Raw genomic sequence first — 144,179 nt, forward strand, 5'->3', positions numbered from 1 at the left:
AGTTAGAAAAAAATGGTTCAAATGGCCTGAGCACTATGCGACTTAACATCTGAGGTCATCAGTCCCCTAGAACTTAGAACTACTTAAACCTAACTAACCTAAGGACATCACACACGTCCATGCCCGAGGCAGGATTCGAACCTGCGACCGTAGCGGTCACGCGGCTCCAGACTGAAGCGCCTACAACACTTACACCTTTATAAGAAATCTCTAACACCTTTATAAAATCATGGAGCGATGCATCTCAGGCTTTAAATGAAAAACTTTGATGAAATGGAGAGACATGTGTATTCAGATCGTAATAAACTCTAGGACACCGTCTATAAAGTTTTGCATTTTATGTCTGCGGCCATTCAGACACACGCACATTCAGAGCCTGAGGAATCAGGTATCTGCATCCCACTGCCCCCCAATAAGTTGAGATTTGTAATTAACTATCGTTCAAAGCGACTACAGTTAAAGTTAAATCAGCGACTTAATCTACCATAGATGAGTTGACACCTGTAACTAAATGCAGGTGACCATGGGAATATGCTCTGTTAAAGCAGTTGGCGTGTAATCAGTGACATGTGTAGAATTACCGAAATAAATAAGAACAATTTATAATTATTGGTAATATGCGAGAAATACGTTATGGACAAGAATTGTTGATATACACTCCTGGAAATTGAAATAAGAACACCGTGAATTCATTGTCCCAGGAAGGAGAAACTTTATTGACACATTCCTGGGGTCAGATACATCACATGATCACACTGACAGAACCACAGGCACATAGACACAGGCAACAGAGCATGCACAATGACGGCACTAGTACAGTGTATATCCACCTTTCGCAGCAATGCAGGCTGCTATTCTCCCATGGAGACGATCGTAGAGATGCTGGATGTAGTCCTGTGGAACGGCTTGCCATGCCATTTCCACCTGGCGCCTCAGTTGGACCAGCGTTCGTGCTGGACGTGCAGACCGCGTGAGACGACTCTTCATCCAGTCCCAAACATGCTCAATGGGGGACAGATCCGGAGATCTTGCTGGCCAGGGTAGTTGACTTACACCTTCTAGAGCACGTTGGGTGGCACGGGATACATGCAGACGTGCATTGTCCTGTTGGAACAGCAAGTTCCCTTGCCGGTCTAGGAATGGTAGAACGATGGGTTCGATGGCGGTTTGGATGTACCGTGCACTACTCAGTGTCCCCTCGACTATCACCAGTGGTGTACGGCCAGTGTAGGAGATCGCTCCCCACACCATGATGCCGGGTGTTGGCCCTGTGTGCCTCGGTCGTATGCAGTCCTGATTGTGGCGCTCACCTGCACGGCGCCAAACACGCATACGACCATCATTGGCACCAAGGCAGAAGCGACTCTCATCGCTGAAGACGACACGTCTCCATTCGTCCCTCCATTCACGCCTGTCGCGACACCACTGGAGGCGGGCTGCACGATGTTGGGGCGTGAGCGGAAGACGGCCTAACGGTGTGCGGGACCGTAGCCCAGCTTCATGGAGACGGTTGCGAATGGTCCTCGCCGATACCCCAGGAGCAACGGTGTCCGTAATTTGCTGGGAAGTGGCGGTGCGGTCTCCTACGGCACTGCGTTGGATCCTACCGTCATGGCGTGCATCCGTGCGTCGCTGCGGTCCGGTCCCAGGTCGACGGGCACGTGCACCTTCCGCCGACCACTGGCGACAACATCGATGTACTGTGGAGACCTCACGCCCCACGTGTTGAGCAATTCGGCGGTACGTCCACCCGGCCTCCCGCATGCCCACTATACGCCCTCGCTCAAAGTCCGTCAACTGCACATACGGTTCACGTCCACGCTGTCGCGGCATGCTACGAGTGTTAAAGACTGCGATGGAGCTCCGTATGCCACGGCAAACTGGCTGACACTGACGGCGTCGGTGCACAAATGCTGCGCAGCTAGCGCCATTCGACGGCCAACAGCGCGGTTCCTGGTGTGTCCGCTGTGCCGTGCGTGTGATCATTGCTTGTACAGCCCTCTCGCAGTGTCCGGAGCAAGTATGGTGGGTCTGACACACCGGTGTCAATGTGTTCTTTTTTCCATTTCCAGGAGTGTATTTTTAAGAACAACTTAGTACAGCATAGGTAAACAGCTATCCTAGGGGAAGAGATAGCAGCAATGCGACTCATCCTTTGACTGAGAGCCTTGACAGTTAATAAGTGTGTGATGACCTCGCACTCTGAAAAACAAAGCAGCAGTAAATCCCATTTAATTTGTATCCACACTATCAGAAGTTTTGATTAGGAGTAGCTGAATGTTGTAGAAACTGCTTGGAATGATGCTTTCAAAGTTACAGTTATTTTGTTTTATGCTGAGAGGAAAGTAATGATGCCAACCATGGCATACTAAGGTTCCACAGAGAAGTAATACAGATTTTGTGAAGCTTACCTCTCTCGCATTTTGTGTGAAGTTAGAACAATAATAATTTCCGGTGATCAAACTACATTGAGTAAACGAAAGTCATAGGGGGAGCGATATGCACATATACAGATGGCGGTAATGTCCCGTACAAAATGACTCTGAACACTATGGGACTTAGCTTCTCAGGTCATCAGTCCCCTAGAACTTAAAACTACTTAAACCTAACCAACCTAAGGACATCACACACATCCATGCCCCAGGTAGGATTCGAACCTGCGACCGTAGCGGTCGCGCGGTTCCAGAACGTAGCGCTAGAACCGCTTGGCCACTCCGGCCGGCTATCCCGTACACAACGTATAAAACGGTAATACGTTGGCGGAGCTGTCATTTACACTGATGCGATTGATGTAAAAATCTGTCCGACGTGATTATGGCCGCATGACGGAAAGTAACAGAGTTTGAACGCGGAATGGTATTTGGGGGTAGATACATGGGACACTCCATTTCAGAAATCGTTAGAGAATTCAATATTTTGAGATCCACAGGGTCAAGAGTGTGCCGGATATACCAAATATCAGGCATTACATCTCACCACGGACAACACAGAGGCCGAAGGCCTACGCTTGACGACCGATGGCTGCAGTATTAGCGTAGTGTAGACCGTGATAAAATTCAGGCAACCCTGCCTGGAATAAGAGCAGAAATCATTGTAGGACGTTCGATGAACGTACACATTAGGTTAGTCTGGTGAAATCTGGCGTTAAGGCGCTCTGGCAGCAAACGATCTCTGGGAGTCCTGTTGCTATTTGCACGACATCGACTGCGGCCCATATTCTGGGCTCGTGACAATATTGGTTGTGGAACGTCCCCTTAGAAAAGTTAGTGAATTACTGTGCTGGTAAATCCCTTACGTTATTTGATTTTCAAACAGCTGAGCAAAACTGAACTTACTCAGACATTTCGCTCTTTACCTATTCTGATCAACACTAAACTGACACACAATATTTTTTTAGCGCAACGCAATTTGACTTTCAAAAATCTCTACAAAAAATGGCCCTGACTAAAATTAACCTATACCTTTCACAAATCACTTACCTCACAAAAATCTTCGTTACTCGAACTACTGCAATACAGCGAGCGCCACTACCGCCAGCTAAATAAAAGATTCAAACTACTGAAGATCCCATATCATTTAGCTACAATATAGCAGGTCAGCTACTGGAAGCAGTTAATTCCATAAATTATCTGGGAGTAAGCATTAGGAGTGATTTAAAATGGAATGATCATATAAAGTTGACCGTCAGTGAAGCAGATGCCAGACTGAGATTCATTGGAGGAATCCTAAGGAAACGCAATCCGAAAACAAAGGAAGTAGGTTACAGTACGCTTGTTCGCCCACTGCTTGAATAATGCTCAGCAGTGTGGGATCTGTACCAGATAGGGTTGATAGAAGATATAGAGAAGATCCAACGGAGAGCAGCGCGCTTCGTTACAGGATCATTTAGTAATCGCGAAAGCGTTACGGAGATGATAGATAAACTCCAGTGGAAGACTCTGCAGGAGAGAAGCTCAGTAGCTCGGTACGGGCTTTTGTTGAAGTTTCGAGAACATACTTTCACCGAGGAGTTAATCAGTATATTGCTCCCTCCTACGTATATCTCGCGAAGAGACCATGAGGATAAAATCAGAGAGATTAGAGCCCACACAGAGGCATACCGACAATCCTTCTTTCCACGAACAATATGAGACTGGAATAGAAGGGAGAACCGATAGAGGTACTCAAGGTACCCTCCGCCACACACCGTCGGGTGGCTTGCGGAGTATGGATGTAGATGTAGATGTAGATGTAGAATGGAATGAAATGTATCAGGGAAAACCTTTGTATCATTGTAATTCAAAAATCTTTAAAAATAAATGTTTGAAGTACAAAATTAAACGCTCAGCACTCCTAGCACTCGCCCCAGTTGTACAGCCGACTTTGCTAGCGAAGCTACACTGACCAATACGCTCTCATTTGCCGAGACGATAGTTAGCATAGCCTTCAGCTACGTCATTTGCTACGACCTAGCAAGGCGCCATGATCAGTTTATATTGAGATTATATAATGTATCAACAAGAGCGATGTTCACCATCTGTGGATTAAAGTTAAGTATTCTACCAGTTACTCTTGTTTGGCTAGTCTTATTTCTCTGACCTGTTCCAGACCTCACGACAGCCTGCGTGAGCTTAATCGCGTGCTATTCGGCTACAAGTCATAGTGGATTGGCTGTCGGGTCAGTCCACTACATTATAGCGTTCCGTAATTGTCAGTGTCAATTTCCAATTCTTGCAAGAGTCCCTGAAAAGCTTCAATGTCGTCTTTGCAACGGCCTGCCAAAATAATATGTCGTAAATGTTCAGGCAATTTCATTAAGCAAATGCGGATGAGTTCTGAGGGGCTGTAAGGGTTTGACAGGTACTGATTCTTGTGCAACATGTCTTCAAAACATTTCAAAAGACTGGAAAATTCAAATTGTTCGAAATGTTTCATCAATATGATACTATGTTTTACTCGGTCTTGTGTGGCTTGAGACAAATATGTTGAGAGGAAGGCATGATAAAATTCTCCTTCAGTGTGGCAATCGTGAATGACCAATCGCATTCTCACAGCTGGTTCATTCTCTAAGTAGTCACACATAAATTCTAATCTATGACCTAATGACCAGTTGGGAGGAAAACAATGAGAGAATTGATGAAGCCACGCTCTTGGATGAATGTCGTTGTCGGAATTTTTAAATGTTTTGAATTCACAGGTAGTAATAAACAGCTTATAGTCAAAATCATCATGTCGGCGAAACGCATGTCGGTCATTGTTACGTCGTTTCGGCGGTTCCATCTCAAAATTCGGTGTACCTTGCCAATTTCTTTCATAAAATCCTAAGTGCCCTGTGTTATTATTTTGTCGCTTTTCCGTATTTCTAAGTCCCTCTTCCCGTGTTGGAGCGCGAGTGTCCTCTGCAATATGTAATTTTTGTATCACTTGTGCCAACTGATCTTGTACTTCCCGGATTTCTCTTTGGTGTTGCGTATTAATTTGATTCTGATTTTGTTTGAATTTCCTAATTTGTTCGTACTCTTCTGTGTCATTAAAGACTACCGGTCTTGCGTCATTCAGATTATCATCTACCTTCGTAGATAAATTATTTAGCTGATCCGAATGTTCAACTACTTTCTCTGACAATGAACTAATTTCCTCCATGTGTCTTTCTGAACCAATTTGCAGAGTAGCATAACTGAAACGGTAGATGCAACTGAGTCAATTTCAGCCCGCAAGGTCTCATGATTTTCATTATCAATAGTTTGTGGTTCTTTTATGGCTGCTTCGTGATTCTGTAATGCATTTTCATGCCGCGAAAAAATAGGTTGAAAATGCTCACAAGTTCGTGTTTTTACATCATTACAGACTTTTTGACATTTCGAATGGATTTTATGTAACTCATAGTTAAATCTTCGCGTGTTTGTTCAAGTGTGGAGTCTAACTTTTGAACCTTTTGCTGTGTTTGTCTCTGATTTTGTTTCATTTTTTGCATTAATTGCAATAATAATGTATTAGTGTCTGGAATCTGTTCCTCTATGCTTTTCCGCAGTGCATTTGCACTGGCAACATTTACATTTTGACAAGCAGAAAATGTGTCTTGATTTTTTTGAGAAAACGGTGAGGACGCAAAACCTGAATGTACAGTAATTGCAAGATTGTGTCCTGTCATTTCGGATTCCTGAGGCGAGCTGTTGCCGACCGATCGATTGATAATGCTTCCCTGTTCACTAATTGTTTCACTGCCTACACCATTATTTGTAGCCCACTTCATTTCCCTATGCACAATTACCAAATTACTACTTTGAACATTAGTTAATTCATTACTCGGCGGCCCTAACACACTGCTTTCGTCTTCACTGTCACTTCTCAGTTTACTTTCGAGCCTAGTATTACTTTTTTCACACGCCATTATTGTCACAATATTTCACACGACAACACAGAATAGCACAATCTGAAGAGCAAAATAAGAAATCACATTAACATAGTATTGAAAATAATATCTCGTTAGTTGCAAGTGCAGCTGCAAAATGCTTGGTGCAAATCGACATGCATGCCACAACTGTTTTACTGTACATGAATGAAAATCTACAACTACAAAGTAATTTCTCTCTAGAATTATGCGCTAGCAATAAACAAAAGTTGCACTAATTACACAAACTACAAGAAAAAATCAAAAGATCCAGTGAGGTATCTTGGCAGGGTCGCCATATGAAACGTCCCCCTAGAAAAATTTGTTAATTCCTGTGCTGGTAAATCCCTTACATAATTTGATTTTCAAACAGCTGAGCAAAAGTGAACTTACTCAGACATTTCATCAGACATTTCGCTCTTTACCTATCCTGATCAACACTAAACTGACACACAATATTTTTTTAGCGCAACTTTCAAAAATCCCTACAAAAGAATGGCCCTGACTAACATTAACCTATACCTTTCACGAATCACTTACCTCACAAAAATCTTCGTTACTCGAACTGCTGCAATACAACGAGCGCCACTACCGCCAGCTAAATAAAAGATTCAAACTACTGAAGGCACTAACTACTGATAGGCATAGTTAGCAAATTAAAGATTTTGATAAAGAACAAACAATATATTTACCTTAATAGTGTTCAAAAGTCATAATATATATATCAGTTCATGACATCCAGTCTTACAAATTTACTTTCTCTGTCCAGATCATCCGCTCTGAAAATTCCGCCATCTCTCTCCCCACATCCACCACTGCTGGCGGCTCACCTCCAACTGCGCAACGCTACGCGCTGTTAACAGCCAACTGCCCAACACTACAATGGCGAATATTCCAACAACAATGCCAACCAGCCACAGACTGCACACAGCACAACCAGTGATTTTCATATAGAGCGCTACGTGGCGTTACCAATATAAAACCTAAACAACCTACTAACAGTTGGACACTAGGCGACTGTAAGACCGTGGCCTGATCAGATGAGTGCAGTTTCAGTTGGTAAGAGCTGATGGAAGGGTTCTAGTGTGGCACAGACCCCATGGAGCCAAGTTGTCAAAAAGACGCTGTGCAAACTGTTGGTGGCTCCATAATTGTATAGGAAAGTGGTTCAAATGGTTCTAAGCACTATGGGACTTAACATCTGAGGCCATCAGTCCCCTAGATTTAGAACTATGTAAACCTAAGTAACCTGCCAGAGGCAGGTTTCGAACCTGTGACCGTAGCAGCCGCATGGTTCTGGACTGAACTGCCTAGAACCACTCGGCCACCGCGGCCGGCAACTTTGTAGGATGTGTTTTCATTTGATGCACTGAGTTCTTTGGTCCAACTGAACTGATCAATGACTGCAAATGGTTATGTTCGGTTACTTGGAGATAATTTGCAGCCGTTCAGACCTTTAACGTTACCAAACAATGATGTCATGTCGCTGGGCCACAGTGGTTTGCCATTGGTTTGAAGAACGTTCTAGACAATACACTGTAATGATTTATCCGCCCAGATCGCTCAACATGTATACCATCGAACATTTATGGCTCATAATAGAGATATTAGTTCGTCCACAACACCTTGCATCGGTGCTGTCGAGAACAGTCTGGAGGACGAGCTTCCACACCTGAGAAGAGTTTTTGAAGCCAACGGGTACTCTCCACAGGCGATACGTCAGGTAGTACATATTAAACAAACAGTGAGCACAAGAAAATCAGAAGAAGACACGGAGAGTTTGAAATCCATGGCTGCCCTGCCATATCTGGTAAACCTTTCGTCAAAATTAGGACGAATCCTCAGTAAACACAAAATGAAGGTAATTTTTCGCCCTCCATTAAAGACTGTAGCACTAATGGGATCGTCTGGAACCGCGTGACCGTTACGGTCGTAGGTTCGAAGGTTCGAATCCTGCCTCGGGCATGGATGTGTGTGATGTCCTTATGTTAGTTAGGTTTAAGTAGTTCTAAGTTCTAGGGGACTGATGACCACAGATGTTAAGTACCATAGTGCTCTGAGCCATTTGAACCATTTGAACCACTAATGGGATCCGTTAAAGATGAATTGATGTTTGGGAAGCCTGTGGTTTATAAGATCCCCTCTGAGTGCGGTCGTTCATACTTCGGACAGACGACACGAAAAGGCCGGGAAAGATTCACAGAGCACCGCATGTACACCCGTCTGTTACAACCAAATTAAACTGCAGTAACGGAGCAATGAATTGACACTGGGCACTCTTTGGTGTACGATAATGTCGAAATTTTAGCCTGGACTTTATCTTTCATGGACTCAGTAGGGAAAGAAGTAACTGAAATTGGGTTGGCGACGGATTTAATTGATAAAGATGGCGTTTTCAACTTGAACAAATCATGGAATTCGGCAATTACTGTAATTAAATGACAAAGACGTCACGATGGTGCAGCTCTCCGTGACACATCGATATCAACGTGTGTCTCGACTGCGCAGCCATAGATTTAATTTCCAAGCATATGTTACACCTCTTTGCCTCCTATCAACGTCTCTGGCGCCTTGTGTATCTATGGCCGCATGTACAGTGGTTCGTTCCTCGAGTTTACAAGGACGGAGCAAGTGCTGGTGCGTTAGTCACCTCGGCATACTCTGAAGATGGCTGGACGGTATTCAGCCGAAATATTAGAAAGAGGTAGCTGAATTTCTGCGGCTACACACCCGAAATTTTATGGAACAGTCTTTACACCACGAAGACTTCAAGATGCACATAGCTCAGGAATGTTCGAGCATTAGTCCTACTTACCTTGCTTTAAATAAAGGTTTTTTTTTCAAATTACCGCTACTAGTCACAAACTTTGTCAACTATTGTATTATTGATTTATTTAGTGATATCATCTTCAGCCTAAATGGCATTACAAAAAGAAATTTAGAATAAGGTCATACTGATGTTACATCGTCTTTTCGTAAATACTGTGGTCATCATGTGGAAAAAGAGAAAACTTAGTAAGAGACGATGCCACTTTGGAAGCTGGACTGATGTTAGTACGAAAATGTTTTCTAACAGTCACTCAGTATGTTCTTCTGGCCTGGCAGTCACGATGCGATGTGTTGCGGTGTTTCCATTTCTGTGGCACTCATGGTCACTGTTCAGAAATTGTCACTAACATAGCCTTAACTTGGAGACATGATGACAAACAGTTCTGTAGTGCAGTGGACAAATTGGCGGTCGAAATACAGTTGGTTTCGATTGGACTAGCGATCTGTATATCTATGTTGTTTCAGATGTTTACATGTCTTCTGCAGGTCTTGTTATGGTAATACAGATATAGGTTGACCAAATACATTGCAAAATGAGCGCCTGTTACAATATTATTGAACACATCAGGATATAAACTATTTATTTTCATATTTCTAAGCTATTGTTAAACTAGAGTAAAATAACTGTCAAGTTATGTATCTTTTATTGTAGGAGTACTGTAGGGAAATTGGAAAAGAAATGTGAATTTTTTGTGAATTTATGAAAGAGTATTTCACAGCCAAATATGTTAAACTAAAAACAATCAACAGTCGTTTCTCTGCCAATTCGGTTCAAAGGAAAGGTAAAAAAAATATGGTGGAAAAGTGAGGAGAAACAACACTACAAAAGGAATAACAACTTAATATGTTACCATACAAATTGCACTTATAATTGCTATTACTCACCCATCCACCTCCAATACCTTCCATCCAAGATGTCATAAATGAGGCCCTAAACGAAAATTACAACAGAAGTAAAGCAAAACATAAGAAGAAACTAGCTAAACACAGACAGTCAAACACCTACCTCACTCACAACACCAAAAGTCAGACTTCCCCTAAATATTTAACTAGAGTAGTCAGTTCCATAAACATTCACTTTGACAACGACGAACACTCTCTACTAAACAAAGGCCTTAAACATAACCTAAAACCTGAACTCAATCAGCAGAACTTTAAAGACGTCATTTGCTCAGTCAAAATGGCAGCAGATATAGCCAAACTAGACAAAATTTAACAAACAGTAATAGGATATGAAACTAACAAATTAATAGTGACACACCTTAACAATAATCCACTAAAAGAAACTAAGGAAGAGAACGAGTTACTTAAAAACATCAACAAGAAGCTCAATGAGGGCAAAGCACTAGCAGTAAAATCTGACAAAGGCAATACAGTAGTTATCATGGACAAAGATGAATATATAAATAAAACACTTGCGTTCTTTCGGATTAACAATATACAAGAAATCTCTCATGACCCCATACAGAAATTCAGCAGTAAACTAAAGATACACTTGAATAAAAGATGCTTCTTATTAACATGGGAAGAAACACAGAGATTAACAGTTATGAACCCAACAGCCCCAAAGTTAAGAGCCTAGCCTAAAATCCATAAACCTAATAGTCCTGTCAGACCATTTGCCTGAGCTGTAAATCATCCAGACTACAACATTATGCATAAGCAGCATTGAAATATACAAAACAATATAAATTTAATAGCTTGTTTTTAGTGAAAAACAGCTATCAAGCAATTTAAAGTATTAAAGATTTTCATATCCCATCCAATGAAAATCTCATCTCCCTTGACATAGTAATCTTATATTTAAGCATACCCATCAAAGTATCCATAGATATAATGAAAAATGATTTATTAAAAGGTCAGACTATCTCCACAACTGAAGTAGCTGAAATAATGGAATTGCTAGAGCTTGTTCTTTCATACAATTATTTCACATTTAATGGCAAAACGCACAAACAATATGTAGGCCTAGCACTGGGAAGTCCTCTAAGGCGAATCATTGTAGAAATTTTCATTAACCACCTTGAGAACAAACATCTCAGCAACAGAGATATAATAACCCAGAAGAAAGTACACTACTGCAGATATGTTGATGACACATGCATTGTATACAATGGGACTGTTGAAGAAACAGAAACTGTATTAAACAGATTCAGTAATTTACACAACAGCATCCAGTTCACCATAGAACATGAGAAAGATGACAAAATTAATTTTCTAGACATGACAATAAGTAACACAGGCCAAACCCTAATTATCAATGTATACATAAAACCAACATACACTGACACAGTCATTAATAAATCGTCCACACATCCTAACTCACACAAACAAGCTGCATTCAGATCCTTCTTACACAGAGCATAGATATTCCCACTTAATGCTGCTGACTATGAGACAGAAATGAACACTATCAATTAGATTGCAAGTAATAATGGCTACAACGAACATGACATATGCACACTATCACAATGCACAACTAAAAATTGCGACAAACAATATGACACAGCTTCCTCACACAACATCCAAAGACCCAAGTACATACGATTACCGCATTTAGGTTTCATATCAGACCAAATATACAAACTGTTCAAATAAAACATTTATCAGGATCACCTTTGCCACCAAGAAAACTTAAAAAAGAAACTGAAACATGACATCTCACATCCCACCGAGAAACTGAACAAAGTAGCAATTTTTAAAACGACATGTAGTCATTGCAACAAATATTACATTGGCCAAATGGGAAGAAATTTTAAAATCCACTTTAAAGAACACATTCGCTGCTTCAGACTTGGCCAACCGAGTAAATCAGCTATAGCAAAATATATAAATGGAACAGGACACAATTTTACAATAGACTACGATCTCAGAGTAGTACATAATTTAGAAAAGAGCTGGAAATTGGACAATTTTTAGGTAATGGAAATATTCACCCATGGCCACATGGGGTCTAACGAGATCCTGAATGAAATGACAGACTTAAAAAATTCACATTTCTTTTCCAATTTCACTACAGTACTCCTACAATAAAAGATACATAACATGAAATTCCATTGAGTCTAGCCCAGCAATAGCTTATAAATATGTAAAACAAATAGTCTATATCGTGATGTGTTCAATAATATTGTAACAGGTGCTAAATTTGTAATGTATTTCGTCAACCTACATCTGTAATACGATAACAAGACGTGCAGAAGACATGTAAATATCTGACACCACATGGATCGACAAATCGATAGTCAAATCGAAAGCATCTGTATTTTGACCGCCGTCTTGTCCACTGCACTACAGGACCGTTTGTGATCGTGTCTCCAATTTACTGCTATGTTACTGAGAATTTATGAACAGTGACCATGAGAGCCACGGAAATGGAAACACCGCAAAACATCAGAAGGAGACTGCCACGCCAGAAGAAGTAAGTGAGTGATCATCACAAAACGTTTTCGTAGAAACATGAGTCCAGCTTCTAAAGTGACATCACCTCTTACTAAGTTTTGTGTCCTTCCACAGGTTGACCATAGCATTTGAGAAATGTCTTTGCAATATCAGTATGACATTCTCGTAAAGTTGTTTTTGTACAGCCATTTAGCCTGAAGATGAGGCTTAACCATAGGCACATGTTACTTAGTAAATAAGTAATAGTATACAGAAAGAGATTTTCACTCTGCAGCGGACTGTGCGCTGATATGAAATTTCCTGGCAGCTTAAAACTGTGTGCCGGACCGAGACTCGAACTCGGGACCTTTGCCTTTCGTGGGCAAGTGCTCTACCAACTCAGCTACCCAAACACGACTCACGCCCCGTTCTCACAGCTTTACTTCCGCCAGTACTCGTTCTCACAGCTTTACTTCCGCCAGTACTTACTGGGCGTGAGTCGTGCTTGGGTAGCTCAGTTGGTAGAGCACTTGCCCGCGAAAAGCAAGGTCCCGAGTTTGAGTCTCGGTCCGGCACAAAGTTTTAATCTGCCAGGAAGTTTGAAGTAATAGTATAGTTGACAAAGGTGGCGACTGGTAGCGGTAATTTAAAAAAAAAACATTTACATATTTCTTGAGACAATCACGGTCGAAAAATAGTCAAAATGGCTTCAAATTCTTTTATTTGTGGTTGGACTAATTCTTGCAGATGCCTAAGTCAGATTGTAATATACATCGTTATAATTACGTGTAGTCTTCATTAATGCTTACAACGTACTGATGAAAGCTGTACTGTCATTTAAAGCCTAGAGCTCCAACGCAATATGAAACCTAAGTGACATTACGACCAAAGCTGACGTACCTCTGTCCCGATTTACTATTCACTTCAACATGTCTTTCAGAACTAATTTATTAGAATTGTTCTTTTGTTTCTGTTCTTTTTGCACTCAGTATTCATAATTTAGTTTCTATTATTTACAGTCTTCATTATCTTTCACGTTTATATTCCTTTCTGAAGTCAACATGCTAGGTCACTACACCTGTTGTTTGTTTCTTAACTATCAAAGTACTTCTTTTTAGAAAATAACAATTTTGGCAGTAGTTAAGTCCAGTATGTCAATTAACTCGTGACCAAAACTACCCTTTTGTCATTAGAAGTTACCCATTTCTAATGTGACACAATCGATTTCTTATTTGAAGCTACAACTGATATTTGGCGTCACCCATTTCAGATTGTAATTGGTCAATGATGAAGTTCCTTTTTGAACTGAGATTACCAGTTTCAAATTTGGCAATACCTACGGCCTGCTTTAACTCTGAAATGTCACCTTGAATTTAAATACAGTAAATCGATCCGGTTGTCTGCGTTGGTTAAGTTTGTGGGAACTTCAAGTAGTAAGAACTCTCCATCTCCAAACTTCACACCATCATCATGTAGACATAGGTCACATTCTAGCTTAACAACGATTCTTGCCAATTTATTTGAAGCAACTTAATAAATAAAATATTTAATCTTGACTTAATTTTTGTTGGTGGAGTCGATTTATGACACTGTTAAAATTTACGAGCAAGCGAGATGCTACACGAAGCGACTTGATGTGACATGAGTAGCGTGTCAGCGACCAATGGTAACGCGGGAGTTGGCCAGTAGTGGTAGCGGTGCAGCTATTTGCCACTCCAAGCAACACTGCGATACAAGTCACATATTCGACATGACTTCCGATATGTGAAAAAAATGTTGTATATTTACCAACACAATAACGTTCCCGGTTGCACACGTGGTAAAAATGTTCAGTAACCTAAATGAAATCCTACATTTCGATTAATATAACAAAGACATTGATTTTATCTCCTTGATATGAAAATCTGATTACTGCCAAGCTGATCCACATTGGGAATCAACAAAATATCCAGATTCGTTGCAGAACAACTGAGACAGAGTTAAGAACAAAATCCGAAAACTTCTATAGACCCACAATGACAAATTAGGATAATATTCGAGAGTCCTTTAATAAAGACACTGAAGACTTGAGGAACCTCACGAGATGACTGCAGTGTTACTTTATGTTGCTGACTATTAAGTCTTTAATGTATCACGTTTAATAACTGGAGGGAAGGACACGATTTATGAAATCTGTTACTTTGTAAGGATATTCGTGCTCCAAGAGGACGCGATTAAGAGACACTTAGCAATTTCAGCATTTTATTTCTTTTGTAAAAACGTGGTATTTTTTTATTTTTCACAATTTGAAGCAGAATGTTTAATGTGAGATTACCATCTGCGACTGCCAGAACATGTAACCAGTATTTAACGCAAAACAGCCTATAGCTAAAGTCACTGGGAGTTTCCCTTCGTTAGATACTGTTACCTTGTGAAAGTCACGCACTACAATTCCCGACGTAAAATATACAAGCCTACGTGATACGTGTGCTACGTGATATTAATGCTAAGTCATCCATCATATTCATACCATTTCAATTACTTATATTCTAAGCATACAGAACACCTGTATATCATAAAGAGGATGTACTCTGGGGCTTGGCTTCATGTACACTACTGGGCATTAAAATTGCTACGCCACGAACATGACGTGCTACAGACGCGAAATTTAACCGACAGGAAGAAGATGTTGTGATATGAAAATGATTAGCTTTTCAGACCATTCACACAAGGTTGGCGCCGGTGGCGACACCCACAACTTGCTGACATGAGGAAAGTTTCCAACCGATTTCTTATACACAAACAGCATTTGACCGGCGTTGCCTGGTGAAACGTTGTTGTGATGCCTCGTGTAAGGAGGACAAATGCGTACCATCACGTTTCCGACTTTGATAAAGGTCGTATTGTAGCCTATCACGATTGCGGTTTATCATATCGTGACGTTGCTGCTCGCGTTGGTAGAGATTCAATGATTGTTAGCAGAATATGGAATCGGTGGGTTCAGGAGGGCAATGCGGAACGCCGTGCTGGATTCCAACGGCCTCGTATCACTAGCAGTCGAGATGACAGGCATCTTATCCGCGTGGCTGTAACGGATCGTGCAGCCACGCCTCGATCCCTGAGTCAACAAATGGGGACGTTAGCAAGACAACAACCATCTGCACGAACAGTTCGACGACGTTTGCAGCAGCATGGACTATGCGGTTACCCTTTACGCTGCATCACAGACAGGAGTGCCTGCGATGGTGTACTCAACGACGAACCTGGGTGCACGGATGGCAAAACGTCATTTTTTTCGGATGAATCCAGGTTCTGTTTACACCTTCATGATGGTCGCATCCCTGTTTGGCGACATCGCGGTGAACGCGCATTAGAAGCAATGTATTCGTCATCGCCGTACTGGTGTATCACCCGGCGTGATGGTATGGGGTGCCATTGGTTACACGTCTCGGTCACCTCTTGTTCGCATTGGCGGCTCTTTGAACAGTGGACGTTACATTCCAGATGTGTTAGGACCCGTGGCTCTACCCTTCATTCGATCCCTGCAGAACCCCGCATTTCAGCAGGGTAATGCACGACCGTCTGTTGCAGGTCCTGTACTGGCCTTTCTGGATACAGAAAATGTTCGAATACTGCCCTTTCCAACACATTCTCCAGATCTCTCACCAATAGGAAACGTCTGGTCAATGGTGACCGAGCAAGTGGCTCGTCACAATACGCCAGTCACTGCTCCTGATGAACTGTGGTATCGTGTTGAAGCTGCATGGGCAGCTGTACCTGTACACGCCATTCAAGCTCTGTTTGACTCATTGCTCAGGCGTATCAAGGCCGTTATTATGGCCAGAGGTGGTTGTTCTGGGTACTGATTTCTCAGGATCCAAGCACCCAAACTGCGTGAAAATGTAATAACATGTCAGTTCCAGTATAATATGTTTGTCCAATGAATACTCGTTTATCGTCTGCATCTCTTCTTGGTGTAGCAATTTTAATGGCCAGTAGTGTAAATGCAACGCTAATTTATTAAAGAGGGGTAGCTATAGTATTGATTTGTAGAGTCGGGACTTAGGTGCCATCCTTAAAGCATCACAATAATTTCCTCATTGGAAGACCAGTGGTTTTTAACTAAACAAGTACGTGGATGATTCATAAAGTAACAGCAAACTATTATTTTCCAAGCATATACTTCACTTACGGATACAAACAAGATATCATTTCCCAACCCTCCTTTTTGATTCACTTATCATGTGGTTGTACAAACGTTTCTGTTCCAGTCGAATAAAAGTTTTCGGTTATGCTCGCAACTAAGAGTGCACTGCTTCTCTAATCTCATTATCACTTTCAAATCGGCGTCCTATGAAAGCGTTCTACAGCTGTCCAAACACGTGGTAATCCGATGGGGCGAGTTCAGGGCTGTATGGTTAACGCAATACGACCTGAAATCGCTGTCTCGGAATGACGGCAAGAGCTGCAGCGGCTGTGTGGGGCCGTGCGTTCTCCTGAAGGATAGAAACGCCTCTAGACTGAAGTCCTCTGCGACGGCTCCATATTACTGGCTTTAGATCATTCTCCATCATGGCTATGTACCGAGAACTTTTCACTGTTTCCCCCTTTCTTGATAGTGCTCCAAAATTGGCCCATTCATAGCCCAGAAAAGGGTGCAAATGGCCTTTCCGGCAGAGGGCTGAGACGTGAACTTCTTATTGCCTAAAGAAGATGTGTCGTCATTCTCAAAACTCTTTTGCCATCTGGTTCATAGTGATGCACCCAGGTTTAGTTTCGTGTGATGATGCGTGTCAAAAAGTCGTGGCCTTCAGCGTTATGCCACGCCAGAAACGATGTGAGCGCCCGAACACGCATTATCTTGTGTTTACCAGTGAGCATCATAGACACCCATCGTCCAGATAAAATCGGTACTTGAGAACCTCACTAATAGTGGTGTTCTCAGGTACGGCTCTAATACTCAGTTTCCTGGCTAAATCTTCTACATGAAATATTCCGGTACTCACGAATCATGGCTTCAGCGCATCCCATATTCTCACCAGTACCTGCCGTGCTGTGACGACCATGGCGTAGCTCATCTGAGACTCGAATACGTCCACTTTTAGGGCCACCTACCCACTCGCACACTTTTCTCACACACAGCTACCTCCATAACTTCACAACACCCTTCTATGGATTTGTAGTGGTTTTATGCCCTCCGATTACAAAAATCGTATTACCGGTCGCGGTTCTTCTACTGTGGATACAGCTCGTACAGCTAGGGCTGCGGCCTACTACCTTTCCTATTCAGCTTGGTATGCCGCCTGTCGGAAATCCCGGGAATTTCTCAGACTCATCTTCAGTTCCTGGGAGTTTCAAATGCCCGACGTGTTAATTGGATTTAGTGCTGAAAGTTGCTGTTAGTTTTTGAACTGCCCTTGTGCAAGGTCCAACAGAAAGTTAATTCATCAGCGACCACGTTTTCCGTTACACGAGTGGAACGGTTCCAAACCTCTTACGGTATTTTATTTACTACCTCGCAATACTTTCAGGTTTTTACGATAATATATGTGTAACACTCATCTATAAAGTGTTCCTATATTTTTAATTATAATGTGTTAGTGGTTCTTTTTTTCGACATGATGAAGTAAAAAACATTTTTGTTCAAAATTTCTTCTAACGTTAGCTGGTTTCCATAGCGGCTGGAGAGAATTTTCTTTTGGGGAGTACCCCCTCATATTCTAGACCAAAAATAGAGATGTCTAGTATTTTTCGGAATTTTTTCTAAAACTTCAGAGTTTCATTAACCAGCAATGCTGTAAGACGGTCAGATAACCTTGAGTTGCCTACTTTCGTGGCGGCCGCTATAACTGGAAAGACATATTTTCTCTCAAATATATGTATACGATGTGTGAGTTCATAATTCTTCACGACCTAAGCAATTGAGCGATTTTGATGAAATTATTTTTTTGTACTTATGGGATGGGGTCTTCTGGATGGTTCTTAGCTATAGTTGGACCCGGTAGGTGGCACTGAAGTCGAGACCCACTTTTTTATTTTCAGACCAATTATTTACATTTATCACGTAAAAAAGAATAATTATAATATTTTAGTATATCAATAGACAAGCAATTCCATTGTGTCGTAGCTTGGCATTGATTTGACATTTTGATTTCGGATTGTTGGGTTCTATATATTGTGTGTATTGTACTTGTGTGCGTACTAAGTGAATTACTTATCAATTAATTCAATACCGACGTAACAAACGAAGTGTATTTGGAATGACATTATGTGAAAATGCGAAAGGTGTGTTGTTTGAATTACAATTTATGTACATGTTCAGTCTATGTAACGTCCTAAGTAAAACTTTTCATTCAGTGTTCATTTGTCTGATTACGATGATGATGTGATGTTTATGAAGAGTGAAATGATTTGTGGAATGTACACAACATGTTTGTATATTCAACTGAGTTATTTAATGATACGTTCCGGCCGTTGTGACCGAGTGGTTCTAGGCGCTTCAGTCTGGAACCGCGCTACCGCAACGGTCGTAGGTTCGAATCCTGCCTCGGGCATTGATGTGTGTGATGTCCTTAGGTTAGTTAGGTTTGAGTAGTTCTAAGTTCTAGGGGACTGATGACCTCAGATGTTATGTCCCATAGTGCTCAGAGCCATTTGAACCATTTAATGATACGCGTTTAATTCATAACTGCCCATTTTTTATGTAACATTTGACTTATAGATCAATACATGAGCAAGCTCGCTGGATAGCAATTCCATTGTGTAGTAGCTTGGCACTGATTTGGCATTTCAATATCGGATTGCTGAGTTCTGACATATTCCGTGTATTGCAATTGTGTGCATAATGAGAGAATTATTTATCGATTAATTCGACATTAATATAAACAGTGAGGTGTATCTGAAATAATATTTTATCTGATATATTCCGTGTATTGTAATAGCGTGGTTACTGAGTGATTTATTTATCAATTGATTGGACATTTATATTTCAAATGAAGTAGTGTGAAATAATATTCTGTGAAAATTTGAACAAGCATTGTTTGAATTATGGTGTCTACACGTGTTCATCTGGATTTCTATGTAACCTCGTGAATAACACGTTTTACTCAGTGTTCATCTGCTAAATTTCGATGATGAAGTGATGCTTGTGAAGAGTTACACAGCATGTAAATATAGTCTACAAATTAATATAAAATAAAATAAATGATGTATTCGTTCCTGATGTGTATGTTTTGTGCGTTTCCCATATTTTGTGAATGTACAGATGTATGCCACGAAGAGCACGAACAAATATTGATTGCCGTGCGCGAAGTGGTCAGGCTGTAAGAAACAACAGAGCGACAGACCAACACCCGCTCTAAATTCGTTCGTCTTACGTTTGAATATGAACTGGACATTGAATATTCGATGCATCCGAAAACTGTTATCGGTGATATGGACAAAGAACGCCAATACTGTCATGCATTAACATTCAAATCAGATGCACCCGGCATCTGTGGCGCGTCAGACAAAGCCGTGCTACCAGCGTAGAATTCATCAACCGAACCTGTGAAAGAGCTTTTGAATGGTATGACTCCGGCTTCTAATTTGTTTTTGGGCAAAGTTATCAAATTCAGTTCGCACTTACAAATGTCGTCTTTTTGAGCAATCAACATTGTTCACAGCAACGGCGGTCTAAATTTGGATCGACATTCAAGAAAGACTCAGTTTACCATCACATTGGCTAATGCATTGTGCGGACCCGAAATTCCCACAAATTTACTTCATGGGCGATAACAACAGCTCGTGGACATCGGATGTCATTACAGTCACACTGAACATATCGAGGAAGGGAAATAGTGGCGCTATTGGAGACATTTTTGACCAATCACAATCAGTTTGTTCCATTGATCGAGACAGTGTCAAGCCGTTTACGGAGTGACACTCACTCGCTCGTCATCAAAAGCCAAAAAAAAAAGCGCCAACTGTAGAGTACGTCGGCCGATTGAACACAGCCACTATAAATGAAGTTGTGTTGCTATATCTGGAGATCAAGTTAGGCGACGAGACATCATAATCCAGCGAAGAGGCAACACAATTCAGATGATTGTAGTCGCACAACATTCGTACGACTCTCTACTTAATGCACTGTTATTCTGGGAAGGAGAGGATGGATATCAGACTAATACGAAACCGCGGCGTCCGTCTACAGGTAATAAATTATCAAAAGGAAAACATATGTCTCTTGTAATCTTGTTTTCAGTGCTTCTTCGTTTGAAATTATTAATAGTTCTGCGTTCAGGCTGACTGGCTCGCTGTGGTAAAACTCAAACATCAGGCAATGAATGGCTTCATTGCTCATATTAGAACGCGTTTCAGAATACATGCGTCACCAGATATCCAGGAGCGATTGCTTAACATAAATAAAGAACTTCCAGATGTATGTGGAACACACATTTGCAGACTACTCACGAGTCAGCCTGGAAGCCAAACTACTGATTACTACAATAGCGATTGCCTGCCTCTTGCATGACTTTATCTCACATACGTATTATTAATTCATATATTCTACCTGTCGAAGCCAACAAAACTGTAAGCGTAATCATCTACTATTCATACCGGATGATTATTCGAAGCAATCAAGACAACCACTTTCTCAGATGTCACCAAATGTTTCATCAGTACATCGTGGACAAGTATGCGAAGATCGAGAGATAGCAACTAAGTTACTTCCGCTTTCATTTAGCGAAGTTGTGTTCAGAGGATTGTATTCATTTGAGAGGTGTTATTGTCGGTATGGTCCTGGTGGAGGTTCGAGTCGTCCATCGCCCATGGATGTGTGTGCTTGTCCTTAGGATAATTTAGGTAAGGCAGTGTGTAAGCTTAGGGACTGATGGCCTTAGCAGTTAAGTCCCATTAGATTTCACACACATATTGTCGGTAACATACATGTTGTTGTTGTGGTCTTCAGGCCTGAGACTGGTTTGATGCAGCTCTCCATGCTACTCTATCCTGTGCAAGCTGCTTCATCTCCCAGTAAGTACTGCAGCCTACATCCTTCTGAATCTGCCTAGTGTATTCACCTCGTGGTCTCCCTCTACGATTTTTACCCTCCACGCTGCCTTACAATAATACATTGGTGATCCCTTGATGCCTCAGGGCATGTCCTACCAACCGATCCCTCCTTCTAGTCAATTTGTGCCACAAACTTCTCTTCTCCCCAATCCTGTTCAACACCTCCTCATTAGTTATATGATCGACCCATCTAATCTTCAGAATTCTTCTGTAGCACCACATTTCGAAAGCTTCTATTCTCTTCTTGTCCAAACTATTTATCGTCCATGTTTCACTTCCATACGTGGCTACACTCCATACAAATACTTTCAGAAACGACTTCCTGACACTTAAATCAATACTCGATGTTAAAAAATTTCTCTTCTTCAGAAACGCTTTCCTTGCCATTGCCAGTCTACATTTTATATCATCTCCACATCGACCATCATCAGTTATTTTGCTCCCAAAATAGCAAAACTCCTTTACTACTTTAAGTGGCTCATTTCCTAATCTAATACCCTCAACATCACCCGACTTAATTCGACTACATTCCATTATTCTCGTTTTGTTTTGGTTGATGTTGATCTTATATCCTCCTTTGAAGACACTTTCCATTCCGTTCAACTGCTCTACCGAGTCCTTTGCTGTCTGTGACAGAATTACAATGTCATCGGAGAAGCTTAAAGTTTTTATTTCTTCTCCGTTGGTTTTAATACCTAGATCGAATTTTTCTTTTGTTTCCTTTATGCTTCCTCAATATAGAGATAGAATAACATCGGGGATAGGCTAAGACCCTGTCTTACTCCCTTCCCAACGAGTGCTTCCCTTTCATGCCCCTCGACTCTTATAACTGCCATCTGGTTTCTGTACAAATTGGAAGTAGCCTTTCGCTCCCTGTATTTTACCCCTGCCACCTGTAGAATTTGAAAGAGAGTATTCCAGTTAACATTTTCAAAAGCTTTCTCTAAGTCTACAAATGCTAGAAACGTAGGTTTGCCTTTTCTTAAGCTAGCTTCTAAGATAAGTCGTAGGGTCAGTATTGCCTCACGTGTTCCAATATTTCTACGGAATCCAAACTGATCTTCCCCGAGGCCGGCTTCTACCAGTTTTTCCATTCGTCTGTAAATCATTCGCGCTAGTATTTTGCAGCCGTGACTTATTAAACTGATAGTTCGGTACTTTTCCCATCTGTCAACACCTGCTTTCTTTGGGATTGGAATTATTATATTCTTCTTGAATTCTGAAGATATTTCACCTGTCTCATACATTTTGCTCACCAGATGGTAGACGTTTGTCAGGACTGGTTCTCCCAAGGCCGTCAGTAGTTCTAATGGAATGTTGTCAAATCCCGGGGCCTTGTTTCGACTTAAGTCTTTCAGTGCTCTGTCAAACTCTTCACGCAGTATCGTATCTCCCATTTCCTCTTCATCTACATCCTCTAGGATTTGCATAATACTTCCCTCAAGTACATCGCACTTCTGTAGACCCTCTATATACTCTTTCCACCTTTAAGCTTTCCTTACTTTTCTGAGAACTGGGTTTCGATCTGAGCTCTTGATATTCATACAAGACGTCCTCTTTTCTCCAAAGGTCTCTTTAAATTTTCTGTAGGCAATATCTGTCTTACCCCTAGTGAGATAAGCCTCTACATCCTTAAATTTGTCCTCTAGCCATGCCTGCTTAGCCGTTTTGCACTTCCTGTCGATCTCATTTTTGAGACGTTTGTATTCCTTTTTGCCTGGTTCCTTTACTGCATTTTTACTGCATTTTTGAGACGTTTGTATTCCTTTTTGCCTGGTTCCTTTACTGCATTTTTATATTTTCTCCTTTCATCAATTAAGTTCAATATTTCTTCTGTTACCCAAGGATTTCTACTAGCCCTCGTCTTTTTACCTACTTGATCCTCTGCTGCCTTCACTACTTCATCCCTAAAAGCTACCCATTCTTCTTCTACTGTATTTCTTTCCCCCATTCCAGTCAATTGTTCCCCTATGCTCTCCCTGAAACTCTGTCCAACCTCTGGTTTAGTCAGTTTATCCAGGTCCCATCTCATTAATTTCCCACTTTTTTGCATTTTCTTTAGTTTTAATGTACAGTTCATAACCAATAGATTGTGGTCAGAAACCACATCTTCCCATGGAAATGTCTTACATTTTAAAACCTTCTTCCTACCGAGCGAGGTGGCGCAGTGGTTAGACACTGGACTCGCATTCGGGAGGACGACGGTTCAATCCCGCGTCCGGCCATCCTGATTTAGGTTTTCCGTGATTTCCCTAAATCACTCCAGGCCAATGCCGGGATGGTTCCTCTCAAAGGGCACGGCCGACTTCCTTTCCCATCCTTCCCTAATCCGATGAGACCGATGACCACGCTGTCTGGTCTCCTTCCCCAAACCAACCAACCAACCTTCTTCCTAAATCTCTGTCTTACCATTATATAATCTATCTGAAATTTGTCAGTATCTCCAGGCTTATTCCATGTATACAAGCTTCTTTTATGAATCTTGAACCAAGCGTTAGCTATGATTAAGTTACGCTCTGTGCAAAATTCTACTAGGCGACTTCCTCTTTCATAACTTAGCCCCAATCCATATTCACCTACTACGTTTCCTTCTCTTCCTTTTCCTACTATCGATTTCCAGTCACCCATGACTATTCAATTTTCGTCTCCCTTCACTATCTGAATAATTTCTTTCATCACATCACACATTTCTTCAATTTCCTCGTTATCTGCAGAGCTAGTTGGCATATAAACTTGTACTACTGTGGCAGCCGTTTGATTCGTGTCTATCTTGGCCACAGTAAGGCGTTCGCTATGCTGTTTGTAGTGGCTTACCCGCAATCCAATTTTTTTATTAATTACAAAACCTACTCCAGCATTACCCCTATTTGATTTTATATTTATAAACCTGTATTCACCTGACCAGAAGTCTTGTTCCTCCTGCCACCGAACTTCACTAATTCCCACTATATCTAACTTTAACCTGTCCATTTCCCTTTTTTAAATTCTCTAACCTACCTGCCCGATTAAGGGATCTGTCATTCCACGATCCGATCCGTAGAACGCCAGTTTTCTTTCTCCTGATAACGACGTCCTCTTGAGTAGTCCCCCCCCCCCCCCCCCCCGGAGATCCTAATGAGGGGCTATTTTACCTCCGAGAGGACGCCATCATCATTTAACCATACAGTAAAGCAGCATGCACTCGGGAAAAATTACGGCTGTAGTTTCCCCTTGCTTTCAGCCATTCGCAGTACCAGCACGGCTAGGCCGTTTTGGTTAGTGTTACAAGCCCAGATCAGTCAATCATCCAGACTGTTGCCCCTGCAACTACTGAAAAGACTGCTGCCTCTCTTTAGGAACTACACGTTTGTCTGGCCTCTCAACAGATACCCCTCCGTTGTGGTTGCACCTACGGTACGGCTATATGTATCGTTGAGGCACGCAGGCCTCTCCACCAACGGCAAAGTCTATGGTTCATGGGGAACTGAAATACCAGCGAAATCGCAAATGCGTCCATACTTCTATCCACATACAATGGCACTTTACGTCTTATGCATGAATACAGACAAGATGCTAAGAATTTCGAGCGCCTTTATGGATGACCAGATTTATTTATAATGTCCACATATACTTACAATTGAGATGAAAGTACAAACATTTTTGTTGGCATACCTATCACCACGACATTACTGCACGTGTGTTCAAGCAAAGGTTAAAATCACTGTTTAATTTAGTATCCAAATAGCACGTTTCGTACCATTAACTTTGTGGTCGTGTTTTACTGTGTGGCAAAAATGAGGTTTTCCACATGCGCGCATCTTGATATGGTTAATCGACAAAATACGACGAGAAGAATTTAATAACATTATTCCAGAAGAAATACTACATAGATCGACTGACGAAAACTTGTTCCATATTGTTACCAGAAACATGATACATGGTCCATCCGGTCTTCTTAATACGACAGTGTCGCATATGGACAATGCAAAACGTATTAAGTTTTTCCCAAAACCATTTTTAGTGACACTATTGTGAACATCAACGGTTATCCACTGTATAGTCGTAGGAACGCAGACAATGGAGGTCATTCACTTACAATGCGAATGTGAAACACTAGTATACACATTGACATTGACAATTAATAGTACCATATTCGCCTCAAAAACTTTCAAAGCTTACATTAATATGGAGTACTGCAGTTCTGTTAAGTCAGACAAATAAATTTGTAAACCCGTTCATAAGGGCAGCGATGTGACAGTACTTGCAGTTCAAACTGTGAATGAAAACGACGAAATAACACGCTAGGAGATGAGCAGATACATCAGCAGCAAGGAATGTGTTTGGTGTATTCTGAGTTGTTCAATACACGAACGAGACCCATTTACTAGGCATCTGGCCGTGCATCTTGAAAACGATCAACGTGTTTATTTCACAGAAGAGAACGCTTTGCAGAGTGCATTCAATGAAACAAAAACCACGCTGACTAAATTCTTCAAATTATGCAAACGAACATATATTTCTGGTCAATTCGAGAGAACATTGCTTTATTCCGATGTGTTCCGATATTTCACATGGAATAAATCTTCAAAGAACTGGGAGCCGCGCAACCGAGGTGACCCGTTTCCGGCCTTTCCTGGCATTTTTGTAACATATTCCATTGAGCCTATTGTACACTGTTCGCCCTAATCAATGTGAGTGCCCTTCTTACGTTTGTTAAAGGTAAACGTTCAAGGAACAACGTCCTTCGATTATTTACGAACTGTGAACGGCCAGTTCGGCGATAGATATCACGACGCATGCCGCGAACTTGAATTGCTGGAAGACCACAAACGTAGGGACATAACGCTTGCTTCATCGCATAAAATCCGTAAGTTTTCCGTCATTTTAATGACGACATGCTTTCAGGCTCAATCATAGAATTTGTGGGATGAATATAAAAATCATATGAGCGAAGATATACTATACAGAATCCCGGAGACAAATCAATATCCTAAAATGGACTACACATCAGATATATACAGCGCGGCATTAATTCTGATCCAAGGTCATTGAATCCTAACTTCAGGTACTCCTATGATCAGTTTGTGTATTCCATGGTATAATTGGCCGCGTGCAGATATTACTGATACTGATATACAGCGAGAACAATAATTCAGTAGCGTCGGTTTGACTACTTTTGTTGCACCCGTTAAGCAGTTGCTGATTGACGAGCAAACAGACATTTACGAGCAAATTATGTTGTCGATTGAAGCCAGTGAATAAGGATTCTTTGTTTTGGACGCGCCACGTGGCACAGGCAATACATTCGTCATTTCACTTAGACTTTCAACAATACGATCCCAAAATAAAATCGCATTAGCCATTCCATCGTCAGGCGTTGCTGCTATATTACTGGAGGGTTGAAGGACAGCATAATTAGCGCTCAAGCTGCCACTGAACGTTAATAACAATGAAAATGAAGCGTGTAACCTCATAAAACGATCCGGTATGAGTAATTTACTAAGAAAATGCGAAATTATTATCTGGGCTATATGTGCAGTGGCTCATAAACATTACTTTAAGGCATTAAACAGAAAGCTGCAAGATGTGAATGCTAATACCAGACTATCCGATAGGGCCAATTGTTATTGTCCGGCCGATTTTTGGCAGACATTACCTGTCATACCACGTTCTATGTATGCGGTTGAGATTAACGCATGCTTGATATAACCCAGTTTGTTGCGAAATGCACAGACATTGCGATTGACCATGGACATGTGAGTACAAGTGGAAAGCGAGACATCAGCAGATACATTCTCCAAACAACTACTGGACATTTGTGATGGTAAAATTCGTTTGCCATAAGATACGCAATTAATTAAATTGTCAGAAAATCTCTGCAACATCTTTACTTCTAAAAGTGAATTAGTCAAAAGCGTATTTCTAATTTAATGAATCAGAAATGAAACATACATTGCTCACTGAACTAGCGATTTTGGCAACTAAAAATGTCAGTGTTGATCAAATCACTTTTCAAATAAAACAAACATTGGGCTGTGAATTGGTATTATTCATACTGATCGACTCTGTGACTGGTTTAAACGAAGTTGTCAGTTATCCAGCTGAGTTCTTAAATTCATTGGACCATCACCAAATAATCTGCGCTGGAAAATTGGTTCACTAATCACTATGCTTTGCAATCTAAATCCAGAAAAACTGTGCAATGATACGCGATTGGTGATCAGACGTATTATGGGAAGTCTCATAGATACGACAACACTGAAAGGAAAATTCAAAATACGGAATATATTTTCCCTCCGTTTGGCCTTAGGAATGACCATAAACACGGCGTGAGGCCAAACATTTGCCGTATGTGGATTAAATCTGAAAAATACAAGTTTCTCACCTGGAAAACTTTAAGTAGCGTCCTCACAGGTCAGCAATCGGTCAGACCTCTATATTTACACACCAGAAGAAACAATGACCAAAATTAATGTATACATGTTTGCACTAAGATAAATTCATTTCAACATTTATTATTAGTTAAATTAGATTTCTTAGATCAATGGTACTCATTATGTAGATAAAAGAGAGTCACTCTTCTCAATTTTTTCGTTATCTAATCACATTACTGTATTTGAGATACTTCATTTACATTCTATTAATTTTTATAGCGAGGTCTGTGGCAGGACAATATGTGCCTACCGGATCTTCTAGTATATATATGTATTTCCAAGGTTTGTTAGTCATGGAAGACAACAATGTAATTAAACCGTTCACTCGATTTATATCATAAAGTTGAACTACTGGCTGACAATCATGTTTTATGCAGTGAAGTGCAAATGACAAACACTGCTGTCCAAAACTGAAGTAACATACCGAAACAATGCAAGATTTGCCCCAAAACAGTATAATCAGGTGATAGTAAAATATAAACTATACACAGAATACAGAATGTAAACAGCTGCAACATGCATACTATAGACGAAAAATTCTTAATTTTTTCCCAACTTAACGGATTTACACACGCATTCCGACTACTGGTTTATGCGCTCAGTGTGTGATGTGACCACCTGTGGCAGCAGTACCGGCCTGACTAACGATGGGGTGTGCTGTGAATGTTGTCATCAATCTCTGCAGCGCTGCTCTCAGGTCTTGGAGAGTGTTTGGTGGATGCTGATGTGATGAAACCGGTGTCCCTGTGTCCCTAGTGCGTCCCAGACGTCCTCTATGGGACTGACATCAAGAGGGCGAGCAATCTACGCCATGCGTGTAATATCTTCCGTTTCCAGGAAAAATTCAACTACCTGTGCTCTACGAGGTCGAGCATTATCGTCCTGCAATACAAAGTCTGGGCCCACAGCATCTGGCACCAACCGAACATAGGATCCGAGGATCTCGTCACGATAACTGACTGCAGTTAAACTTTGCGGATTTAACAGCACAGTTTGATGAAGAGGTGTTAGAGTGGTCAACATAATCCCTGCCCACGCCATTAGAGACCATCCTCCATATTAGTCTCTTTTCACAGTGGTTGGGTCCCGAAATCGTGTTCCACGTTCCTTAAAGATGCGAATCCGACGAGAATGACTGTCCAGGTCAAATCGTGTGTCATCTGTGGAAAGAATATTGGCCCACTATTCCCGTGTGGGTGGCTTGTTGACAGCTCCGCTCTAGACGTTCTCTTCCGTGAAGACGCACCACAGGTGCACATACAACAGGTCTCCGACAATAAAGGCCACTCTTCCGAAGCCTTTTGTACGCCGTTTGCCTCGATACAAAATTCCAGTGGATGCTACGAGGTCAGATGCCAGTTGCCGTGCAGTACTAAGGGGATACCGTCATGCCCTTACAACCAAATAACGGTTCTCTCTGTTGGTGTTACATGTGGTCGGAATCGCCCTGGTCTTAGGGATACATTTTAGATCTTTATAAACTGTCGCCAAATCCGAAAAACAACAAAACTATTCACATTAAGCCATAGGGCCACATCAGTTTGCGACTGTCCTGCTGCCATTCTTCCCATGGCCCTCCACTGCAGAGAGCATGGTAGTTGTCTTCTCTGTGCCATGCTGCACAGTCTGTGACTATGTACACAGTGATTGTGGATCTGGGACTACACGGCAAATACTTTCCCGTTTGACAGGTACTCTGACGTGGTCGTTGGCGTGGTTGTCCAGTGACTAGAATGCCGTCTTCTCAGCAGGACACGACCATGCGAACATCTGTTGACAATTTGTACGATTATATCGTGGATCAGTCTCTGGACGGGGAAACAGTGGTTTGTTGATTTAATTTTGGGCACCAGTACAGACAGTGAGAGAGCTGATACCGTCAGTGCTGATGGTGCAAAGAACCGGTAGTACCTTATTTACCTGTGCTTGTATCCCGAAACTGACAAAATTGGAAAAAAAATGTAGATAATATGTAGATTTAACCAACAAGTTCCTGGGGTCGTAGTATGTCGTCGATAGAACCAAGTCAGTGTAACAAGTATATTTTTGGGTAGGTGCGTAAGGTGGTAGCATTTCTCCGTATTTTTCCAATAGTTTAATAAACCATAATAAACCAACAGGTACGTATAACAGAGGCTTTAGTCATCAACAGTATATTTTCCTTCTCTGTTAGTAACAGTCTGCCAGGGCTGGGGTAACTTTTCGATTTCGAGACTGTAGATTCACGTGGTTTTGAGACGAAGAATGATGTGTCGAACCATATTTGGGGCGCATTTTCATGCGGAAAGGAATTTCCTTGAAGGCTGTTCGATATAGAGCGAAAAACGATTAAATTCAGAGGGCTCAAGATCAGGTGAATAAGATGTGTGTGGAATGACTTCCCAGCCCAATTCCTGTATAGTAATTTTTATCAGTCTAGCAGAATGTGGGCACACGTTATCGTGGAGTATCATCACTTCATGCAGTCTTCCTGATTGTTGTTCTTGGATTGAGTCTGCAACACGTCTCAGTTTTTCATCATGAATGTGGGCACTAATGTTTACAGCCCAGGGAAGCAATTAGTAGTACATCAGACTGTCGCTATTCCACCAGATGCGTATCATTATCAATTTTGGACGCGGGATGGCCGTTGTATGGGGAGTTACTACTTTGTTTCGACTCAACCATTCTCTTTTTTCCTTATGTTAGCATAAATACACCATTTATCGTCACTAGTAACGATACAGGATAGGGATTTCGGTGTTGTTCACAAGCCAACAGACGACAAGCAAGCCACCATCCCATTTTTGTGATTTTGGTTTAGAGCAAGCGGTACCTGTACTTCTGATATTTGGACATTGCCCACTGCGTGCAAATGTTGCACAATCGTGCAATGATCACAGTACGTCACATCTACCAGTTCTCGAGAACACTGACACTGATTATTGTGGCTTAATGCAAGTAAACGATCTTCATCAAACCCAGAGGGTCTGTCTGAGCGTGGAGGGCCACTAATTTCAAAACGTTTCTCCTTAAAACGATAAATCATTTTCATGACGTGCTCTGTCCAATGGAATTATTCGCAGCAACAGCGCAAATGTTTCTGGCGTCCGCTGAACTCAAACAGAACAATATTTGGAAAATGTTCCGATATTTCCATTTGGCTTTCCATTTCCTAGCGTCTGCTACTCCAGTCACTCTCTCCAAAGGACGAAATGACAGTATGTAAACTCATACAGCTACCGTGAACCATAAATAAAAGATGTCAATCGATAACAAAACCCATAGCCACCGGAATACCACCAAGCAAAACAACAACTCTACGAACTTTTACACGAGCCTAACATTTGTATTGATGCTATCGCAACAGATCTCCCATCCCAGAGGATTTAGCTTATTGCCATGGACAATCGTTATCAAGAAAGAAGAATTTGCTGCTGGTAACCATTCATCACAATTTTTGACCCAGCACGCAAAGGAAATGTTAAAAGATGTGAGAGGTACTGATACTGGCTAATTTGAGATCCATAGCCTACAAGAAAATAAACAAGACAAAGGTCAAGGACGTTTGACATACATTTACCAATCAAAAGTGGGAATATTCGCAATAGGGGAGTACGAGGATTTCGTGATTCTCATCATCTGGTAGATAAGTCCGTAGTGATTGCAATGTTGTAGAGGTAGTCCAAGGATGGGAAGGCGTCAGAGTTGCACAGGGATGGGGAACACACAATCCAGATCAGATAAAAGCCATATTGAATATGAGGAAGCGTCTAGTAAAAGAAGATGTATGTATTATCTGACCACGTGATCATGACGTCACTCCTAGATACGAATCCTAAATTTAGAGCACTTATTGACAGAATACATAAAGTCGCACTACGTGATTGGTTCTATGCCATCGTCCTACTGCTCAGGGTCTACAACAGATAGCGTCACATGTGAAAACGACTTACAACTCTTCCATGTTGCTAAATATGTATGATTCTTGGATGTGATGATGATTTCTTCTTATAGTTTGCAGCATTCTGCGGAATGTTATTTTTTTTTTTTTTAGAGAACATATGATTGAGGTTGATTGCGTGGTAATTATATGATTTAGCATCTTACACTTATAGTTCTAGGAAGGATAAAGGAGGAGTTGCCATTTTCATAAAACAAGTGGATAAATGCAAAACTGTAGAAGTAAGCAAATTTTGTGTTGATCAGCACTTTGAAGTTTATGCATGTGAACTTCAGTTAGATAATGTAGTATTGATATTAGCAACAGTGTACAGGTCTCCATTAGGAGACTGGGAGCTGTTCATAAAAAAGTTTGACTCCTTATTGTACTGTCTGTCAGAAAAAAAGAAGTTATTAATATGTGGTGATTTCAATGTAAACCTTCTAAGTAATTCTGATAGGGAAAGTGAACTATAAGTGTTATTAACAACATACAACTTAGAATCAGTGATCAATTTCCCTACACATACAGCTCAGGACAGTAGCACACTAACAGATAATGTATTTTTACAGAAAGAGGATGCAAAACAAACACGTGCTTTCCCTGTGGTAAATGGATTGTCAGACTATGATGCACAACTGATTAACTTACAAAAACTAACAAGGTGTACAGTTCAGAAACCATTAAGTAAAAGTGTGAGGTCACACAACAGATCTACAAGTAGTTTTACACTGTAAACATTATTGTAACAAACTAAGAAAAGTTGTAAGTATATCAAGAAATATGTATGTCAGAGAACAAATTAAGAACTCTGATAATAAAATCAAATGAATATGGAATGTTGTTAGAAGGGACACAGGAAAAGTAACCACTGGGGTAGGTAGTATTACTATTAAAGAGAACAAGCCCATCCTAACCAACTGTACACAAGTATCTAATGTATTTAACAATCATTTCTTAAGTGCAGGAGAAAAAAATTGGTGAGAACAGTTCAAAATAAAAAGCTAGGCAGTACATGGAAGGGTCTGTTTTGAAAAAATTTGGTCAGATTATGTTTCACCTAACAACCTCTTGTGAAATAAGAAAAATTATTAAATCTCTGAGATATAAACGTTCTGTTGGAGTAGATGAAATCTCGAAAAAGATATTTAAACAATGTGGAGCAAGTATAGCTGATGTTCTGAGTCATATATGTAATGCACCATTAGGTCATGGTATTTTCCCAGACAGGTTAAAATATGCCACTGTCAGGCCGCTCTACAAAAAGGGAGACACCACAGATGTCTATAATTATCCGCCAGTATCCTTGCTTACAGCATTCTCATAAATCTTCGAGAAAGTAATGTACTAAAGAGTGGTTAGCCATCTCAACAGTAATGGGATACTTAGTAAATCACAGTTCGGATTTCAAAAATGCTGTTCCACTGAGACAGCAATATACAATTTCACTGTTCAAATAATAGAGTCTTTAAATAGTAAAATGTCACCAATAGGAATTTTCTGTGACTTGTCCAAAGCAATTTATTATGTGAAACATGACATTATGTTACAGAAATAAAAATTTTATGGTATAAATGGCATAGAATATGAGTGGTTTAAGTCATACCTACAGAACAGGAAGCAAAAAGTTTCTTTATATGAGTGAAGTGATTCAAATAACTTTGGCACTTCATCTAATTGGGGTGAAATTACTTTAGGTGTTCCACAAGGTTCAATCGTGGGTCCCCTTCTGTTCTTGATATATGTGAACGACCTCCCTTTCTGTCTGAAACAGGAAGCTGAACTGACACTGTTTGCTGAAGATACAAGCATCATTATTAACCCAGTAAAGAAAAGTCCAATTAAAAAGTGATACAAATAAGGTCTTTGGAAAGGTCATTAATTGGTTTTCTGCAAATGGGCTTGCTCTAAACTTTGAAGAAACACAGTACATCCAATTTTCTGCTGCAAAAAGTACAGTTCCTTCAATAAATATAACACATCAACAGAAGTCAGTAGACAGGGTAGTGCATACTAAGTTTTTGTGTGTACATATAGATGAAAATCTTAGTTGGAAAACTCATATTTTGGGTCTCCTAAAGCGACTAGGTTCAGTAACTTAAGCGATCACAATAATTGCCAATTTGGAGATATAGAAATTATTAAGCTAACATACTTTGCATACTTTCACTCTCTACTGTCATACGGAATCATATTTTGGGGTAACTCAACATTTAGACAAAAAGTATTAACTCTTCAAAAGAAAGAATTATCAGTGGGGTTCATAGTCGCACATCTTGAAGGCATCTTTTTAAAAGATTGGAAATTCTTGAAACAGCATCACAATACATCTACACATTAATGAAATTTGTTCTCAACAACATGGACCAGTTTAAAAACAACAGTGATATTCATGATAATAATGCCAGAAATAAGTAAGACTTACACTATCCTTTGCTCAACCTGTCTTTGGCACAGAAAGGGGTAAAATATGCTGCTATAAAAATTTTCCATAAATTACCGGATGAAATCAGGTGTCTGACAGACAGCAGTAATAGCTTAAAAAAAAACTGAAATCATATCTGAAACTTCCTGGATGATTGAAACTGTGTGCCCGCCGGAGGCTCGAACTCAGCACCTTTGCCTTTTGCGGGCAAGTGCTCTACAATCTGTGCTGGCGAAGCACGACTCATGCCCGGTCCTCACAGCTTTCCTTCTGCCAGTATCTCACCTCCTACCTTCCAAACTTTACAGAAGCTCTCTTGTGGGAGAGTCTTGGTCGGGCACACAGTTTTAATCTGCCAGGAAGTTTCATATCAGCGCACACTCTGCTGCAGAGTGAAAATCTCATTCTGAAATCATATCTTCTTGACAACTCCTTCTATAACATAGATGAATTCTTTAATAGGAATAAATAAATCTATAAATATAGTATATGCATTTTGTGCCATTTAAGGGAGTGAGGTTGTTGTTGTTGTTTTTGTTGTCTTCAGTCCTGAGACTGGTTTGATGCACCTCTCCATGCTACCCTATCCTGTGCAAGCTTCTTCATCCACCAGTAGCTACTGCAACCCACTTCCTTCTGAATCTGCTTAGTGTATTCATCTCTTGGTCTCGATCTACGATTTTTACCCTCCACGCTGCCCTCCAATGCTAAATTTTTGATCCCTTCATGCCTCAGAACATGTCCTACTAACCGGTCCCTTCTTTTTGTCAAATTGTGCCACATACTCCTCTTCTCCCCAGTTCTATTCGATACTTCATCATTAGTTATGTGGTCTACCCATCTAATCTTCAGCATTCTTCTGTAGCACCACATTTCAAAAGCTTCTATTCTCTTCTTGTCCAAAGTATTTATCGTCCATGTTTCACTTCCATACATGGCTACACTCCATACAAATACATTCAGAAACGACTTCCTGACACTTAAATCTATACTCGATGTTAATAAATTTCTCTTCATCAGAAACGGCTTCCTTGCGATTGCCAGTCTACATTTTATATCTTCTCTACATCGATTATCATCAGTTATTCTGCGTCCCAAATAGCTAAACTCCTTTACTACTTTAAGTGCCTCATTTCCAAATCTAATCCCCTCAGCAATACCCGACTTCATTCGACTACATTCCATTACCCTTGTTTTGATTTTGTTGATGTTCATCTTATATCCTCCTTTCAAGACGCTGTCCATTCCGTCCAACTGCTCTTCTAAGTCCTTTGCTGTCTCTGATAGAATTACAATGCCTTCGGCGAACCTCAAAGTCTTTATTTCTTCTCCATGGATTTTAATACCTATTCCGAACTTTTCATTTGTTTCCTTTACTGCTTGCTCAATATACAGATTGAATAACATCGGGGAGACGCCACAACCCTGTCTCACCCCCTTCCAAACCACCACTTCCCTTTCATGCCCCTCGACACTTATAATTGCCATCTGGTTTCTGTACAAATTGTAAATAACCTTTCGCTCCCAGTATTTTACCCCTGCCACCTGTAGAATTTGAAAGAGAGTATTCCAGTCAACATTGTCAAAAGCTTTCTCTAAGTCTACAAATGCTAGAAACGTATGTTTGCCTTTCCTTAATCTTTCTTCTAAGATAAGGCGTAAGGTCAGTATTGCCTCATGTGTTCCAACATGTCCACAGAATCCAAACTGATCTTCCCCGATGTCGGCTTCTACTAGTTTTTCCATTCGTCTGTAAAGAACTGGCGTTAGTATTTTGCAGCTGTGACTTACTAAACTGATAGTTCGGTAATTTTCACATCTGTCAACACCTGCTTTCTTTGGGGTTCGAATTATTATATTCTTCTTGAAGTCTGAGGGTATTTCGCCTGTCTCATACAACTTGCTCACCAGATGATAGGGTTTTGTCAAGGCTGGCTCTCCCAAAGCCATCAGTAGTTCTAATGGAATGTTGTCTACTCCCAGGGCCTTGTTTCGACTCAGGTCTTTCAGTGCTCTGTCCAACTCTTCACGTAGTATTGTATCTCCCATTTCATCTTCATCTACATCCTCTTCCATTTCCATAATGTCCTCAAGTACATCGCCCTTGTATTGACCCTCTATATACTCCTTCCATCTTTCTGCTTTTCCTTCTTTGCTTAGAACTGGGTTTCCATCTGAGCTCTTGATATTCATACAAGTGGTTCTCTTTTCTCCAAAGGTCTCTTTAATTTTCATGTAGGCAGTAACTATCTTACCCCTAGTGAGATAAGCCTCTACATCCTTACATTTGTCGTCTAGCCATCCCTGCTTAGCCATTTTGCATTTCCGGTCGATCTCATTTTTAAGACGTCTGTATTCCTTTTTGCCTACTTCATTTACTGCATTTTTGTACTTTCTCCTTTCGTCAATTAAGTTCAATATTTCTTCTGTTACCCAAGGATTTCTACTAGCCCTCGTCTTTTTACCTACTTGATCCTCTGCTGCCTTCCCTACTTCATCCCTCAGAGCTACCCATTCTTCTTCTACTGTACTTCTTTCCGCCATTCCTGTCAATTGTTCCCTTATGCTCTCTCTGAAACTCTGTACAACTTCTGGTTCTTTCAGTTTATCCAGGTCCCATCTCCTTAAATTCCCACCTTTTTGCAGTTTCTTTAGTTTTAATCTACAGCTCATAACCAATAGATTGTGGTCAGAGTCCACATCTGCCCCTGGAAATGTCTTACAATTTAAAACCTGGTTCCTAAATCTCTGTCTTACCAATATATAATCTATCTGATACCTTCCAGTTCTCCAGGATTCTTCCATATATACAACCTTCTTTCATGATTCTTGAATCACGTGTTAGCTATGATTAAGTTATGCTCTGTGCAAAACTCTAGCAGGCGGCATCCTCTTTCATTTCTTAGCCCCAATCCATATTCACCTACTATGTTTCCTTCTCTCCCTTTTCCTACTCTTGAATTTCAGTCACCCATGACTATCAAATTTTCGTAAATAACATGTAAATAGCAGAAATATTAATCTTTAACTCTCTATTGTGATATATACATAAAATTTTGTTTCATATGTGCTTTCCTTGGCACTTGACACGTTCCATATCATTATGGCTACTATACAGTGTGATTGATCAATGGGACACACAAACAATGAACTGAGTAACTAACTAATTAACTAACTAACTATCTACAATCTTTCAAGAGAATAATACAATAAGATTTAAACAGAATACTCGTATACAGCTAGCCATGGTGGCCGAGCGGTTCTTGGCGCTTCAGTCCAGAACAGCGCTGCTGCTACTGTCACAGGTTCAATCCCGTGTCAGGCATGGATTTGCTTCATGTTCCTTGTTTAGTTCGGTTTAAACAGTTCTATGTCTAGGGGACTGATGACATCAGATGTTAACTCCCATAGTGCTTAGATCCATTTGAACTCGTACATAGGTACCTACCTATGTGGGATAATGAATTTGACTCTCATATCAACCAATTCGTACTTAGAATTAAATGTCACTCTGGTAAACAGAACGTTGTCAGAGCTATAAATATACATGAGAAACAGGAAAAGAGAGTTGAATATAAATCTTGACGTTCAGCACTTCAAACCTGAAGATTTAACTGCAGTAGAGGAAAACGTGAGTATTCTGTAGTGATGACGATTACATATCAGGACATTTCACTCATCGTTACAAATGGCCTGCATAATACAAATACGTAATACTGTGTCTCCCAGTCGACTACGCTACGACATTTGTGCTAAATCACTGTACACTTTATACGTTTACCAATACAGAACGATATAATAATGCTAATTATACATCGCAACTAACATAGAGAAAGAGAACCTATAATTCTAAGTCATTGGTAAATACAACCATGTAAGGGGAGTTGTAGGCCTCCCACTACCTTCAAATGCATCGAATTTTTTGTTCCCAATTGGGTAAAAACCTTTGCTCCGCTCCAACTGTCTGTAACGAAAGAGTTTCGCACTGGTATGTCCACTCGATGTGTGTAGGACATGGGAGATGGATAAAAAAAGATACACACGGTAGCATTAGATGTAAAGGCGGATTTTACCTGTGTGTGCAATAATAATAGCACTTCATTTTTAGAAAACATCTCCAAGAACGAAAGAGACATTTAATATAGATATTCCAGTGTGTTTAATACAGCTTATCGCTTGTATTACAGTTGGCATAGCAGCCAATATGGGATCACAAGTGCTACCAGACTCATCTGTCTCTAGCTTTCTGTGTTCAGGACGCTGCTGTTGCTTTCGACGACGGTCAATTCGCCGTTTGTGGACGTTGTAGACATGCATCTAAATCGTCAAGTCGGCAGGGGTGTGGAGAGAAGAATTCAGCCCTTAGCTGGAGCGACACAGATTGGTGACTTCCCATCTCATATGAAACTTCGATGTCTTATATGCAACTGTCGGCAGCTTGTGGACACTGCTGGTTGTGTAGTATCACATTACCAATGGAAGATGCGCGTATGCTGATGATATCTATAGCTATGGAGTGTCTCGCATTAATCGCACAGCAGTATGCTGGGCAGAGGCGCTAGTGACTATGGAGTGTCAGTGACTCGAAATGTATTGAGCTATTTTATTTCTTGCTCTGTTTTCATCACTCAGTATCATCTAGTTGTTGGAATGTGTATGTACTTCGATTTTGATTGCTATTTACAAGTTTCCTATGACAAGTCTTACAGTGGCACTATGATTACAAGTAGATTGGTTTTGTATGTTTGGGACACTAGGACAATGTTATAAAAATTTAAAAAAAACCTCATGACTACATCACTCAAGATTACCTTATTTTTCACAAAATTGTCCTAATCTCCCAGAACCTACAAAAACAATCTGCCATCCCTTTTACCTAACAATAATATAATATAATAATATAATATAATAATAGCTATAGTAAAAATGATTTATATAACATACATTTTCCATAGGTAAAATGAAATGTAATTAAATAAATTAAGGAATTAACTACAATTTTAAAAAAGATTTTTAGTAATGACATTCTTTATATCATTTTCTAAGCCCCAAAAATTATCCTATTTTTGAGTTCTGTGAAAAAACGAGTTTTTTAAAATTATTGTGGAATCAAATATTTAAAAAAGCATTTTTTGCAACTTTGCTTAGCACAAAAAATGTACTATTCTTGACTCCTGTGAAAAAAAATGTTTTTAAAATTATATTAAAGAATAAGTATATAACGTTATTTACTTTCTGCTTTAGCAGCCATAAGATTATTATGAGTTGTTTTTAAATGTTTTTGAGGGAGACTGATTTATAGTTTTACCACATTTACAAGTAACAATTAATTAAAATGTATTAAGTAACAAATGTAAATTTTAGTAAAAGTATAAATGGACAACAAAAATGGACAACACTAAGAAAATTTAAAATGAATTAGTTAACACAAATAAATTGCATTGTTAATGTAAGTTAAATGTATGAGTTAACAAAAGTAAATTTTAGTACATTATATATGGACAATAAAAAATGGACAACAATAAGACAATAAAAAAAAGTATTAGTTAACACATATAAGTTCCACTGTTAATGTAAGTAAAATGTATTACTTAACAAAAGTAAATTTTAGTAAATTATAAATGGACAACAAAAAATGCACAACACAATAATTTTTACATGCGTTAAATGGAGAACATAGAGCAAAAGGAATGTGCTAAATGCTGTATTGTTAAAGGCATTACAGAATATGGAACTAAGTTAGATAAACCAAGATCAATTTGTAAAAAAATGTTTAAATAATGATTGTATTAGGAGATAATCTATTAAAATGGCTAATATGCAGAATAATATGGAAGAAATGCAGGACAGAAAACAACAAAATGAACAAAATTGTATGGCTAATAAAGAACAAAATGTACAAAATGGTATGGACAACAAACAACAAAATGTACAAAATTGTATGAACATCAAAGAACAAAATGAACAAAATTATATGGGCAGCAAACCACCAAATGAACAAAATTGTATGGACAACAAAGAACAAAATGAACAAAATTGTATGGATAACAAAGAACAAAATGTACAAAAAGGTATGAACAGCAAAATGAACAAATTTGTATGTTAAGAAAGAACAAAATGTACACAATGGTATGGACAACAAAGAACAAAATGTACAAAATTATTTCGGCAACAACAGTTTAAATATGTGCAATTTTAGTTATATTAAAAAGAATTTAAATTGTTTTACAAGATATCATGGGAAGATACTATCAATTTGTAGACATTGTAGAAAATTAAGAGGGTCAGAAAATAAAAAAAACTAAAATATATGTTCCAAATCTAGGTTTTTTGTTGTGATATACTTCCCAGTTGTCTAACAGAAAATGAACAAATCTAATTTAGATATTAAAATGAAAATTTAAAGTAATTTATTGTTGAGATTGTAGAATATAATCAAACACATAAATCTTTTCAACATATTGATGAAGATGATAAAAAATTATTAGAAAATTTTAAACCTGGCCAATTTAAATGTATTAAAAAGTAAAACATAACATTAAATTTGTAAATAAATACATATGCTTAGTTAACTATGGAAATGAATACATATGTTTCCATAGTTACATAAAAAATTAATTTACATAGTTATATAAACAAATACAACTGTTTACTTAGTAATGTAAACAAATACATCTTTAGGAATAATTAATTTACATAGTTATTTGAATGTATACATCTGTTTCCTTAGTTATGTAAAACACAAAGATAATTGTATACAACAACAATAAATTACACACAGAAATTATTCCAGATTGTTATTGGTTGGAAGAAGAATTTAATAATAAAAATATAGATCTAAATTATGAGATTAAAGTTAAACTAGATAAAATTAAAACCACACAAGACTTGTATTTGTTGTTTAATCTATTTTAATTGTTTCGAATTTATCTGGAATAACTATATTATTCTGTTTAAAAACCTGTAACATAGATGGTGGATATTCATAATTAAGTCCAATTACAGTTGCTATATATTTACGAATATAATGATATCCAAAAGTGTAAATAGAATAAATTAAATTTCCATCTTCTGCAGAATAAATATGTTAAACATGGTATCCTAAACAACTAATTAATAACGGATGCCATTCTTTTTCTACAGTTTTCTTAGCTATGTAAACAAATACATCTGTTTTCCAAGGTGCAACATTTTTAGGAATAATTAATTTATCCATTTAATCTAAATAAATTTATTTAGATAAAGTAAAATATGAATATTTATCTAAAGCCAGTAAGTTACTGGTGTTTAAAGGTAATGAAAAACATCACTATATTTATTAATGAATCTGGTTTATATTCTTTAATTTTAAAATCAATATCTCTCCAACTAATTAAAAATCTATAATAGTAAATGGAAGAAGAGAGAAGCACTAAAATTACAGATCTGTTTTTTAAGTATAAAGCGCATTACCAAGATAAAAGCGAAAACTTAAATAGTTTGTTACATGAAAAATAAGAAATAGAATGTTTAGATTTAGTTTTACTTCAAAATTTTTGTGCAAAAATTGCAGTTTAAGACAAACAGACAGATGCTTTAATAGAATTAAAAGATTTAAATAAACGAATTAGAAACAAATATATAAACAAGATCCTTAAAGCAGTTAATAAATGTTATTTGGAAGGAAACGATTTATATTCTAATGAAGAGAGTGACAAAGATATTGATAAATACCATAAAGACGATTTTCCACATAAAGAAAATGTAAAAGAACACAATGGTGAACGAATTTACAGAAAAACGTTTTAAATTTTTGTATATTTTACAATGCCTTCATGTAGCAATGTTTTAGTACTACCAAAATTTTTATATAATTTGCAATATTTTAGGTATTTTGTTATAATTTTTTGACTATTTAAATGCATGCCATGCAATAGCAGTCTTTGTTCCAATAAATTTTCTAATGATGTTGGAGGAAAAAAGGAGATAAATTAATTAAACTTGAATACAGATCAATTAAATTCCAAAAGAGAGTAAAACAAATAATTGTTATGCTAACTTTAAACTAATTCTGGGTGTTAAACTAAACATAAACACTAAACATAAATTTTAACAAGCAGCATTCGTTAAAGAAACATTAAATGCTAACATTAACATACAAAAATAAACATGTAAGTGTATGTTAACACTGATATAAAATAAATATAAAAAATTTAAGTTAACATTAATGTATGTTAACATACAAAATAAATATAAAAAACGTACAAAATAACTATAAAAAAGTATATTAACATGTGTTTGATTATATTCTACAATCTCAACAACAAATTTCTTGAAATATACATTGTAATATCTCTACATTAGATTTGTTCTCTTTCTGCTAGACAACCGGGAATTATACCACAACAAAAAAATCTAGATTTGGGTAAAATATTTTAGTTTCTTTATTTTCTGACCTTCTAAATTTTCTACAATCTCTACAAATTGATAATACCATTCCATAATTTCTTGCAAAACAATGTAAATGCTTTTTAATATTACATAAAATGAATATTTTAAAACTATTGTTCTCAATATAATTTTTTACATTATGTTGTTTGTTGTCCATTCCATTTTGTACATTTTGGTCTGTGTTATCGTTACAATTTTATTGATTTTGTTATTTTCTGTCCTGCATTTCTTCCATACTATTCTGCATATTAGACAGTTTAGTAGCATATCTGCTAATACGATCATTATTCAAACATTTTTTTACAAATTGATGTAGATTTACCTAATTTTGTTCCATATTCTGTTATACATATTACCGTGTCACATTTAGTACATCGTTGTACATCATTTGTACTGTACAGTATGTTATCTTTCTCAATTTTCTGTATGTATAATATCTGTCAAGTTGATCATTATTTATACACTTTTTACAAACTGATCTTGGTTTACATACCTTAGCTCCATAAATTGTAATGTCTTTAACTATACAGCATTTTGCACAATTATTTTGCTGTATGTTCTCCATTTAATACATATAAAAATACTAGTGTTGTCCATTTTTTGCTGTCCAATTATAATTTACTAAAATTTACTTTTGTTAAGTAATACATTTTACTTACATTAACAATGCAATTTATCTGTGTTAACTAATTTACTTTTAATTCTCTTATTGTTGTCCATTTTTGTTGTCCACTTATAATTTAACTAAAATTTAATTTCATTATTTAATATATTTTAATTAATTGTTACTTGTAAATGTGGTAAAACTATAAATAAATCTCCCTTAAGAAACATTTACAGACGACAACTCATAATAATACAATGGCTGCTAAAGCAGAGTGGTAATAATTTTATATACTTATTCTTTAATATAATTTTAAAAAACATGTTTTCACAGAAGTCAAAAACAGGACATTATTTGGGCTAATGCTTTTTTAATATTTGATTCGAAAATAATTTAAAAAAAAAACGTTTTCGCAGAAGTCAAAAATAGGATAATTTTTGGGTGTAAGATAATGATGTTATGAATGTTTTTTTCATAATCGGTTTTAAAAATAGTAGTTATTTCGCTAATTTATTTAATTACACTAATTCACCTATGGGAAATGTAAGTTAAATAAATGATTTTTTATTATAGCTATTATTATATTGTCATATGATATTATATTGTTATGAGGTAAACGGGATAGTACTTTGTTTTTGTAGGTTCTACAAGATTAGGACAATTTTGTGAAAAATAAGGAAATCGTGAGTGACACAGTCACGAGAGATTTTTTTTATTTTTTATAAAATTATCCTAGTGTCCCAGAATATACAAAAACAATCTACTGTTTTAACATACTCTTACGTAATTCTCTTAGCATTAGTGGTAGTAATTTTTGACAAAGTACATATAGCCAAGTGTAAGTAGGCTATTTAAGTAGGCTGTTTATGTTTTCTTATTGGTAACGCCACGTAGCGCTCTGCATGAAAATCACTGGCTGTGCTGTGTGCAGTCTGTGGCTAGTTTGCATTGTTGTCTGCCATTGTAGTTTTGGGCAGCGGCAGCTGGATGTGAACAGCGCGTAGCCTTGCGCAGTTGGAGGTGAGCCGCCAGCAGTGGTGGATGTGGGGAGAGAGATGGCGGAGTTTTGAAATTTGTCATGAACTGCTATATATATTATGACTATTAAGGTAAATACATTGTTTGTTCTCTATTAAAATCTTTCATTTGCTAACTATGCCTATCAGTAGTTAGTGCCTTCCGTAGTATGAATCTTTTATTTAGCTGGCAGTAGTGGCGCTCGCTGTATTGCAGTAGTTCCAGTAACGAAGATTTTTGTGAGGTAAGTGATTTGTGAAAGGTATAGGTTAATGTTAGTCAGGGCCATTCTTTTGTAGGGATTTTTGAAAGTCAGATTGCGTTGCGCTAAAAATATTGTGTGTCAGTTTAAGCACAGTCTTGTACAATTTTTCTAAGGGGACGTTTCACAAGTTTTGGGAATAAATATACTGTGAATTTCGGTTGGATGTCAGACTCTAGTAATATAGACTTGATACTTTTCAATGTCATTTATATGTAGGAGGTGAGGGTATTCGTTCTTTTACAGTGTGATTTTAGCAATGACATGTGAGTAGACCTTTCTTTGGTATTTGTAAATCTAGTATGAACATTCTTATATTGTAATCACACAAACACATAGACTAATAATGTAGGTCTATATAGAATTTAGACTCAGTACTTAGGGGTTGCATACTTCTTGTTGACTAATGGATGGCAGAAGTTGTTCAATTCAGAATAATGGCAGGATATGCTTACACTAGGAGGGCTGCTGCTAGTGAACTCCCTAGTAGGACCCTACCAGTAATTTTGAATGCTGACGTTTTTCCTTTTTAATTCATTTCAATATCTTTAAATATCACTAATGTATTATCTTTATCATATCAATGTGTTATATGTAAATATTTCTATAGAAACTATATTTAATTAAAGATAAGGGGTTGAAGTAAAGATGATCTTAGGAAGTAAATATTCGCATAAAATTTACTAACACTAAGTCAAGCCAGCAGAGCATGAAACATGTGCAGAGCAAACAAGAAGTTGAGTAATAATCTAACGTGAAATGAAATGTTTAAATATTGTTACACAATGATTTATTAAACATATGTCAATGGAAAATATTTACGGTCTTAGCAAGATCTGCTGATTAGTTTCCTCAAAAATTCACTTTTTATGAAGTTTCAAAAACATGTAATATTAAAGCTATATAGTTGTACTTCTGGATTTAGGGTCCATTTCATGTAAAAAAATTGTACAACTTTTCGTGAAGCTACGTTTTGACTTAGTAAGTTAAAACCAATTTTTGTGCCAAAAATTGTGAAAAACGAGTTAGACAAACTAATGTCTGTAATTGAGCTATAAAGCTAAATTCAATCCATTGTATCTAATACATGTAGTGGTGGACTGCATCAATTTTCAAGATGATAATGTAATTTAACATGGGTACCCTAATTACAAAACAGAGCCGTACGGGACTAGCCAAGCGGTCTAGGGCATTGCAGTCATGGACTGTGCAGCTGGCCCCGGCAGAGGTTCGAGTCCTCCCTTGGGCATGGGTGTGTGTGTTTGTCCTTAGGATAATTTAGGTTAAGTAGTGTGTAAGCTTAGGGACTGATGACCTTAGCAGTTAAGTCCCATAAGATTTCACACACATTTGAACACTTTTTTTAATTACAAAACAGACAGTTCAGGCGTCATTATCTAGCCCTGGACCCACTTGAAAAATTCTAGAAGTGAAAGATGTAGAATTACCACCCAGAGATGTTTATACAGCACAGAGTACAGATTTGCTTACAGAAAAATTGCGAACGTTGTTAGTCTTTATCTAACAGCCGTACAAATAATTTTGTAGTCAATAATGTTCTAAATGTGCCATTCCACACCAAGTGTTTCGATTACCGTCCGCACCGAAAATATATATGGTCAGAGGTGTCTTCAATTGAAATGTTATTCGATCACTGTCACTCATGCGTGATGTTTTTCGCTCTGCTATAGAATATTTCGAGATTATGTCCAGGAGTATGGCTGCTGAGCCTTGGATGACTGATTTTCGATCGAATTAGTTACCACAATTTCCTAGTACTAATGCTTAAAAGTGAAATTACTTCGACTAATAATTTACTGAAAACTCCAACGTTTTCTTTCGTTTCGATGTTTTGTTTGGTGTGCCATCTGCTATATATTATAGAAAACTAAGTGGAAAATGGCTTAGTTTATTCACCACTTTTAAGGCGATCATTAAACTTTATATAATTAACAGTTGGAACAATGCAGTATATTATGTATACTTTGGACTTCGAGTAGCAGGTGTCTCAGAACTGTGTCGATTGCTGAATACGGGGGTACAAATTTTTAATGATTTGCAAAATGAACACTTGTGTGTCTGAATATGTATCAGAACATAGATCTTCGTTACAAAACTGTAGACTTTTATTTATCGGCATAGTTCCTGATAACTCTGCGTAATTCAGAGAGAGTAACAACATTTATTTCAGTTGCGGACAGTCAGTGCTACTCACGGTGACCATGAACGTGACACGAGGAAGGAAGACGGCGCTAAGCTTCAGTCATTACCAGTGTTGAGTGCAGAGAACGTCGACATATTATCACATTTCTGCGTTGCAGCATGGTGGCCGCGCGCCTATGAGTGTCAGCCCCCACCACCGTACCGCCCCCATCACTGTACCGCCTCCCACCATCCCGCAGCACTGCTGCAATAGGCAATAATCGCTGTCATCTCTGCCACCATATCTGCTGCTGGTGCCTGCATTACGTCGTGATGCGCTACACCCCTATTGCAGGTACACCACACCAGCATCGGTCATTGAGGCCAAACAAATAAATTAATTCAAGAATCCTCAAAGCATTTATCAACTGCTTGTAACCAAATGTTAAAAACGGAGCCTACTAGAAAGAGTGATATAAAAACTAATGTAGAATCACCTTCTGATTAGGATGTTGTAGAATTAGATAGCAACTCTAAGGCAAAATATTTTGAAGTTGGCAATTTCAAAGTAAAGGTAGTGCCAACATCTGATGATGCCATGAAAGAAGTTGAGGTTACGAGAGAAAAAAAGGAGACAGTGGAAGAGTCAGTAAAACTGAATTTAAGGGTCCAAGGAGACAGAGAATGCTAGAGTCTCATTTGAAACCAGCTTTTAAGCAGAGTGGAAATAAAAGCGGGGATACAAGATTGGATCCAACTGCTATTTGCTAAAATATAATCCCACAATAATTATCTGCAAAAGAAGATTAAAGTGCATTATTAACCTTAAAATCGATTCCTGAAAGTACATATGAAAGTAATTCTTTTTATAAGCTACAAATTTATCTCCATTTGCAGCATATAAATATTATTTCGAGATTAACTGATCGATAACTGCAAAGGAAGCCATTAGCAAGAAATTATAATTTGATGTGTTTGATACAATTGTTCCATTATAACAGTCACGTCATCGGTACTATGTTAATCTAGTCACAGAACGATGGCGCATTAAACTATTTCATTCTGTGTCGTGCCAGGATCGCTCTCATACCGGAGTACCAGCATTCTCTGGTCGCATTTGTCATATGCACAGTACTTCACTAAATGAGATCATTTGGAGACAATAACACAGCTTGTTGGTAAAAAGTTCGAGGGGACGAAAAACCATTTAATTGCTTGAAAGTAATCTGGGTAATTCAAAAAAACTTAATCTATGATTTGAAAACCCATAAAAATATTTCACGAACAGCTGCAGCTAGCTCTGTGAATGAAGTGTCAAAAATTTGAAGGATAAATTTGAAAAGAAAAATCTGGTAAAATATTTTGTAGAATGATTTGTTTCAAAACAAAAAAATCAAATAAATTTCTGAAGCATTTGACGCGCCCTTGAATGACGTTCTGGCTGAGAATTTAAAGTTTAGCTTAGGCTCGTAGAATTCTAAATGATGTTTGTCTGGTAGATTATGTCGACTGTGCAGTCTCATTTGCTGCAAATGAGTTAGAGCATCATTAAAACTCACATCAATTGCTTCCGTAAGCTGTTTTTTTCTTTTTTTTTTTTTACTTTTAGATAAATCATTTCACTAAATATTAGATCGTTTTCTTTTTTCAAAATTATTTCGAAGTTATCTGGTACTCAGAAGTATCACCTATCATGCAGGTTGAACTGAAACATTTGGCTCTGTACAGTGCGCTAGCTACAGATTGAGAGTTATAATTGTCCTATAAATATGGATAGCTCACGATAATACCACCTTTTTCGTGAAGTTGCTGCTACGACCCACGGCACATCCGTTTTCGTCATCGGGTATCGTAATACCTAGGTCACCTGTAACATATACCGACCAGTTGATGATGCATGTATTTGCGCTGCAGACTACGATTCTCCGTAGGGTCCATGTGAATTTGAGCCTATTAACCAATCACAAAGATGTCCCCAGCCACAGCTCTCTACAGGCCGTTTGCATTTTTTGCTTCTCTAGTGTCAGGTATGCTTATTTTCCTGGCCCTTCAACGGTGGATTCCCGTTGTAGACATGTACTTCGTAACATTTGCATCATCAAATTACGCACATTCATGTCCTCTGCTTTTAATGGCAATGCTCTTAACGGCAGGTTCAACCAAACACATGTCACCACCTGCCTTCACAGCTTTATTTCTCATAATATGGACGATGTCACACCAACGTGTGGACAATGTCGTAGATCTGCAATGTGTACTTAAAACCATCGCTTCGCAAAGGTGACAACTGAACTTTGCGTGATGGTCATCACTCAGGTGCTGACCATGGGATGGGACGGAGGTGAGTGGCGGGAGGCGGTGGTCGGGATCCACACTTCTTGCTCAGAAAGAAAAAAAAATGGACCGGCGAGTACCCCTCTGGATGTTGTACACCGTGGAACCTGGGACGGTTCCAAACTTCCTTACCTTCCAAACTTCACAGCATTTCTCCTGTTTTATTTTCGGTAAGATCACTCTTGGCATAAGGCATATCGCTGATACGTGCTATTGTAGGTTTCTCGGCGGATTCCACTGATGAATTCTTCTCGGGTTATCAGCCGAGTGGTGGCGTCTTCTTGTAGGAACGTTTCAATGAGTTTCGTACCGATCATCTTCTGCCATCTTAGCCAGAACATGATGGGTACGAAACTCATTGAAACGGTGCGACAAGACGACGCCACCACTTGGCTAATAACCGGAGAAAAATTCATCATCGCTGGTAGATGGCTTACAAATAGCCCATGGTTTGGTTCCAGAATTTGTCTTTCATTACGTAGCGAAGGGGGCGATGTAGTAAAATTTTTTGACAGATTAAGGTCTGTAATATCGGGACGGAGTGTCGCGAGTCATCAAAGTTCCTGTTAACGGTCTGGCACATAGTTTCATCTACGATGCGGAGCGAAAGACTGTTCTTGGGAAGAGGCTTCAGACAGCGCGTAATATGTATTCTTGTTGCAGGAGTTATTGTCCAACAAGATAGGCAGTAGAAGTTTGGTTTATGAGAATTATTAGGTATGACTGCAGCTAGTCCACAACTGTATCGTAAAAGCACCATTTCTGAAACGAAACGGTCTGCGTTTGAGAGCTGGTCTGGTACATGGTGCTGATCTCTCTAGACTTTACCCAGCAGCACATATTCAACCGCAGATTGAAATACTCTTTCTGAAAGCTTTACACATAAAGAATATGGACTACCATAAACATGAGAAACCAATAACCCGACGCAGCTGTGGGCGTGCTTTTGCATTGATGTCCACGCACATCAAAGTTTCTGCACACGACGTCCTCTCTATAGCAGTTTTCTTCAGTAACTTTGTCGAATATCGTATTAAAATTTGTAACATGTCTATCACAATGTGTAGTAGCTTAATATAAAAAAAAAACATCTGTGTATTTCAAAAGTTGCACGTATCCAGCATGGAGCAAGGGAAGGAACGAGTAGCTCAAGAATTGACTGAACTGATAGTATCTTCCTTTTTGTTCGTTAATGGATAGACCATGAGAGGCCACTGAGGGTAATAAACAAAGTCTTACAGGTTAGAATCCTGCCTCGGGCAGGGATGTGTGTGACGTCTTTAGGTTAGTTAGGTTTAAGTAGTTCTAAGTCTAGGGGACTGATGACCTCAGGTGTTAAGTCCCATAGTCCTTAGAGCCATTTGAATTTTTTGTCATTGCAATGTTCTGGTGCTAGATGCCATCGTTCTGCGGAGTAACAAACTTCATGTGGCGTTGGACATGGTCCTACAGGATAGATACATACTTACATTGCTCCATTGTGCCTTCCCGAATGACGACATCACCGAGTAAATGCCACGAAAATGTTCCCCAGACTATAATGCTCTTCCTTCCAGCCTCGGCCCTCAAGAAGAATACTGCAGAGTGTTTGCATTCTGTCCAATGAAGGGTAAAACACGATAATCAGAAAATGTCACGTGTCGCCACTCAGCGAACGTCCATTAACGGTACAAGCGCGCAAATTCCAGCCTTTGTCCTCGACTGACAGCAGTGAACTTGAGTGCATGGATCAGGCGCCTGCAGCGGAGGCCCACACGCAGCAGCCACATGCGCTGAGCGTTCGTTGAGAAGACACTGCTGGTGGTCACTTGGTTCATCTGGGATGGGAGTTGCCTAACAGTTGCACGTCAGATAAATCGCTGCGTTTCCGCAACAGTGGTCGTTCAGGAGACACTGCTGGTGGCCACATCCTTCATCTGGGATGTGAGTTGCGTAACAGTTGCACGTGTGATAAATCTGTGTTTCCGCAGTACGACAACTGAACAGTTTTTCGCCCCCCCCCCCCCCCCGGCATACCCCCGCCGCACTCTCACGACACGTTTTACATACATTCCAGTGTAAGTGTTCCAAACTGACATCTGTGAGTGGTTATTGCACGTTGAAGTCGAACATAGTGTGTGGTCACATAATGTGAGTGGACCGTGTTAGTTCTGCGCTACAATTTTTCTCGCTCCGTTGCTGTGGCCCATGCAGAAAGAAACAATTTCTCCAGTTTGGTGGGAAACTGGTGTGTCATTTGGACACAAATGTATACGTGGGAATAGTGAGAAACTGTAAGTCCTAAAAATCTATGCTACATCAAACCTTGTAATGGTAATCTAATTTTAGGTTATGGATCTATGGACCTCTTCCTTATGGCTGCGAGTAGGAGACCAATCACTTTATCTGCTTTATCCGTCAGTGTTCAACACATTCACAGGTGACTAGCTTCTGCCTGAACGATCAAAAAGATTAACCTGTGTGGTTGATTAGACGTCCGGCTTTCACGTAAAGAGCTTCTAATTCGTCAAACAGAAGCTCTGTAAAACCATGTATACCTTTGCGGTCTGTACAGAATACGCTACCTGACACCAGTGCTCTCTAAAACGGAGGTTATGGATACTACTATACAAAAAACATGTATTAAATACCGGGAACCCACATTCGAACATTCTCACAGAACAAATACGTAAGCGTTTATTCCTATTGGACTTGAGTTACAAAATATGCTCCTCAAATAAAGCAATAGAAGAGTGTAGAAACATTGTAATGTCATAACTGTCTAGCATGTCGTGAGGATCACAAAGAGACATAATGAATACTTTTTCCCTTGCTGTTAAGTACTCCACAGCTGAAGGTGCAGTTCCTTTGTTGGCTACATACCACCCCCAAACATACTGTTTGAGGATGTTGGGCCATACATGACTTCAAAAATTACATTCTTAATCTTCTACTATACTAGCTGGCATAGCACCCAGTACAAATAGTACCAGTATTCTAACGTATGTAGCTCATATCTTGTCTTAATATCAGTCAACACACCATCATATTAGAGCAAGCAAACGTTTTCCTCAGATCACAGGAAATCCCTCAGTACCTCTGATACTAAAAGTGGTAGTACCTCATTCAGTGGCTGATTCTTGACGAGGAGCTTCCCCAGCGGTGCGTACAAGGTAAGTGTATTAGTAGGCAACATAACAAAATGTGCTTTATTATGACAAGATAGAAAGCTAATTTCAAGAAATGAGACTTGAATGTGAAGTCTGTGTTGTGTGAATGCATAAAAGAGAAGATAACAGCAAAATGACCGCAAAGCAGTTTCTTCACGGTCACTAGTACGTCGGACGAACGATTAACAGCAAAGCCAGAGGTACCTCATGTGGCAGATGTTTCGTTGAAAGGTAAATATATTTAAGTAGACTTAATCATTTTTTGGGAAATCTCTAACTCTATTGTGTGTTTCAACTAAATTTCTACTATTTATCATGCCTCAATAAAATAAAATAAAAAAACGTTACCACAAGCACAATTAGCTAGCAATGAAAAAATATCTTGTCTACCTGCGACCTGTTAATGACGCTTTCGTTGGCGTCCATTCGTGATCCCGTCATTTTTTCATTGGTTCTACCTTCAAAAGAAATACACATTCGTCTGTCAATTGTTCACCATAAAATTTTTCACAATTTCCAGTTCATGACAGATTGTCGAAAATAGAGCATTAAACTTTACTAGAACATGCAGGAATGCATTTCATATATGGTTCAACAGGATGTAGAGCCCGGAAAGCTGAAAGAATGTACAGAAAAACTGTCATACAAGGTGACATTGCAACTCGAAGACACTTACAAGAATCTCGATCTATCAAGCATCTGAGAACTGACAAATTTCTCGATAAAAAAGTTGTTACCCCTGTAGAATTTTCGGTGGTACAATGTAGTGTTCCATCTTTGAACTTAGTATACTGCTGAGCAAGATCTATTTCATTTTCGTAGGGTGACGTGATCTAAAACACACATTTAAAAGTCATTCACTATTGAAGAATTGCTACACAATACCACTAACTATTTGCTCAAATATGTATAAGTCCCACAATTCAAATGGCTGGACTCTGACTAAATAATGGTGACTCAAACAAATGGAAGATGCTATTATTTGAGCCATAACTCTTGCATTTCTTACAGATGTAGAAACAACATAGAACGGCTTGAAAGAATGTATCATGGTAGTTGATCATGAACAATTAGGCACCAGAAGTCAGGACGATGTAAAATCGATCGTCAAACATGGCTGTGGACTGAGAAGGTGAAGTAAGTTCTACATTGTAAAAAGCGGTTCTACCAAAGTTCCTTCCTTCAAAAAGAGTAGCTAATTATAATGATTACCGTGAATCTAGGAGAAGGCAATTGCTTTGCTAAATTAGTGCACTTCAACGAAGAGTGCGATAAACCTATAACAGTAAGTGGGGAGTGAAAAATCTAAGGAATAGCGAGTCGGCATCATAGTCCAGCAGAAGGCATAAAAAATTCTGTGGCATCAATGAGGAAAACGCCAAACTTGTAACCAATACGACGAAAGTAGCAAAACGATACTTTGAGGCAGGGATATGGCTGTAAAATCATTACATAAAATGAAAAACGGAAAGGCAAAGTCACCATACAATCTACGAGGGTATTTCGGAAAGTAAAGATACACCATACGCCAGAGGAACAGAAGAGTTTTGGCGAGCAAGTTGGCAACACTGGTGTTAACCTTGAACCGTTAACTTTCTCCTCGCCGTCGTTTGGCAGTTGAACGTTGCTTCTGGTTGGAGTAGGTCGTGTTTAAAATGGCTGTGCCGATTTAGAATCCCACCAAATGCTAAGTGTGCTCCGTCATACGTTTTCTTCATGCAAAAGGTCAGCGACCAGCGGATAGTCACAAAGAAATTGTTTCTGTTTATGGGAACATTATGAATCGAAAAAATGTAACGAAATGGTGTCCTCATTTCTCTGAAGGTAGGACCGATGTTCGTGACGAACAAGTTACAGGTCGGCCATCTGTGATCTCTGACGCCTTTCTTCAGGAAACGGAGGAAGCAATTCGTGCGAATAAACGTCTCACATTGAAAGAATTGCTTCAGATCGTACCGGACGTGTCAATGACAACTCTTTATGACGTTGTGACTGTCAAGTTAGGGAACAGGAAAATGTGTGCGCGCTGGGTTCCAAAACCGTTAATGGAAGAAAAGGATGGGCTTTGCACTCCACTTCCTCACATGCTATGCTGAAGCAGGTAATGAGTTCCTTGATCAGACTGTGACAGGTGACGAGACATGGGTTTATCACCATACACCTGAATCCAAGCAACAATCAGTGCAATGGCGCCATTCGAATTCACCAAAAGCCAAGAAATGCAAAACGTCGATTCCAGCAAAGAAAATCATGGCTTCTGTTTCTGGGACAGACAAGGCATTCTTCTGTTTGAATTTGTGCCTCCTGGAACGACAATTATTGCCAGACTTTGAAACGTCTTCGAAGGGCGATTCGAAACAAACGCAAGGGAATGCTGACAAATGGAGTCTGCTTGCTTCATGACAACGCTCGGCCTCACACAGCGCTCGTAACCAAAGCACTACTCAGACAATTCTAATGTGACATTTTGGACCATCCGCCATACAGCCCGGACCTTGCACCCACCGACTTCCATGTCTTCCGTTACCTGAGATCACATCTTGGTGGAAAATCATTCCACGACGATGAAGAGATCAAAGACGAAGTAGAAATGTGGTGCCGACAACAGGTGGCAACCTTCTATGACTGTGGGATACAAAAGCTTGTGCACCGACTTAACAAATGTTTGGATAACGGGGGTGATTATGTCGAGAAATAACAAATAATCCAGTTAATAACATGTAACTGAAGTTTTCTAAGTAAATGTTCTGTTTAAGGACTGCGAGGCATTGTATCTTTACTTTTCGATATGCCCTCGTATCTGCTTATATATGGAAATCAGAGCACTGGAATTCAAATGAATAACTGACCGATTATTGAAGAGGAAAAGATCCCAAGTGATTGGTCTTACATCATCCAATGTGGCTTCGTGAAAGTTCGTGGGACGACTGATACCATATATGCATGTGGCCTGCTTATTGAAAGTCACCATGAGAAGTCGAGGTACCTGTACCTCGCCTTCCTTGAGCTCGAAAAATCTTTTGTTGGAGAACCATGCCAACTGATTTGGCTTTCATCAGATATCTGATCTGTTACCTCTCCTCTGCATCGCAGTCATAGATACAGACACAATAGCTGTGCAGAAAAATATGCCCTGGACCTTATTGTATACTAATGAAATGCTGTTGGCCTATGGAGACAAGAAGGACCTCCAATGTGAGGTCCAAGCCTGTAACAAATGCCTTGCTGAAATAGGTCTCAGTCACAATATAAATAAAACTTAGTATCTAATCACAGATATAAATGTTTCGGATACCATGCGAATGTGTTGTTTTAGCGTTGCAACAACGTGGACTTTTAATTGCCGAAGCTCGACAGTTGCTACTGATGGAAATCTCAGTTCAGAAGTCTCCTACCACATGAGCTGCACGTGGTTCAAGTGGCTTCCAGTGACTATTTTTTTTGTGTGATTGTAAGATTCGAGGTAGAGTCAGTTCGAAAGTACACCAATTTGCAACCCACTCAGTTTCACTGTATGATGCTGAATTCCGCCATTCAACAAAAGGAGTGGAACAACGACTGGTCGTCACGAAAACAAAGATGTTCATGGGACATGTGGATTAAAACTGCATGATAATGTCACAAATGATGAAGTCCGCATGTTTCATGGAATGACACCAATAGTAGACAAGATGAGAGAGAGCAGTCCACTCTGGTATGGGCATGTTCTTAGTGCAGAAGCAACAACGGTGGCAAAGAGCTGAGTAATTGATGAATGGCCAGAAAGCCGAAATGTGCAGGAATGGCATAACACCGTGCTGGAAAATCTCTATATCTCTGGACTACACCTTGATGAGGTGGCTACAGGGAGCCAAAACAATGGGACCTACCAGCATGCGGGACAAATGTTAAGGAAGAAGTGTTTAATGTCGTTTAGGAGGAGCTTCATTACTGTTCACCGGTCAGTTTACCCAAGAAATGCACATTTCGAGAAACACTAAAACTGTAATCGAAGACTGACACGTTATTCTCTGTGTTATAAGTATCGTCTAGTATTTATCCATATTTAAATGCAGTTGCCATTCATTAATCCAGATGGGAGTATTTTCCAGTTCCTTCTTCATGTCCTTACTTGCTAAATATTTTTTATTCGGTGTACGACGTTTATGTCAATAAAGGACTAAATTTTCTTCTCTTATCAATAGCCTCTTAATTCGAAGTACAGTCTCTGTAAACTTTTGGGGCATCCAGTGTACAGAGAGAGAACACCTATAGCTCAGAAACTGTGGTCAACAATATATACCAAATTGACAGTACTGTGTAGACTGACGTACGAAAAATAGCCTTTACGCAATTAACAAAAATTTTTTTCAGTAATCGTATGAGCTTATAGTATAGAGGAAAGGAAGCGAATTGAATATCACTCATATGAAATAGTCACCTTATAAAATAACACCTCTTTGTTGTTCAAATAGAGAGATGAAAAAAGCCGCGAATTAAACACTTCTTTCAGACGTTCTTACTGGGTATGACATCGAAATATAGCGCTGAGTGAACAATGGAAGACGTACGTTTCACGAGATGCAGACAAAATATGTACGCAAGGAAGACACTGAAGGATAAATTTCCCGCCGCGGTGGCAGAACGAGTGCCATCCGTCAGCCGTGTTGATTACCGCTCGCCGTCAGCATGGGAAACAAGATGCGGCGGCGACGGCAGCGCCAGCACGCAAGTGCCAGCTGTCTTCTCAGAGAGATTTCCTCCCGCTCATGTATGCCAAGTCTGCTAGATTTTTCTCCGTGATTCCATTTCTTCTTTTCTTTTGGAGTGTCAGAGGCTTATCTTAGTCTGTGCACATGTTGCTCTGCTTAGTGACAGATATCACTTACTACCGCCATATCATAACATTTCTTTCGGATTATGTGCAGCACAAGATTATTTGTTTACAACGTTGAATACTTGCAACGAGCTCCTAGAATGAATAATTCATTCTGCAGTGAAATGTGCGCTTTTTTAAACTTCCTCACAGATTAAAGCTATTTGCTGACCGGTAGTCAAATCTTGCTACATCGCATGATCTGTTCCGACAGGACTAACAAATTTTCCTCACAGTCTTTAGCCTCGGCAGTACCAAACAACTTCTTCCTGAACCTCAAAGATGATCTCCTGCACACCTTGTTGGACTAGCATTTCCGGAATAAAGGAATCACGTGCGAGTTACTTCTAGTTTCCTGTCCATGTTTGTACCCTGTGGACAAAAGAAGACAGCTTCTCTTTCATTAATTACTTTTGACGTATGTGGATGATCGCCATGTTCAGGGTGTTTGTTGTAACATGAGACTACTACATATCTCGCAAACGACGCATCGTACGAAAAATTGTTCTGTGAAAAGATAATATTGGTAAAGGGGATATATATCTGTGCTTACAACGAGCCACCTACTAACCACCCCTCTTGTGTGGGAGTGGTCAATTTAGCATTTTCAAATAAGAACCCCCACTTTTGTTGCATGTTCAGATTTTAACCACAAAAATACGTATGATTTACTGAAACCATTGTTTTGCAATCGCGGTAGATCACACTGTAATCGACAAGTATCGACTGTGCCTGTTTTCGCAATTAAGAACCGAGGCACATTCTACATTTAATCTGCGATGTAAATGTTAACTTTTCAGCTCGAAATTCTTTTTCGCATGAAGCGTCGTTTTCGAGATATTTAGCTGCCTCAGGTTAAAACAAACAACCTGTATATCACCCATATCTGCCATCCGGCACCCTATTCAATACCAATTTTTTTTGTTTTCCGTTAGAAAAACACTAGAGATAGTTCTGTTTTGGGTGTACATTGCCTGACAAACGAAGTGAAACACCCAGATGACGTGATGGGGTATCAATGTGCACGTAGCCACCATTAGCGTATATATAAAAGATTAGAGCTGCAATTCTAGTGAGAAGTGGAACACCAAATACAGTGAACTGATGCTTTTCGTGTTTAGTATTGATACCACGCCTCTTAGGCTACAGAAGGGGCGTGAACAGCGTGAAAGATATAAATTTGTAGTGTACTCGTGTGATACAGCGTTATCAGAACCTGACAGAGTTTCAACAGGGCCATATTGTGTGTTTCCATTTGGACTGCTGGTTGAGCCATACTTATCTCAGATTTGTAGGGCATCCTCGTCTGACAGTGGCCGCCTGATGTTGGATTGTATGGGATCGTGTGGGCATGAATTCTCGTCATGTACGTTTATGGTGACCACGTCTGACCACCACAAGGAAAGATCGTCGTATTGTGCAACAAGCACATCGTAAACCATTCTTGTCTGCACCTGTCGCCCCAGAACAAGTAATAATTCTATTTGTTGGAGACTAGCGCTAGTTGACCTAGGGAACTGCCGTCTCGTGTATAGTCCTCCATTAACACCAGAACACAAACGGTTGTCTTTGGAGTATTACCGTGACCGGGAAGCATTGTCTCTTGATGAGTATTTAGTGATCAGCTGCGATTCTCCGCCAACCCCGTTATTCATCGTCGGCGAGTATGTTGTCGATCTTGAGTGATGGCTCATTGTTCCAGGCCTTAGGGATGAACAGTGGTGTTACTCCTGGCGTCATGTCTTGGGATGTCATCGGGTGTATGTTCGGGTCACGGCTGGTAGTGTCTGAGGCAATTCTGATAGTACAACGGTACGTCATGAACATCCGGCGTCCTCATGTGTATCCTCCAACGTGAAAGTACTCGTCCGCATGTGGCAGGTGTCAGTGTGAAGTGTATGCATGATGTTGGGGTACTCCCATGGCCAACAAGATGCCCAGATCTGTCCCCAACAGAACATATGTGGAACCAATTCGGACGTCAGTTCCTACCCATCGTCACAACAAAAGATATCAATTATCATTTACAACACTTTTGAATTAACATGTCTTGGGGTAGGATACAATGGTCTCATGAGAACCTTCCCAACAGCATCATAGAGGTAAGTGGGCTCACCGTGAAAAGTTCTTTATAAATCCGATTCGAACTTTCACCAACGGAAGAGGCCCTAATACTTTCTTAACCCATGAAGTTTAAATCAGTTTCTTCCACCGCTTTTCGGTATTTCACTTTTTATGTCAGACAGCGTTTATTTACATCACAGTACGCTTTGTATTGTCGAGTGGATTATCAGAAGTAGCTATTGAAAACATTGAATCAAGGGTAGTTGTGCACCAGTAATATGAGAAATAGCAGTGCATCAGACTTCGGGCAGATTTTGGTAGCCCACTAGCAGCCAACTCCTTCTGGAACCTTATTAATTGTTGAGTTATAACTGTACATACGAGGAGGCAATTGCTTGGGCTTCTTTTTCTGAAACAGGTGGATCACTTGAGTAATCTTACAAGAATCTTCAACAATTTCTAATAATCATTGATATAAAGAATTATTACGATTTATCTGTTAAGCTTGCGGAATGTCAGTTGAAGCCCATCCCAAGTTCTGAACTACGCAGAGGCTGTCACTATGTTGGTCCGCTAAAAGTTCCTCACACAGTGTTGATACGCTCGAGCGCAGCAGACTTCATAATGATAAACAGTTTTGTAAACAGTGTGTTATGTTTGAAGTGATCGGCATGACCTGCAGTTGTGAGCTGATGAAGCTAATGTAAAATCGACGCATGACTGTCACTTCGTATCGTCCTCACTGCTCTGCAGTTTGAAATTAATGGTTGATAATGGCATCCAACAGGAAGTGTTCGCTTTCACCACTTAGAACCGAAAACTGTCCTCAGTGAATCATGGCAAAAGGTGTCTGGCAAAAAAAGGTACATACAAAGGTTTGATTAGAAGACAATTAAAATAGGAAATAATACTGAATGTGATAAGTCCGCAAACCAATGGTTTCCCCGTGGAGATGCATGCGTAAGTGCAGTAGCGCTAACGAAACGGCATTATTGATGTCTTAGGCTAGATTTATTTCGAAACACCACTACTGAAGCGTAAATTACTAAGTGATATAATCCTCTGGTTTGATTTATCACCGCTAAGTACTGATAAACCGCATTTCGAGAAGTGGCTTGCCAACATCATGACCTCCTTCTTCCCCCGATCTGAACGCAATGGATTTAGTTGTGAACAGATATTTCAAAGCCTCGGCGTATTCCAGCCCTGTTGATATTGTCGATGAACTCCTGTAACACGCTGAGGACGGTTGTCAATGCCTTCTGAACACGCCTGAAATTTTTGGACGTCTATGGGTATCTATGAGAAGACGCGGCAAAGGCTATCTTCGCACGGATGGTGGCCGTGTACGATACTTGTTGTAGCGGGTTGGTCTTCAAGTGTGTAGCACCATGTTGGATCTTCGAGGTTACTGTTATGATATTCATTTTATAACAAGTCAAGATTTACGGCAACATTTTGAAATTGGCCAAATTTGTGGTACCACCTTCTTTTCCGTAAGGTTTAATATGATTTTGAGGTAAGAATTATGAGATTCTTGTTTCTCACCTCTTTAAGCTGTATATTGGTGTAAGCTCTGAAGCTTCTCTCGTTACAAATTTGAACACAACGTAATAATGACATTATATATTTCTGTAAATTAATCTTGTGGTAAGAAAATTAGGTATCCTAAACAGTCGACTTTACATAATTTACGAAAATTTCCATTTACTTCAGATATTGGTCGACATATTACTTACGTAATTGTTTCCGAAACCTATTCATACAGTACATAAAATATTATTGTTAGGGTTCAATAACATACTTAACTTCTCCTAAATACATTCACGTGACTGATAATGGTAAATAAATATATTGTCTTACACAAGTGGCATACATAAAAATTTTAACAATTGTATTTCCTAATTATTTTATGTAACCCATGTTTTTTCTCTTTTTTTTTTTTAACGATCGTATTGACCAACTAGGATCACGTAAACAACTTCAGTTCCTCTTCTTCCTTTGTTTTTGTTTCCTATTTTTCCAGTATTCCCTCTTTTTCTTCCCATGAAGTCTTTTCCTTTCTTCTGTCCATGTTGTTCCCGATTTTTAGTTTCTTCTGCTTTGAAAGCCTTCCTAATTTAGTATTTTGTTTTTAAAACGGTTTCTTTCTGCTATTTATGATTCTTTGATGTTATTTCTTTCCAGATCTTTTCTTGCTTCTGTAATTCATGCTATTGTCGATTACTTCTTCCAGAAATATAGGAGTATTTGTTTTGTTGGTCTACTTCCATCCATCCGGTAGAGATGTCCAAAAAAGGTTAATCTTCATTTGGCCATTACTTATGATATTTTCTCTATATTTTTGTAGATCTCCTCATTACTTTTTATTTTCCAACCATCTGCAATTTTCATTGCACCCATTATTTTTCTAATAATCCTTCTTTCCAGTACCTCTAGTTTGTCCATCTTATAGTTCATCGTTAGGCATTCAGATCCATATAAACATTCTGGTCGTACCACTGTGGTGTAGTGTTTTAGTTTTGTTTTTCTAGATATACATTTCTTCTTGTAAATATTTTTGGTCAAACCATATGGAAAGTAATCCATGTTGTGTATTTATTCCTTTTATTTTTGTCAACTTCAAAAGATGCAGATTTGCTTAAATCGTTCATTACTGTAAAACACGAAGTAATCACCAGTAATAATCTGAACCGTTTCTAGGACATTCCAGAAAGTTATGTTCTAATATATAGAGAAAATTCCGCCCCAAAGCATATAGTCAATTTACGATCGTTGTTGAGGCTACACGCAGCATGTAAATTAAGTGCCAAACTCGAGTTCTTTGCCTCAATCAGTAGTTGGCCTCATGTATGTTAAATATGGAGACTTATGTTTATATGCGTGCTTTGTGAATTGTGGTTATCTCGAAAAAGCCGTAATTACAGAAAAGTACTCTTTAGTAGAAGAGTTTTCTTTTGAGATTTTGGTGTGGTAATAAGAAGCAGAAATGTGATGTAAACCATCAAATAATGTCGTTGTAGAAAAAAACCTCTTTACTATCAATTAGCAAAAACCAGGACTTCTGTTTCATACCGAGACAACGAATACAAGAGCCTCGGATTTGAATCTACTGTACAGAGGTACAAAATATTTTGGTGAAGTAATAATTTTCTCATAAACTCTATTTAATATAAATTTATCCGATAACATTATTCATGTACTGTAGAAATTGTGTGCATTGCTAGAAGATTACGTATTTCAGTTTCATAAAAGAAGAAGGAAAGGGCGACATTACAATGTACTCAGTTGTAATAAATAGTATCGTAGAAAGCACCAGTTTACGGACCTATGTTTACTGGTATTATTTACTTCTTTCATTGTTCTCTTCTCGGGTCTTTCTTTTGTATCTATTATAGCCCCACACGATGCATAATTAGGAACAGCTGGGAAGGATTAACTCTATGTGGACGGGAAATCTTTTCAAGTGATAAAATGTTATACATTTCCACACTTTTATACAATCAGCTATCGCATTGGAAGTTTCGTCTAGCGACTGTTGAGCCCTATATCCTCAGCTGTTTTTATTCGAATATCAACAACTTTTCAACACATTTTGTTCTCACATGCCTATCCAAAATATCCTAAAAAGTTCTTGCTTGGAATATACTTATATGCCGACATCACTTACGATTTCTTGATTGTTATTAGAAGGTCGTTCATAATACGTAATTACGTTCAATTTTGGCATCATTGCAGTGATCGATGATGCGCTCAGGCGTCAGGCGTCCAGGACTCTCGTTATCTTCAACGTATTCACGACCTCCTTCAAAGCTTCCATACAACTCGCAACCCCTTATTTTATTCATGGCAGACGTAGGAAAAACCGCATTCAATATTTATAAAAGTTAACCACTCATTATAATGTTTCCAAAGAAAAATTTAGCACAAATTATAAAGCAAATGCACGAAATGAATATTACTAGGCGACTGACCCAGAACCCGGAAACCGGAAAGCGGCAGCAGTGGCAGGTTGCCGTTCTAATGGCTTCCAAGGAAAAAAATTTTTTTCGATGTTTCCCGTAAACACTGACTGAATTTAAATATTTCAAATGGTGCCACAATCTACTCATTAAGAGGTGTATGCCTTGCGTTAAACGTGTATCACAGTAAGACAATTACTACAGGTAGATATTGCATTCTTGTCTTGAAGGAACGTAACAGATCGCTCGCAGATGCCTGAATTTTTAATCATTCAGTACTTGAGAACAAGAACACTTAGCGGTTTCGAATAAACTTTACATATAATTTCAAGCTTTTACTAAACATTTTACTCGCTGACAGCCCCAGAAAATCATGAAAGGAAGGAACTATATGTCTTAGTATAGTTTCACTGTTCATGCTGTCAATCTTCAGCATCAGATATTACATTTAGATATATTACTTTTTCACTACAGTCTCTATTCGCAACACAGTTATCAGACAGTATTCACATATACCAGTGAAAGTGCCTTAAAATTATATCATTGTACGACACATATTTCAGCATATATGGCTTCATAGACAGTTAGATAAGTGAGAAATTACCTTCTGATTAAAATGGCGCTCTGTAGAACTTGACCATCAGGCATGAAATTGTAATTTATTACATCCTTACTAGTAACTCTCTCCGTAACAAAATTTGCAGAGAATGACTACATATATTACTTAATGTACCTGCAAAACTATAGAATTGTGCCACACAAAGTTCGGGAGGTAATCATTGGGTTGTGTGAAAAACTTACTTTTGTTGAAAATGGAGTTCACATCACCCAGACTATATCCATCCAGCGTTCCAAGAAGACAGTACATAGTGACCTCCAACACACTGATGATAGTTTCCAACTTTTTCTATACTCTTTCTTGTTTACGTGCTTAACGTCAAATATTTAACACGGTAACTCATTTGTAAAGTAATCAGACCTATATTCTACAATATAAATACTCCAGAATAGTATGGAGCTATGACCTTCAGAGAGCAGTTTTCACCCTGTATAAGTCTGTAACCTGAGGTCCAGAATTATTTAAAACCCCTCCCCTTCCTCCCTCTGACTCTCCCTGTAGGCCATTTACCTAATTTATAAATGACGGAGTATTGACATCGGGTTGGTTGTTATGTGCGTTCATTTATAATCGTTATTGCTATATATTGAGGTGACAAAAGTATGCGATAGTGTTATGCACACATACAGACTGCGGTGGTATCGCGTACACAAGGTATAAAACGGTAGTGTATTGTCGGAGCCTTGACTTGTACTCAGGTGATTTTTTGGTGTAAACGTTCCCGAGATGATTATGGCTGCACACCGTGAATTAACAGACTTTGAAAGCGACATGGTAGCTGGAGATAAACGCATAGGACACTCCATTGCGAAAATCGTTACGGAATTTAGCAGTCCTAGATCCACAGCGTCCACAATGGGCCGAGTGTAGCAAATTTCATGCATTATCTCTCACCACGGATAACGCACTGGCTGACGGCCTTCACTTAACGACCGAGAGTAACGGGTTTTGCGTAGAGTTTTTAGTGCTAACAGACATCCTGCACTACGTGAAATAAAGGCAGAAGTCAATGTGGGATATACGATGAACGTACCCGTTAGCACACTACGGCAAAATTTGGCGTTAATGGGCTATGGCACCAGAAGACCGACGTCACTGCCTTTGCAAACAACAAGACATCGCATGCTGCACCTCTCCTGGGCTCATGGTTAGGTCGATTTGACCCTGGACGATTGGGAAACCTTAGCCTTGTCATATGATCCCAATTTCAGTTGGCAGGTGCTCATAGTAGGTTTTGAGTATGGCGCTGACCCCTCTAAGCGATTGATCCACGTTGTCAACAACGAACTGTGGGAGGTGGTGATGACTCCATAATGGCGTGCGCTGTTTACATGGAACAGACTGAGTCCTCTGGTGCAACTGAACCGATCATTGACTGTAAATGATTATTTTCGGCTACTTCGAGGCCATTTGCCGCGATTCTTGGACTTAATGTTCCCCAACAACGTTGGAAGTTTTGTAGATAACATTGCGCCATGTCACCGGGCACTAATTATCTGTGATTGGTTTGAAGAACATTATGGACAATTGGACCGAATCATTTGGTCACTCAGATCGTTCCACATGAGTCCCATCGAACCTTTATCGGACATAACCGTGAGGTCAGTTCGTGCACAAAATCATGCACCGGCAACAGTTTCACAATAATGGACAGCCATAGAGTCAGCGTGGCTCAGTATTTCTGCTGGGGACTTCCAATGTCTTGTTGAGTCCTTGCCATGTCAAGCTGCTGCACTATGCGAGGTACGTGGAGGTCCGACACGATATTGGGAGGTATCACATGACTTTTGTCACCTCAGTGTAAATTAATAGCCTAATTAGAGCTGGCCATTATCCTGTTGGTTGGAGGATTATATAGGATCCTTATTGCTGTTATTTGTTACCCACTTAGGATAAATTACGGTCCTATATAGAGGATCCAATATCGCTAACATTATGAAATCTAAATCATACATGGCTGATCAAGGGTTACAACCCCCCCCTCCCCTCCTCCTACCCTCCTACACAACCACTCACATACACACAAACACACACAAAGAACCACACACAGACACCTCCCCTAATATAACGTCACAATTTTCGGTAACAAATCCATGTTCTGGACTGTGTAGCACATACAAAAACGTCTACTGTAAAATGCCTGTTCCTTATACGTATAGACGTAAACCATTCCAGTTTTATTATTTACCGAGCATTGCCACCCTGCTGGTTATTCCTCTACTTTGAAAGCAGTAGCCAAACCAATCTTTTTAAACTGAAAGAGAACGACAGTGATGTACTTTTCTTAAATCATGCAACACCCATTGCTACGTACACTGCACAATCTAATTAGAGGATCACTTTCTCGAAACACCATAATAGCCACTGATTACGACGCAGAGGTTTGAAATTTGGCTTCGAGATGCCTACAACGCTTCAAACAACAAGGTGCCGACACATGCAAAAACAAACACCAGGATTCAGAAGTTCATGTGACGTGTAAGGTGGCTTAATGATGTGACAGTTACACAAAATTTCACTGGTATTCTACCCAGTACCCACATTTCACCCCTTTTTTGAGGTGTCTCCAGTCAAGTTCATAAAGTCGTCGCCCAGCGTTCAAATAACAAGACTTTGTAATGGTTGGCTGCGGGAAACATTTCAGACACACCACCACACAGAATCGACACGAGAATCCCTAGAGGGTTGCGTAAGGGCGTCGATAATACCACTCCTTACTTTCGGGCGTTGATTCCCGCAAATATCGCTGCCGGAAACAACAGTTTGCAGTGCGATAAACAACGTGACGACGTCCTTGACTACCTTGGACACTGCTGACAGCTCCGGACATTTCAACCCTTCTCTAAAGACATTGTGTGGCCGCATTCCCTTTGAACGTGATCGTACCCATTAGGACTGCAGCGCGACCGCAGTTTTAGCTCCTGTGTACAGACTGGAACAACTATGGACTGTTCAAAACCATTCGACGAAATCTGGATGTGATGAAAAGGAGCAAAGAGTATCACTGTATTTTTAGCCCTCCTGTGGCATGATCGTGGTGGAGGGGACGGGAGGGGGGGGGTGGCATTTACAAATGCTTGTGCGTGAATAATACGGCGTATGATCCCTATGAGTCCTGTCGGTTCGACATCAGTCTTAGTATCAGACACCTACCTCTCCTGAGAATTCTAAAAAGTATCTTGACACAAACAACCTCAAAAATAGTCCAAGGCGCCTGGAGGGAGGCATTTGGAATCAAGGCATTATAGTGTCAAGGAGTTAGCTCCCTAGAGGCACCTAGGACTACTTCACAGGTTGTCTTTGTGCAAGTGTATTTTTAAGTGACGACACTTTTATGGCTGTCCGGGCGTGGCAACCATAATTTGGATATGGTGTAGGATGTGACCAGCTTGTGAGTAAAATCTGGTGGCAGGAAAACGATTAATAACAAATAAGCTCCCGCTAGTATAAAACAGTTACTTAGCTTTATTGACAGCGACGAGTGTACCGTAGAAACAGTTCCAATTAGTGTCAATAGAATATTCCTGATTCGTGGCCTAAGTCATTATACAGTACTGAATCACACAGCAAGGTAGCTAACCAGACAACGAACGACGGCATTGACGACTGCAAGGAGCTGTCTGCAAGACTCCCTGACTCGGGGCCAGCGCTCCTGTTATTAGAGATGGGGGATCCGCTCTTGAACTAATTCATAGAGTTTAATCTTTCGAAGGAGTGAACAATCAGTGATTAAGAAGAAAAGAACGGTAGCTCCAAGCGTTTCCCATGGCAGAGAGAGAGAGAGAGAGAGAGAGAGAGAGAGACGGAGCATATCAGCAGCGCCTCTGCTGGTCAGAGCACAGTGCACGCCACACAACACAGCCAGCGCCGGCCTCTGCCCTGCTTCTACCTTGGCTGCCTGCATTGTGCAGTGCCCCATTGGATTTTGTGTTTCACATATGCCGTGCCGTCTCTGTGCATCGTCTGCCGTGTGCAGTGTCTGGCGCAGCTTAACTTCGCATCGCACTCTGTCGGCGATCGTTTCAGTCGCACGTCCTGCCCTCTGGGCGGTTGATGCGAGCAACAGGACAGAGAGCCACCTAGCGGATAACATAGGAACTACTTGCAAAAACCTGCTCGCAAGGGAACCGACGATTTGTCTCGGAGCGGGTGAGTTCACCGCTCCCCCCACCCTCGGAACTCGCCCGCTCAATGCTCACCCCACTGTCTCGACTCTAGCCAGAGCCTTGAGCAAAGCGACTCAGGTGTCACTCTGGTCTCTGCGGTCTCAGCTCATGCAGTAATACAGCTTGCGGCTTGACCTGCTCGACTCAGCGCCTCTGCATCGGAGTTCATCCCCACTGGATATTGTTCTTCGTAGTAATACCGCTATGTATATTACATTATTATGTTATGTATACATCAATTGTTTTTATTTTATTTTTATTTGTTTAAACTGATTAGATTAGGTTCCTGATGACTCCTCTTACTATAGGATTTTTATTATGGACACTCGAATTTACGCTTTAATTACGAGCGAACCGATAAACGTATCGCAAAATGTGATACACCAATATTTTCCTTGTTTTATTCTGCGTAAGGCTATATGCAGCACATTCGTTTTACAGTCAAATTTATATTTTTTTTCTTATTCTGGTACGGATTTTGCGATTTTAGGTGTCTTCGGAAGGAAACGTTCGCTTTAAAAATATATGGCTTGTGATGTATTTGTATGAGGTTAATGAAATTTTAATACATTATAGCCAAATATATTGTTAATGTAAATCTCAAGTTACAACATTTTCCGATCACCCCAAAAACCACGATAGTGCAAAATAAATCAGTAATCAAAAACTTTGTCATATCGTGGAAATTTCAATAAACAATACAAAATTCTTACTCATTATCTGTGTTACTTCAAAATAGGATCAAATAAGATCAAAATACAGGTATAGTACTGGAATAAACCAAGTTTAAAGGGCAATGCGCCTTCCATTTATTTTCTATTGTAAATGAGTGGTGAGTCATGAAAAAGAGCTAATTCATTTCAGGGAGTGAACAGTTCTGATCCAACCTCTGAAAAGAACAGTTTTGCCCATCTCTACCTGTTATATCGTGTAGCTATAGGGTGCTGTCGGCCGCAGCTCAGCAATGACGCGACGTCTTCGGTCGGCAGCAACGCCATGCGCCGCCGGCGGTAGCGAAGGGGAACTGTGGCAAGCGATGCGACAGCAGGGCGCGCGCGCACTATTCGGTTGGATCCGTGTATACAACAGACACCTTTTAGTGTGAAACATCATCGAGCCCGAGGGTGACATTAGGACGCCACACTTTTGAACCATTAGAAAGGAACGTGTGGGCACTTTTGAGCCTGATTCCTTTCTTACTTACGCATCGCGGTGGGAGACAATTACGGGGTTTCGAAAAAGTCATCCTTCAAATGAGCTGCGCAGTTTAGAACACGTTTAAAACAAATCGCGACTTGCAACAGAATATAACTGATTTTATAAAGAAACCCATTATTTACATATCTTTCCGATGACGGAACTTCTAGTACCTTTATCATTTAACACCCCTCCCTGGTTCTTTCACAAACTTTGTGTGGAAAGTATGATTCCCAGTAAACCTTTCTATTAGCTCTCATTCCTCAGATTATGTTGTTGTGGTCATTTCGCAAGATGTATGTTGGAAGCAATAATACGTGGCTGAAGTCTTAACTGAACGTACTCCCTCGGATTTTCTGCAGTAAACCTCTCTGTGATGAACATCGTCAGTCTTGTAGTATCTACCACTGGAGTATGATTAGCAGTTATGTAAACCCTGGCATTTCGACTGAACAATCGTGACCTTGCTGTGTTGCATTGCACCTCGACTATCTTTCCTGTTAATGTGTCACGATAACAGTCCGAGACCGATGAGAGATATTCAAAATTGGTGAAACAAGTGTTCTGTAAGCCGCACTTGGCGTGGAAGAATTACGTTTCCTTAAGATTCTTCCAATGGATCTGACTCGAGTCTCTTATGTTTCTACATTTTGTTTTATGTAGTCCTCCCAGTTTAGATCACTCCGGACGGCTCCTTAGAGGTATTTTACGATTCTTACTGTTTCTAGTGATTTATCATCAATAACATAATCGTACAGTGCCGGACTTCATGGTCGATATACGTGAACTATATTAAATTTTCTTATATCCAGTGTAAACTACCGGCCTATGTACTAGTCATGTTCTCTCCTGGTCTGGCTACAGTTTTCTGGCATTGCCATCATCTTTTACACAACTGAATCATCGGCGACAGGCCCCATGGAGCTCACAACTTAATCCACTGGATTATTTACATTGGTGCAGATGCTTGTGTGTCGCAAGCAATCAATCAAATGAAGCATTATTAACAGTACGTGATCCACGTGCAGTTTTTTGCTGCTGTGACACAATTAAATTACGACTTTAGCGCCATATGTGTTTCGCACTCGATTTTTTATGTACTCTGATAATTAATAAGACATACATAATTATTTTTACACAAGATCTAAGCCCGCATCTCGTGGTCGTGCGGTAGCGTTCTCGCTTCCCACGCTCGGGTTCCCGGGTTTGATTCCCGGTGGGGTCAGGGATTTTCTCTACCTCGTGATGGTTGGGTGTTGTGTGCTGCCCTTAGGTTAGTTAGGTTTAAGTAGTTCTGAATTCTAGGGGACTGATGACCATAGCTGTTAAGTCCCATAGTGCTCAGAGCCATTTGAACCATTTGAACAAGATCTAATTTAGGTTTGCTTAAGGCTGATTTCCAAAACAACGCAGTTTTTAAATCGCAGCCGGCCGGAGTGGCCGTGCGGTTCTAGGCACTACAGTCTGGAACCGAGCGACCGCTACGGTCACAGGTTCGAATCCTGCCTCGGGCATGGATATGTGTGATGTCCTTAGGTTAGTTAGGTATAATTGGTTCTAAGTTCTAGGTGACTGATGACCTCACAAGTTAAGTCACATAGTGCTCAGAGCCATTTCAACCAGCCGTTTAAATCGCAAACACGTAAGAACAAAAAGAGGAGCTTCAAACCCTAGTGAAATGAGAAGATCGAATTTTTCATTTTTCGTTCACAATCAGAGATCTGTAATCGTTCTTGTGTATTATTATAAGCAACCTAAATAAATTTTGTAAATGCATGAAGTGTTCACAAACATTGTAACCCATTTCACCTCCGTCACAGTCCATGTGTTTTAGTGAATATAATTCCAATCCCAAAAAAAGCATGTGCTGACAGATGTGAGAATTACCGAACAATCAGTTTAATAAGTCACGGATGCAAAATACTAACGCGAATTCTTTACAGACGAATGGAAAAACTGGTAGAAGCCGACCTCGGGGAAGATCAGTTTGGATTCCGTAGAAATATTGGAACACGTGAGGCAACACTGAGCCTACGATTTATCTTAGAAGCTAGATTAAGGAAAGGCAAATCTACGTTTCTAGCATTTGTAGACTTACAGAAAGCTTTTGACAATGTTGACTGGAATACTCTCTTTCAAAATCTGAAGGTGACAGGGCTAAAATACAGGGAGCGAAAGGCTATTTACAATTAGTACAGATACCAGATGGCAGTTATAAGAGTCGAGGGGCATGAAAGGGAAGCAGTGGTTGGGAAGGGAGTGAGACAGAGTAGTAACCTCACCCCGTTTAAAAAGATAGCTAGTTTGGACAAGAAGAGAATAGAAGCTTTCGAAATGTGGTGCTACAGAAGAATGCTGAAGATTAGATGGGTAGATCATATAACTAATGAGGAGGTATTGAATAGGATTGGGGAGAAGAAAAGCTTGTGGCACAACTTGACTAGAAGGAGGGATCGGTTGGTAGGACATGTTCTGAGGCATCAAGGGATCACCAATTTAGTATTGAAGTGCAGCATGGAGGGTAAAAATCGTAGAGGGAGATCAAGAGATGAATACACTAAGCAGATTCAGAAGGATGTAGGTAGCAGTAGGTACTGGGAGATGGAGAAGCTCGCATGGGATAGAGTAGCATGGAGACCTGCATCAAACCAGTCTCAGGACTGAAGACCACAACAACAACAACAAGGTGTCGTTTTTACAGCTAGGCCGGCCGCTGTGGCCGTGCGGTTCTAGTTTCTTCAGTCTGGAACAGCGTGACCGCTACAGTCGCATGTTCGAATCCTGCCTCGGGCATGGATATGTGTGATGTCCTTAGGTTAGTTAGGTTTAAGTAGTTCTAAGTTCTAGGGGACTGATGACCACAGATGTTAAGTCCCATAGTGCTCAGAGCCATTTGCACCATTTTTTTACAGCTACCACTGTGCTGATTAAAGCCTGTCTGGGTAGGCACTCGCAAGACGAAGAACATGAAGAAAAAGAAGAAGTACTCACTAAATCACTTTTTAGATGCCCTGGCTGGGATGCAAGACAGACGTGGTAGACCGACAAATAAAATATATAAAAAAACAGATAATCATCTACAGAATCTGTTCCGGCGTAAAAGTCAAATGCCGGCACGACGATAAGGAATGGTAGAGTAGAGAGGGCTACGAAGGAGACGTCAACCAATAGTACGCTGACCCACCCCTTTCTAGGACGACATCGAGAGAGCAGCGGCCTCTACACGAAGAGAACATCAGCGACGCGCCACCTGGCCGCGGCCCAGGTGAAGACTAGACGTTCTACGAGCTCTATAGCAGCGACTTGCGATATGTTTTGATTCATTTCTATTAGGAGTTGTGTATACTGAAGAAATTTTCTTATTTTATCTATCACCCGTTGAGACACACCGCTGTAAATTCTCAAAGTAAAGTATTGTCCTCTATCTTACTGTAGCAAGAGTTCATTAATATGAATTGCTTGAATTGTTGTCTAGCGATCCGAGAAGTGGTTTTCTAGGCACCCCATTTATGATGAATGGGCAGGTCACAACAAAAACGTTATTAAATATTGCATATACATTTACACACAGAATAAGGAAAATATCAGGACAGAAATGGCGAATACAGGGTATCTGCTTTTACAGTAAATACACTCCTGGAAATGGAAAAAAGAACACATTGACACCGGTGTGTCAGACCCACCATACTTGCTCCGGACACTGCGAGAGGGCTGTACAAGCAATGATCACACGCACGGCACAGCGGACACACCAGGAACCGCGGTGTTGGCCGTCGAATGGCGCTAGCTGCGCAGCATTTGTGCACCACCGCCGTCAGTGTCAGCCAGTTTGCCGTGGCATACGGAGCTCCATCGCAGTCTTTAACACTGGTAGCATGCCGCGACAGCGTGGACGTGAACCGTATGTGCAGTTGACGGACTTTGAGCGAGGGCGTATAGTGGGCATGCGGGAGGCCGGGTGGACGTACCGCCGAATTGCTCAACACGTGGGGCGTGAGGTCTCCACAGTACATCGATGTTGTCGCCAGTGGTCGGCGGAAGGTGCACGTGCCCGTCGACCTGGGACCGGACCGCAGCGACGCACGGATGCACGCCAAGACCGTAGGATCCTACCCAGTGCCGTAGGGGACCGCACCGCCACTTCCCAGCAAATTAGGGACACTGTTGCTCCTGGGGTATCGGCGAGGACCATTCGCAACCGTCTCCATGAAGCTGGGCTACGGTCCCGCACACCGTTAGGCCGTCTTCCGCTCACGCCCCAACATCGTGCAGCCTGCCTCCAGTGGTGTCGCGACAGGCGTGAATGGAGGGACGAATCGAGACGTGTCGTCTTCAGCGATGAGAATCGCTTCTGCCTTGGTGCCAATGATAGTCGTATGCGTGTTTGGCGCCTTGCAGGTGAGCGCCACAATCAGGACTGCATACGACCGAGGCACACAGGGCCAACACCCGGCATCATGGTGTGGGGAGCGATCTCCTACACTGGCCGTACACCACTGGTGATCGTCGAGGGGACACTGAATAGTGCACGGTACATCCAAACCGTCATCGAACCCATCGTTCTACCATTCCTAGACCGGCAAGGGAACTTGCTGTTCCAACAGGACAATGCACGTCCGCATGTATCCCGTGCCACCCAACGTGCTCTAGAAGGTGTAAGTCAACTACCCTGGCCAGCAAGATCTCCGGATCTGTCCCCCATTGAGCATGTTTGGGACTGGATGAAGCGTCGTCTCACGCGGTCTGCACGTCCAGCACGAACGCTGGTTCAACTGAGGCGCCAGGTGGAAATGGCATGGCAAGCCGTTCCACAGGACTACATCCAGCATCTCTACGATCGTCTCCATGGGAGAATAGCAGCCTGCATTGCTGCGAAAGGTGTATATACACTGTACTAGTGCCGACATTGTGCATGCTCTGTTGCGTGTGTCTATGTGCCTGTGGTTCTGTCAGTGTGATCATGTGATGTATCTGACCCCAGGAATGTGTCAATAAAGTTTCCCCTTCCTGGGACAATGAATTCACGGTGTTTTTATTTCAATTTCCAGGAGTGTACCTAACGAAAAGCATTACATGTTGGTGTACTTCGAGATTATAATGTATTCGATGGGGTTTATTACATTAGGGTACCCCTGTTTCAATACCCCCACTTCCACATGGATCTGCTTAAAAAAAGGGTGGTGATATTGTATCAACGTGTGATGGACTGGACGTTTTGCATCTTACAGTGCCACAGGTTTTAAAAGACGAAGAATTAAAACAGATAAAAGATTTTATTCCTAATGCTGAAAACAGGCATCTGAAGAGAATCAGGTCACAAACTGAAAACTTGGTTATTTGAAGAAAAAAAATCCACAAAGGAGAATTATAAATAGCTACTTAAATGGAGACCAGGCAATTGCTGATATGAGTATTGGGATTGTCAATTAATTTAAACAAAGTATATAGAAAAATATCAGTATGAATGAGGAATACACGAGATTTGCATTTACAGTAAATATTAATGGAGCATTATCATACGTTGATGAACTAAACAAAAAGTATGGATTCAAAGGAGTTTATTACATTAGGGTGTGTGCAACATAATCTATTTATGAACCTCTAATAACTTCTGAATATTCTATAAACCTATAGAAAATATTAGTATCTGCACAGGTGTAAAAACAGAGCTCACAGCTGAAGAACACCGTCTGCATCGTGTGCTATATGGGCTAATAGTAGCTCGACAATGGCTGAGGTACAAAACCCACCCAAAAAAATAATGAAAACTCACTGAATGAGTCAATCTGTGGGGAGGCAGAAAGTCTGAAATCAAGTACAGTTGTGTTTTAGAATGAACACAATACACGGTAGGCATGGGCAGCTAAGAAATGAGCATATGGAACGCCAACTCCTCTAGCTCCACCAGAGTGTGGAGTAGAGGAGGGTGCAGAGACGGAGGCAACAGTTGATCCACTGTCAGGGGTGTTGGTGAGGAGGGAGAGAAGGTAGATGAGGAGGGGTAGGAGGAGGAGCAGGACGAGGAGGAGGATGAGGTGTGGGATGGGTCAAAATATATGGGCTTTACATCGGGAGGAGTGAGAGCGAACTACGCTGGAACCTAAGAGGAGGAGGAGGAGATTAGTGTTTAACGTCCCGTCGACAACGAGGTCATTAGAGACGGAGCGCAAGCTCGGGTGAGGGAAGGATGGGGAAGGAAATCGGCCGTGCCCTTTCAAAGGAACCATCCCGGCATTTGCCTGAAGCGATTTAGGGAAATCACGGAAAACCTAAATCAGGATGGCCGGAGACGGGATTGAACCGTCGTCCTCCCGAACCTAAGATAGCCAGTGGAGTGAGGGCAGTGCAGGGCAAGAAGGTATGGCAACACGAAAGCACACAGTTTCAGGTATGAGCCTGCATCTGGAACAACATCATGACCAATCCTCCCATACATCTGACCGTGAGATCGTGGCAGTGACGCCCAAGGAGAGCATGGATGCAACCTGACATGCATGACAGGTAAGCTACTTCCGAATGACATTCATCACTAGCAACTGCCAACATTTGTGGCCCACCTCGACACCTAGCAGCCATCCCTGCTGTCAGCCAAAAGGCTGAGCCTTAACTGCAGTACGAGCAGAAAAGCGCAGTGAGTCACAGCATCTGACTCTGGGTGATATGATTTAAGGAGACCTTGCAGCTGACACCCATACTAAAGTTCTGCTGAACTCCACATGTTCACTGCTATGACCACGTCTGTAGCCATTGCATTGTGTTTGGAAGAGGCAAACATGACTTCTTAACTTGGGTCTTGGACTTACACATGATGTGCTCCACATGTGAGTTAGAATCTTCGCGCAACAGTGTGATATTCAGATGCTAGATACCACCGCAAACACAAAAGTATCCAAAAGCGTGGCACACAAATAGGCGACCATTATCAACATAAGAGTCCTGAGGAATCAACGACGGCAAAAATACTCGACAATGCACCAACAGGGATAGCACAGTGACACCGGACGACGTTCAGGACAGCTTGGCTATGTACGGGAAATCTGAAAATATATCAGTCACCAACAATCAGTTGTTGTTCAAAGATGGACCCCTGAAACTGATGTGCATCCAGTCCCAAGGGTGCTCCTGCACTGGCCAAAAGGAAAAGTGTCACAGTGGTACAGCCTCGTTCTTTGCACAGTTTCTGCGTGCGTGCACGAGACGTTCAGTGTCACAAATGGTCACCAGCCAGTGGCTGTGATGTCATGCCAGTTGATGTAAGGCCTTCATATGAGTCATATCAAAGCACGAAGCATGTCGCAGCTGGAGTATATGAGGACACAACTATAACGGGATGACTACTCGAAGGCACTGCTCCTCTATGGAAAGGACGAGGATCACATGCCCATTGAATCGATCAAATAGGAGAAGAAATGTACACCATGCTGGGTACGCAGCCAAATAGATGTGCCCCAGCCAATGAAGCTGGACAGCCGAAATAATTTTCCGGGATAGTGGATCGGTGAGCGTGGAAGATGCGAACTCTCGCCCATTCAACGGAAAATCCTACAGGGCTTGTTGCGATTTATCAGCCAACGTCTACGTGATATCTCACCCTAGGGCGAACTATGGATCGAACCTCACGTGCAGCCGATACAGTGCACCAGCAACTCTGTCCCCGATGTTGGAGTGATAACGAATGTCATAGGAATAATTAATTACTGAGAAGGTAGGCCCACCACTGTACTCAGTATCCAATGCTATCAGGTAGCTTGCAATGAGGGTCAAATAAAGAAACCAGTTTTTTGCGGTCGGTGATGTGAAGGAACCATGCCCCATTCAAGAAAAATGGAAAATTTGGATTCTGAAGACAGTAACCAGCACCTCGTTTTCCACTAGTGAGTAATTACACTGCACTGGCGAAAATGTTTCTCATGTATAAATGGTGCTCTTTTCATTGCCATCCAAATTCTGATACTGGGACGATCACAGACAGGGAGTAAAGGTTGACCCAGTATAACAAAGACAAACAAAGAGCAGAGCTCAAATATTGCTTGAAGGGCTGAAAAGTCCTTTGAATATCTAAATGCCATCTTTTGGTGAAGCCACTTAAGAAATAGGGCGAAGACACGTCGTCAGCGGGATGAATTTCGTTAACATTAAGTCTTTATAAAAATACCTGCCCATTTAAGGTTCTGGGGTGGCAGCATGTTAACAGTGAATTTGATGTTGTTGTCCATAGGGACAAGACCATCTTTGCCTAGCACATGTCCCAAGAACCTTCACCTTAGGGAGACAAACTGCACTTTTGTAGCTCTAATGAAGGCCATTCTCCAGAAAGCGATCTAAAACCATATGTCAATTTCGTAAATCTCTTATTGTGAAGAACCTTTAAACCAGACGGCATCAAGGGAGTTTACACACAAGGAACGTCCTGAATCAACTGCTCCACATATAGCTGAAAATTTCACGACGCAGACGAGATCCCAAAAGGCATGAGATTTAAGTAATAAAGCCCCAAGGGAGTGTTTAGTTTCAACGAAGTCCTAGAAGTAACATCCGACAGAAATTGCAGTTATGCATCGTACAAGTCGATGAATGAAAAATACTTGACCCCAACAAATTTCCCAACAACTTCTCCGTCTGCAGAACTAGATACAAATCCGTGACACATTGTGCATTGACCATCTGTTGAAAATTGCTCCACAGGCACACAGTTCCGTCAGACCTTTGCATCATGACCTTAGGCATGGACCGCTTACTCAGAGAAATAGGAAGAATGATACACTGAATGCTCCGATGGAATCCCTGTAAAGTCTTGTAAGTAATGATGAATGTAGATGGAGTCGTCCACCTGTGATCCAGTTCCTCGTAATACATAATGAATGTAGATGGAGTCGTCTACATATGTTCCAGTTCATCATAATACATACATCGAAGACTTATTTCTCTCAAAGAACATTTGTTATATAATGCGTCACCTAGCAGCTGAGGATCAGTGTGGGAGATATTTTAATATTGTTCCCATGTAGGAGATGTGGTAGTTTCGCATTGATACTGTGTCCTGTGGAGAAAAAATTACAGAGTTTAACCAACAGATAATTTTTAAATGTACCAAAATTTTTTTGTCGCTTCACAGAGTTACCCGTCTGTAGCTTTGTCAAAAAGACCTCTTAGTTCCGCAAAAACCGATGTCAAAGTCATCTACAAATCATAGTGACTCTTGATGTTGGATACCTTCCAATGTTAACGAAAAAAAAGGTTCAAAGGGCTCTGAGCACTATGGGACTTAACATCTCGCGTCATCAGTCCCTTAGAACTCAGAACTACTTAACACTCTCTGTACCAGGCCTATTTTATGCACCCGTCCCTAGAAACCGGGCAATTTTACCAATATTAAAAAAATTACTGCATCAAATCTACTGTTTGGATTGTGGCAAATTTGGTACCATCTTGAAGCTGCACATTTCTACTTTAATTCTGAGTGAAAGAAACTACTTTACAATGCACAGCTTTAAGGTACAGTTATAGAAATCACTTAGATGTTTTAAGAATTTAGAAAAAGTCATACGAATAAGGGAATACAATTGTGATTTATTTTTAACCAAAATTGTGGCACTACATTACATGTTTCTGATAGTATACAGTATTACATATAAATTTCACACAGAATCATATTGTTTTTTAGTGTGGAAAATTTTAAAGCAAGGTTCCAGGCAGAGTGCAACGCCACACTGTTCACATTCGTATCGTGTCTCTTTGCGAGAAGCCTTGCCACTCTGTTTCTTGCTCCTGGAACTGCACACGTGACACACACGAGCAGCATACTTCTTAGTAGTTGCAGGTATGTGCTGCAAAAAATGTCTCTTTGTTAGCCGACCTACAGTTCCTTCATTTCTTGGAATGAATTCAAGTGTGTCGTCTTCAACAAGCTGAACTGCAAGCACTGTTATAAAGTCTGTTATTGTAATTTTCTTCCTGTGCACTGCATTGTACAGCCAAAATGCATTTGATACTCCCATAAGCAGCAAATGGAAATATAATTTTCGCCACCATTTCACAGTTCTGTGCTGGAACGGATTGTACTGCAGGCGTTGGTCTCCAATATCCACTCCAATTTTATTGAGGTTGTAATCAAGTACCTGAAGTGGTTTCAATACTACAGACCCATTTCTCTTAGTATGCGTACCAAATGTTGCTTGATGCCTTGTAGACAATGTATACACATCTCTCTTATCTTTCCACTTCATTGCCAATACATTATCTTTACGCCGAAAAGACATTTCGCCCTTTTTCAGCTTAGCAGATACTAAATCTTTAGGCAATCCTTTCCTGGATTTGTTCACAGTACCAACAGCTCCAGTGCCTTTCTCTGCCAGTTGCTGAAATAGCTCTGGACTGGAATAAAATCGATCTAAATACACAGTGTGGCCTTTGTTCAGCAAGCTGCTGTCAGACAACAATCGCAAAATAACCGCAGACGAAGAATTGTCAACAATATGCTTACCAGCATAAACTTCAAAATTTACAACATAGCCACTACTGGCTTCAGCAACAGCATATACTTTCAGTCCATACTTATGAGGCTTATTTTGCATGTAAACACGGAAACTCACACGACCTCGAAATGGGCAAATTCCTTCATCAATTGTCACTTTTTCTGAGGGACGATATGCCTGGATACATCGCTCCTTCAAATTATTATAATATGGCAAAACTTTGTAAAGTGGATGAAATCCATCTTCGCCTGGTTTTTTCTGATTTGAATTGTCAACAAGATGCAAGCATGACAGTATCTGAGTGAAACGCAAACGGCTCATGACATGGGGACAAAAGTTACAACTAAGAACAGGATTAGTGCTCCAATGGTCCGCAATTTTGGGCTTTTTCGAAACACACATGTGGAAAATAATACCCAAGAAACGCCTCATCTCACTTATAGTCACTGGCTTCCACGAACTCAAAACTGAATGGGGCTTCAGATTATTTCCTCTTCTTTTCTTCTGTATTGTCTGTGATGCATACAAATTTGTCTGTCTCTTGAGTTCATTTACGTCACTGTCAGTAAGGAACACTTTACTGCAATCCAGTACAGAACTCGACTCATCAATATCCACTAGTATCTGCCTGGGTGTCGTGTTGACAGGCAGAGGTCGGTAGGTGTCAACTGCAGTCCACTCACTGTCTTTCGGATACGGCACAGCTGCTGGATTTGAAGCAACACCTTCAACATCATTCTCGTCTTCATCTGAAGACAAACTGTCATCAATCTCGTCTTCTAAAAAGAATATCACATTATGTGTAACTACATACATCGTTTACACATGTTCAACAGATATGTGCGTACTGCACAATTACGTGGAAAATTCGGAAATACGTACCTTCAAACACACCATTGCATTCAGAATCGTCTGAATCACTCTCTACATTATCCAGAGTGTCGCTATGATTGATCAAATCCGCAATTTCTGCGTCTGATAAACCGCGCCGAAACATGATGACAAACAACTGAATGATATACAGACTGAGAACGCAAAGATAAGTTTTAACATGAATTACAGCGCTGCCGTGACATCTATGGACGCATTTTGTTAATAAACATCTGAAAAACGTATAGCGCTGGCCAAACCCGTAGAAATAACGTTGCAGTGTTTTGAATGAAATTAAATGTAGCGGCCCGTAAATTTTACGGGCTTGGTGATTTTCGCGCGATCCCAGGCCCGTAAATTTTACGGGCTTGGCGCTTAGAGTGTTAAATGTAACTAACCTAAGGACATCATACACATCCATACCCGAGGCAGGATTCGAACCTGCGACCGTAGCATCACGCGGTTCCGGACTGAAGCACCTAGAACCGCTCGGCTACCACGGCCGGCACAATGTTAACAGTTATCTGGTAATAGGTTTATTTTTAGTTTGTTGTTCTAGTCAGTTCCTTGGGTGAGAGTAATGTTTGTGTGGGAGTGACGTCCCACATTAAAAAGGACACTGTATTTGATACTTTAATAAATATACACAATTAAATTTCCTCCCTTAGTTGGTGACATGATGTGTAGAGGAACACCATGCATGAAAAGCACGCATTTGTTGCTTATTATAATACTCATATATGATAACATTTTTCATATCATGGATTACAAGCATCAAATACGACACAAATAGATTGGGGGTTTGCAGTATGTGTCTTACTGTTTTATCTTTAAATGCATCCCTGTCAAATCAGAAGTAATTTTTTCCTTACCTGGAAATGTTTCATTGTAAGCAGTGTGTTGTAAAATTCAATCAAAATGCAAGATTTGCAGCCCATTACGGATGTTCTAATTTTCATTCCTGCATCCTTCTTTCCTTCATAAATCAAACAATAGCGGGTTTTAAATCCTAATAGTGATAAAAACCGAATATCCTAATTATGAAGAAATGCTAACTTTTTTTCCTTTTAAATATGCATAAGTTCAGTTTTAAAACATATAAAAGTTGCCAGTTAAATAATTTGTTTCACAGATAAAGAGAGAGGCGCTTAATATTTAACTGTGGAAATTTTTAATTTGGTATGAACTGCTTTAATTTGAAAGTGCCAAAGTTTAGTACTAATGAACATAAATGCGGTTAGTTGGAATCACTTGCTTCACAAGTGGTGTTATGAGGCACTTAAATTTGATCCTATTTGAAGCTTAACTTGAACTTGAATTTATTTCCAAAGCTTAGTAAGAATTTTGCTAGTGTAAATTGTCATAAAGCATTGAGGGCTGAATAATCTTTAGTGGAGTTGTAGTTCAGTATTTATGTGATGCAAAGTGTTTCTGAAATGTGAGCATAGTTACTTATAAAGAAAGGGTTAGTTTAAGCCCCCCCCCCCCCCCCCACTTTAATCTTTACTAGCAGGGGAAAGTGAAATTGAATCTGTGTTTTGCAAATGAATCTGAAATATTGCCACTATGGTATCGATATGAAATGTGTTATTTCAGTGTCATATTATTGTATTTGTGATGTGTATATGTATGTTAATTACACTTGAATTCTTGTCAGGTACTACTTACGCTCGTGTTGTTTTTTCGATCAGTTTTTTGTGTTGAATTAGTCAGACGTAAAAGTGATGATTGTAGTTAACAGGGGTAAAGTCTATTTTACATTTCTGTGATTGCTAACCTATACTGTTGATTCCATTTTCAATAGTATATATAAATCCCACGAGAATAATGTTTGCACATTATTATGCCTAATTTTGCTGGTGACCGTTTTTTTTATTTCAGTTACGTATATTTTCTCTACTTTCATTTTTTTCAAAATTATAATCTTTCTGTTTTCTACTAACTGCCACTCTTACGAAATTTAGTTTCAATTCCCTCTGTCCGTTAGGTGACAGCACGGTCAAACAGAAAATTCCTCCTGATGGTAACACTTACTACATTTCAAGGTCATATTTGGCATTAGAAATTCCGCGGTAACATTATACTTGGCATTACTGTGACAGGACTAGAAGTTGTGTTATTAGGAAACAGGTAGCACGCAACGCCAGAAGCGTTATACTTGACGCCGCGTGGTAGGACGCCATTCAGTTTTACTTTCCGAGATAGTGCAAAACGTAGATATTGAGTGAAATACTACAGTAAAACGTGTAGTAAAGGTCCAACGGCTCGAGCTTGTAACATATCTAGCGGAATAGTTAGTAGTAAGTAACCCAGATTTGAAAAATAAAGATATGAAACAGTAACACAATAAAAGATGGACACAAAAGCGTAAGTAGACCAAGACGAGCGGGACGGGAAAGTACAGAATGTATTTAGTGGCAGTAGTTTGACAGATGCAACCACAGACGACGCCACAAGGCGGCAGAAGGCTTGCCTGGAGTATAATACACACGTAAATTACCAGATTCGTATGATGAACGTATCACAAATGGAACAAGCAGGGAAGAGGACGCGATCAAAGACAGTGGATATATCAACGAATCGATGGATATGTTTGATTCATTGAAAGTCAAAAGCGAAGTGAGAGAGTCGCAAGGGGTAGAATTTGACCATGAAAACGCGTCAGAAAACGAAAGCGAAAAACCGTTAGATATGACAGAATTGTAGAAAATGTTGGCCGCTGAGATTTCAGCACAGGGTCAACAGATTAACAATCAACTCGCACCACACAGCCGCAGAACAAACAACCAAATGGGAAAACCGGTTGCTGAACACATTCGTAGTATTAACCAACAGATTGCAGTTCAGGGTTATCAAATAAAAACACTGAGCAGCGACATTAACAACCAAATTAAATCACTTGAGAAAACACGAAGGAAGAAGATTGAAATGTAGGGGATGAAGATTAGTAAGCAAATTGACGAAGTAAATTCAAAAGTAGATGAAGTGAGCAACGCCATTGGAGAGTTAAAAAGTGAAATAAATGTTATCAGTAGTAATGTTACCGCTATGCAGGGGCAAATAAATGATATTTATGAAAGATTTTACACAGAAACAATAAATATCCAAGACCAAATAGAACCTTCAGTAATAACTAAAGTTGACGAAAAAGTTGTCGCTCACAAAACAGAATTATTAATTACATGTAACACCGAAATTGCTCATACGAGACAATCGGTGACAGAATCCGTTTTTTTTTTAAATGGAACCACGTTAGTTTTGTTAGCACATCTGAACATATAAACAAATACGTAATCAGTGCCATTTGTTGCATTGTAAAATGTTAATTACATCCGGAGATATTGTAACCTAAAGTTGACGCTCGAAACCTCCGACGTTCAGTTCCGTGTTGTAACAAACACGGGCAACGGTCGGCGAGCAGCATCTGCAGGGACATGTTTACGATGACGACCGTGTTTACGAGTGTGGCTGCAGCGCACTGTTGTGGTTTGGTCTAGCTGTCGCAGTGTCCGCATGTTGCGCTTGCTGCTATTGTTATGCTGCAATCGTCTCCGCACGCAGACCAACTGTAGTACACCGTGTTACCAGACGTCTGTGATGGTGTATAGTTGTAGGAACTGTGACCGTGGTGTATTCGAACTCTGAAAAGGTGGAGATGATACTCATCTATGGCGAGTGTCGACGAAATGCAGCTGAAGCCTGCAGGGTGTGTGCAGAATGGTACCCGGACAGAGAGTATCCAACGTGCCGCACATTGCAAAACATTTACCGCCAACTGTATGCTACAGGTATGGTCGTAGCACGCAAACGGGTCCGTAACAGGCCCGTCACAGGAGAAGCGGGTGCAGTTGGTGTGTTAGCTGCTGTTGCCATGAACCCACACATGAGTACACGGGACACTGCGACAGCCGGTGGACTGAGTCAAAGTAGTGTCATGTGCACACTGCATCGTCACCGCTTTCACCCGTTTCGTGTGTCGATACATCAGCAATTACATGGTGATGACTTTAATCATCGAGTGCAATTCTGTCAATTGGCATTAACAGAGAATGCGTTGCAGTTCTACCTGTTTACCGATGAAGCGGGTTTCACAAACCACGAGGCAGTGAATCTACGGAACATGCATTACTGGTCCATGGACAATCCTCGCTGGCTCAGACAGGTAGAGCGACAGCGACCGTGGACTGTAAATGCATGGTGCGGAATTATTGGCGACCACCTCATTGGCCCTCACTTCATTGCAGGGGTCCAAACAGCTGCAACATACATCGCGTTTCTACAGAATGATCTGCCAACGTTGCTCAAAAATGTGCCACTGGAAACGCGTCGACGTATGTGGTATCAGCATGATGGTGCACCTGCACATTCCGTAATTAACAGTAGGCTGACCCTTGACAGGATGTTCGACGGGCGTTTCATAGGACGTGGAGGACGCATAAATTGGCCAGCCCGTTCTCCTGATCTCCTATCTCTCTCCTATCTCTGGACTTCTTTCTGTGGGGTACGTTAAAGGAGAATGTGTACCGTGATGTGCCTAAACCCCAGAGGATATGAAACAACGTATTGTGGCAGCCTGCGGCGACATTACACCAGATGTACTGCGGCGTGTACGACATTCATTACGCCAGAGATTGCAATTGTGTGCAGCAAATGATGGCCACCACATGGAACATCTATTGGCCTGACATATCGGGACACACTCTATTCCACTCCGTAATTGAAAACGGAAACCACGTGTGTACGTGTACCTCACCCCTCATGGTAATGTACATGTGCGTCAGTGAAAAAGACCAATAAAAGGGTGTTAGCATGAGGACGTAATGTGCTGTTCCTGTCTCTTCTGTACCTAAGGTCCACCACCGTTCCCTTTGTATCCCTACGTAATTCGGTGCTCTCCGATACACACGATCGAACAGCGGAGGAGTGGTACTCAAGCGTCAACTTTAGGTTACAATATCTCCGGAAGTAATTAACATTTTACAATGCAACAAACGGCACTGATTACGTATTTGTTTATATGTTCAGATGTGCTAACAAAACTAACGGGGTTCCATTTAAAAAACGTAGGTTTGTGTTAAAAAACATACTTCCGTGCATTTTTTTAATGTTTTGTATTAACCAATTACACTAGCCCCTCTTCTCACGTTCGGTCTGTGGAATCGATTCGTCAGTATTTGATGAGGTTTACGAAATATATCCAGCGGTAATGTTAGGTGACTTACCCTGTATATATATATATATATATATATATATATATATATATATATATAATGTTCCTCAATATCACGTGTAAAAGCACTTCAATAAGGAAATGTTGCAGTATGACCAGAGGGACTGTCAAATGTTTTACTGGGGAGACAAGCAATGATGAAAATGATAAAGGACTGCCTTGAATACAAAGTGGCCAGTAAAAAGGACTTGCCAAACTGGGGGCAAGAAACTATATGTTTATCTTGGACTGCCATACACAAGTGGTGAGCAGTGTAAGAAATATTGAAATTCTTTTGAGTGTTTTCTACGTACATATGTGTCTACGTGTTTGCGAAAATGGACTGACAAATGCTACAGCAGGCAGTTAAATAATTTCATTATTGAATTATCTATTGTTGTGTATATTTTGCTATGATTTTTCTAATATGGACTGTCTATTTCCATTGAGGTCAGTGAGAAATAATGTTAGTCCCAATGTAACTGTGTGTATGCCTGTGTAATTAACGAAAACTGGACTGCTGTTAATGAAAGCGGCATGAAAGATTTCTTATTTTTTAAAATTTTCACTATGTTATAGAGTCTATATAGTATACAGTATAAAATGTTTTGCGCCATTGTCGTGTACATACTTTTATATGGGTACCTACACGTTTCTTAAATAATATACTCTTTTCTTAGTAATGTGTGAAATATGCTGTATTGTTTAACTTGTTATTTCATAAAATGAGAGTCTGTAGGGAAGCAGCCTACTCACGCCGTATAAAATTCACATCAGTCTTTCCATTGTGTGCCAGCTAGTCCGCTGTAACTAGCCCTGACGTCATAAATGTTGCGCAATACTTTAAAAATCAAGTAAATAACCTGAAACGTTTCTAGCATGTCAGGAGTAATACTAAATCAATATGTGTTGAATATCAGTTCAAGAACTTTAACCATTTTCTAAATTTGGATTTTTTCTGTAAAAATTATTGGCGCAACAGAAAAGAGCTAGAAACTTAAAAATTTATATTTAGGTTCCTTTTTCATAATAATTTAGTAGAAACAGTATTCTGGATCTCACAAATTAAAAATTTTAGTTGAAATTCATGATTTTCTGGTATTTGTCTTAGAAATTAAGGAAAGAAGATAGATTAAGTAGGCGAATAAATACGGCTAGGATTTTTAAATTTAAGTAGAAGGGAGATCCGCTATAATCATAAAGATTTGAGAAGTTTCAAGTGAATAACTATAAAACTATAGCGATAGCGTATCTCCAAAGGGCAAGTTCAGAGCTCGTCTACTGCGTGTAGTGTAATTAAATTAATTCTCTCACCCAAAATATTCGACTTACCCACGGCAGAATTTTATTATGATTACTCACATGTCTGCCGATTGCACATTTAAATTGAGAGCTTCATCGGCCATCAGCAAAGGAAGCAATGATTTATTCAATAACTTAAAGTGATGCATTACTAGCCCAGCGGCTAGTCGGGAGAGCAATTTTGATCAGGCGTTCCCTTAGCCGTCCGCACCGCGGCTTTATATATAAGAACACTGCGCGAGAGAAGAAGGCCCCAGTTCACTCCAGACGCTGAATAGCACACCACCTGTGCCAGGAGTCGCGTCGCGTCGGTATCATTGCTATAAACAGCCTCGGATGCCGTAATAAGTTACTCGGGATACGAGTTACCATGAAATCACTTTCGGGTGAAGTATTAATACTGAGATGACTTTAATGATCTATCTTCAGTTTGTGTATGTCGTATTTTCACGTGCCGCCGCGGGACCGACATTCTACCATTATTTAGTGTGGCGTTTGATGAACATTATCATCAATTTATGGCGAGCATTCTCTTAAACATTTAATTTCAACAGTTGCAGTTGCATCAGCGCATTAGACTCTGAACTGCTCTGGTAGTTGGATTGTGTGGATTATTTTTAGTCTGTGGCTTTCTGAATATAGTGAACATTTTACAGAGAATCGTTTTCGATTATGAATCCCAGACAATCTCCTAATTCCTCAGAGCTATAAGCTGTAGCTGTAAGTGTATTTCTCAGATGAAGTGGGCTCTAGGAATTCTAATTACAGTCTTCACGTTTTGCTAATCACTTTCTGGTTGCCGATATTGTAGTTAGAGAGCCAGTGTTGGGAACGGCAAACAACAGCAATAAATAAATAATACGAACATTTTATAACAATAGTTCTCCCTCCGTACCACATATAGTGCTAATCGGCTGGGAAATGCATCTTTTCTACAATACATTCATTCATTATTAACAATTAATTCCACCCACCGCCCTACATATGGTGCATCGGCCGGGAAAGAAACTGAGTAAAAGTGAAAGTGATTTTGAAATATTCGGATTCGGGAATGAAATGCGACACGGAACTGATAATAGAAAAGTGATAGTGTTACGTGTGCATGTGGATGACGCAATTGGATTAACAACGCATCTGGATTGACGGAGCTGGCACTGAGTCTAGCGGCGCTGCTGGCATCGCGAGAAGCCAATTTCGCCTCACCGCAGTGGTCCGCCGGAGCAACCGGAGCGGTGGCTGCATTTGCGGGCCACGCAAACACACAGCAGCTGTCGAAGTACCGTCTGCAGTTCAACGCGCCGCGTCGCATCAGTAATCCTGGTACGCCGCGCTGGCAATGCCATACGTCGTGCAGAAGCAACTAAGTCAAGTGAAAAGCTGTTAAAAATTTTACTAACCTGCACTAAAAGACTGTCGGTGATGGAACTGCCAGAAGAGACCGAGGTTAAACTTAAATCCGAACCTATGTCTGTTGAGGGAACTATAAATCCAGACAACGATTCGATGCATGAAAATAGGAATGTTAAAGTGAAATATGAAGTCACCTGTAGTGTGGAAAGGGGCAATGATTCAATTATAGAGACCCCTGTAGTAAAGCAGAAATCAGAACTTGTTAATTTATTGGCTGATAGTTTCTCTGATGAATTAAAAATGAAACTGTCATCAGAGATGGTAGAGTTTAAGAAGGAGAAGTTAGATTTGACTGATCAATCAGAAGTTTCATTTAGTTTTGATGATTCTGGTGCTGGAGCTAGTTTTTCGTCACCTGAGTGTGATAAAAAGCCAGCTAGTGAGCAACCCAAAGATTCTGAGGCTATTGATTTAAATGTAATATTACAAGCAATAGCTGCCAGTAATGCTAGAATGACAGCTGTGTTAAAATCTGATATAATTGAGGTAAATAACAGGATTGTGACCAGCCAAACCAATTTTAATAAACGATTGGAGGTGATGGACAATACCTTCAAGGCTAGTTGCAACAAATTGAAAGAGGATCTGGACAGTTTGAATTATAAAATTGATTAAAATCATGAGGATATTAAGATAAAGGTTGCTCAACAATTTTCTGAAATGTATAAAACATTAAAATCCGAAGTTGCTGAAATTCGCAAAGACTTCCAAATGGAAGATGCGAACCTGGAGCACAAGTTAACAGAAAAGATTTAGGCGGAATCTAAACTGTGCTCGGATAGGTTTAAAGATGTTAATATAAAAGTAAACATATGTCAAGCAGAATTAGATGCAATAAAAACTGATACTACTCATATTGTGCAAAGAGTAGATAATGTTGAAATGAGAGTAGAAAATATTAGTACTAACATTGCTAACATTGAAAGTAAAGTAGCTTCAGTAACTTCTGGTAATGGTAGTATGCAACAAGTTGTAGCTGCAAACGCCGCTTTTATCGGGTGTTGGCAGTTCTTGCGGTTCGATCCCGATAAAAATATCTACCCACTAGATTTATGGAACGATTTTGAAGATGTGATTACACCAACTTCGTCTGAACGAGAGAAAATCTCATTTATTAGAAGCCATTTAGCAGGTGACGCCATGCGTTGGTCAGCTGATGTTATGTTGAAGTGTAAAACATTAGCGGAATTCAAAACAGCTTTCATTAATGAGTATTGGTCTAGCAATAAGCAAAATGAAGTGTTGAGAGAATTTTGGAGTGGAAAACGCTTCAATGTAGGCAAGGAAGGTATTAAAGAGTTTGCCAGGTCATGGATCTCACGTTTGTCATATTCGGCCGAAAAGCTAAATCCTGAAATGATAATACCAGGTCTTGATGCCAAACTGCCATGGTATTGGCAAGATAGAATTATATCTGCCCCTAGAGTCAATCTGGATCGTCTCATTGAATATTTGGAACGTGTAGATCGTGTGGCTGCCAATGAGGAGCAAGCACGAAATAACAGAAATGCTAATAACACTAGTAGTAATTTTAAGAACGAGCAGAATGGTAATGTATACATCATCTACATCTACATTTATACTCCGCAAGCCACCCAACGGTGTGTGGCGGAGGGCACTTTACGTGCCATTGTCATTACCAACCTTTCCTGTTCCAGTCGCGTATGGTTCGCGGGAAGAACGACTGTCTGAAGGCCTCTGTGCGCGCTCTAATCTCTCTAATTTTACTTTCGTGATCTCCTCGGGAGGTATAAGTAGGGGGAAGCAATATATTCGATACCTCATCCAGAAACGCCCCCTCTCGAAATCTGGCGAGCAAGCTACACCGCGATGCAGAGCGCCTCTCTTGCAGAGTCTGCCACTTGAGTTTGTTAAACATCTCCGTAACGCTATCACGGTTACCAAATAACCCTGTGACGAAACGCGCCGCTCTTCTTTGAATCTTCTCTATCTCCTCCGTCAACCCGATCTGGTATGGATCCCACACTGATGAGCAATACTCAAGTATAGGTCGAACGAGTGTTTTGTAAGCCACCTCCTTTGTTGATGGACTACATTTTCGAAGGACTCTCCCAATGAATCTCAACCTGGTACCCGCCTTACCAACAATTAATTTTATATGATCATTCCACTTCATATTGTTCCGCACGCATACTCCCAGATATTTTACAGAAGTAACTGCTACCAGTGTTTGTTCCGCTATCATATAATCATACAATAAAGGATCCTTCTTTCTATGTATTCGCAATACATTACATTTGTCTATGTTAAGGGTCTGTTGCCACTCCCTGCACCAAGTGCCTATCCGCTGCAGATCTTCCTGCATTTCGCTACAATTTTCTAATGCTGCAACTTCTCTGTATACTACAGCATCATCCGCGAAAAGCCGCATGGAACTTCCGACACTATCTACTAGGTCATTTATATATATTGTGAAAAGCAATGGTCCCATAACACTCCCCTGTGGCACACCAGAGGTTACTTTAACGTCTGTAGACGTCTCTCCGTTGATAATAACATGCTGTGTTCTGTTTGCTAAAAACTCTTCAATCCAGCCACACAGCTGGTCTGATATTCCGTAGGCTCTTACTTTGTTTATCAGGCGACAGTGCGGAACTGTATCGAATGCCTTCTGGAAGTCAAGAAAAATAGCATCTACCTGGGAGCCTGTATCTAATATTTTCTGGGTCTCATGAACAAATAAAGCGAGTTGGGTCTCACACGATCGCTGTTTCCGGAATCCATGTTGATTCCTACATAGTAGATTCTGAGTTTCCAAAAAACGACATGAGATTCGAGCAAAAAACATGTTCTAAAATTCTACAACAGATCGACGTCAGAGATATAGGTCTATAGTTTTGCGCATCTGCTCGACGACCCTTCTTGAAGACTGGGACTACCTGTGCTCTTTTCCAATCATTTGGAACCTTCCGTTCCTCTAGAGACTTGCGGTACACGGCTGTTAGAAGGGGGGCAAGTTCTTTCGCGTACTCTGTGTAGAATCGAATTGGTATCCCGTCAGGTCCAGTGGACTTTCCTCTGTTGAGTGATTCCAGTTGCTTTTCTATTCCTTGGACACTTATTTCGATGTCAGCCATTTTTTCGTTTGTGCGAGGATTTAGAGAAGGAACCGCAGTGCGGTCTTCCTCTGTAAAACAGCTTTGGAAAAAGGTGTTTAGTATTTCAGCTTTACGCTTTTCATCCTCTGTTTCAATGCCATCATCATCCCGGAGTGTCTGGATATGCTGTTTCGAGCCACTTACTGATTTAACGTAAGACCAGAACTTCCTAGGATTCTCTGTCAAGTCGGTACATAGAATTTTACTTTCGAATTCACTGAACGCTTCACGCATAGCCCTCCTTACGCTAACTTTGACATCGTTTAGCTTCTGTTTGTCTGAGAGGTTTTGGCTGCATTTAAACTTGCAGTGAAGCTCTTTTTGCTTTCGCAGTAGTTTCCTAACTTTGTTGTTGTACCACGGTGGGTTTTTCCCGTCCCTCACAGTTTTGCTCGGCACGTACCTGTCTAAAACGCATTTTACGATTGCCTTGAACTTTTTCCATAACCATTCAACATTGTCAGTGTCAGAACAGAAGTTTTCGTTTTGATCTGTTAGGTAGTCTGAAATCTGCCTTCTATTACTCTTGCTAAACAGATAAACCTTCCGCCCTTTTTTTATATTTCTATTAACTCCCATAATCAGGGATGCTGCAACGGCCTTATGATCACTGATTCCCTGTTCTGCACTTACAGAGTCGAAAAGTTCGGGTCTGTTTGTTACCAGTAGGTCCAAGATGTTATCTCCACGAGTCGGTTCTCTGTTTAATTGCTCGAGGTAATTTTCGGATAGTGCACTCAGTATAATGTCGCTCGATGCTCTGTCCCTACCACCCGTCCTAAACATCTGAGTGTCCCAGTCTATATCTGGTAAATTGAAATCTCCACCTAAGACTATAACATGCTGAGAAAATTTATGTGAAATGTATTCCAAATTTTCTCTCAGTTGTTCTGCCACTAATGCTGCTGAGTCGGGGGGTCGGTAAAAGGAGCCAATTATTAACCTAGGTCGGTTGTTGAGTGTAACCTCCACCCATAATAATTCACAGGAACTATCCACTTCTACTTCACTACAGGATAAACTACTACTAACAGCGACGAACACTCCACCACCGGTTGCATGCAATCTATCCTTTCTAAACACCGTTTGTACCTTTGTAAAAATTTCGGCAGAATTTATCTCTGGCTTCAGCCAGCTTTCTGTACCTATAACGATTTCAGCTTCAGTGCTTTCTATCAGCGCTTGAAGTTCTGGTACTTTACCAACGCAGCTTCGACAGTTTACAATTACAATACCGATTGCTGCTTGGTCCCCGCATGTTCTGACTTTGCCCCACACCCGTTGAGGCTGTTGCCCTTTCTGTACTTGCCCGAGGCCATCTAACCTAAAAAACCGCCCAGCCCACGCCACACAACCTCTGCTACCCGTGTAGCCGCTTGTTGCGTGTAGTGGACTCCTGACCTATCCAGCGGAACCCGAAACCCCACCACCCTATGGCGCAAGTCGAGGAATCTGCAGCCCACACGGTCGCAGAACCGTCTCAGCCTCTGATTCAGACCCTCCACTCGGCTCTGTACCAAAGGCCCGCAGTCAGTCCTGTCGACGATGCTGCAGATGGTGAGCTCTGCTTTCATCCCGCTAGCGAGACTGGCAGTCTTCACCAAATCAGATAGCCGCCGGAAGCCAGAGAGGATTTCCTCCGATCCATAGCGACACACATCATTGGTGCCGACATGAGCGACCACCTGCAGATGGGTGCACCCTGTACCCTTCATGGCATCCGGAAGGACCCTTTCCACATCTGGAATGACTCCCCCCGGTATGCACACGGAGTGCACTTTGGTCTTCTTCCCCTCCCTTGCTGCCATATCCCTAAGGGGCCCCATTACGCGCCTGACGTTGGAGCTCCCAACTACCAGTAAGCCCACCCTCTGCGACCGCCCAGATCTTGCAGACTGAGGGGCAACCTCTGGAACAGGACAAGCAGCCATGTCAGGCCGAAGGTCAGTATCAGCCTGAGACAGAGCCTGAAACCGGTTCGTCAGACAAACTGGAGAGGCCTTCCGTTCAGCCCTCCGGAATGTCTTTCGCCCCTTGCCACACCTTGAGACGACCTCCCACTCTACCACAGGTGAGGGATCAGCCTCAATGCGGGCAGTATCCCGGGCAACCACAGTTGTAGCCCGATCGGGGGATGCGTGGGACGAGCTGGCCGTCCCCGACAAACCCCCATCCGGACCCCCACAGTGATGCCCATTGGCAACAGCCTCAAGCTGTGTGACCGAAGCCAACACTGCCTGAAGCTGGGAGCGAAGGGATGCCAACTCAGCCTGCATCCGAACACAGCAGTTGCAGTCCCTATCCATGCTAAAAACTATTGTGCAATAAACGTCTGAACTAATCTACAGAGAGCGCAAACAAATCGACACAAAATTTAAACGGTTATTAAAATACGAGATTGCCTAGTAAATGCAGTAATGCTGCCACTTGTGCACTGCTGACGCACTGCTCGGCGGCGGAAGGAGACTACGCGATTTTACACTATTCAGGTACTAAAACGCGATGCTACAACTCTAAAATACTATAATACGCCCGAAATTTATGAATTAAACAATGCAAGTACCAAAAACACGCAAAGAAATTAAGAATTAAACTATGTAACAAATGAGTGAGCTAGGAGTATACGACTTGCTGCTGCAGCTGCTTATCCAACGGCGGCAGGGAGCACACTGACTGTCACCAACCGACACTGGCCGTTCAAAACAAAAACAGAAGACAGACGACTACGCGAATTTGCACTATTCAGGTACTAAAACGCGATGCTACAACTCTCAAATACTCAGAACAGTAGGTGTTCGCCATCCTAAGAGAGGTAGGAATTGGAGAAATAATTATCAGAACAAACAATGGCATCCAAATGATAGTAATTTTGATCCGAATAAAATTATGCCTGTAAAGGACAATGCGGAAAACAATGCTGTGCCAGTTAACTATAATTGAAGTGAAGGAAACAGTAGTAGGCCGAGGCAGGAAAACTATTTCCCGTCTATGAGGACACTGGCGCTCACCAGGCGGTTTTTTTTCCTAAGCTAGTAATTACAGTAATTGGTAAGACAGATCATAATACTCAGACTGAACATGTGGATGGGGAGTCGGTAGCATCTAAGGATACAGCAGAAATATTAGATCACTCACAGTATTTGATAGATAGCGTGTTAGAGACGCTTTGTAAGTGGGAAGAGAAAGAGAAGGCGCAGAAGTGTAACAGTAGGGAAGAGCTACAAAATACTGAATTGTCAGGTGAAGAAGCAGATGAAATTCATGCTTATATTTACGATGAGGATGATGTGCTCTTATCTAAAGTGCCTGTGCAGGATGTTGATACTGTACTAATAGATTTAGGACAGGAGGTAAGTGAGAATGTAGAGGATAGCCTATTGGGGCCGATGAACCCAGTAGCTGTGAACAGTTGTCACTTGAGAAGGAACCCGACGATAATAGTGAAAATGGTTTAGCTGTAACTAGTGTTATGCCCGGTCTGGAGGCTCAGAATCGCTCAGACTACAGTAATTTGGGTCATGTTCAGCAAGCTAAATGTAATGAAGTCGTGTGGTGTTCCGATTTGAAATTAATAGACCGACTGGAAAAGGCAGCTGAAAATGTAATTCAGGAAACACCTACACACCTTGACCTAAATGTAATGAAGACAGATGTCAATCACTTTAGTTGGAGACAAATCCAAAACGAACTATTGGATGAGTTTGAGGAACCACCTGTACAAACTAGAATAAGCCACCCTATAATAATAGTGAATATGTTGGGTATCAATGTACGTTCTCTCTTAGACAGTTGAAGTGAGGTGAGTGCGATATCTCAGTCCTTCTTTGATGCATTACCTGGTAAAGAGAAGCTTACAGTAATGATGGTATCAGGACTAAGAATAATTGGTGGTACTGGTAAGGCGTCACAAACGGTAAAGCAAGAAGCTTTACTACCCTTTGATATTAATGGTAATTTAATTAATCATCAATGCTTAATTGTAAACAATCTCAGTATTGAGGTTTTAATTGGCATAGATTTATTGTCAAAATATCAGTGTTGTTGACTTTGATAGAAAAATGGTCTTGCCGATAACCGGAGTAATTACGGTACCTTTTATTGATAAACATGTAGTAACTAATGATGTAACTTGGGAGTTGCCTATACTAGTTCTGAATAATAGTAGATATTGAGACGAAGCTGTTAATCTTAGTAAATACCAAGGACCTTTCAGGATCATATGGAAACCACATGCCAATGCATATAGGCTAGAGTACTCTAAGAGTAAAAAGCTATTAGGTCTCTGGAATGTGATCGACCTAAAGAAGTTCATAGGTAGTGAATTAATTCTGTAGGGAGGAGGTTGTTCTGTAACCTCTACACAGTGTGGCAGCTGTGCAGTCCCAGCTGTGTGAGATCTTCTTTCCCATTTCAGATCTCACTCGTTCTTCATCTTTTCTATCCACCAAAATTTCGGCTCTTACTCTCAAATACTAAAATCTTCCGGTATGACTATCAAGCCAGCATTAAGCTAGTGAATTCTGTAGGGAGGAGGTTGTTCTGTAACCTCTACACAGTGTGGCAGCTGTGCAGTCCCAGCTGTGTGAGATCTTCTTTCCTCTTCAGGTCTCACTCATACTTCATCTTTCCTATCTACCGAAGTTTCGACTCCTTCTTTGCAATACTAAAATTTTCTGTCATGCCTATCAAGCCATGAGTTCTGTAACCATTCTATCCACCGATTAGTGGAGAAAATACCTAATGTGACAAACCTAACAGTGACATAAACAATAGAGAAGTATGACATAATTAAGATACAAATGTATTTGAGTAACAAGTATGTATAGAACCCTGGTAATATTATAAGTACAAAGTTGTTGTTTTATTGGAAATGGTCCCGCAATAATATTTAAAAAGGATATACAAATTCATGTACAAGCAGGATCTGAAGTGGCAGTGAAACCTGTTGTATGCTGTAGACCTAAGAGATTGCTTAGTGTTATGAAAAATATGCAGATAAGTTGTAAGAATGAACTCACCTTGTGTAGCAAGGAATAGCAGTGTAATAGAATCGAACAATGTTTGTGGTTGAGACGTGAAGGACACGTCCTTGAAATATTTATAACGTTGGAGCTGGCCGTTATATGGTGTAGTGTGTGACAGGACACACCTACACGTATTGAGGTTATGAGTTGGAGGCTTGAATGCGACCATAGGCACCCTTATGTTAGATGAGACAGAGCAGCTCATGGTGTCTTATAGGTTTAAGGAATTTAGCATTACGCTCGTCCATAATTACTTAATGCACATTAGTGGTAGGTCGAGAGAGAGACTACCTGTGGTTTCAGCGTCCGATCAAGTGGAAATGGATTGCCACGTGAGCAAACCGATCAGCTGCAATATAGTATAGATATGAAATAAATGTGCTATCTTATGCGTTAAATGTTAATAGAGTGAGTTTTAAATAAGTACATACACTAGCAACACAATTGGGTAACATAATGGCAGACGTGAAACATTATTTATAGCTCAGCATAAATACACTTCGATGAGGTAAGAACATAATTGCAGATGTGGAACTGACACAGCAGCAGAGGTCGAATAAGTGGATTTAGTAGTCAACTAAACGTAGTGTGGTTTGAACAATCAGAACTGTACTATTACCACAAGTTACTCACATTTACAAAGAAGATGAGAAGACCACTACTAATCAAATATACTCATACTATCTCTAAGAATAAGGTAATCAAAAATGAGTCAGCTAAGTAAATAAAATACAAACGTATCAAGAATGTACCGAGCATTGGTTCAGTGTTCCGGCCCAGAAATAATAAATTGAAATTAAATAGGATTTATGATTGTATGCCTTGAGCATAAATTTACTCTAGTACGTGACTAACGACGTTCTGAGCATTTGTTTACTGATTTTATGACAGTTAAGTAACCGCGAGAGGAAAATTGAAAAAGGTCTGTTAACTTTGTTCCAGTAACATATTGAAAGGTAAAATGTATATATCCCCATTTCATTGTGACCCACCCTTAGATATTAAGTGAACAGAGTCTGAGGCACTCTTTTTGTTTGTTCTACAGGACAAACCAGATAATGGCAGCCTGGGAGCTGCGTGAATGTGTGGAGTGACTTGGACATAACTCACAGTGACCCCTCCCCTTTCCCCATGTAATTTAGAGTGAACGTGAAGGGCGCACTCCATAGCAACTCCCCCTCCTCTACCCTTGTGAATGGAAGTGTAGAACGCCAGCCAAAGCGGCTACAACCACGTGTGTAAAAATGAAATTGTCATGATTTGTGAAATTTTCTTTCACGTTTGGAAAAGACTGCTAAGATATAATTATCTGTTTATGTATCATGAATAACTGTGTTATTTTCTTTGAATTTGTGTATGTAAAAATGTATTTAATGTATTTAAGATATTCATAATTTTTATATTTTATGTGTTTGTTTGTCTAAGGCAACTTGTATGCCAAAGTGTTTCATTGATTTTGCTTAAATTTTGAGTGATAATGTTGCTTAAGAGGCAGTGAACATGCCAGCAATATAAATAATTGAAGTAGGTAATCAGTTATCTTTTTAATATTCCTATATGTTTAAATTTTAATTTTAATTTTTGATAGGGAATTAAGCTGTACTTTTCCTACCCTTTCTTTAATTAATTTTTTTTTCTTTTCTTTCTCATTTATATTCAAAAAAATTTAAGTAGAGGGTGATGTAGGGAAGCAGCCTACTCACGCCGTATAAAATCCACATCAGTCTTTCCATTGTGTGCCAGCTAGTCCGCTGTAACTAGCCCTGACGTCATAAATGTTGCGCAATACTTTAAAAATCAAGTAAATAACCTGAAACGTGTCTAGCATGTCAGGAGTAATACTAAATCAATATGTGTTGAATATCAGTTCAATAACTTTAACCATTTTCGAAATTTGGATGTATTTCTGTAAAAATTATTGGCGCAACAGAAAAGAGCTAGAAACTTAAAAATTTATATTTAGGTTTCTTTTTCATAATAATTTAGTAGAAACAGTATCCTGCTTCTCACAAATTAAAATTTTAGTTGAAATTCATGATTTTCTGGTTTTTGTCATAGAGATTAACGAATCAAGATATATTAAGTAGGCGAATAAATAAGGCTAGGATGTTTAAATTTAAGTAGGAGGGAGATCCGCAATAATCATAAAGATTTGGAAAGTTTCAACTGAAAAACTGTATAACTATAGCGATAGCGTATCTCCAAAGGGCAAGTTCAGAGCTCGTCTACTGCGTGTAGTGTAATTAAATTAAATCTCTCGCCCAAAATATTCGACTTAGCCACGTAAGTTATTATGATTACATACCTGTGTGCTGAATGCACATTTAAATTGAGAGCTTCATCGGCTATCAGGAAAGGAAGCGATGATTTATTCAATAACTTAAAGTGGTGCATTACTAGCCCAGCGGCTAGTCGGGAGAGCAATTTTGATCAGGTGTTCCCTTAGCCGTCCGCACCGCGGCTTTATATATAAGAACGCTGCGTGAGAGAAGAAGGCCCCAGTTCTCTCCAGACGCAGAATAGCACACCACCTGTGTCGGGAGTCGCTATAAACAGCTTCAGATGCCGTAATAAGTTATTCGGGATATGCGTAACCATGAAATCATTTTCGAGTGAAGTATTAATTCTGAGATGACTTTAATAATCTATCTTCAGTTTGCGTATGTCGTATTTTCACGTGCCGCCGCGGGACCGACATTCTACCATTATTTAGCGTGGCGTTTGATGAACATTATCATCAATTTATGGCGAGCATTCTCTTAAACATTTAATTTCAACAGTTGTAGTTGCATCTGCGCATTAGACTCTGAATGGCTTGGTAGTTGGATTGTGTGGATTCTTTTTGGACTGTGGCTTTCAGAATATAGTGAACATTTTAGAAAGAATCGTTTTTGATTATGAATCCCAGACAATCTCCTAATTCCACAGAGCTATAAGCTGTAGCTATAAGTATATTTCTCAGATGAAGTGGGCTCTAGGAATTCTAATTACAGGCTTCACGTTTTGCTAATCACTTTCTGGTTTCCAATATTGTAGTTAGAGAGCCGGTGTTGAGAACGGCAAAAAACAGCAATAAATAAATAATAGGAACATTTTTACAACAATAATTCCACCCTCCGTACCACATATGTTGCTAATCGGCCAGGAGATGCATCTTTTCTACATTACATTCCACATTTTTATGTAAACAATTAATTCCATCTGCCGCCCCACAAGTGGATTGCTGTGTGTATACGGAAATGAATATAGATGTTTTGTTGCGTTTTGAAAGTATTGTTTCTTAGTGTGCTTACTGTACTTTGTGACTTTCTTTTATACCCAACCCTGGTTGGAAGGAATATTTTTTTTTTATTTTGACTGCTCGACACCGCATAGGTGTTATTGATGTTTCAATGATGTATCCCTGTTGGGAAACCTCAATGAAACATGGGGCATGTGTAACATCATTTTCGATTGTGAATCATTGGTACAGTGTAATTAATTGTATGTATCTATGGAGTATTTATTCTTTACACATTAAGTTCTTCGATTTATTGGAGGTAAATACAACTTTATGATGAATAATTTGTTTAACTTAAAAGTGTGTTTAAATAATGATTTTTTATAAAATATGTATATTTGTAAAAACAAAATTGCATGTGAAAAACTGGTTCATACAAAGGTAAATTATATGATGTAACTTAAAAGGCGTAGGGAACCCCCTCCATTATGGAAGAGGAGGTCTGTTTGGGCGGCAAGAGAGACAGCACGTTAGATAGTCAGTGGCTAGCAGACGCATTGTTAACACCGCAGGTGCCAAGTGAGGCGTTCTGTAACCATATCTATAACGGAATGGCCTCGGATGTGGTTCCGGCTGTAAAGAGGGTACTCTCGTATTTGGAAAATGTCTAAAGATGGTGAATACTCCGCCAACAAGAATTAAATAGAGTTTAAGACCACCAGAAGGAGACCTGATAGCCACCACATGCTTGCCACCAATATTACGCAACTGCTTCAACAACTTTGGGTAACAGATACGTATGTCAGTATGTACCAGGGTGCTTGTGTGTGCTTTTGCAATAATACTCAGTGTTGCAAAATACCTGTTTAAACTTTGAACCGCTGTAGTCATGACACCGAGTAGAATCCTATCCTAATAGTGCTAAAAACCGACAATCTTAATTATGAAGAAATGCTAATTTGTTTCCATTTAATTGTACCTAAGTTCACTTTAGGGCTAGTATAATTTACTAGTTAATTCATTTGTTTCACAGATAAAGAGAGAGGCGCTTAATATTTAACAGATGAAAAGTTTTAATTTACTATGAACTGCTTTAATTTGAAAGTGCCAAAGTTAAGTACTAATGAACATAAATCTGGTTGGTTGGGATCACTTCCTTCACAAATGGTGTTATGAGGCACTTACATTTGATCCTATTTGAAACTTAACTTGAAATCGAATTTATTTCCAAAGCACAATAACAATATTCCTAGTGTAAATTGTCATAAAGCATTGAGGGCTAAATAATCTTAAGTGGAGTTGTAGTTTAGTATTTATGTGATGCAAAGTGTTTCTGAAATGTGAACATAGTTACATACAAAGAAGTGGACAGCTTAAGGGCCCCCACTTTAATCTTTACTAGCAGGGGAAAGTCAAATTGAATCTGGGTTTTGCAAATGAATCTGAAACATTGCGACTGTGGTATGGATATGAAATGTATTACGTCAGTGTCATGTTATTGTATTAGTGATGTGTATATATATGTTAGTTAAACTTGAACTCTTGTCAGGTACTACTTAGCCTCGTGTTGCTTTTTCGATCAATTTTTTGTGATAAATTAGTCAAAGGTTGAAGTGATGATTGTAGTTAACAGGGGTCAAAATCTGTTTTACGTATCTCTGATTGCTAACCTGCTACCCTCAGTACAGTTCATCTGGTCGTTATAGGTGTTCATTGCACTTTACTAAGAAAGAATTAATGAAATTTCCTTTTGCAAGAGTATATATAAATACAACGAGAATAATGTTTAGACATTATTATGCATAATTAGGCTGGCCACCGTTATAGTTTCGGTTACGTAAATTTTCTCTACTTTCATTATTTTCGAAACTATTGTCTTTCTGCTTTCTACTAATTGCTACCCTTACCAAATTTAGGTTTAATTCCCTCTGTCCATTAGGTTAAAGGACTTTCAAACAGCAAAATTCCTCCCAAATGGTAATGCTTATTCCATTTTAAGGTCTTATTTGGCGTTATACATTCCGCGGTAACCTTATAACATGTAAAAACACTAAGGTCGAATAAGGCCTCCATAGAGTCACTTGTTGATCATTCTGGTGGCGCTGCTGAAGATAGTAAAACGGAAGTCAAAGTTTTAAATTTGTGCTTAAGAAATCGATTATGCAGGTTAACCCTACAGACATACCGTCGTTTGACCATCGAACATACTCTCATATCGATGACATAGTAATAAGTCTCCCTGCGTTAAGAAACAACTCCAAGATTTGAAAACAAACAAATCGCCAAGTCCGGATGTAATTCCAATTCGGTTTTACAAAGAGTACTATATTTCATTGGCCCATTACTTAGACTGTATTTAACGCAAATGTCTCGCCCAGTGAATAGTCCCATGCGACTGGAAAAGAACGCAGGTGCCTTCCATCAATAACAGGGGTAAACGGTCGGGGCCACAAAATTACAGAATAGTATACCTGAAATGGGTCTGCTGCAGAATCCATGAAAATATTCTCAGTTCGAAAATAATAAATTTTCTTCAGACTGAGAAGATTAAATACACGAATTAGCACGGTTTTATAAAGCAACGCTGATACGAAACACAGCGTCCCCTTTTCTCACTTGATATACTGCGAATTATGGACGATGGGCAAGAGGCAGATTTCTTAATCTTAGATTTTCGGAAATCATTTTACACGGTGCCCTACTGCGCGCTGTTAAGAAGGTACGGGCGTATGAAGTAGGTTCCCAGATATGTTAGGACTAGAAGACTTAAGTAATAGCAACCAGTATGTTGGCCTCGACGCCGGGGGTCATAACAGACAAAATTATTGTTAGGAGTGTGTTAGAACCGCTGTTATTTGCTATACATAAATGACCTGGTGGACAAGGTGCGTAGCAATATGCGACTGTTTGATGACGATCCCGTGGTGTACGGGAAGGTGTCGAAGTTGTGTGTCTGCAGGAGGATACAAGATGATTTAGACAATATCTCTAGTTCGTGTGATGAGCGGCAGATAACTAAAAATGTAGAAAAACGTAATGCAGTGTGTCTGGGTAGGAAAAACGAAACAATAATATTCCTATACAGCATTAGTAGTGTCCTACTTGACCATCACGTCCTTTATATATCTGCGCCTAACGTTGCAAAGCGATATGCAAAGACACGACCATGTAATGATCGTCGTAGGGAAGACGAATAGTCGTCTTCGGTTTATTGGGAATACTATTTTGGTAAATGGTGTTTCATCTGAAAAGGAGACTGCCTATAGGACACTTGTGCGACCTGTTCTTCAACTGCTCCAGTCTTTGGGTTCCTTAAAAGGTCGGATCTAAGGAATATATGGAAGCAAGTGAGACTGGGGCTGTCACATTTGTTACCCGTAGGTTCGAGCAACATGCAAGTGTTACACAGGTGCTTCGGGAACCCAAGAGGTATTCCTGGAGAGAAGGCGAAGTTATTTTCGAGGAAATCTATTGAGAAAATTTAGAGATCAAGAAATGGTTCAAATGGCTCTGAGCACAATGGGACTTAACTTCTGAGGTCATCAGACCCCTAGAAATTAGAACTACTTAAACCTAACTAACCTAAGGACATCACACACAACTATGCCCGAGGCAGGATTCGAACCTGCGACCGTAGCGGTCGCGCGGTTCCTGACTGTAGCGCCTAGAACCGCTCGGCCAAAATTTAGAGAACCAGCATCTGAAGCTGACTGCAGAACGATTCTACTGCCTCGGACATACATTTCGGATAAGGACCACGAAGATAACATACGAGAAACTAATGCTCATTCGGAGGCATATAGATAGTCGTTTTCCTTTCGCACTATTTACGAGTGACTATTAGTTGTACAGAGAACACACCGCTACGCACCATACGGTGGCTTGCGGATTATGTATGTAGATGTGGATGTAGATGTAGAAACATTCTATCGGGGACGGAGGAGGGGAGCTTGTTGGCCATGGGAGTGTCTCAACAACACGCAGAAAGTTCCTAGAGACACGTGCCATGCGTGAACAAGCATTGTCATGTTAATAAATGCATTGCGATACTGTCACATAGAAGGGAAGACACGAGGATGCTGGATGTCAGTGATGTACCCATGTGCAGTCAGAGTCCCCTCAACCGCTGCCAACTGTGACCTGAAGTAAAACCTGAGGGCTCCCCACAACATGACGCCAGGGGTAACACCGCTGAGATACTCGCAAACAATGGAAGAACAGTATCCTTGAGAAATCGCTGCTATACTCACCGGTATGGTAATCCTAGGTATTTTAGAACCTTGACTTGCCGTTAGACACATTGCGACGCTATTTAACAGCAGCGCATGCTTGCCGGTCATGGCACCACTCAAAGCAGCCGTTCGTGTGGTGGTGTTAACGAGAGACAATGCACGGGGAAGAAATTGTCCACTCCAGCTGCTGCTAATCTTGACCAATGGTGCGGAATGACAGAGCGGTAATAACACTACACCTGGAAAATGCTAATGCACTATCTCGGCCACTGCATCTGTCGCAGTTATAACCAATTACATTTTCGCCGATAGTGGGTACGTGTAGAAAGTTACATTGAGATCCGACCACATCTTCTGGGTTCTTCACTTTCATTGTCAGATAGTACAAGTGAGAGTTTTAGGAGTACATTATCATTTGTTTGTGACCTCAGAATAACGCCTGGGTCAGCGCACACCAACGGGGAGCAAGTGTTTTGTTGCATTATTCATGAGAGTCGCTGTTTGGATGCGTGCCTGAGTTGGCGTCCGTGCTTACTAGATAGCCGCCGTTTTCCGACACGTCTATTGTTTAGAATGTTTTAGTATGGTTTGTATTCACTTAGGTAGTCAGTATTTTTGTTTCCCGCATGGCTGCGCGGGATTAGCCGAGCGGTCAAGGGGCGCTGCAGTCATGGACTATGCGGCTGGTCCCGTCGGAGGTTCGAGTTCTCTCTCGGGCATGTGTGTGTGTGTGTGTGTGTCCGTCCTTAGGATAATTTAGGTTAAGTAGTGTGTGAGCTTAGGGACTGATGATCTTAGCAATTCAGTCCCATAAGATTTCACACACATTTGAACATGAATGAGATTTTCACTCTGCAGCGGAGTGTGCGCTGATATGAAACTTCCTGGCAGATTAAAACTGTGTGCAGGACCGAGACTCGAACTCGGGACCTTTGCCTTTCGCGGGCAAGTGTTGGTAGAGCACTCGCCCGCGAAAGGCAAAGGTCCCGAGTTCGAGTCTCGGTCCGGCACACAGTTTTAATCTGCCAGGAAGTTTCAAATTTGAGCATTTTTGTATCCCGCATGGAAGGCGGCCCGTGGGTCTGCTCCAGCAAACTGAAGGGTAGGCCGAATGAAGGAAGTGAGTAGGAGCAGGAAAACGTGAAATGCTTCGGTATTGCATTTAAATTTAAATCACCTTTACTATAGGAAGAATTAGGATTACATTAGGCTTACTTAACTTTGACTGAGATGAACACGTAGGTGCGAAGCCGTACATCAAGTTACAAAGGTAAAATCTGTAGTGGCTCGCCCACTATGAAATAGAAACAATGTTGCTTGGTCGTCTACTCGCAATGAAATGGGCTGAATCCGGAGCGGCGCTCGTACAGCTGCACAGTGCCGGCTAGAGGGCGCTGTCGTCGGTGGCGGCGTCGTAGGGCCAACCTAGCAGAGCGCACCCACGTTGTGGAACCGTAGCTATCGATACCACAAGTATATTAGCGGCTCATTGACTTACAGAAATTAATAAACGTAACGGTCGATGTTTTGTGCAAATGGTATGAAGCCATTAAAATAAACGTAGTGTTTCTGCAGTATTCCACGTTGTATTTATTAACCTGCGACCGTCAAGACCCATTCTTGAACGTAGCAGAGCAAGAACTTACAACCGTTTGAATTTGTTGAGCTCGCTCCCTACGCAGCGCGATCGTTGGGAGGGGGATCATAATTATATCCAGCGAGAACATAAAGGGTGAAGCTATCACCTGGTTATTCAAGAGATGTGATTTGCTACATAACTGAAGTACTAATCCTGTAGCCGGATACCATCAGGTTTTTCACTACAGCTTTGCATCAGCGTTTTGGAGGTGGGAGACACAATCCACAATTCGCTCCATTTCCTGGGTGTCTTGTATTTCGCAGAAGCTATTTCATACAGATGTTACGATGCTTCCTAATGCTTGGGAATGTTTCCAACTTTTTAAAATAAAAACTGAGCCAGTTTGGCGTACCTAAAATTTCGATAGCGACTTTTCGTCTGAACAGTAACATAATGAACATGAGTGTGTTTCTGATGCTGCAATCTCAAAACGTGTTTAGCAGAACAACTGGGAGCAGGTACAAAACAGTGATCACTGGCTATGATAAAACCAGCTTCTTCATAGAACACTGCACTTGAGGACACTGCATGAAGACAGTCAGAACGTTAGAAAAAGAATAAAATTCAGAAAACTGTTCCCTGGATGTCATACTTATTCCTTAGTCCATTGAGAAGAAATGAACGTTGAAAAAAATTTTCAGGTTCAGTAACCCAATCAGTCATGTCAGAATGTTCTGTTTTGCTGAAAATGCTGTGTTTAGCAAAAATATTTTTTTATGTATATAAATATGTCTTCCTATTTTGGATTAGTGTGTTAATTATTAACAAATTAGTGACTTCATGTTGAACTGTATGTACTGCTGGGTCATACAATCAGCGAGAGCGCATAGATATGTTCTGTACTATTTATCTCGTTCATATAACAATTTGTTGAAGTAAATGATTCAAGGATTATTCATAGTTGTTCAGGGAAGTACATATCATTCGATATTGCCGACAGTTTGTCGTCAGAAACACTTATTCAGTGTACCCTCATCTGCTTTTTGATACGTACACTATAATTTATTTATGTTCAGCAAAATATTTGAGTTATGTGATTCATTTCTTTCATGTGCTGAGCTGTTATCAGTGGCTACCCAGTTTTCTGCTTGTACGACAATTCCTTCAAACTGTATTAGCACTGGGACTAATCTTGTTCCATATGTGGGAAACGTGTTTCAGACCTCACGGCCAGGCTAACATAGTGTGTCAACTAAATTACGCAGTACGCCTTGTACCAAGCAGCGTATGCAGCGGCTGACAACTTGCATGACGTAGCAGCGTCCTAATGGCAGTGCCGCCTGCTGTGGTGACTAGCATGCAGCCGCCAGCCGACCCGCGGCGCACTAAGTCATTGCCCCTTCCACCGCGTCCCACAACCTTATCACAAATCACACTTACCCCACTGATAAGGAGATCTGCACAGATGCCTCGTAGCGTTCCCATTTATTATCTTACTTTAATTTTTTGCGTGACGAATACGAGATAGAGTCAAATGTGGTAATTGTGCTGGTTTCCAAGATACATGACTTCATCTTCAGAATTATCTTCATAACGCGTAAAGTCAGCTGTCCTTCCACTGTATTTGCTTCAGCTACATTTTTATTTTCTAATTATTTTGTAACAGAAACAGTATCTTGCAAAACTATTGGATATAATTTCACCACAAATATTACAGTGATATTAAAATAGATGAAACACGGAGAAATGGTAGGAACACAAAATGAAATTATATTAATACACGGCCCATCCAAAATGTTACGAGACTGATTTTATTTCTAGCGGACAACTGACATCAGAAAAGTAACTACGATGGCAGCTTGAACTAAGAATTGTAAACAACAGACCTGTTACTCCACCAGTGAGTTGCGACCGAAGTGTTAAGTAGAGGATGTGCGGCCATAGTGTGGAGCAAATTCTCTAAATTAAGTGTCGGAGGAATTAGAAACCTTCTAAGAAGAGAAAAATGTGGGCAAAATATCTTCCGCACACTTAGACTCCCTAACAAAAAACGACGCGTGGTTGCCCAGGGCGACTTGATAGAAACGAAAAACGAGGACAGTTCTTCTTTGAAAAAAATTATCATGTCTGAGCAGACTTCGTGTTACCAGTATGAACCTTACACGAAACGACAATGTGCAGAATGTATCTCGCATGGTTCACCACAAGCGAAAATGTTGCGACACTGTCGCACGAGTCGAAAAACATCCCAAAGAATGACTTTTCTGACGGTTTCACAGGGTTTTATGAAAATTATTTTTGTTGTACTGAAGTGGGAAATACTCAAGCATTAAAACTACCATCTTCTCTTTTTCTCAGGTTTTCTTTCCTTTTTTTTTATCTGCTCTCGAAACCACGTAAGATTCACTGGGTATGGTGGTAAAAAATTAAGTATTGTTTGGTCGCACAAAAAATACATAATGAATAGAGATAATAAGATAAACAAAAGCACCTGAAAATTCTATCACTACTAAAATCCGCAAGTAAAATATATCCAATAGTTGCCCAATAGTTGGAAGGAAGCACAGGTCACACCTGTCTACTGTCTCATGTCCTTGGCATTCATTCACAGTACAATCTTAGAACATATTCTGAACACAAAGGTAGTGAGCTATCTAGAACACAAGGACCTACTTCATGCCAATCAGCGTGGATCTCAAAAATATAGATCATATGAAAACCAACTAGAACTTTTGTCTCGTGGCTTCTGAAATGCATTGATCAAGACAGTCAAGTAGATAGGGTATTTCTCCATTTTCGGAAAGAATTTGACTCAATTCCGCGCTAATCAAAAGTACGATAGTAAGGGGTATCAAGTGCAATTTGCAACTGAAGTGTGAAATTTTTAATATGGAGGACACCGCATGTTATTTTGAATGGAGAGGGACCGACAGATGTAGAAGTAACTTAGGGCGTACCTAAGGGAAGTTGATCTTGTTGTATATTAATGACCTTGCGGACAATATTGATAGTAACGTCAAAGCTTGCGCAGACGATGCAGTTACCTACAATCAAGTGCAGTCTGAACGAGGCTGCATAAATATTCAGTTAGACCTTCATAATGTTTGAATGTAGCGGAAAGTTTGGCAACGTTCTTTAAATATTCATAAATATAAAATTGTACACTTCATAAAGCAATAAAACATAGTGGGCGGATACAATGAATGTAATATCAGTGAGTCACAGTTGGAATGAGTAAACTCATGCAAATACCTGGGTGTAACACTTAGTAGGGACATGAAATGGAACGATGACATAGGCACTGTCGTGGGCAAGGCAGCTACTTGACGTCGGTTTATTGATACTATTCTGTGGAAATACTATTATACACCTAGCGAGGTGGCGCAGTGGTTCGCACACTGGACTCGCATTCGGGAGGGCGTCGGTTCAATCCCGCGTCCGGAATCCTGATTTAGAGTTTCCGTGATTTCCCTAAATCGCTCCAGGCAAATCCCGGGATGGTTTATTTGAAAGGGCACAACCGACTTCCTTCCCCGTCCTTCCCTAATCCGATGAGACCGATGACCTCGCTGTCTTGTCTCCTCCCCCACGACAACCCAACAGTTATTCCAAGAGGAGATTACTTATGAAGCACCAATGTGAACCACCTAAGAATTTGGCTCAACTGTGTGTGATCCGTACCAAATAGGACTAACAGGGAATATTAAATGTATACATAGAATGGCAGCACGGAATGAAATTTTCACTCTACCGTGGAGTGTGCCCTGATATGAAACTTCCTGGCAGATTACAACTGTGTGCCGCGACGAGACTCGAACACAGGACTTCTGCTGTTCTAGAGAAAGTTCTCCACTGACTGAGCTACCCAAGTACAACTGATGATCTCTCCTCACAGCTGAACTTCCGGCAGCATCTCGTTTCCTGCCTTCCATACTTCTCTGAAGTTTGGAAGCTAGGACACGAGGTACTGGCAAAAGTAAAGCTGTGGTAAGTGGTCGTGAGTGGTGCTTGGGTAGCTCAGTCTGTAAAGAACTTGCCCACCAAAGACAAAGGTCTTGAGTTCGCGTCTCTTCCCGGCACACAGTTTCAGCCTGCCAGGAAGTATGAAAGGCAGTCAGAGGGGTCAGAGGGCTGTTGAAAAACATGTCACAGTATACCATTCACTTAAACATGTTGTTATTAAGTATGTACACAGTACAGACTTTAACTGTCCAATACTAGCACACAGTGTTGGCACCTGGTGTAACGTAGTTCGACCATTTGATGGAGTTGACAGGAAACAATCAGAGACACAACGATAAAGCATACCGTAATTCGATCAACCATCTTCAGCTGCAGATTTGTGTGAATAATCAAGGAGAAAAGATACATTACCACACTACATGTACCCATATTATAATGAAAAGGAATTATTGTAGTACTGTTCATCTAACTTACAGTGTCCATAGAAGAGAAGGATTTCTAACTTCTATTCGTTCCTGTGTATTGTAGCCACACAAACGTAACTAAATATGATTGATGGAATCTCAAGAAGACAATGGTATTTGGGAGAAATGGTATATAATGTGCCAAAGTGCCAGTTCAAAAGATAAAACATGTTATTAGGATGTCAGTGAACAGTTTGCCAAATTAGGTGCTGTTATATCAGTCGGAAAGCATGTGAGAATTGGAAAGAACTTATCGTCGAAGATTGAACAGTTTTTGTAGTCATCGAATGGGAATAACCTGTTGTGTTAAAGATTGAGAGCGCTGATGATAAGTTACGTTACTCTCCCACCTACTGTGCTTGTGTCTAGAACTCAAGAAGCAACAAGAAATCAATCTTATCCAGTGATGCAAAACATGCTATGTGTGTGTGGAATCTGTTGTCCAGCATCTTCCACCTGAACGTATAATGTGTACAGTAAGGCATCAAGAAGATGACAGCATAATCTTCCTAGACATTATCATTATAGTGATTAATTAGGAACATCAATTTTAAATGTATCAAAAACGACAACTCTTCTTATCATCCTCCAGCCTACATATTGGCAGCATTCCTGTCCATAGGATAACAAAGGTTCACAAATACTCATCTCTGAAATTAAATATAAGCATGAAATGGAAATAAAGAAACATACAGCCACGTCAGACGACTACAGAAGTTTCACAGTGGACAAATCGAAACACTCAATACTGGTTAGGCACTCACAAAACAAAAACACATGGGTGAATGAGATTGTCCGTTTAATCCCTTTTATGGGTAAATTTTCAAATCAGCTTCACAATTCCTATAATTGCAAAGGTGATCACTTATCTGTCACAATTGACAACAATATCAGATGAAATTACCTCATAGCAGTAACACAGGAAACCCACTATGTTATGTGGATGGATATATATTCCATATTTTGTACTGTAACTGTTTCTGCGTAGGTCATGAAGATAAATAATTTGAGATCTGTTTCAAGTAAGCATTACAGCACTAGGAATAAAAAAAGTACCATATTTCAACAGCAACCACCAACCAGCATGAAATATAAGACAGTGTCGAAAACACAGGTAACAGTTATCTACAAGTCAAACCCAAAGGCCAAAAACTAGAAATCACTGAAACACTCCAAAAATACAAAACCAGAGAGAACTACCAAGTCCATCGACAACATAAGTTATCTGTTTCTAATAACACCCTACATTAAAACACATGCTAGAACATAAACAAAAACACACACACACACACACACACACACACACACACACACATGCACACGTGAGCGCACGCACATGCATACACACTCACTGAAAGTTTGCTCTTACCCTTATCTAACTGAACTGTCCTTGCTTTGCTCCCTGAAGTCTCCTTCCTTGTCTGTTCCATTTGTGATTAGGATGAAATAACAATTAAAAAGGCCCAAGTAATTGTTAAACTAATTTCACGCAGTGGAATAACGTCTTGTAAGCATGCAGACGTTGGAAAGCGACCTGGAATAGCGCATGAAACACATAATTCGTTTCGACGTGACTGAACACCGAAAGGATATCACAAGGCCACCCTCTTACTCTATGTTATGAGACAAGTAGTTATATGGCAAAAATCTTGGGAATATTCTGTATACTTTTACAAAAACGACCAAATTCTTCTGTAACTTTCAATGGTACCTTATTATTTCCTTTTCGTAGAATAAGGACAGGTTGCTCAACATGCCTTTGGCTAAATATCAGAAGATTGAAAATAAACATCAAGCAGTTCCATAACATGGAGTGGTTTCGATATAGTGGGGTACTATTTTAAAATTACGGTAAAAGGAGTCATCACCAAGGGACTGAGGTAATCTTGTGTGGTAAAGGAAAGGACATTTACTCTCTCATATTTATTTAAGAAACATACAGAAAGGGTACTATCCTACTACTTATTTTTTAATATGGTAATACAATAATGGGCACTGGCTAAGGGAGAACTGAAGTTTCCACCAAACTATTAAAAGTTCCGAAAATATTTGTAATATCGAAACCCTCCCAGCATATAGATAACCACTCCGTTCGGTAACCCGAAGTGCATGCATTGCATTGCGACAATTACTGCTTGCTTGAGTATCAGCAACATACACTGCCACCATCTCGACCTCTGGGTGGCGTCTTCTCAGGAGGATAACGTGATCTGGATAAATGAAACTAGCATTCTACCGGGCGCCGCATGGAATGTTAGATCCGTTACAGTAGTACACCTAAAGTGAATAAGAAAATACGAGTATGGGTAAGCTACTAGGAATACTGTAATGAATGATAAGATAGACTCGAAGTCAACATCCACTGCACTAGTACATATGTGTGTGACGACAAATTCCGCAGATTATGAAGACATTGAAAGAATTCGTTATAAATAAAATGAAATTATTCAGATAGTTAAAGTGAAGCATATATTGTAGGAGAACATGGACTGGGGAAATGAATGAAAGACTAAAACTCCTGATAGAATTTTGCACAGAGCATAATTTAATCATTACTAACAATTGGTTAAAAATTATGAAACATGATTGTATGTATAGAAAATATCTGGAGCAATGGAAGATTTCAGATTGATTATATAATTGTAAGACAAGGGTTATTAAAGCAGATATTAGACTGCATGACACTTTTAGGGTCTGCTGTGAATCCCAGTGCTGATTTGCTGGTTAATAACTGTAGATTAAAAAAGAAAAACAAACATCAAGAAACTTAGGACATTATAGAGATGGTTCCTCCATATCTTGAAGGAGCGAGAGCTGGTTGAGTGTTTCAAAGGGAGCAATTGGCAAAGTTTGACAGAAAGAGAAGGTAATTTGATAGCATTAAGAAATGCTTTAGGGAAGGAAATAGAAGATCACATAGATAAAAAGACAAGGCTTGGTAGATACCCCTCTACAACACAGGAGGTACTGAATTAAATTAATGAAAAGAGAAAATATAAAAAACGGAGCAAATGAAGCAGGCAAAACGGAATACAGATATCTAAAGGCCTGTTTGACAGGAAGTACAAACATCAAAGTAATGCAATCTAAAAAATAAATGCAAGGATCTAGAAGCATGCGTAACTTGAGAAAAGATACATCAGCGTATAGGTAAATCAGATAGACATTTAAAGAAAAAAGATAAAGCTGCGTGAATACCAAAAGCTCCAGTGGCAAGCCAGAACTGAACGAGGAACAGAAGGTTGTCAGGCGCAAGGAATATGTAGCGAGTTCATAGAAGAGAAATGAATTAAAGGACAACGATAAAGGAATAGGAAGGATGTAGGTGAAGATGAGATGACGGACGTGATACTGAGAAAAGAAGTCGACATAGCACTGAAAGCGTAAGCGTATACAGGACCATTGGATTGGACGACATTCCGTCAGAATTGTTGATACTGTTGGGAGAGCCAGCCATGACAAAATAATCCCACATGATGTTCAAGATATATGAGACAGACGAAACACCTTCAGACTTAAGGAAAAATGTAATAATTCCTGTTGCAAAGAAGGCATGTGCTGATAGGTGATAGTGCTACAGAACCAGCACTTTAAAAAGTCATGGTTGCAAGACACAAAAATCAATTTTTTGCAGTAGAATGGAAAACTGGTAAAAGGCAACATCAGGGAAAATAAGTTTGGGTACCGAAGAAATGTATGGAGACACGCGACAATATTTACCTTTCTACAAATCCTAGAATATATGCCGAAGGAAGACATCGTACGTTCGTAACATACATTTTGTAGACTTACAGAAAACTTTTGAAAATGATTTCTGAATGACGCTCTTTGAAATTCTGACGGTAGGAGGGATAAAATACAGGGAGTGAAAGTTTATTTATAACTGGTACATAAACAAGAGTTGAAGAGGACATGGGAGACTCGAAAGACACGGAAGGGAAGCTGTAGAGTAGAAGGGAGTGAGACAAGGTTGTAACTGATCATCGACGTGTCTCCGCGTGGACAATGAGCAAGCTATGAACGAAAGCAAGGAGAAATTTGGGTAAGGGATCAAAGTTCACAGGCTAAAGGTATAGCTGTGAGATTTCCGATGTCACTGATAAACCACTCAGAGGCAACAAAAGACTGAGAAGAACGGTTGAACAGGATGCATAATATTTTAAAAAAAGTTAGCAGCATTATCATCTTCAAAAGCAAATCAATGGTAAGGAAATGGAGTCAAATCAAGCCAGGCAATGACAAGAGAATTAGCTAAGCAGATGGGTAGCTAATATAGTTGACGAGATTTGCTATTTGATGATGATGTGAGTAGAATGAATATTAAAAGCAAAATGGTGATAGAAAGAAACGGATACCTCAGAAGAGGAATTTCTTAACGCACAAAAGAAATTTAGGTGTTGGGAAACTCTGAAGCATATGAACAATGGGAGATCAATAGATCTGCTTGGAATATACATAGATTCAATAAGGGCAAGTGCTGTGGTTGTGGATGACATCTTAGCTTAATTATGTAGCAAGTATTCCGAAGGAGTGATGAAAGTCTATTATTACTTCAATCCATAAGAAAGGAACGGGTAGGACTGTGGAAATTATTGGGGCACAATTGTGATGCCATCACTAGTGCAATTATACATGATAATCACAAAAGAAAAACAAATGAAGGCTACAATATCTGTAAAACAGAACGGTTTTAGACCAGGGTGTTCATCTACTAATGGAATATTAACATAACACAATCTGTCACAGAAGGTAAATGCCAGAGGGGAAGAGACCCATTTACTCTTTGTGGATTTGCTGAAGACCTATGATACGGTATCACAAAACACTTTGTGGACAAGTATAAAGAACAGTATCTATTTACATCAAAGCAGTTAAAGAGTTCTATACGGACAGTGTGAGTGCTGGCAAATTAGGAAATTCAGGGCCAAAGGGATATCGTGTTATAAGAGGGCTAGGTCAAGGGTGTGCTATAGCACCGAGTATATTTCAAATCTATGTGGAGCAAGCGCTTAAGGGCTGGACCAACAGATGTGGAGTCATGTGAGTAGCTGTGGGGGATAAAACTTGTACATTTATCTGTACAGTGATGACATGGTAATCGTAGCAGGAGACCAGGATGATGCTGAGTACATGCCTCAAATCTCAAAACGATTATGAAACTGAGGTCTGTTCAAAAGCATGAGGAAACCAAATATCTGAATGTTAGCGACAATATCATAAAGGATCTGGAGGTAGGAGCAAATAAGATAGGCGTACACAAGTCTTTTAATTATCTGTGTGTTATGATGTCATCAAAAGGAAAGAATGAAGAAGACATACATAGTAAAATAGAACAGAGTAGGAGGGCTGTACAAAAACTGAACTCAGTCATTTGGAATATGAAAATAACAAAAAGGACCAAATAGATTATATATTGTGCAATTGTAGAAGACCTCGCTACGTGTGGAGCAGAAACTTAAACAAAGACGAACACTACTAAAATGGTATTGATATCTGGAAAGCACAGACGATCGACGATGGCCAAAGAAAGTGTGGCAGTGTGGAACTGAACCTGCTGAGTCACATGTGACCTATTCGTCTAACATTTTTACATTATAAGAACCACGTGGGATCGAACATTTTTATGTTTTGCTGGAAGGGAAGGAACTTCTTTTTAACTACGAAATTAATCATTTTCAGGAACTCTAATAGCTTTGCTTGCTTTCTGTGACTTTAATGTGGTGCACAATATTAATTTAAGTTACTGGACACAAAATGCTTTGACACCCACAGAACTGCGAAACAACAGACCGCTGCATCGCCCTACTTTACGGCAGCGCAGCGTAAGACTCGGTTAGTGTCTTGCGTATCGTCTCAAGAAAACATGTACCCACCAAATTCTCATAAAAAATCTTACCACCAAACTCACTCTCTCCACAGAAAGCGAAACCTTTATCTACGATAAGTTGAGCATTGGCATTTAATCTGCACTCTGTATGTGTTGCTGTCCTGCTGACTCCAACGATATTTAATTACCGATTTGACCATGAGTAACCTAACGGAACAGTGTTAATTTTGGGCTGCTACTTTTATCTTGGATCTCTCTATAAAGCGCGATCTGGGTAACGGAACTCGATTTGCAATGATTTCGGCACACAACATAGGAGAGTAACTGAATAAGCACTTCACTGTATACCTTGTAGTTTTACCCGCACCGCAGTTGCGAACGTGTTGTTGACTGGTATAACCTTACCGTAAGACAGTCCCTGTGAGAAAGTACTAATTGTATAAGGATTTATGGTCGCGAACTCTGAAGGATCAATTCAACACCATTCTTTCAGAAGATATTTAACAGTTACTGAAATCAATTAACGTTTTTACAATTTTTTTGTTCTGCTTCGTATCAATATGGATCCATGGTATGAGATTCTGATGTAGTTAAATGGATACTAGTTTTGAATTTTGTAATTATGTATTAATGAAAATTAAATAACTGAAAACTAAAGTGAAAGTAATTTTAAAATCTGATGTATTAATTGAATTAAAAGAGCGACCAGTCAATTTTGTATCCAGATAAATATACTTAAAGAAGTCTTTTCCAGCCAAATATACTTACGACAGTCTTTCATTGTCGTGAGTCCGATAATATTTTATACGATCTTTCGATCGTTTACATTTACTCAGAATTATGTAAACACATTAACAAGAAAACTAGGATTATGAATGTAACACATAATTCTAAATAACTGACTCTTTTCAGTAATTTATTGCGAAATTTGTGACTGTAGTATTCGTTATGCTTTTATTCATTTCTATTCGATAAAATAACTCGTGCTTTTATATCACAGCTGACGTGGTGCAGAAGTTGTAAATTACAGAATGATAAATGGGTGGGATCTGCACATCTCCAGTGATATAGTATTAATTTATTACTACCATGCTGATTACATTGGCTCTAAATTCCATTTTAGATTAATGTAGGATAATCTCGCTTACCAAAAACTCACAATGTCTGGAGAGGAACTTATGATACAGATTTCAATCCATAATGTACAGTATTAGCATCCAAGAAGTATTAACATTGCCAGAAATGACAGAGTTACGTACCCACACTAAGCTACGCTGCCTGCGACTGTCGACTATTCATTCCGTTCTTTCCGCACACTTAGCGCTAAGGTTATCCACAAAACGGCAGGTTTAAATCGCTAAGAGGATTTTCGACTTCTTGTTTGCTTTGTCTGTGGTGTTATCCATTTTCATAGAACCTATGAATATTACAGACGTAATAATTATGATAACCAAACAATATTATGCTTTTAATTTCATTAAACAATATCCATTGCTTCATTTTTTTAACAGGTCGTTGAAGCCCTTTTAATTTAGTTAGAAAACATCGATACATTTAACAAGGTTTAATCGAAAAATTTAATAAACTTTTTTTCTCACACTCAAGCTGATGCATCACAAATGTCCCACATTTCGTAGATTTATCCCGTAATCAACACTGCAGAGGAATTTTTCTGCAGACAAGGTAACTACCATTGACATATTAGTTTACTTTCAGTACCATCAGACTTTCCAACAGAATAACACACATACATAAGAAACTTCTTAACTAGTATCTTTTTTGTGTATTGTAGATGTTTATCATTGCACAGTGTAACATCTAATACAACTAAGTCATTTATTTCTTAGTTATTAAATAGTCCCTTGTATCTTCCTATTTTGAAAGTCTACTGACTGTTCTGTTGGCTTACACCAATAATTTCCCAAAAACAAATAGTGATGTTGACAAATTTACAAAATTTCGGTTGACAATTAAACCGAAAGCGTCCTTTGCCCACACTTCATGCAAATTTGTACTTTCACTTGTAGAAAATTGTGTCAGTCTTTCCACACTCTCTTTGACACCCACTTCCTAACTGTGTGATTCCTTCATTGCAATGGACTTTCTTGATCTTCTCCTCTTTCATGGTTTTCTTACAAAACCACAATTTCTTTTGTTACATTTATAGGACATTAGTTTTTCCTGAAAATTAGAACACCATATTTCGACAGGGTCCTTTATCATAAGCATATACATATAAAATTATTACAATCAGGAAACATTAACTATTCAAACTATTGCTGCTATGCCCAGTACTTACACATGTTTATTTGAATCTATATTATATGCCTGCTAGTTATTTTTTCGACCACATCATTTCCATGTTCTCAAATCAACTATGTTTCTTATACATAGTCACTTCCTTGATATTGGGTATTCCGAAAAGTCAGCACTAACCTGAGGAACATTAACAATTTTGTAAGGTCAATTGTAAATAAATTTGAATTTTATAATTTTGTTATTTATTTCACCTGATTCCTCATGAATCTGCATGGAAACTAACTCATTTATATTGAGCCCTGCAAATTCCAATTTTCCGTCATGCCTACATATCCTTCCTTTACCTTCTCCTGCCACCTTGTTTCAAACAAGTTGTTTTTCCTCATCTAGAATAACTTCCTTTTGGGGAGGAACACCTAGTAAGTTTTCAACAAAAGTTTTTGATTTCTCCTTTTTTAAATATTTCTTCTGGAGTAAAGCCCATATTTCCGTGAGGTATCATGTTCTAGTGTCGATGACTATTCACATGCCACCATCTCTTTTACTTAAACCACTAACAGGTTGTTATACTGGCTATTGCTGTGTTCGGTCATTATATCTATTTCCTTTTGAACTTTATGTTTGTTGGATGTAGGAATTGCATAAATTGTTTGAAAAATAGTTCGTGTTCTATTACATTTAAGTGATGTTCACCAGTAGCACTTTAAATAACTCCATAGCTACATCTGCATCGTATTCTGCAAGCCACAAAACGGTGTGTGGCAGAGGATACTTCTGCTACTAATAACTGATCCACTCTTCCCTGTTCCACTCGCGAATTGAACATTAGAAGAATGATTATCGGTAACACACTATATTAGCTCTAATTTATCAAATTTTCTCGTCGTAGTCATTTCACAAGAAATGTGTTGGAGCAAATAATATGTTGTTCAACTCTTTTTGGAAAGTGCCTCTTCCAAATTTCAATAGTACTTCACTGTAATGCACCAAACCTCTCCTACAGCGTCTACCACAAGAGTGTATTGGGCTTCTCTGAAACACTCTCCCACCGCAGAGGGATGAACAACACTGCTATTTCTTTTATATGGTCATTTCTTTTAAGGTTGCTCTGGATAGTTGCTCGTCGATATTTTAATGTAAATACAGTTTCCAGCAATTTGGCATTAATAGTGTAGTTGTACAGTAATGGATTTCGTTTCCTATGAATGCACGATATGTTACATTTATTAATGTTTAGTGTCAACTGCTTGTGCTGCACCATACAGAAATCCTCTGCAGAGGGTTCTGCAAGTCGATACTGCCTTGTAGCGTTACTACTTTCATATAGACAACTGCATCATCTGTGAACAGTGTTACGGAGATTCCGACACTTGCAAACAGATCATTTATATAACACTGAAAACTATAACGGTCCCATCACATTTCCTTGTGATAATCCGCATGTTACCTTTTTCGTCTGGTGATATTCCATCAATTAATTCTAGTATCCTTCTAAAGTCATGTTCTTTAATATTATCCTCGAGTATAGTTCACAAATGATAATTTTCAAAATTATCTCCTACTTCATCACTCACTCCTAAGTGATTTACTTGCAGTCTAACTAACTGACATTCCGTAATGCATCTGTGACTTCAGAAGGGATTCGCAGATATTTCCCTTCTGCCTGACAGGTAATCATTTCCTGTCCACAATCGACTAAAACTCGCTGTTTGGTAACCCAATCAATGTCTGGGATTATAAAATTCTACTGCTATTATTGTTTGCGTTCTTCTGTCCTCTAGCCTGTTCCCCTCGCTCTCCAATAACAAATTCTTTTCAATTGCCGGTTCTTGCCGTAAATCTATCTCATTCTTACATCGCGCAATTTATATGGAGGTACGCTATGTATAAGGCAAGTCAATGTTTAGGGTTGTTACTAATATTCTATATGGTTTATTGACCTGCTTACCTCAGGCATTTATAGAATACTCTAATGAACATTCGGACGGGCATAAGCTAAACGTTTTTTGTATATAGGAAAAATGGTTAACTATAATATCGAAAACATCTTTACCGATTTTCTTCAAATTTTTAAATGACACACTAATAAACATTCAGACGGGCATTGACTACATATAATATATTTCTCAACAACAATGCACAGGTATTCTATTAGAACCTAATGCGAGAAAAAATGCTGTGCTTTGAAAATGTGCAGTTTCGTTATCTTTCTTGCTGTCAGGATTGTATCGAAGGAAGATATGCTGGTTTTTGTCATCGCTGATGGGCAGCGAGGAGCGCGAGAGTTCTATCATTATAGTAGTAGTGTACAGCCAAGTGGTGGGTACCCCAGGGATCAGTGTTGGGGCCTATCCTGTCATTTATTTATGTTAATGATATGTCCTGTGGTATTACGGGTAACTCCAAATTATTTACGTTTGTTGATGAGACTAGCTTGGTACCAAAAGATATTGTGTGCAACATTCGTTCGGTTTCAAATAGTGCAGTTCATGACTTAACTTCATGGCTTGTAGAAAATAAACTAACGTTAAATCACAGTAAAACTCAGTTCTTTAAGTTTCTACCACACAATTCTACAAAACGTGGCGTTTTAATTTCACAGAATGGGCATATAATTAGTGAAACTGAACAGTTCTAATTATTGGGTGTTCAGGTAGATAGTAAGTTGTGGTGGAAAGCCCACATTCACGATCTAGTCCAAAATCTTAATGCTGCCATTTCTACTATTCGAACGGTATCTGAAGTGAGTGATTGTTCAACACGAAGATTACTCTACTTTTCTTATTTTCATTCGCTTATCTCGTATGGTATTATATTTTGGGTAACTCTTTCCATTCTAAAAGGATATTTTTGGCTCAGAAACGGACGATTAGGGCAATAAGTGGTGTAAGTTCAGGAACCTCTTGTCTACCCCTGTTCACGAGTCTGCGTATTTTGACATTGGCCTCTCAATATATATACAGGGTTATTACAAATAATTGAAGCGATTTCACAGCTCTACAGTAACTTTATTATTTGAGATATTTTCACAATGCTTTGCACACACATACAAAAACTCAAAAAGTTTTTTTAGGCATTCACAAATGTTCGATATGTGCCCCTTTAGTGATTCGGCAGACATCAAGCCGATAATCAAGTTCCTCCCACACTCGGCGCAGCATGTCCCCATCAATGAGTTCGAAAGCATCGTTGATGCGAGCTCGCAGTTCTGGCACGTTTCTTGGTAGAGGAGGTTTAAACACTGAATCTTTCACATAACCCCATGGAAAGAAATCGCATGGGGTTAAGTCGGGGGAGCGTGGAGGCCATGACATGAATTGCTGATCATGATCTCCACCACGACCGATCCATCGGTTTTCCAATCTCCTGTTTAAGAAATGCCGAACATCATGATGGAATTGCGGTGGAGCACCATCCTGTTGAAAGATGAAGTCGGCGCTGTCGGTCTCCAGTTGTGGCATGAGCCAATTTTCCAGCATGTCCAGATACACGTGTCCTGTAACGTTTTTTTCGCAGAAGAAAAAGGGTCTGTAAACTTTAAACCGTGAGGTTGCACAAAACACGTTAACATTTGGTGAATTGCGAATTTGCTGCAGGAATGCGTGAGGATTCTCTACCGCCCAGATTCGCACACTGTGTCTGTTCACTTCACCATTACAAAAAAAAATGTTGCTTCATCACTGAAAACAAGTTTCGCACTGAACGCATCCTCTACCATGAGCTGTTGCAACCGCGCCGAAAATTCAAAGCGTTTGACTTTGTCATCGGGTGTCAGGGCTTGTAGCAATTGTAAACGGTAAGGATTCTGCTTTAGCCTTTTCCGTAAGATTATCCAAACCGTGGGCTGTGGTACGTTTACCTCCCTGCTTGCTTTATTCGTCGACTTCCGCGGGCTACGCGTGAAACTTGCCCGCACGCGTTCAACGGTTTCTTCGCTCACGGCAGGCCGACCCGTTGATTTCCCCTTACAGAGGCAGCCAGAATCTTTAAACTGCGCATACCATCGGCGAATGGAGTTAGCAGTTGGTGGATCTTTGTTGAGCTTCGTCCTGAAGTTTCGTTGCACTGTTATGACTGACTGAAGCGAGTGCATTTCAAGCACGACATACGCTTTCTCAGCTCCTGTCGCCATTTTGTCTCACTGCGCTCTCGAGCGCTCTGGCGGCAGAAACCTGAAGTGCGGCTTCAGCCGAACAAAACTTTATGAGTTTTTCTACGCATCTGTAGTGTGTCGTGACCATATGCCAATGAATGGAGCTACAGTGAATTTATGAAATCGCTTCAATCATTTGTAATAGCCCTGTATATATATTCCTTACTGTCATTTCTTGTTAACAGTATTAGCTTATTCGCAAGAATAAGCAGCTTTCACTCAGTTAATACTCGGGCGAAATCAAACCTGAATTTGGATCGGACTTCCTTAACTCTAGTGCAGAAAGGTGTGCAGTATACTGTTGCATCCATTTTCAATAAGCTACCACTCGAATTCAGAAATCTTAGCGGTAATCCACGGACTTTGAAATCGAAAGTGAAGAGTTTCCTCATGGGTCAGTCCTTCTACTCGATCGAGTAGTTCTTGAAAATTAAGCTGATGCTTGTTGTATTGTTGATTGCGTTTATTAAACTTATGTAATGACATTTTTCGTGTTCATAAACATTTTTTTTCTGTCATTAGTTTTATGTTGTGATTTCCTTTAATGACACGTTCCATTACCTTGGAGATTAGCTCCTCGATTTGGTCCTAAATGACCGGTAAATAATAAAAAAGAAATAACACCGAACAGAGGACTCTTGGCAATATATACGTAACGCCAAGTGCATCTGTGTTTAAGTAACATGATTTGTGTTGAATATTGTGAAACAGAGGACATAGATTTGATTGGTGATTTAGAAAGACACTGCAGTAGCGCGTAACTCGATTCATTGTTGAATGAGACATCCATATGAGGAAAGTTCAGATTTTGCATTAAAGATTGAGCAATTTTCAACGTAGGATATTTTTCATATCTATTTTCTAACACTTGTAAGAGTAAGAGTTCGTCATTGTTAATGAGTGTTCTAACGTGAAGTGACTACAAGTAATAATATATCGGATAGTTTAAAAAACAGTCTGTTAAAAGGGTACTTCAGCTAGGAGCATTATCTACATCCTCGATCAATGTCATTTTTATTTAAAGAAGTGTCTCACTCGCTGAAGTGTAAAACAGACTACTTGCTGTCTGGAGCATTACACTAAGCTCTCAGATATTATAGTTAGAAATTTGCCGCTGGCGGACAGAGAGCAGCTAGCAACACGTTTCCAAGCAATTGCATTAAGAGGTAAGATATTTTCATTTCAGAATCAGTTTTCTACGAAAATTATCAATGCAAAGGGACTATTTCATCAACGGCATTATTAGGAAGATCATCAACGCACAGACAGCACTTTGTTTAATTATAGAGATTTATAGTAAAGCTGAAGGGCGTTCCCAGGATCTGAACTACGGGGGGGGGGGGGGGGCATGTCGTATTAGTCTCAGGAAACAATATACTGCACTTCTTATTAAATATATCAGTAAACCAGAGAAAAACTGCTTTTAATAAACATTTTAAATACAAGAATGCACTTGCACAATCCGAGAAAACATGCAGCATTTATTATGAAATAATACAGTAAACTAGTAAAAAACTGCTTTCAATAAACATTTTAATTATAAGAATAGTACCATAGCGAGGTGGCCGTTCAGACTGCGGGCTGAGCAGAGTGATGCAGAACAGTGCTGCACGGTAGCTCCGAGTTTTTTTTCTTGCGATCGTTGGATGCGATTTCTTGCGATGGACATCAAAAGTCCCATATGTACGTCAACATCCCATGTTGTAGGATCATAAAAACAAACACTGCCACGACAGACGTCTGGTATGCCAAGATTGGAATGAACTGAATAAATACAAAAAAAAAAAAATAATTACCAAAAACACTACAGACAAGAAACGCATAAACTTAGGTATATCATCATATTTGAGTTACGTACAAATTTTATCATTTTAATAAAGAAACGATAGCCCCAGTAGTTACAGTATTCAATAAACGATTCATGAGGTAAATTTGCAATAATGACAGTTGACAGGTTTTGAACACCTCTCCTCCGCTCCTCATCCTTCTTGAAGCTCCACTGTTTGCTTCTGAAAGCATGCTTCAAAGAACTGTTTTCGATTATGTCCTGGTAAAAACTCAACTGCAGGGAGATTTTGGGTCTACCTTTATCGATTAATATGTTGTGAAAGAAGGAGATGCACTGAATAACAATGTCTTCGTGTTGTAAAGGAGTTTTTCTTTGGGAGAATATGCTACTTGCTCGTCTAAAATCCGAACGTGCGTTCCACTAGCACTCTAGCCGCCGATTATTTCTTGGTAAATACTCTTGCTTCGTCACTTAGTAACAATCCAGAAAATGGACTCATTAAACTATGCAAGTGAGCAAGGACTTCAGGCAGCCCTAATGGGGCTTTTACTGAAGTGCCCGATAGTTTTTTCGCTGATGGCCAGTTTTGTGGAACGTTCTAAAAATTATTTTATAAATCACTTGCACTAAATGTTTCGCCATCTACTGCTTGTCATAACCTGCACGTCAACTGCTATTAATTTACAGTTAGCGTCAGCTGTAACTAAAAATTTAATAATTTAGGAGCAGAAAAGCAATTTACATTTAAATATGGTAGGCGAAACGATGTTGTTCGTTAGAAACTTCACATAGTCATGATCCCTTACTGCCTACAAGTGAATACGATATTCCTTGGCGACGTTACCTGCCTGCGAATAGTAGAGCGGATTGCTTATAGCTAAATTTATTATTTCTATAAACTTCCCTGCCGACAGTCACGTGCCGAAGACGAAAAAATTACTCCCGGATCTGCGCGAACGAGTTCGAATATATTCTGTGGGGGGGGGGGGGGGGGGACGGCAACTGCCCCCCCTGCCCCTCGCTGGGTACGCGCATGGTAAAGTTCATGATTTAATCTGTTTGCACATTTTGTTAGAGAGATTATAAAACAGGGCCTAATTCATGTTCCATACTCGCAGGGAAATGTATTTAAGTTCTCTCGCAGTTATACATGCACAACGCCACCCAAAGCTAAACAACTGCAAAATTGCAACCTACCAACCAAGCCAGGACGAAATCCCAAATCAAATGAAAAGAAATATTTTAAAGGAAACTTTCAGTAGGGAAGCTAAATCTTTCGACAAACTGTTTCTCTCATATATATTATTTCTCTTTATATATAACTTTAAACAAAAATAGTGTAAACAAATATGTGCTTTTTTTTATTCGTTGCAGTCGATTATAACAGAAACAACGAACGTTTCATTTATGGCTGATAGGCTTACGATTAGAAAACTGCTAAGAAATCTCAGTCGTCCGAAACTTTGTGATCCTTCCCGTTTGCAGAATAGAAGTACACGAAACACCATGATTGAAGCTACTAGCCTCACAGACCCGTCAGCTGGAGAGGTGAATACCAAGTATACCAAAGAACCCAAAAGATTTTGTCATTTATTTTACGGTATTTCAATTTCCAATCAATGTTTCGTTAGCTGTAAGAATGAACAATGTTTAGGATCAGCGAAAGAGGGGATGACGAGCAGGATAGAGAAGAGAAGTAGTAAATGGACTTAGAGAGTTGGAAGGGGTAGTTGGATAGATGGAGGGGGTAGAAGATGATGGACAGAGAGCGGGGAAGTGAAGGAGGAGATGAATAGAGAAAGGCGAGAGGAGGCAATGGACAGAGGGTGAGGAAACTAGGAGATTAGGACGTATATCCCATCCCCACACTTATTTAAGAATTGTGAAACAATGTGAGATTCGCTAGTTAAGAGATAAAGCGGCTTTCACAGGATGTTTTTGGATGGAAGAAAATATACTTACTTGGTGCGTACACGCCATCTTCTTTTAGTTCAATGTATACTAAGAATATCAGAGAAAATAACCTTTGAATATGTTTACCATTATACTTCTGTTGATCTATGGAATCAAAGCTCTTCTCAGAAATTTGAGCCATGTGCTAAAAGACTTTTCAGTTTCTGTTTACTCCTGCTAAAGCGTGTTACAAGTCGTACACACAACACCCTTATGTCTCATTAATTCACATATATCTACTTGATGTTGGAGATTCTTATGAAAATAAAATATGTCATAACTGGTATCAGTAAGCTTGTAGTTTATTGTGAATGAGAACAACAGTAAAGCTTAAAGTGAAAAGTTCACATAAAGTGAACAAAATTCGTTACAAACTGACATTATATAAACGTAACCCAAAACAGTGGAAACCGTTCTGAAATTTAGAAATTAGAAACAATTTTAAGGTACATTATATAAATGAGTATTTTAGTAATCCATCAAAAATGTATCAGGAATGTACTCAGACCCAATAACATAGCATATCTTTGAAGATTCAGATTTTATTAGACGTACATAAGAAAAACAAAATCTCTCTAAGAATCGCAAGTGGTAACGAAGCAGGCAAATACCTTCACTCTACCCCCAAAAGGTAAATATCCACAAAAAGTTTGAAATTCTGAAACAAAAGTTATTCAGCATGCAGCATTTCTTACAAGAGACGCATTGGGAGACCACAGTAAACTAGGATCAATATCTCTCGGCCCAAAACATAATTTCGCTACACTCCAGCTAATATAACGTAAGAGAGAGTGCTGAAAAGTAATTCCTTCGAATTTTTTATGTGACAACTCTTAGGGCTTTTTAAATAAAGTAAAAGTTACTAACAAATTGCTTCTTTATTCGTCATATCTATATATTTGTTAGTCAACATTGTCATCCTGGCGATGAACACATTTCTCCCAAGTGAGACCAGCTAGTTAATACCATCACTGTGGAATGTTTCACTCTGTTGACTAAGCAACAAACTTATTTCTGCTCGCACCTCTTCAGTACTATAAAAGTGAAGTCCTCGGAGGTGTTCCTTAAGTTTTGGATACTGATATAAATCGGTAGCTACGTGGGGTATGATCGATGACAGTGAACCCAGTGCATCTGATCGTTGAAGATGTCGCAGCACTTGTGTGTGGTGTAGCATTGTCATGGTGAAGGAGAGGGTGCTCCATGTGCGAACCAACTCTTCGAATTCGAGCTTTCAGTTCTCCGTCGGCTTCCCGTGCACCGACACTGCTGTCACACACCGCCACGTTACACGTTATGATTTTGATCCCTCTAGCATCCGGAGGTTGCAACCAGCGTCAGCGCAGCGGAAAAGTCAAAGGAGTAGTATGCATGACATGAAATACTTGAACCAGTTTTGAGAACGCAATAAAATATTCAGGGACATTACTGTTCACTACTCCTTCATAGAAGCTGAAAAGATTATGGTCAGTGCTATGATGAATGTATTCAGTAACATCAAATAATTAAGCACAGGCTTATAAACTGAGGTTCCGCTATCATTTATGGCCGAACATTTTCGAATATTTGACAGAGTACTGGAGCAACAGCTGGTAGCTGAACATCACATGGTACAGTCATTTCGCTTATAGTACAAGCGCTGTTGAATTATGCGAGAAGGACCGGGATCGCTCGGTGAAACATGCCAGCATAGCAGTAATGCACTGTGCTTGAATTGCAGGCAAGGGTACTTCAGCACCAATGGGTTCATCTACATCTACATTTACATTTATACTCCGCAAGCCACCCAACGGTGTGTGGCGGAGGGCACTTTACGTGCCACTGTCATTACCTCCCTTTTCTGTTCCAGTCGCGTATGGTTCGCGGGATGAACGACTGTCTGAAAGCCTCCGTGCGCGCTCGAATCCATCTAATTTTACATTCGTGATCTCCTCGGGAGGTATTAGTAGGGGGAAGCAATATATTCGACACCTCATCCAGAAACGCACCCGCTCGAAACCTGGACAGGAAGCTACACCGCCATGCAGAGCGCCTGTCTTGCAGAGTCTGCCACTTGAGTTTTCTAAACATCTCCGTAACGCTATCACACTTACCAAATAACCCTGTGACGAAACGCGCCGCTCTTCTTTGGATTCTCTCCATCTCTTCCGTCAACCCGATCTGGTACGGATCCCACACTGATGAGCAATACTTAAGTATAGGTCGAACGAGTGTTTTGTAAGCCACCTCCTTTGTTGATGGACTACATTTTCTAAGGACTCTCCCAATGAATCTCAACCTGGTACCCGCTTTAAAAATGGTTCAAATGGCTCTGAGCACTATGGGACTCAACATCTTAGGTCATAAGTCCCCCAGAACTTAGAACTACTTAAACCTAACTAACCTAAGGACATCACACACATCCATGCCCGAGGCAGGATTCGAACCTGCGACCGTAGCAGTCGCGCGGTTCCGGACTGCAGTACCCGCTTTACCAACAATTAATCTTATATGATCATTCCACTTCAAATCGTTCCACACGCATACTCTCAGATATTTTACAGATGTAGCTGCTACCAGTGTTTGTTGCGCTATCATATAATCATACAATAAAGGATCCTCCTTTCTATGTATTCGCAATACATTACATTGGTCTATGTTAAGTGTCAGTTGCCACTCCCTGCACCAAGTGCCTATCCGCTGCAGATCTTCCTGCATTTCGCTACAATTTTCTAATGCTGCAACTTCTCTGTATACTACAGCATCATCCGCGAAAAGCCACATGGAACTTCCGACACTATCTACTAGGTCATTTACATATATTGTGAAAAGCAAAGGTCCCATAACACTCCCCTATGGCACGCCAGAGGTTACATTAACGTCTGTAGACGTCCCTCCATTGATAACAACATGCTGTGTTCTGTTTGCTAAAATCTCTTCAATCAAGCCACACAGCTGGTCTGATATTCCGTAGGCTCTTACTTTGTTTATCAGGCGACAGTGCGGAACTGTATCGAACGCCTTCCGGAAGTCGAGGAAAATAGCATCTACCTGGGAGCCTGTATCTAATATTTTCTGGGTCTCATGAACAAATAAAGCGAGTTGGGTCTCACACGATCGCTGTTTCCGGAATCCATGTTCATTCCTACTGAGTAGATTCTGGGTTTCCAAAAAAGACAAGATACTCGAGCAAAAAACATGTTCTAAAATTCTACAACAGATCGACGTCAGAGATTTAGGTCTACAGTTTTTCGCATCTGCTCGACGACCCTTCTTGAAGACTGGGACTACCTGTGCTCGTTTTTAATCATGTTGAACCTTCCGTTCTTCTAGAGACTTGCGGTACACGGCTGTTATAAGGGGGGCAAGTTCTTTCGAGTATTCTGTGTAACTTTGACATTGTTTAGCTTCTGTTTGTCTGAGAGGTTTTGGCTGCGTTTAAACTTGGTCGTTCTGGCGAGAACGTAGCTACAGGCGTGGCACTAATGTTACAGGTGCGTTAATATGTCTGTAGTTTTGGGAGCAGTTTAATTCGCATCCCAGAAGTTCCATTGGAAAGATAGGCCGTCGTCAGATGAGGTGACGATATGAAGCCGAAAGCAGCATTTACCAGTTTTAGTCTCCATCGAGACACCAGCTTCCTGTACCGAGCCCACCTTCCCAACTTAGTGCTATGATGCAGTGGACCACCCAAGACTCACTTCATCAGCAATCTGGGCTCCTGTTCTAGAAGCAGTCGGTCATATTTCATGAGACAGCCGTCTACCACCATCGCAGAATGTGTGGCGGTGCCTGCACACCAAATGCCGTAGGGACACTCATTCATCGCAGGGCTGGCAGCTGCAGCAAAGATTCCCTCACCATGCTTCCTGACGCAAGGTGTTTGTAGTGTGACTCACACAACGGGGTCGCATGCCACAGAATGAACATAGGCGGCAGCAGAATAAAACGTGTTTGGACAAGCAGATGATTGGACACTGGTTGTCTTCTCCTTAGTCACCCAGACCTTCCACTTGGAGGGAAGGTAGTATGACCCCCACTCGTTACTGACGTAGCACAAACTATTTTGGAGTAAAGTAATGTGATAAGTTTGACGTTCGAGTCTCTCATGGCCTTCACAAGCTAGTTATTCCACCTCTACCTTGTGCCACCTGCTGTCCTGCATCACAGCTACCTATCCACCCTTGTGGTTTGTTATAGTTGGCTTTAGAAGTTGTGGCATCGTCTTGAGTAGACAGCAGAAGTCCTGAGAAGGCTCATGATCACATGCTGTCTGGTTATGCGTGTGCAGTGCAACAAACCAGAGCGTGGCTAAGAGATGATGGTTGAAGGGAAGATAAGGAGATGTTCATCAGTATGTGAGAAATAATGTTAAATGTACACATTGTGTGGCCTTGAGTAATAAGCGAATACTTTCCCAGGGACTGCTAGAAGCATCAAAGTCATTTAAAATAACTGGGGTGAATGTGTTACAACCATTTAACCAGAGTCTAGAAAAAAAACCTGTTTTTGTTGACAACAACAGGTAATTTCTTCCGATATGTGGACATGATTTCTGTGCCAAGCCAACGAACAGTTACAGTAGCACAATAAGTTGTCAACAACTGGATGGTTTAGTTTGGTATGCTAACCAAGAGACTAATATCATGTGAGCTCACGTAATGAAATTATGTCGCTTGTTACATGTAAACATGAATAAAATCACAAGAAGCTACTCTACTGATGTTGTTTCAAATGCTCCGAAAACCATTATTAGCATTCGTCTCAGCGTCTTCCGCAAGACATTCCTATAACGAGCACAACAGAGATGGCGTGCCGACATACTGGCCATGAAACTCATAATGACTGTATATTTAACATTGTAACAAGTCCTATTTCCCATAAGTGGTAGTCTGTAGGAAGTAGTACCCGATTTTACAAACTTATAGATCACTATAGATACTTTATGAAGCTGAATCGATGATGTTCTGATAGAACATTAATGTCCTGTCTTGATGTACCGCCAGATATCTGTACACTGCCTGTCTAGATATATAGTGACCTTCTAAATAGGCAGTGTAATGTCCGTTAGAGAAAATTTAACCTTTCTGCAGCATGTGCACCATCATGTTCACTGCTGCTGACCATTCTTTGTCTCTAAATACTTCCTGCATCCAGACAAGGACTGTACTTGCTCTCTCCTCTAAAGATGCTTTGGAGTCACTTGATACTAACACTAGGTAGTTGTTTGCTAGTATCCCTTCTTTGGTGTAGTCTACTGTATTTACTGTCTATCCAAGATATAGATACCCCACCTAACCATCGCTGTTGTGTTGTATGATAAGGCGTCGAGGCAGAGTGACTGTAGGAGGATTCAAGATGACTCACACAAATTTTTTTGTTGGTGTAATGAATGACAGCTAGCTCTAAATGTAGAAAAATGTGAGTCAATGCGGATGAGGAGAAGAAACGAACCCGTAATGTTCTGAGAGCATTAGCACTGTCCGGCTTGATAGAGTCACGTCGTTTAAGTATCTGGGTATAACAACGCATATCGATATAATATATATTTTCGTTCTATTTGGAAATAAGTTGATGCCACAAACCGGGAAAAAGTTCAGTAAAGCAATCCTCGAACTTCCAACGATTCAGGAAGTGTGAGTCTAGAGAAGAGAGAAACTATATTGAAGCTGACCGTAGTATCTGTATCACGGAGCAGCTGTTGACTGAGGTGTTGTAGAATGTGGGCGGAATTCCGAATGTGGTGTTCGGCCTTCCCTGCGTATTCGCTGAGCAGGTCTGCAGTAAGGCCCAAGTGACACATGCAGCTGCTTGAAGTCTGAGCTGAGAGGGGCGCCACAGGGCCCCAGTTGTAAGCAGAGTGTACCACTAACTGTGTACCTTACAGAAATGCCTTCCTTGTGCACCATATGAAGGCTGTCTGGTCCTGTTCCTACAGGTGATCGTGATCTTAAACGCTTGATGACATTACGTGGAAAGCTTGACACATTATGTAGAGTAATCAACTTGCTATAGATTTTATTCGTAGGAGTTAAATTCCTATGTAGCCAACATCATTCGAAAGATCGAAAATCTTATTACAGTATACACCTGGCTTAGATCTGTAGCGGTAGTCTTGCCTCCAGCCAGAATTATAGTTGTCTCATCTTATGGTAATAACTATATTGTAATAAAATAAGCGTAATAGATTTATAAGAGAATTTCACTCGCCGTAAATTTCCTCGACTTCACAAGCTTTCAAGCACGATTATGCTCATGCTGGAAATCACAGAACCGTGCATGCAACTTTTATTCTGTAGCGAAAACGCCTGCCTGCAGTACATGCAGATTTCAGTTCCATCCTTTCTATGAAGTAATTTTTAACTGCGAATGTATCCGTTATTTAGAGAGTTGTTTCTATGATTACCGGACAGTAGCACCACTTCTAAAAGAAAGTGACACATTACCCCTTATCTACTTATTTGTTTGTGTCCATCTGTAAACGAAACGCAGTCCTGTACATTAGCGTCCAATAGCGCGCACCTGAACAGAAAAAAATTAATGTCACCTGCTCCTCTCTAACAATCCAAAATACGCTTTGAACGTAATGAAATCGGAGACATTAACAACGCATTCGTTTCACACGTCCGTGTCCTGGCTTGTGAAGCGCACGACTAACTGACTAAAGAAGCAAAACGAGCGAACCAATAATGCGGCGTAGCTAATAATGCACGTGCCGCACCAAACAAGTGACCGGCTGCGGCTAGTTATCTTCGCCCGCTGCAATCGAATTTCAAATAATGTCGTTAATACGTTCTGTGTGACCTCAGCTGCAGCGCGTAATGTGCTAATGCTCATATTTGACAGTTCTAGAATTAGTGGCCTGTTTCAAAATTTTTGGTCCAAAGAGGTTGTGGTACAGATTTCTTAAAACAATTTAGTTTCGTGCTTTAACCGTAATCTAATCTTATCTGATTTCATCACCCCCCCCCCCCAAAAAAAAAATTCGTTTTACTAGCGAGGGAGTAATTACGCCCAGGTTGGAACCAATGATCTAGTTTGACTAGGCGCCTTCCGCACTGATGCCTGGTGACTCTCTTGTTATACACAAAATTTACAGGGGAGGTGATTGCCCCAGCGTCAAACTCGTAAAGCAGCACGACGCAATTCTCAATAAATCGGAAAAGTAGGCTGTAAAGATTAGAAGATATTCGAGGGTTCTTCTGTACAATACACTCCAGCTTATTAATGTGGTCGTCAGTAGTTACGTGTTTAGCGCTAAAGTCAGGTAGCTGCAGTGTCATTGATCAGAATCTTGCTAGAATCAATCTTCCTTGGCTTTTATTTAAATTTTATATTTAATATCAAATGGAAAATTAATTAACTAATACAGAATCATGTTTGACAACAGAAACATATACTTTTAGTTTTAATTAATGATTGCCCCAAAATGAAATACAACTTGTCACATATATGCGAAGGACATTACTATTCAAATAAACTAAACTCATTGCTAACTAGCCTTGGAGCGCCCAATGGTACCGACCGGCTGATCGGCCACCGTGTCACCCTCAGCCCACAGGCGTCAGTGGATGCGGATATGGTGGGGCATGTGGTCAGCACACCGCTCTCCCCGCCGTACGTCAGTTTACAAGACCGAGCTGCTACTTCTCAATCTAGTAGTTCCTCAGTTTGCCTTACAAGGGCTGAGTCTACCACGCTTGCCAACAGAGGTCGGTAGACTCAATGGTCACCAATTCAAGTGCTAGCCCAGCCTGACAGCGCTTAAATTCGGTGATCTGACGAGAACCGGTGTTACCACTGCGGCAAGGCCGTTGACACTATTCAAATAAAAAAATTATATACATCAATATTAGTATTTAATTTTTTTTTTTTGCATTTTTGTCCCAAGTTTAAATTTATTCTGATTACTATACTTTTAACGTGATCAATATTGCAAATAAAAGGATGTTACTTGTATTAATCTGATAGCAAAATCAAAACAATCTGGAATATTATTAGAAGGTAGACAGGACCACCAAGAGTACAGGAGGACGGCATCACCATCAAAGCGAGTGGAAACTTGATAAACAACAAGCCGGAAGTCGAAAACGTTTTGAATAATCATTTTTAAATGTAGAGAAAATAGGATCTAAATGTTCATTAGAAGAAGCAAGGCAGTTAATGGAAGAGGCCCTACCCACACTATTTGATACAATTGAAATTCCACCCACCTCTCCTTCTGAAATTAGGAAGATAATAAACTCTCTCAAGAATAAAAGCTCACATGGAATTGATGGCATTCCCAGCAGGATAATAAAAGCTTGTTCCAAGAAATAAGTGGGATTCTTAGCCACATATGTAATAGCTCTCTGAAGCAGGGTATTTTCCCAGAGGGCCTCAAGTGTGCCATTTTTAAACCACTGCATAAAAAGGGGATACGTCTGATCTCAACAACTACCACCCAGTCTCTCTTCTGACTGCCTTATCAAAAATACTTGAAAAAGTAATGTATTGTAGAGTATCTTAACACCTTTGTAAAAATAAAGTTTTAACCAAATATCAGTTTGGTTTCCAGAAGGGATTTTCAACGGGAAATGCTATATATACTTTCACTAATGAAATATTAAATGCTCTGAGTAGCCGGAAGTCACTCATTGGGATTTTTTGTGATCTATCATAGGCTTATGATTGTTTCAATCATGGAATACTTCCAGATAAGCTCAAGTACTGTGGTATGAATGGGACAGTGCTCAAATGGCTTAAATCATACCTAACTGGAAGAGTGCAGAAAGTTGAAACAAGCAGTTCACATAATATGAAAAAAACTGGTGATTTCTCAAACTGGGGAACAATCGAGAATGGGGTGCCGCAAAGTTCGGTCTTGGGTCATCTGCTGTTCTTAATATATGTTAATGATCTGCCATTCTATATTCACGAAGATGCAAAGCTGGTACTTTTCGCCGATGATACAAGTATAGCTATCACACACAACAGAAAAGAATTAACTGGTGAAATTGTAAGTGATGTTTCTCAGAAAACCATTAAGTGTTTCTCTGCAAATGGGCTCTCATTATACTTTGACAAAACACAGTATATACAGTTCCACACAGTAAATGGAATGACACCATTAATAAACATAGACTTCGATCTGAAATCGGTAGCTAAGATAGAATATTCAAAATTTCTAGGTATGTGCATTGATGAGGGGTTGAAATGGAAAAAGCACACTGAGGATCTGCTGAAACGTTTCAGTTCGGCTACTTATGCTATTAGGGTCAATGCAAATTTTGGCGATATACATCTGAGTAAATTAGCTTACCACGCCTAGTTTCATTCTCTGCTTTCGTATGGCATCATATTCTGGGGTAACTCATCATTCAGTAAAAGAGTGTTCATTGCACAAAAGCGTGTAATCACAATTCAGCTACTTATGCTATTAGGGTCAATGCAAATTTTGGCGATATACATCTGAGTAAATTAGCTTACCACGCCTATTTTCATTCTCTGCTTTCGTATGGCATCATATTCTGGGGTAACTCATCATTCAGTAAAAGAGTGTTCATTTCACAAAAGCGTGTAATCAAAATAATTGCTGGAGCTCGTCCAAGATCATCCTGCAGACACTTATTTAAAGAGCAAGAGATCTTCACTGTAGGCTCACAACATATATATTCACTTATGAAATTTGTTGTTAACAATCCGAACGAATTCAAAAGTAATAGCAGTGTACATGGCTACAACAGTAGGAGAAAGGATGATCTTCACTACTCAAGGTTAATATTAACTTTGGCTCAGAAGGGAGTAAATTATGATGCCACAAAAGTCTTTGGTCACTTACTTAATAGCATCAAGAGTCTGACAGATAGCCATATAGCAATTAAAAGGAAATTAAAAGAATTTCTTAATTGCAACTCCGTCTACTCATTAGATGAATTTTTGGATATATTAAGTGGGTAATTTCCCCAACCCCCACAAGAAAAGAAATTAAAAATAATAAGTGTCATGTAATATTTTGTGTAATGTAATATCTTGTATAGACACCTTTTATTAACCTGACATGTTCCACATCACTACGAAGTGTCGTACTCTTAATCTATGGAACAAGTACTAATCTAATCTAGTCTAATCTAAACAAATCTAATTACACAATTATGATTCAATAACTGTTAATTGACATTTCCTTTTTTATGAAATACGTAGGGTAATAAAAGTACTGGAAACTACGTTAATATGACGAAAATATTTTGTGTGTAACAGCGATCAGATGTCTTTTAATCCTTAAAGGTAACTTTCGTTGTGAACTGCGTAGTACTGCTTTAGGGAATTGATGTCAGGGAGCTGATATTCAAATCTTATTCGCATGACGTAAATCAAAGATATCCACTCGGTAAGGATCCTTGCGAGTATCAACTGGTTTCGAATGTAACAATATGGAGGAAAATTGAGGTAATAAGCGCTTTGATTGTGTTATCTACATTAATATATCCACTGACATTTGAAATATCGTCATAGTAATTGATATCAGCATTGTTGGTCGATCAGGCAGTGTTTCCCGATTGCATCTTGAGGTATCGATGGAGCATCGCCACGTCAGTGTGCCACATAGTTAGAAAACCGGCATGGGGGCTACGTACGAGGTGCATTCGAGTTCTAAGGCCTCCGATTTTTTTTCTCCTGACTGGAAAGAGATAGAAACATGCGCATTGTTTTAAAATGAGGCCGCGTTCATTGTCAATACGTCCCAGCGATGGCATTACCGTACGGCAGATGGAATTTTACCGCCAGCGGCGAGAATGAGAACTGTTTTAAATACTTAAAATGGCGACGTTTTCCTTACTTGAAGAGCGTGCAATCATTCGTTTTCTGAATTTGCGTGGTGTGAAACCAATTGAAATTCATCGACAGTTGAAGGAGACATGTGGTGATGGAGTTATGGATGTGTCGAAAGTGCGTTCGTGGGTGCGACAGTTTAATGAAGGCAGAACATCATGTGACAACAAACCGAAACAACCTCGAGCTCGCACAAGCCGGTCTCACGACATGATCAAGAAAGTGGAGAGAATAGTTTTGGGGGATCGCCGAATGACTGTTGAACAGATCGCTTCCAGAGTTGGCATTTCTGTGGGTTCTGTGCACACAATCCTTCATGACGACCTGAAAATGCGAAAAGTGTCATCCAGGTGGGTGCCACGAATGCTGACGGACGACCACATGGCTGCCCGTGTGGCATGTGGCCAAGCGATATTGACGCGCAACGACAGCATGAATGGGACTTTCTTTTCGTCGGTTGTGACAATGGATGAGACGTGGATCCCATTTTTCAATCCAGAAACAAAGCGCCAGTCAGCTCAATGGAAGCACACAGATTCACCGCCACCAAAAAAATTTTGGGTAACCGCCAGTGCTGAAAAAATGATGGTGTCCATGTTCTGGGACAGCGAGGGCGTAATCTTTACCCATTGCGTTCCAAAGGGCACTACGGTAACAGGTGCATCCTACGAAAATGTTTTGAAGAACAAATTCCTTCCCGCACTGCAACAAAAACGTGCGGGAAGGGCTGCGCGTGTGCTGTTTCACCAAGACAACGCACCCACACATCGAGCTAACATTACGCAAAAGTTTCTTCGTGATAACTACTTAGAAGTGATTCCTCATGCTGCATAATCACCTGACCTGGCTCCTAGTGACTTTTGGTTTTTTACAACAATAAAAGACACTCTCCGTGGCCGCACATTCAGCAGCCGTGCTGCTATGGCCTCAGCGATTTTCCAGTGGTCAAAACAGACTCCTAAAGAAGCCTTCGCCGCTGCCATGGAATCATGGCATCAGCGTTGTGAAAAATGTGTACGTCTGCAGGGCGATTACGTCGAGAAGCAACGCCAGATTCATCGATTTCAGGTGAGTAGTTAATTAGAAAAAAAATCGGAGGCCGTAGAACTTGAACGCACCTCGTAAAATATTGTTGACGTACCGCTGTACAGTAACGGTGCCACAGATGACAGCCTAAGAGGTCCTGCTATGAAAAGGAATGACACCCCAGATGATGACTGCTGGTTGTCAGGGCGTATTGCGGTCGGCTGCCGACTGGTATTCCACAGCTGTCCAGGACAGCTCCAAACACGTCTTTGGCCTGGAATATCATTGAGTGCAGTGAAACTGTCTTCAGTGCTGAGTATTCCACTTTTAAATGAGACCCAATAAGCAACGAAGACGTGTGTAGAGAAGGCTAGGACAGCGGCGGGAGACCAACGTAATTTTCGCTCACTGCATGGTCAAACAATCAGGAATGATGGTCTGGGGTGCCATTTCTTTTCATAGCTGGACCTCTTTGTTTGTCATCTGCTGTGTCCTTACAGCACAGCGGTAGGTCGACGATATTTCACAGCCCAGTTTGTTGCCCTCCATGGCGCACCATCCTCGTAAGATACTACCCGCTAGTACACAGCAAGGGTTTCTACTGCTTGCGGTGCCCTATGTTGGTCACAAAGGTCACCAGATCTCTCCCCAACTGACAATCTTTTGGAGCAGTATTGGCAGGACCCTCCAAAGATCTCGGGATTTTGAAGATCTAACGCACCAAAGGAGAGAATAAAACATGATCCCTCTTGGGGACATCCAACATCTCTATAAGTCAATGCCAATCCAAATAACTGCTCGTATAAGGGCCATAGATGGATCAACACATTATTTACTTGCATAGTTATTGAAACCTTTTCCCTTGAATAAACCATCTAACGATTCAAAAATTGCTGTCATTTCGTTAACCTGACATGTAAATCACATGTTTCCATTTCGGTCCCGTTTGGATAACTTATTCGTGGTGTGTCCTATTTTTTTGTCTTAGAAGGTACACCAGTGTTAGGAAATTTCTTGTACATCTAATAAAAAAACACTTTTTGGATGTTTCATGGTCTCTTTTTCTCACAACAGGGCAGATTGCTTGCCCAACAGTGTTTGCGAAGTTTCCGTAAATTGCTCACTGCTATGCCATTTTTCCAGGCCATATTAAACTTGTTGTTAATTAAACGGTAGTACCCTAACTACAACAGAGTCGTCTGAACAGTTTTCCCACATTTGGCGCATAGAATGTGACCATAGCCTTACGTACTGATTACGTGAAGAATGTTCAAAGAAGATCTGATAACATAAATTATATTCTTCTCAGCCAATTTGGAACTACATCTACATCTACATGACTACTCTGCAATTCACATTTAAGTGCTTGGCAGAGGGTTCATCGAACCACAATCACAGTAACTCTCTACCATTCCACTCCCGAACAGCGCGCGGGAAAAACGAACACCTAAACCTTTCTGTTCGAGCTCTGATTTCTCTTATTTTATTTTGATGATCATTCCTACCTATGTAGGTTCGGCTCAACAAGATATTTTCGCATTCGGAAGAGAAAGTTGGTAACTGAAATTTCGTAAATAGATCTCGCCGCGACGAAAAACGTCTTTGCTTAAATGACTTCCATCCCAACTCGCGTATCATATCTGCCACACTCTCACCCCTATTACGTGATAAAAAAAAAACGAGCTGCCCTTTTTTGCACCCTTTCGATGTCCTCCGTCAATCCCACCTGGTCCGCAGCTCGTGGTCGTGCGGTAGTGTTCTCGCTTCCCACGCCCGGGTTCCCGGGTTCGATTTCCGGCGGGGTCAGGGATTTTCTCTGCCTCGTGATGACTGGGTGTTGTGTGATGTCCTTAGGCTAGTTAGGTTTAAGTAGTTCTAAGTTCTAGGGGACTGATGACCATAGATGGTAAGTCCCATAGTGCTCAGAGCCATTTGAACCATTTGAACCAATCCCACCTGGTAAGGATCCCACACCGCGCAGAAATATTCTAACAGAGGACGAACGAGGTGTAAGCTGTCTCGTTAGTGGACTTGTTGCATCTTCTAAGTGTCCTGCCAATGAAACGCAACCTTTGGCTCGCCTTCCCCACAATATTATCTATGTGGTCTTTCCAACTGAAGTTACTCGCTGATTTAACACCCAGGTACTTAGTTGAATTGACAGCCTTAAGAATTGTACTATTTATCGTGTAATCGAATTCCAACGGATTTCTTTTGGAACTCATGTGGATCACCTCACACTTTTCGTTATTTAGCGTCAACTGCCACCTGCCACACCATACAGCAATCTTTTCTAAATCGCTTTGCAACTGATACTGGTCTTCGGATGACCTTACTAGACGGTAAATTACAGCATCATCTGCGAACAGCCTAAGAGAACTGCTCAGATTGTCACCCAGGTCATTTATATAGATCAGGAACAGTAGAGGTCCCAGGACGCTTCCTTGGGGATACCTGATATCACTTCGGTTTTACTCGATGATATGCCGTCTATTACTACGAACTGCGACCTTCCTGACAGGAAATCACGAATCCAGTCGCACAACTGAGACGATGCCCCATAGGCCCGCAGCTTCATTAGAAGTCGCTTGTGAGGAACGGTGTCAAAAGCTTTCCGTAAATCTAGAAATACGGAATCAACTTGAGATCCCTTGTCGATAGCGACCATTACTTCGTGCGAATAAAGAGCTAGCTGCGTTGCACAAGAACGATGTTTTCTGAAACCATGCTGATTACGTATCAATAGATCGTTCCCTTCGCGGTGATTCATAATGTTTGAATACAGTATATGCTCCAAAACCCTACTGCAAACCGACGTCAATGAAATAGGTCTGTAATTCGATGGATTACTCCTACTACCCTTCTTAAACACTGGTGCGACCTGCGCAATTTTCCAATCTGCAGGTACAGATCTATCGGTGAGCGAGCGGTTGCATATGATTGCTAAGTAGGGAACTATTGTGTCAGCGTAATCTGAAAGGAACCTAATCGGTATACATTCTGGACCTGAAGACTTGCCCGTGTCAAGCGATTTGAGTTGCTTCGCAACCCCTAAGGTATCTACTTCTAAGAAACTCATGCTAGCAGCTGTTCGTGTTTCAAATTCTGGAATATTCCATTCGTCTTCCCTGGTGAAGGAATTTCGGAAAACTGCGTTCAATAACTCCGCTTTAGCGGCACAGTCGTCGGTAACAGTACCATCGGCACTGCGCAGCGAAGATATTGACTGCGTCTTGCTGCTTGTGTACTTAACATACGACCAGAATTTCTTCGGATTTTCTACCAAATTTCGAGACAATGTTTCGTTATTAAAGGCATCTCGCATTGAAGTCCGTGCCAAATTTCGCGCGTCTGTAAATTTTAGCCAATCTTCAGGATTTCGCGTTCTTCTGAACTTCGCATGATTTTTCCGTTGCCTCTGCAACAGCGTTCGGACCTGATTTGTGTACCATGGGGGATCAGTTCTATCTCTTACTAATTTGTGAGGTATGTATCTCTCAATTGCTGTTGCTACTATATCTTTGAATTTGAGCCACATCTCGTCTACATTTGTATAGTCAGTTCGGAAGGAATGAAGATTGTCTTTTAGGAAGGCTTCTAGTGACACTTTATCCGCTTATTTAAATAAAATTATTTTGCGTTTGTTTCTGATGGATTTGGAAGAAACGGTATTGAGCCTAGCTACAACGACCTTGTGATCACTAATCCCTGTATCAGTCATGATGCTCTCTATCAGCTCTGGATTGTTTGTGGCTAAGAGGTCAAGTGTGTTTTCGCAACCATTTACAATTCGCGTGGGTTCGTGGACTAACTGCTCGAAATAATTTTCGGAGAAAGCATTTAGGACAATCTCGGAAGATGTTTTCTGCCTACAACCGGTTTTGAACAAGTATTTTTGCCAACATAGCGAGGGAAGGTTGAAGTCCCCACCAACTATAACCGTATGAGTGGGGTAATTATTTGTTACGAGACTCAAATTTTCTCTGAACTGTTCAGCAACTATAGCATCGGAGTCTGGGGGCCGGTAGAGGGAGCCAATTATTAACCTAGTTCGGCTGTTAAGTACAACCTCCACCCATACCAATTCGCACGGATTATCTACTTCGACTTCACTACAAGATAAACCACTACCGACAGACACCAACACTCCACCACCAATTGTGCCTCATCTATCTTTCCTGAACACCGTCTGAGACTTCGTAAAAATTTCTGCAGAAATTATTTCAGGCTTTAGCCAGCTTTCTGTACCTGTCACGATTTCAGTTTCTGTGCTTTCTATTAGCGCTTGAAGCTCAGGAACTTTCCCAGCACAACTACAACAATTTACAACTACAATTCCGACTGTTCCTTGATCCAAGCACGTCCTGTATTTTCCATGCACCCTTTGAGATTGCAGCCCACCCCGTACTTTCCCGAGGCCTTCTAACCTAAAAACCCACCCAGTCCACGCCACACAGCCTCCGCTACCCGTGTAGGCGCCAGCTGAGTGTAGTGAACTCCTGACCTATTCAGCGGAACCCGAAAACCCACCACCCTATGGCGCAAGTCAAGGAATCTGCAGCCAACACGGTCGCAAAAACGTCTGAGCTCTGATTCAGACCCTCCACCCGGCTCTGCACCAAAGGTCCGCAGTCGGTTCTGTGAACGATGCTGCAGATGGTGAGCTCTGCCTTCATCTCGTAAGCAAGACCAGCTGCCTTCACCAAATCAGATAGCCGATGAAATCCAGAGAGAATTTCCTCAGATCCAAAGCGACACACGTCATTAGTGCCGACATGTGCCACCACCTGCAGCTGGCTGCACCCTGTGCTCTTCATGGCATCCGGAAGGACCCTTTCCACATCAGAAATGACTCCACCCGGTATGCACACGGAGTGCACCCTGCATTTCTTCCCCTCCTTAGCTGCCACATCCCTAAGGGGCTCCATTACGCGTCTAACATTGGAGCTCCCAACTATCATTAAGCCCACCCTCTGTGATTGCCCGGACCTTGAAGGCTGAGAATCTTCCTCTGAAACAGGGCAGACAGCTGCATCTGGCTCAGCCAGAGACAGTGGCTGAAACCTCTTTGTCAGACGCACCGGGGAGGCTTTCTGATCAGCCTCCGGGGACGTCTTTTGCTGCCTGCTACGCTTTGGAACGACCTCGCAATCAATCACAGGAGAGGGCTCAGCCCCACTGCGGGCAGCAACCGGGGCAACCACAGCGGCAGACCGATCTGGGGACAGAGGGACGAGGTTGACATCCCAGTGATACCCAAGTCCGGCTCCCCACAGTGGTGCCCATTGGCAACAGCCTCAAGCTGCGTGACCGAATTCAGCGCCGCTTGCAGCTGTGAGCGAAGGGATGCCAACTCAGCCCTCATCCGAACACAGCAATCACAGTCCCTGTCCATTCTAATCGATGTTGAACAACAGTTACTGAAACACGAGTCCGTGCCTAGAAAACGCAAGGGAAACACGCAAAGAATGTATTAACTAACCTGTACAAATGCCTAACGACTGCACTACAATCTGCCTGAATTTACGATTACAGTAACTAAAACTCGAAATTACACCTCCTATACGAAACTCACACGCAATTTAATTAAGAATCTACGAAGTAAACACTAAAGCGCGATGCTACAACTCTCTAATACTATAATACGCCCTAAATTTATGAATTAAACAATGAAAGTACCAAAAAACACGCAAAGAAATTAAGAATTAAACTATGTAACAACTAAGTAAACTAGGGGTATACGACTTGCTGCTGGCAGCTGCTGATCCAACGGCGGCAGGGAGCACACTGGCTGTGACCAACCGACACTGGCCGTTCAAAACAAAAATAGAAGACAGACTATTACGCGAATTTACACTATTCAGGTACTAAAGCGCGATGCTACAACTCTCTAATACTATAATACGCCCAAAATTGATGAATTAAACAATGCAAGTACCAAAAAACACGCAAAGAAATTAAGAATTAAACTATGTAACAAATAAGTAAGCTAGGGGTATACGACTTGCTGCTGGTAGCTGCTGATACCACAGCGGCAGGGAGCAGACTTACTTAGTTACTAATTCGTATTGTTTCTTTTGCGCTAATGCTCAAGGTGATATCTTGTCTGCCACTGGGACGAAATTTCGTGCTAGGTTGCCAGAACAGTTCTGATGCTCTGATTTGTGATTTTTCACAGCGAACCCACGCCCGGGTTCCCGGGTTCGATTCCCGGCGGGGTCAGGGATTTTCTCTGCCTCGTGATGGCTGGGTGTTGTGTGCTGTCCTTAGGTTAGTTAGGTTTAAGTAGTTCTAAGTTGTAGGGGACTGATGACCATAGATGTTAAGTCCCATAGTGCTCAGA

General features: G+C 40.4%; 1 protein-coding gene across 1 annotated transcript; it reads right to left on the reverse strand.

The window, feature by feature from the left end:
• Positions 1–20,013: 20,013 nt before the first annotated feature.
• On the reverse strand, positions 20,014–80,643 carry LOC126184495 (piggyBac transposable element-derived protein 4-like). The gene is made up of 3 exons (XM_049926887.1): positions 80,529–80,643; positions 79,655–80,425; positions 20,014–20,102 (listed from the first exon to the last, which is right to left on the reverse strand). The coding sequence occupies exons 1-3, from the start codon at positions 80,641–80,643 to the stop codon at positions 20,014–20,016; spliced, it is 975 nt and encodes a 324-aa protein (XP_049782844.1).
• Positions 80,644–144,179: the final 63,536 nt, after the last annotated feature.

Source organism: Schistocerca cancellata, chromosome 4, assembly GCF_023864275.1.
Source record: "Schistocerca cancellata isolate TAMUIC-IGC-003103 chromosome 4, iqSchCanc2.1, whole genome shotgun sequence".
Classification (NCBI taxonomy): domain Eukaryota; kingdom Metazoa; phylum Arthropoda; class Insecta; order Orthoptera; family Acrididae; genus Schistocerca; species Schistocerca cancellata.

Excerpts from the sequence above, each read along its gene's own strand:
- LOC126184495 (XM_049926887.1), bottom strand. The coding sequence starts at position 80,643 with ATGTTTCGGCGCGGTTTATCAGACGCAGAAATTGCGGATTTGATCAAT. Across the intron at positions 80,426-80,528 it reads ATGCAATGGTGTGTTTGAAG|AAGACGAGATTGATGACAGT; the intron begins GTACGTATTTCC and ends TATTCTTTTTAG. Across the intron at positions 20,103-79,654 it reads AAATTTTGAAGTTTATGCTG|GTTCGGTTGATGAATTCTAC; the intron begins GTAAGCATATTG and ends GCTCTTTCACAG.